The following is a 137,885-nucleotide window of genomic DNA, read 5'->3' on the forward strand; positions in this document are numbered from 1 at the left end:
ACCCTGCTCACCATTCACCGACAATTCTGAGCTAACAAGTTGCATGTTATTCTTGGATGCGCTTGCAGGACCGGTTAAAATAGCATGACAAACATATCATACCTGTTAAAGCCAAACAGTATCATCAACGTAGCCCGAAGAACATTTGCTAATAAGATGAAGTTAGCTAAGTCAGCTGTCTCATCGTAGCAAAAAAAAAAAAAAGCACCACCTACCGTTCTTTATGCAACTTCAAATGTCGGACAAAGTTGGAAGTTGTTCCATCTCCGTCTGTGATTCTCTTCTTGCATGTTTTGCATATTGCATTTCGTTTTTTTGTTGACTACTTCGTAGTTTATGTACCCGAAAGAAATTACTCTTGGAAGCATTTTTGGCTCGAGCGTTTTTTCTTGTGTTTTTCAAATCTGGTTAATTTGATTGGCTGTGCTACAGCCCACGCTCACATACATACGGAGTGTGGTAAGAATGAATGAATGAATAAAGTGAATTAATGGTCCGCACTTTTTATATAATATGTTAAATTTTAGATTTGGGTCAAATATCAAGTCTTTTCAAGTAAACAGGTTCAAGTACAATTCAAGTCCCAAGTCACTGGTGTAAAAGTCCAAGTCAAGTCACAAGTCTTACAACCTTTTTTCAAGTCAAGTCTAAAGTCATAAAATTAATGACTGGAGTCCGACTCGAGTCCAAGTCATGTGACTCGAGTCCACACCTCTGCAGTCTTCACTATTTCTTCACGTTGCTGGAGAGGAGGCGGTTGAAGTGTACAATACCTTCACGTTTGCGGAAAATGGTGATGAGCATAAGCTGACGAAAATAATGGAGAAATTTGAGGAATACTGTAACCCAAAGAAGAACATAACCTACGAAAGGTACAAGTTTTTCATGTGTGTGCAAGGGGATATGCCAATTAGCCAGTACATCACGGAGCTAAAGCTAAGGGCCAAGTCATGTGAATTTGGACAACTGCAAGAATCCCTCATCAGAGATCGCGTAGTGTGTGGAATTACATCAGATGCAATGAGAGAAAGGCTGTTAAGAGAAGATGACATTACTCTTGAAAAAAGTAGTTCAGCTTTGCATTGCAGCTGAGACCACAAAAGCTCAAATCAAAATGCAAATGCATGAGGAGGATCAACAATTCTTTTTGAGCAGAAATCAAGTCTCTGCACAAAGATAATAAGATGATGTACAAGAGGCATCATTGTGGAAAAAAATATTTCTCAGGTTTTATTTATATTTTAGCAAAAGTATCATGTCCAGAATTATTCATACCCTTCTCAATAATCAATAGAAAAAGCCTTTATTGGCTGTTACAGCAATCAAACGCTTCCTATAATTGCAGACCAGCTTTTGCATGTCTCCACAGGCATTTTTGCCCATTCATCTTTAGCAATGAGCTCCAAATCTTTCAGGTTGGAGGGTCTTCTTGCCATCACCCTGATCTTTAGCTCCCTCCACAGATTCTCAATTGGATTCAAGTCAGGACTCTGGCTGAGCCACTGCAAAACGTTAATGTTGTTGTCTGCTAACCATTTCTTCACCACGTTTGCTGTATGTTTTGGGTCATTGTCGTGCTAAAATGTCCACTGGTTCCCAAGGCCAAGTTTTTCTGCAGACTGCCTGATGTTGTTGTTGAGAATCTCATGTATTGCTCTTTTTCATGGTGCTGTTTACTGTGATTAGGTTCCATGGTCCATTGGCTAAAAAACACCCCCAAAGCATTAGGTTCCCACCACCATGTTTGACAGTGGGGATGGTGTTCTTTGGGTTGAAGGCTTCTCCATTTTATGCCAAATGATCACAATGATGCCAACATCATTGTGACCAAATAATTCAATTTTTGTTTCATCTGACCATAACACTGAAGACCAGAAACCTTCTTCTTTGTCCAGATGAGCATTTGCAAAGGCCAAATGAGCTTTTGCATGCCTTAGAAGTGCCTGGAGAAGTGGCGTTTTCCTTGGTCTGCATCCGTGGAACTCAACAGTGTCCGTTGGACTGTCTGCCTTGAGACATTGCCACCAGCAGAGCCCAGATTCACCAGAATGGCCTTGGTGGTGATCCTTGGATTCTTTTTCACCTCTCTCACTATCCTCCTGGCCAGCACAGGTGTCACTTTTTGGCTTCCGACAACGTCCTCTGAGATTTTCCACAGTGCGGAACATCTTGTATTTTTTAATAATACTTTGCACTGTAGCCACTGGAACTTGAAAACATTTGGATATGGCCTTGTAGCCCATTCCTCACTTGTGAGCAGCCAGAATGCACAGCTGCAGGTCCTCACTGAGTTCCTTTGTCTTAGCCATGAATGTCCACAGACCACCTGCAGAGAGCTGCTGTTTTTCACCTGTTGAGTTGATCAAAACAGCTATTTCCAATTAATCAGGGTAATTAGGATGCTTTAGAACAGCTTTGACTATTTGAAATGGATGGAACTTTGGATTTTCCCAGAGACTGTGACAGTTTGTGAAGGGTATGAATAATTCTGGACATGATACTTTTTGCTCAAATGTAAATAAAAGCTGAGAAATATTTTTTCCACAATGATGCGTCTTGTACATCATCTTATTATCTTTTGTGAGACGCCTGTGTCATTTCCAGTTAAAAAATAACTTGCTAGTTGAATAAAAGTAACTTTAAGTCAAAATTTGCCAGGGGTATGAATAATTATGGGCTTAACTGTAGATGCAGTGAGACATAAGCAGACATGCAAAAAAGACAGACAAAGTAAGAAGAAACCGAACGACAAAGACCAAGCAAGCACGTTTAATTGCAAACGATGTGGAACTAAGCATGCATCACGCCAATGCCCTGCTTATGGCAAACAGTGCAAGAACTGCGGGAAAATGAATCACTTTGCCAGAATGTGTAGATTGAGAAAAGTGCACACTGTCGCAGATGAAGCCACGGATCAGCAGGCAAGTCTGTTCATTGGGGCTGTAAATGCAAAAACACAGACACGAACAGATGAATGGACTGTAGAAATGAAAATTGGCCGCAAACCTGTGAAATTCAAACTTGATACTGGTGCACAAGCCAATGTGGTTCCATACAGTCTACTGCGAAGAATAGGAAATAAGCAAATGCTTAGACCCACAAATGTCAGGTTGTCAACATACACCGGAGACAAAATAGCAGTTAAAGGAAAGTGCACTTGGGCAGTGAAATACAAAAAGAAAAGTTTTGTTTTGGAGTTCATTGTCGTAAAATCAGAAACCAAGCCAATTCTGGGAATTCAAACCTGTGAAGAAATGGGACTCATCAAGAGAGTGATGGCACTGAATAAAAGTGATGAAATGGACATCTTCAAAGAATTTGCTGATGTGTTTGAGTGCCTAGGTTGCCTTGAGGGAGAACACACCATTCAAATTAATGAGAGTGTGTCACCAAAAGTTCATCCACCGAGAAAAATCCCTGTCACTTTGAGAGAAAAACTCAAAGTCGAGCTGGACAGAATGGAAAAAATGGAGGTGATTACAAAAATTGAAGAGCCTACCCAGTGGGTGAATCCAATCGTCATTGTGGAAAAGGCTACTGGACGACTGAGAGTCTGCCTAGATCTACGTGATCTCAATTCAGCAGTCATGAGAGAGCACTATCAGTTGCCAACAGTTGAAGAGATAACGAGCCGACTGGCAAAGGCCAAATACTTCACTGTGCTGGACGCAAGCTCAGGATTTTGGCAACTTAAATTGGATGAAGCCAGCTCTCGTCTCTGTACATTCAACACACCTTTTGGTCGTTACAGATTCCTTCGCCTGCCTTTTGGAATTAATTCAGCTCCAGAAGTATTCCACAGGACGGTGAGGCAGCTGTTTGAGGGGATTGATGGTGTCGAAATGTACATAGACGACCTTTTGATCTGGGGAGAGACTAAAGTACAGCATGACGACAGACTGAGGCAAGTGCTTGAGAGAGCAAGAGCAAAAAATTTCAAGCTGAACAAGGACAAATGCAAGGTAGGCCTGGAGGAAATTAAATACCTTGGCCACATCTTCTCAGCAGATGGTTTGAAACCAGATCAGAGCAAGATAGAGGCAGTGAAGAAAATGCCTACACCAGAGTGCAAAAACGATGCGGAGCGATTTCTGGGTATGGTGACATACCTAGCAAAGTTCATTCCAAACATGTCACAACACACAGAGCCATTACGTGGCCTTACCAGAGATGATGTTGCATGGCAGTGGGAAGGTGAGCATTAGCACGCGTTCAACAAGTTGAAAACATTTCTTACTGAAGCTCCTGTGCTCAGATACTATGATTTACAGCTTCCAGTAACACTATCTGTCGATGTCTTGATGCATTCTCAATCATCCAGGAAAGTAAATCTCCAAAAGTTGAATCTGTTCATCTGGACGTAGCGTTTTGTGGGAGAAACGTTTCGTCACTCATCCAAGTGACTTCTTCAGTCTCAGCTGACTGCAGGTTTCCCCAAACCTTATAAACAGTACATTTGCATAATGACTGAAACCAGCCCACTGAAGGAACAATGGGCTGTGAGGTCAGTTCCTTAATCATAATTATGCAAATTCCCATGACCATTGATCAACAATCACTGACCAAAACCCACTGATCAAAGAACACTGATCAATGGCCATGAGTACCATTCACAGAGAGTTGGGGAATGGCTGCAATCACAGCGTTGTTGTTGTTGGCCATTGATCAGTGTTCTTTGATCAGTGGGTTTTGGTCAGTGATTGTTGATCAATGGTCATGGGAATTTGCATAATTATGATTAAGGAACTGACCTCACAGCCCATTGTTCCTTCAGTGGGCTGGTTTCAGTCATTATGCAAATGTCCTGTTTATAAGGTTTGGGGAAACCTGCAGTCAGCTGAGACTGAAGAAGTCACTTGGATGAGTGACGAAACGTTTCTCCCACAAAACGCTACGTCCAGATGAACAGATTTAACTTTTGGAGACTATCTGTCGATGCTTCTAAAAGTGGACTCGGTGCTGTCTTACTACAAGAGGGCAAGCCAGTTGCTTATGCATCACGCTCATTAACAGAGACTGAACAGCGTTATGCACAAATAGAAAAGGAGATGTTGGCAATTGTGTTTGGTGCAGAGTGTTTCCATCAGTATGTGTATGGAAGAGAAGTGATCGTGGAGTCAGATCACAAACCACTAGAAGTGATAATGAAAAAGCCATTGAGCAGTGCTCCAGCAAGAATACAGAGACTCCTAATGAGACTGCAGAAATATCAGGTACAAGTACAGTACAAGCCAGGAAGCGAAATGTACATCGCGGACACATTATCCAGAGCATATTTGCCAGTGACCAGCTCATCTGATAATGACATAGAAGACCAGGTGCACATGGTAATTTCCAACTTACCTGTGACAAGTGCAAAACTAGAGGAATTCAGAAAGGAAACAAGGAATGATGTGACACTGACGAAACTTACAGAGACAGTTCTGGATGGATGGCCAGAAGCAAGAAACCAGGCTGCAACAGAAATCCAAGCGTATTGGAATTACAGGGAACAAATTTCAGTAGTCGATGGAGTTCTGTTCAAAGGAGAGCAGCTTATTGTTCCTATGGCACTGAGAGCAGAAATGCTAAAGCGCATTCACGAGGGTCACTTGGGTATTGAAAGCTGCAGATGCAGAGCGAGAGAAGTACTCCTTTGGCCTGGAATGTCACAGAGTATCACAGAGATGGTGAACTGCTGTGATGTGTGCAGTACTCACCAGAAACGACAGAACAAAGAGCCACTGCATCCACATAGTGTTCCAGAAAGACCCTGGCAGAAGATAGGTGTGGACTTATTTACCTTTGACCAGCAGGAATATCTCCTCTTAGTGGATTACTATTCCAAGTTCATTGAGGTTGAGTGGCTGAAGTCAGACATGAGAAGTGCAACGGTTATCACTCATCTTAAGTCACAATTTGCCAGACACGGAATTCCTGAAACGGTGATTTCAGACAACGGACCACAGTTCAGCTCCCGTGAATTCCAAGACTTTGCAAAAGAGTGGGAGTTTTGTCACAACACTACGAGCCCCCACCATGCACAGTCAAACGGAATGGCAGAGAGAGGAGTACAAACAGTGAAACTCTTGTTAAAAAAGGCAAAAGCAGAGGGGAATGACCTGTATCTGTCATTAATGAATCTGAGGAGTACACCGTTGGAGGACATTGGAGCGTCACCAGCCCAGCTGCTAATGGGTCGACGCATAAGGACAAGACTTCCAACGACATCACAAAGATTGCAACCCCAAATGGTCACTAAGACAGTGCAGCAATTGTTAGAAACAAGACAACAGAAACAGAGAGAATACTTTAACCAAGGAACCAGAGCACTTCAGCAACTGCAGGTTGGTGACACTGTCAGAATGTGGCAACAGGGTGTATGGAATCCAGCCAAGGTGACAGGTTTATCTGAACATCCAAGATCTTATGTCGTTCAGATGCCTGATGGACAGACATATAGAAGGAACAGGAAGTTTCTAAGGCAGTCATGGGACAATCAAAACGTGACACAGCAAAATGAGTGTGATAAAACACAGGGACAAAGCGAGATGGACATGCAAAGTACAAATGTCACTCCCACAGAGTTTCCAAGTTCCCCACCCAAAACTGCGAGTGGATGTATTGTTTCCAAGCCCAGAAGGCTTATTGAGGAATAAGATTGAGTATATGTTTTGAAAAAAAACAAAACAAACAAACAAAAAAAAACATGGGAAGAAAAACATATATGTTCACTAGAGAGAAATGTGTGTATGCCAAGAAGCATTTTTTTTTCTCCCTTTCTTTTTTCCACTGGTCATGGGCCTTGAGTCGTGTTGTGAGTTACTTTGTTGTTTGCCCCTGTTGTTGAAAAAAAAAAAAGGGGGGATGTCATGATATGAATGAACAGTTGTTGTTTAAGGTGCAGTTCATGTGGAAGCCACCGGAGGGTGGTGTGGAGATATAATAAAAAGTGATGGCTAGAAGCTAAGACGGTGTCATGTCTGCTCCCTGAAGTAATATCGTAACACTCTGGTCGCTATGGTAACGTGTAAATTCTTTTTTCAAAATAAGACACACAACTACAACACGGGAAAAAACCCGGGGAAACAGAGGTAACGATAAAAACCCTGAAAACCATAAACTTCACACCCGAGCCTCAACTCTCGCGGCCCGGTACCAAACGACTCACGGACTGATACTGGTCCATGGCCCAGGGGTTGGGGAACACTGGCCTGGATGATGTCATACAGGGGACGTCCTGATATAACACGGCAGCCTCGTGTTTCCTTCATGTTTTTACCTGCAGCACCGAGGATCTAACACCTGAGCTCAAGGTTTCCCAGCCCAGGGTGGAGTCTGTCTCTGTCTTATACATTAGGCTAAATAAACACGAGTTATTACAGTTTACAGGAAGCGTAGTGACATGGAATAACTTTAATATCATGGAGTTATCTATGGAGAAGAGTTCGGCTGATCAAAAGAGTGTGAAATGTTTGGTGTTCTCGAGTTCTGCAGTCTGATAAAACCGACCTCTCAGCATCAAATCGTTTTACTTGATGAGTCCGGGTACTTCTTTTTCCTGTGCTTGAATTTTACTTTTGCGGCAGCATTCGTTTCAACAAGCTTAGTGATAACTGAGTTCTCTCTTAGCTGCTCACCAAAACTGCCTACCCTTAGTAGTTAACTTTTGTATAGCCTCAACAAGACCAGAGTCGGATCTTTGTCATGGCTCTTAAGCTTCAAGGGAGGAGCTGTGGACTTTGACAGGGTTAAAGGAGGATTCTTCCTTTTCATGCTATTGCTGCCTGCAACCACCGTGTAGTCGTGTTCACATGTGGAAGAGGCTATGCCAGGTTTTTCTTCTTTTGTCCCGGTCAGCATGTCAGACTTCTGGTTCTGGGGATGTGTTCAACAAAGGAAAACAACATTCGGGGCGGGTAAAGGTGAGGCAACAAACACACATGTGTCCACTCCACCATCTTACCGTCAACCTGTAACTGTAACATTGAGTTAGGGCTGCCACGATTAGTCGACTAGTCACGATTATGTCGACTCTCAAAATCGTCGACGACTAATTTAATAGCAGTGTTGGGACTAACGCGTTATTAAGTAACGCGTTACAGTAACTACGTTATTATTGTGGTAACAAGCACGGTAACTAGTTATTATGCCAAAACCAGGAGCGCGTTACTCGTTACTGGGATTTAGATAGGCTCGTTACTCGTTGCTTAGTGTGGTGGATATCGCGGAGCTTCCACAGATTCAATAACATTAGCAAGTGGTGGAGGCCAGCAGGTGGATGAAGGAAAAGGGGAGGCAAGAGGAGAGACCGGCGGCCGCGGTCCGCGTGTCAGGTGAACTGAACTTCAGGTAAGAAGTTATGACCTGCAGTCCATCTGAGTCAGATATAAACCAAGTTTAGGTGGAGTTTATTTTCGGTATGCTGACATTTTAGTACTGCGTGCTAGCTAGCATGACGGAGTTTCTATACAGCTGGGTGGGTGCTCTGCTACTGATGTTGAACTTTATTTTGTTCATACGGTTAATTATTAGAGTTGCCAACCGTCCGTAAAAAAAGAGATCGTCTGGTATTCAGAGAAAATATTTCGCGTTTAAGTATTGAGGTGAAAAGGAACACAGTTTGTCCCGGACTTCAGCTACAATGAAAAGACACAAAGCTGAAGCTGCACAGCTGCCTCTTCTTCTCTCATTCTCTCCTCTCCTGTTTCTACTTCAATCACGAAACTGATCAATGATCAGCTGATCGGCTTTTCTCTCTTGTTTATTTATCGCCCACTTTGCGCCAGAAAGAGGAAACCAGCGGAGGTCGCGCTAAACAACAGCAGCACGTTTAAGCTTGATCAGCTGTTGTTAGAATTTATTTAATATTAATTTCTAGTATCAGCTGATGTTTGCTGGAGCCACAGCTGTAAAGCTGCTGGTCATGATATCAGCTTGGTTATCTGGTGAGAGGAAACATGCAGATGAAACCAGGAGATGTCCTTACTGAATCATCAGAGCTGAACAGGTGATGGAGAAACAGGTTTACCTTTTAGGTGACATGAATGAGTTGAAGGAAGTTATGAACTGTTTCTGAGAGACAAATAACACCAGGATCCTTTTCTATGTAGGTGACAGCTGGTAACTGTGCAGGGCGGATCTAGCAAAGTGTTGCCAGGGGGCCAGGTAGGGCATTAACAGGGAAAGGGGGCACAAAGAAATACTTTTCTTTATTATTCTCATTTAAAATGTCTCGCTTTTAAAAAAAATAATTATCTGAGTCTTACAACAAACAATTGATAGATTGATACATATATACCATCAGAACAGTGTACATCACTGTCACAACAGTGTTTATTTTCATTCAAAGGCTTTATGATTTTCCTATAATGGTGGGCGGTCTCTAGTCAAAATGCCGGACGATTTTTTGTCCCAGTCCAGCTCTGTATGCAGCTCATCTGCAGTCTGGTATTACCTACATCTTCCTATTCAGAAGGCAGAATTTCCAAGTTCTGAGTACAATCGAAAGCACCACGACTGCTGCAGTTTTTGTGTTGGATGTAAAAAGCAGGCTAGAATCATGGCGGCGGTCAACGACGGTCCAGGCGTGGGATTTCTCTCGTGGAAATGTGCACATTATTTTTCCTTTCTATTGGTAGGTGGCACAGTGCACTTGTGGCAAGTAAGCAAGCTAGAAGACTGGCAATCTTGCTGGGTATTTAGTTACGGAAGCAACACATTAACAAGAGAAATTCTGAGTAAAACCAAAGTTACTTTCCCTAGTAACTAGTTACTCTGAAAGTAACGAGTAACTTGAAGTAACTGAGTTACTTTTTAGAGAAGTAACTAGTAATGTAACTAAGTTACTAATTTAAAGTAACTTACCCAACACTGTTTAATAGTCAACGCATCGTTTGAAGCTTTGTAAGATCCCAAAGACGCAGGAATAAGTAGTAGGATTTAAGAGTGTAATAACGGACTGAAACACAAGATGGCAGCACTGCATGTACAAGGATGCCAGCTGCCGTTAAACCCCGAAGAAGAAGAAACTGTGTCCCAGAATTCATAGCGCGGCCCTGCTCAGTTTCCAACAATGGCGGCTGCTAGTTAGCTTTAATGTTACTCTTATTATTCTTTCTGGGTCACAAAATAAACGTTTAACATATTTTCAGGCGAGAATGTAGCTGTGTAAACTTCAAATATCTGCTCAGTTTATCAAGACATCACATATTTTCAAAAGCGCTCCGACGTTTTCGGAGACGTCTGTTACCCACCAGCTCGATAGCTAACCGGGGTTCAAGGCTCACTAGAGCCCGTGAGAACACCGGACTCCCGGCAAATCGTTTTCAAACCCACCGCTGTCTTTCGCTACTCAGGTTAAACAGGATATATAAGTCAGTTAGATAACTTAAAAATGTTATTGTTTGGCTTTTTTCAGTATTTTATTTGTTCCTGAGTAAATCGGTTTGGCTGAGATTAAAGTTATAGTTTTTACACAGCTGAATAAACGTCAAGCAGACAGCTGATTATCAGAAGTGTGAGCTGCTCGAGAATATACTCCGGTGTCCTGTTATATTTTAGATAGCAAGGAGCAGACGGCTGAGTTTATTAAACTCCACCGAAACAATCTGCAAATTTCATTTAAATTTAATAAACTATCATCTTGTCTTTATTTTTAGTTAGCACCTTAAACACTTAAAGCTGTAAGCTAATGATAGTTATATAAGAGCAGACACGTGCTGGTGCAATAAACTGTACGTTTTACGTTCAATGGATGCATGATCTGATTAGTCGACTAATCGCAAAAATAATCGGTGACTAGTCGACTATCAAAATAATCGTTTGTGGCAGCCCTACATTGAGTACTTCCTGTGCGTACCTGTAACATAACACTGAGTACTTCCTGTGTGTACCTGCGTTGTGGCGTGGAGGGACACAGGCTGGTTTGTGTTTGCACTCTGAAAGAAACAAAGTTTCATAGATAGTTTCTTTGCTTTTGCTTTATTGATCGCAGCTGTTTTAACAGAACTTTTTAATCGATTACTGTGGGATTCGGGTCGAGTTGTCATAGATCAGAGGAAAACATCCTCGGCTAGGCTTCTTCTCGGTCAGCTGTGGATCTGGATTGGTCTCAGGTCCTCCCGCTAGTCCTCGCCGTCAGTCTGACTTCTTCTTGCTCGTTTTTTTGTGGCTTCCCAGCAGAGGCGTTAACAGTGGCGTGCCGTCTTCATTGACCACAGCGGGGCGGGCCTTAAAGCACAGGTAGCAGAAGCAGGCGCCAATGGTAAGTGGAAAGGCGACCAGAAAGCAGCCAAGCAGCGGCGCGTGGCTGAAGATGGGCTGTGTACAAGAAACGTATAGTCAGAATGATTAAACAGGAAGCAGGATGATGATGATGATGTCACTTACTGCCAGCGTGACTCTGGTATCGTAAACGAGGCGTCTGACTCGTTGAAAGGCGCCGTTTCCTCCGTGACCCTAAGGCAAAGAGCAGACAGATGTTCAGAATCCAGCAGCTGCTTCCTGTCTGGAGGTGAGCCTCACCTGACTCACCTGCACGCTGCCGTTCAGTACGCCGTCCAGGAAGTCCAGCAGGTTGTGCTCCGTTTGCACGGTGCCAGGGGGCAGGAAGTAGCCATCATTAGACAGATTCACCACGATGAATGAGGGCACGATGATCTCACTGTTGAAAACAATGACAAGTCAGAGGCGTCCAATCAGAGGAGTGAAGCTGATGTCAGAGGTTAAAAACTCACCCCATCACCAGGCCGCTGATGTAATCAGAGCCAGCCATGAAGCCGAAATACATGTCCCTGAAGGGGCGGGGTCAGACAAGAGTGGGCGGAGTCCAATAGGAGAGAAAGGTAGAGAAGGAATGAGATCGGAGTTCGCTCCCTGTTTTCTGTACTTTTCAGAATAAAAGTCTGACCTGCTGTAGCTCTCTCTGTGCTCTGCAGCCACACTTTCCACCAGACTCTTATACCTGAACAGGCGACAGGAAATGCTTCACAGCACAGTCACAGGTAAGTTTTACCTGGCAGATGAGTACTTAGATGCTTGCACAGCGAAATTAGGAAGCGAGACCACAAAGGTGCAAAAATAACGAAAACAATATACAAAGAAAAAAAAACAATATAAGTACACTATATACATGGTGTATGAGTTATAGAAATATTGAGGGTGTGTGTACAAGGGCAATAATATAAAATCATGAATACATAAGGGTGAATGGGGATAGTAACTGCACAACTGCCAGAATATTGCACAGAGGGTACAGAGAGAGAGCAGATGGGGTTACCTGAGACTTTCTTCACCCAGGTGCTTCTCCTCCACCAATGCCAACAGCACCAGCTTACCTGCAGGACAGAAGCAGAGTCACTGCACCTGAGCCAATCAGCAACCAGTGAGTGAAATCCAGTCATTTCAGTGCTTTGTCCCAAACAGACCCGCCTGCTTCCTGTTTCATTATTGTTCAGGTGAACGCTTCCTGACAGGAAACTCCATGAACAGATGGGTCTGTTTCCAAAATCAAAGTTCTTCAGTGCTCTGGTTGAAGCTACCTGATGACATCACAGTGCACTCAGGTGTTCTGTGTTACCTGTCTCTCCCATGGCATACAGAGTGTAGCTGTCGATCTGGGAGAAGTTTGGGAAGCGTTCTCTGTTAATCCACGACTTCAGGTCCCCGTCACGTTCCTCTGAAAGACAGTAAGCAGCTTGTTTAAGTCAGGGTAAATGGACACAGCAAATGCAAAAGTCCATGAATTCCCCCGCGTCGGTCTGATTTGTAACAGAAGCGTTTTCTCAGAAGAGCTGATGGCAGATACAAACCACAAAGCTCCATGTGCACTACCTCCACATGAAGGAGTTACTAACCACATCAACCATAGAAGAAGTGAGGACATCTTATTTCAAAGGACTCCTCAGTCTGCTTTTACTGCCACAACTTCTTATGACTGTGATCAGTTCAAAGTTCAAGCCTGGATCCTTTTAGCCTGTCGAGTTTAACCTGACTTCCATGATGGATCTCATTGTCACATACCTGCACTTCTTCCTGCCCTGCTGACATTACTCCTCCTACAGATTCTCCGTTATCAGTCAGTGTCCTTCAACTGGGTGCACAGTGAGATTCAGCACTGGCACGGCTCTGCTACGCTGGTGATAGTCCGCTGTATTTCTGTTAAGCCAGATGACCTGAGTGAACACTTTAATGGACAGGACATCTTCAGACTTCTTCGTTCTCAGTCCTGCTAAACTGAGCTTCTTGTGTTTGGTTCTGATAGCTTCTCTAAGGGGGTTATATCGGTTCCCTCATCAACAATATTAAATATTAGTGTTATTTCATCTAAACCCCCCCCAAACCCTCCGCTGCCACCCATTAACATAGAACTGTTAGTGCAAACTAACATGCATCTCTGCCCATATTCACCTGGTCCAGAACTCAGCAGGCAGGACTGACTAAACAATTCTTGTTTGTCTTTGCTGTCTTCATTTTAAAATTGCATTGTTTTTATAGTTAATATTTACAGTTCAGAGCTAAAGTGTGTTTTATTGTGTGAAATTACTGTGCGAAGCATTTTGTAGCTGTACAACACGATTTTCAATTTTTTTTAATACAAACAGGTTTTGGTGGCTGAAGACATTTGTGCAGTGCTGTAGCTTTTTTGCTGTTATTTAATATTCCACAAGAACGAGTTCTGTTAGCCCGTTCATCAAGATTAACTCACCTCTGTAGGTGAAGTAAGTCCCATCTTTAAAAACCACCACAGCAGGCAGAGTGGACAGAGACACCGCCTGAAACAAAGACACAGATTAACTACAGACTCGGACACAGACATGTTCTCCAGGGTGGGAATGATGAGTATAAACGTGTCTTTTTAAAGGAATACACTGGCGTTTCATGAAAATGTTGCACCTGCTGCTGGATGTCCACCACATTTTGCCATCTTGTGGACATCGAGGGGATTTTTTAAGTGTTTTAAAAAGTTTTGTCTCAGCGTGTGGATAAGGTCAGCTCCATCAGGTGATGGAGACGTTTGACCAACAGACGACAGAGATTTCTGACCTTCGGTAGGACGTCTCTGCTGGCTGAGAAGAAGTAAGTGTGGACAATCAGCTGCTCAGCGACTGACGTGTAGTTTCCCTGAAACACACCACAGGTCAGTTGTGTGTGTGTGTGTGTGTGTGTGTGTGTGTGTGTGTGTGTGTGTGTGTGTGTGTGTGTGTGTGTGTGTACTTTTAGCGGTGACGTGGCTCCTACATAAACAAACATGACATCATGGCGGCTCATAGCGTGCTGGAAGAGCTGCAGACTACTCAGTGATCGAACCAGTGGCCTGAGCAATAAGACAGATTCCCACTGTGACATCACTGTGATAACACCGCCATGTTAAACATCATTTTCCCTTTTTTGTGTCAGCTGTCTAAACTCACCCAGCAATCCGATTAGCAAAGTCCATTATTCCATCTTTGGTTCTCGCTCCTGAATAATTATATTTTATATTCTTCTTTAACCTGGAAACAGGAAACAGCTGGTTAAAGATCTGCAACATGCCTGCATCACTGTCACACCTGTCACACCTGACCATGGTGTATCTCTGCTGGTTATACCACCTGACTGAGGTGCATCTGATGGTGTAAAATTAAACACCTTGTGGTGTTTGGATTTGCAGTTTCAATCAGTGGATCTGATGTGTGTGTGACGTCACAGTGAGGACTTACATAAGGATGGCTGGATAAGTTCTGACACGAAACTCTTTGGCCAAACCTTCAGAAAAAGAGAACACGTCTGACCTCTGGGCTTTTATTTTGACAGTCACTGACAACAATTTGCTGGTAAATCAGTGCTTTAATTTTGACAGTGACTGACCGGTGTTGGCAGTTGCATCTGATTTGCCGACGTGGACTGGAGAGCCGAGACTCCTAAGTTCTGATCCGATCTGATGCCAAACCGGATCCAGTTGTTTACAGAACGTACACCAGGGGGCGTAAAACTGCAGCGAGACAAAGCAAAATCTCTCTGGTGTTATTGGACCCGACTGCAGGATCATTCAATCTCTCTGCTGTTATTGGACCCGACTGTAGGATCAGGTAATCTCTCTGCTCTGACTGGACCCGACTGTAGGATCAGCCAATCTCTCTGCACCGATTGGACCCGACTGTAGGATCAGCCAATCTCTCTGCTGTTATTGGACCCGACTGTAGGATCAGCCAATCTCTCTGCTCTGACTGGACCCGACTGTAGGATCAGCCAATCTCTCTGCACTGATTGGACCCGACTGTAGGATCAGGTAATCTCTCTGCTCTGATTGGACCCGACTGTAGGATCAGCCAATCTCTCTGCTGTTATTGGACCCGACTGTAGGATCAGCCAATCTCTCTGCTCTGACTGGACCCGACTGTAGGATCAGCCAATCTCTCTGCACTGATTGGACCCGACTGTAGGATCAGGTAATCTCTCTGCTCTGATTGGACCCGACTGTAGGATCAGCTAATCTCTCTGCTCTGATTGGACATGACTGTAGGATCAGCTAATCTCTCTGCTTTGATTGGACCCGACTGTAGGATCAGGTAATCTCTCTGCTCTGATTGGACATGACTGTAGGATCAGGTAATCTCTCTGCTCTGATTGGACATGACTGTATCCATCCATCCATCCATCCTCATCCGCTTTATCCGAAGTCGGGTCGCGGGGGCAGCAGCCTAAGCAGAGAAGCCCAGACCTCCCTCTCCCAGCCACCTCCTCCAGCTCATCCGGGGAACACCAAGGCGTTCCCAGGCCAGCCGAGAGATATAATCTCTCCAGCGCGTCCTGGGTCTGCCCTGGGCCTCCTCCCGGTGGGACATGCCCGAACACCTCACCCAGGAGGCGCCCAGGGGCATCCTTGTCAGATGCCGAACCACCTCAACTGGCTCCTTTCGATGTGGAGGAGCAGCAGCTCTACTCTGAGCCCCTCCCGGATGGCCGAACTTCTCACCCCTATCTCTAAGGGAGGCCAGCCACCCTTCGAGGAAGCTCATTTCTGCCGCTTGTACCCACGCGATCTCGTTCTTTCGGTCACTACCCACAGCTCGTGGCCATAGGTGAGGGTCGGGACGTGGATCGACCAGTAAATTGAGAGCTTAGCTTTTACACTCAGCTCCCTCTTCACCACGACGGACCGGTGCAGCGTCCGCATCACTGCAACCGCAGCACCAATCCGTCTGTCGATCTCCGGCTCCCTTCTCCCATCACTCGCGAACAAGACCCGAGATACTTGAACTCCTCCACTTGGGGCAGGAACTCATCCCGACCCGGAGTGGGCACTCCACCCTTTTCCGGCTGAGAACCATGGCCTCAGATTTGGAGGTGCTGATCCTCATTCCCGCTGCTTCACACTCGGCTGCGAACCGTTCCAGTGCGAGCTGGAGGCCCCCCACCCGATGAAGCCATCAGAACCACATCATCCGCAAAAAGCAGAGATGAGATTCTGAGGCCACCGAAGTGAAAGCCCTCCGCCACTTGGCTGCGCCTAGAAATCCTGTCCATAAAAATTATGAACAGAATCGGTGACAAAGGGCAGCCCTGGCGGAGCCCATCACCCACCGGAAACAAGTCCGACTTATTGCCGGCAATGCGAACCAAACTCTTGCAACGGTTGTATAGGGATCGAATGGCCCGTAACAGTGGGCCAGACACCCCATACTCCAGCAACACCTCCCACAGGACACCCGAGGGGCACGGTCGAATGCCTTCTCCAAGTCCACAAAACACATGTAGACTGGTTGGGCAAACTCCCATGCACCCTCAAGTATCCTCGAGAGGATAAAGAGCTGGTCCAGTGTTCCATGACCAGGGCGAAAACCGCATTGTTCCTCCTGTATCCGAGGTTCGACTAACGGACGAACTCTCCTTTCCAACACCCTGGCATAGACTTTCCCAGGAGGCTGAGGTGTGATCCCCTGTGGTTGGAACACACCCTCCGGTCTCCCTTCTTAAAGATGGGGACCACCACCCTGGTCTGCCAGTCCAGGGTACTGCCCCTGATCTCCACGCAACATTGTAGAGGCGTGTCAACCAGGACAGCCCTACAACGTCCAGAGCCTTCAGGAACTCGGGGCGGACCTCATCAACACCAGGGGCTCTGCCACCGAGGAGTTGTTTAACTGCCTCAGTGACCTCGACCCCAGAAATTGGCGGGTCATTCCCTCATCCCCAGACTCTGCTTCCTCCTCGGAAGAGGCGTGTCAGTGGGATTAAGGAGGTCCTCAGTATTCCTTCCACCGTCTGACAATTTTCTCAGTCGGCGTCAGCAGCGCACCGCCAGCACTATACACAGTGCAGGTAGAGCACCGCTTTCCCTCCTGAGACGCCTGACGGTTTGCCAGAATCTCTTGAGGCAGTCCGAAAGTCTTTTTCCATGGCCTCTCCGAACTCCTCCCACACCCGAGTTTTGCTTCAGCCACTGCCTGAGCCGCATTCCGCTTGGCCTGTCGATACCTGTCAGCTGCCTCTGGAGTCCCACAGGCTAACCAAGCCCGATGGGACTCCTTCTTCAGCCTGGTGGCTCCTTCACCTCTGGTGTCCACCATTTGGTTCGGGGATTACCACCACGGCAGGCACCAACCACCTTGCGGCCGCAGCTCAATGCAGCAGCCCGGCAATGGAGACGCTGAACATGGTCCATTCGGACTCAATGTCCCCAGTCTCCCTCGGAATGTTGTTGAAGCTCTGCCAGAGGTGTGCGTTGAAGATCTCGCGGACTGGGGCCTCTGCTAGACGTTCCCAGTGCACCCTCACTATGCGTTTAGGTGCACCGGGTCTGTCCAGCGTCCTCCCCGCCACCTGATCCAACTCACCACCAGGTGGTGATCAGTTGACAGCTCAGCCCCTCTCTTTACCCGAGTGTCCAGAACATATGGTCGCAGGTCTGGTGATACGATTACAAAATCGATCATCGACCTGCGGCCTAGAGCATCCTGGTGCCACGTGCACTTATGGACACTCTTATGTTCGAACAAGGTGTTCGTTATGGCCAAACTGTGATTTGCACAGAAGTCCAATAACAAAACACCACTCGGGTTCAGATCAGGGAGGCCGTTCCTCCCAATCACGCCCCTCCAGGTCTCGCTGTCGTTACCCGTGAGCATTGAAGTCTCCCAGTAGGACAACAGAGTCTCCAGGTGGGGCACCTTCCAGCACCCCCCAGGGACTCTAAGAAGGCTGGGTACTCTGAACTGCCACTCGGCGCATAAGCGCAGATGACAGTCAGGACCCGTTCCCTGACCCTGAGGCGCAGGGAACAAACCCTCTCATCCACCGGGAAAAACCCCAACATACCGGCAGCAAGCCGGGGGGATATTAGAATACCCACCCCAGCCCGCCGCCTCTCACCAGGGGCAACTCCAGACTGAGACAGAGTCCAGCCCCTCTCCAGGAGACTAGTTCCAGAGCCCAAGCCATGCGTGAGGTGAGCCCGACTATATCTAGCCGGTACTTCTCAACCTCACGCACTAACTCAGGCTCCTTCCCCACCAGAGAGGTGACATTCCATGTCCCTATTGCCAGTCTTGGCAGCCGGGATCGGTCCGCCAGGGCCTCCGCTCCTGGCCGCCGCCCGACACACATTGCACCCGACCCCTATGGCGCCTCCTGCGGGTGGTGGGCCTGCGGAGGATGGGCCCATGTCTCCTCTTCGGGCTGTGCCCGGCCGGGCCCCATGGACTAAGGCCCGGCCACCAGGCGCTGGCCTCGGGCACCCTCCCGGGCCTGGCTCCAGGGCGGGCCCCGTAACCCTATCCCGGGCAGGGTAAACTGTTCCCTCGATGTTCTTTTCATACGGGTCTTCTGAATCGCTCTTTGTCTGGTCCCTCACCCAGGACCAATTTGCCATGGGAGACCCTACCAGGGGCAAAAGCCCCAGACAACATAGCCCCTGGGATCCCTGTGACACACAAACCCCTCCACCACGATAAGGTAGCGATTCACGGAGATGACTGTAGGATCAGCTAATCTCTCTGCTTTGATTGGACCCGACTGTAGGATCAGGTAATCTCTCTGCTCTGATTGGACATGACTGTAGGATCAGGTAATCTCTCTGCTCTGACTGGACATGACTGTAGGATCAGGTAATCTCTCTGCTCTGATTGGACATGACTGTAGGATCAGCCAATCTCTCTGCTCTGATTGGACCCGACTGTAGGATCAGGCAATCTCTCTGCACTGATTGGACCCGACTGTAGGATCAGGTAATCTCTCTGCTCTTATTGGACCTGACTATAGGATCAGGTAATCTCTCTGCTCTGATTGGACCTGACTGTAGGATCAGGTAATCTCTCTGCTCTGATTGGACCTGACTGTGATGCAGGCGGAACGTCACCTGTGTTTTTCATGCTTATATCAAACAGAGTCAGTGCGGACATGCCCTTTATCGTGTGGAGCACCACTCGGCTCCATCCTCAGACCTGTTTAGCTTGCATCTGTTGCCCCTCGGTCAGTTAATCTGCAGGTGTGCTCAGGTGGCTTCAGACTTCTATTTTCTTTGAACTGAACTTGGATTAAGTCTTTGTTCTTGATCCTGATCATAATTTTTTACCCTGGGCAAACAATCTGTACAACCTCTTGATCAGTGATTATAAATCAGTTTTCGGTTGTGTTTTAATGCTGCTGCATTCTGTGAAGCACAACGTTTAGAAAGCTGCTGCAGACAAGTAGTATTTAGTATTATTGTTAATAAGTACAAATAAAAATAAGTAAAATACACACAGTACACAGAGTAAACTCATCTGTACCTTGATGAGCCAGATTTCATCGTCTCCTTTTGTCTCCATGAAGCTGAAAACACGATCAATCAGCCTGATTAGTGATTATTGATCATCAAACTAACGTCAGTTAAATTCAACATTCAGTTTGAACTCACGAATCATTGAGCTCTTCCACGAACGCCGCCGCCGCTGCAAACATCAGCACTGACCACACACACACACACACACACACACACACACACACACACACACAAAGGTCCATTAACTTAGTTTCCAGGCCATTTGACCCCAATACCACTGATCACGCTCTATTTCAGGCCTTCGTTCACCTGATAAATTGCGTCGCATGACTCCATCAGAGGTGGAGCATGAATAGTTTAATAGTTTAATCTCACAAACATCAATCTGTGGTCAGATGATTTGGGGCCAGCTCAGAGGGAAGCAGATTTTTAAACATGGACTCTGTATTATCATATTATTGTAGGGTCTACCTTACAATATAAAGCGCCTTGAGGTGACTGCTGTTATGATTTGGTGCTATATAGATAAATAAAATTGAATTGAATTGATTTCAGCTGAAAACAGAAACAGATTCAGACTGTTTCCAGATTAACAGCTCAGTAATCTGACTCTAATCCAGCTGTAGGTCCTCGAGTCTCCAGCTGCTCTTTCCTCACACTCTGAGGCTGATGATAAAGAGGAAGAAAGTTTGGACGTACCTGAGAGCAGGACTGTGGTCCTCCCGTCTGCCATAATGGCTGAAGCTGGATTAACAGCACAGAGCTAATCTGGTAACTGCTAACACAGAGCACACTGCTAATCTTACAGATTAGCAGTGTGCATTCAATCCACTCAAACTTTATTCACAGCTGCTTCACATGAACAACAACAGCACAGCTGACATTAAAGCTGCGGGAGGCCAGGGGAGACCAGCAGGGGGCACCACTGCACCAGAGGGAGCCAGGAAAGAAGGACAGAAGAGGATATATACACATATATATATAGGGCGTTTCTCAATATGCGTACTTGTGCGTACTTGCGTTCTCGTGTACTCGTGATACGTCATCAGTCGGAGACCAAGTACTGTTCCAATTGGCACGCATCAAGCCGAGAACGCGAAAAAGTCCCGGATGTGTTCTCGATCCGCCCGCTTTTATCGAGCATGCATCAGTGTGGACTTGGTACAGCTAAATATCCCAGAATGCATTTCGTCCAAAACTCAACAGCGGACTCCCGGCACATCGTTTCAACTCCCCTGCCCCCCGCTCGCGGTCTTCTCACTACTCAGGTTAAAGAAACTCCAGCAGCTGTCTATAGTATTGAGTGTCCACTAAAATAGAAATAAAAGCGTTCTAACATCTCACCTGCTTGTTTTATTAAGGTATGTACACGTATGTACATGTACACTATTTTTATTAATAGAGGTTTCACTACTGAGATTAAAAATGATATATAAGTCACTTAGATCACTTCTAAATGTTAATGTTTGGTTTATTTCAGTGTTTTATTTGTTCCTGAGTAAACCGGTTTGGCTGTGATTACAGTTAAGCTTCATAACATGTTACTCACAGTTAAATTAAGAGGGGCGGCAGTAAAACTCCGGACCTGTGACATCATCACGCATGCAGGTGTTCCAATTGTACATATCGCGAGTCCGTGCTCGCGTTCTCGTGGTACGTGCTCCCGTGCGTTCTCGGCGATGCGTATCACCCGAGAACGCGAGTACGTACTCGCGTACTTGAGCATTGAGAAACGGCCATAGTCTCTATGCTGGTGGTGATGAAGACCCTGAGGCTCAAACAGAGCTCTGAGGCGTCTGTGAGGTGGAGGTGGGGAGCAGGTGGGTTGCACTAATGGGAGTCTGACGGCGAGCACAGATTTAAACCACACAGAGTGGAGGCTGATTGGCTTAAAGAAGGTGGGCAAGAAGCTAACTGGACTACAAGTACGCATTTGAATGCGACTATCTGCTGATATTTTTGTTTTTGTGGTGCAGCATGAACGTCAAATGAAAACATACTCTTAATGTTCTGACTCAAAATTCCATGTTAAAGAGTTCCTACATGCTTTACAGTACTGTGAAATTAATTTCTATAGCATTCACAAATTGTTACTAGTGTATTCTTTATCAGTGTGTGCTTAATAATGGGACTTTACAGGGCGGCTTTCATTTTTTTATTTTTGGATATAATTTGGAACATTACACACCCTGGTTCATTTGAAGGTAAAAAAAAAAACCCCAATCCGGCTTTTTTAACATTTCAGGGTTTGATGTTTAGAAGCTTTGGAGATATTGATGCTCAAACACTGCTGCAGATTTCAATGTGTGGAGAAAAAAAGTGGGTGGATAGCCCACTTTTCAAACAAATTTCATATGTGAAGCTAAAATTTCACAGCACATTTTATGAACATCAGAGATGGTCGAGCGGAAGACCCAAGTTGATTTGAGATGGAATGACTTCATTTAATTATACATGATTTACCTTTGTGATTTAACGCAATGGAACAGTGGAAGTTTAAACTTTATTTACAAACATTACAGAGACAGGTATCAATAGATCAGGGCAAACTGAATTTAAATGTATTTGTGTCAAGAGAAAAGCACCAATCGGCTCTCTGCGACAGTGGGGAGGAAGAACTCCCTTTTTAACAAGTTTGTAGCTTTGCTTGAATAAACATCACGCCTCACACATCGTCACGTGAACATCGTTCTCCAATGTTTCTGTGGTAAAAAAAAAAACCTGAAGAAATTTAGTTTGAACTGAACTTTATTGACAAAATAATCAGAAAACCTAATCGATCACATCACAGGAAAATCAATCAATATTCACATGAAGCTCAAGTTTCCAATCAGCTGCGTAACCGTGAGCAACACGGTGATGTTATCACCTTCAAAGGCCCACATCACTCCCTGATCTCATTTCTTCTCTCCATCCAATCAAAACCTTTGACCAGTAAGAGCGGAGCCATGAGAGCAGCATCACAGAGGAGGCAGCAGAAGTTTGGCCTCCAGTACGGCGCCGTCAGATGAATTAGCGTCGGTCTGGCCCATGTGCTGGCTTGGCGGGGCGGAGTCCAAGGGGTTAGCGGTGACCTCTGAGGATGCCTGCCTCTTTGATCTTCCGCTCGAGCCATCGGCATCGCTCTCCGTCCAGCACGACTCGCTGTCAGACACTGAGGATAGGCGGTTCTTAGCCTGGTGGCCATTGGTCCTGACGCTGGCATTAAGTCGAACTTTTGGCGAGCTGGTAAAAGTGGTACAGCGAGACGAAGTGGCACTCGAGCTGAAAGAGGAGCGCAAGTCCTTCTCCTGGAGCCGTAGCATGCTGCGAAGAAAAGGGACATAGTGACTGATGGCAGCGCGGTACTTTGGGTGTGTGATGGCATAGATAATGGGGTTGTGGATTGCGGAGGCCTTGGCAATGACGGCTGGCACCGAGTTCATGTATGGAGTCAGCATGTGGGCGTAGCCGGCGGTGGCAGTGAGAGCAACCACAGAGTATGGTGACCAGGAAACAATGAAGAGCATGATTACTCCCAGAGCCACCTTAGCCATCCGCCACTCACTGCACAGACGCTCATATGCCTTGTTGACCTCGCCACAGTTCAGCTGCTCCATCTCCCGCCCCGCCTGCTGCACTGCCCGGAAAATGGCAAAGTAGCACGCAGCGATGACAGCGAGCGGGATGAAGAAGACGAAGGAGAACAGCAGGAGGGTGTAGGTGCGTACAGCAGCTGTAAAGCTCATGTAGTCCCAGCTGCAGGATGTCTGCAGGCCCTCAGGGACATAGGCGCTCCACCCGAAGAACGGCGGCAGACTCCAGCCAAGAGAGTACAGCCACACAACTGCCACCACCACCAACACTCTCTGATGACTCACCCCGCCCAGCATCGCCAGCGGACGCGTGATAGCCAGGCAACGGTCCACCGCAATTGCCGTCAGCGTTATCATGGAGGTGATGCCAAAGAGAGCACCAGAGAAGGCGTACAGCTCGCAGGCCAGCTCCCCAAACACCCAGCGGCGGTGCAGGCTGGCCACAAAGAAGACCGGAGACTGTGTCAAGGACATCAGGAAGTCGGCGGCCGCCAAGTTAACCACTAGCAGGTTGCTGGGCGACCTCAGTGTCCGACTGCGACAGAACACGTAGATGACCAGAGCATTTCCCAGCATGCCTGTTACCCCTACCAACAGGATGACTGAGCCAATGATGTAGTGGGCGTGGTCAGGGACATCCACGGTAGGAAACAGGTGAGACTGAGCATGAGCACTCTGTGTGGGGGCGTGGTCAGGCAGGTGGAGCAGTTTAGACATCCTAACCTGGTGATGGTGCTCAGTGCAGTTTCCTCCCAGAGGGCACAGAGCTGACTTCCTGCTCGAGTGGATGTGACTCATTGCGATGGCAGCTGGATGCCGGCAGGACGTACGTGTCAGGATTAGCAGGATTTCTGTCAGATGATGGCTGAACGCTGACCGGATCGGTTGGATGTGGGCTTGAGCTCTCTTTGTTGACTCTGCATGCCGGCTCGGTCAGGCTACTGCTCTTTATGTTGGCCTGATCGATGGATGGCGGCGCATTATCGAGTTGACCGATCCATTAACTCTCTGCACTCGGACAAGAAGTGAACATGTGGATCAGATGTGACCTGATTGCTGCAGGTTAATGTGGGCCATTTCTGAGGTTAATGAGCTTTTAATGAAAACACGGTCAGATGTTTGTTTATAGGTCACAGTGTTTCCTGTCCAAGTCCTAGAACTCAGCCAAATCATTAAGTCATGCCATTAGTCAAGGACGGAGGAAAAAACTGATGGTTTTGTTTTTCAGTGTTCAGAGCTCAGTGGGTCAGTTTGTTCTTCCACTGAAATGGCTCAAAGACACAACCATGAAGAAGAGAGATCTGTCCACAGATTCACAGCGAGACACTCATATGACACGTCATAATCTCAGTATCTCAATACATTTTATTTGTGGGCGCCCTACTAAAACCCAACCGTGCCAAGCATAAAAGACAAATAGTAAAAACCAGCATTAGACAACAATACTGGAGTCAATGTCAGAGAGAGTGAGCCAGTTTAAACCGAGGGAACGGCTCTGTTCCCCATAGTGGTAAGACGGGCAGAGGGAACAATCAGGTGAACAGCGGACGAAGACCTAAGGGAACGAGAGGGAACAGGAAAGTGGAGTGACTCACACAAGCAGGGATTCCCCAGTTTATGGATAGGTATGACAGTGAGAAGCATTGTTTTGAAGGAGAAAGTGGAATCTACAGGCAGCCAGTGGAGCTGATGAAGAACAGGGTGATGTGTTCTCTGGAGGCTGTTATGATCCAGGCTGCAGAAATCTGCAGGACCTGGAGTTTGACTTGTTAGGGGGACGAAGGAAAAGGGAATTACAGTAATCAGTCCGAGAACAACAAGCCCATGGTAGAGGATAGCAGCAGCATGTGGGGTGAGGAAAGGCTCACGACTGATACCGTGTGAGTGGAAGTAGGTGGATGGGTTTAACATGAACCTGTCGCGGAAGACACCTGAGGGGAGGGCAGGATGGAGGAGCTGTCACTATTAATGGAAAACCTGTGTAGAGTGGAAGCTGTGCTGACAAACTTTAGTTTTATTACTACAGAGTTTGTGAAAATGGGAGGAGACCCATGATTTAACCTCCATGAGGCAGTCACAGAAGGGGATGGGTGGAAGTCTGAGTGTCATCTGAGTAACACCGGCAGACACAGGAAGTGAACTTTCAATAATGGAGGAGCAGTCCCAGTACCGAGGAAAGAGTCAATAATGGTGGTAATAAGAGGGACCAGTGAGGTGGGAATAGAATAGAATAGAATAGAATAATCCTTTAATTGTCCCACAAGGGGAAATTTGGTTGTAACAGCAGCAAAAGAAACACATATACAAACAGAACAGGACATAGACAGAAACTATTTTTACATACTTGCATCATGGACAATAGTTACCAAAACAGTACTGTACGGTTATTAAAGTTAAATTACAGATAAGTGGCAAACCAAGGTTGTAGTGTGCAAACAGAGCACGATACTGAAAGATGTTTAAATAGTGAGGAATATTTAGAATAATTAGAAAAGTGTAGATTGTGTGATTGTACCTGTTTATTGAAAAGTAGACATGTAACTTCTAATAAGTTAGTGTATATATAAGCTGAGAAAAATAATGTGCAAGTTATAACAGGGGTAGTTGTTCGGTTGATTAGTGCAAATTAGAATTAGAATTAGAATTAGAATTCAACTTTATTGTCATTGCACATGCACAGGTACAGGGCAACGAAATGCAGTTTGCATCCATCCAGAAGTGCTTTAGTGATATAGATATATTACAATATATATTAGCAATAATATAGATATGCAAGTATATTACAGAAATGGGTCTATTATGGTATGTTATAATGTACACGGTATGAAGTATGTTGTGAATATTCTATAACTATAAGTATGTACAGGCTGTAGTGAGTACAAGCTATGTACAGGATATGAACAGGATATAAATATGAAAAACTATACAGAATATGAAATAAATAACTTTACAGAAATATAAGATATACAGTTATACAGAAATGGGAACTATGCAAGTTGTAAACAGTTGTAAGGTTAAAAATTATCGTATGTACAGAATGATTATCTACACAGAACTATACAGTAGTGGTAAAGTGCTAGTGGTTGTGGGTGTGTGTATGTTCAGTCCATGAGTTTAACGTGGGTCAGATGTCAGGAGGCAGAGTTCAGGAGTCTGACAGCTGTGGGGAAGAAGCTGTTCCGGTACCTGGTGGTCTTAGTCCAGAGGCTCCTGTAGCGCCTCCCAGAGGGCAGGAGGGTGAAGACCTCGGACCCTCTGCAACGCCTTCTGGTCCGAGGCAGAGCAGTTCCCATACCAGACTGTTATACAGATGGTCAGGATGCTCTCGATGGTGCAGCGATAGAAGTTCATCAGGATGTCTGAGGACAGGTGGTTCTTCCTCAGAGTCCTCAAGAAGAAGAGGCGCTGGTGAGCCTTCTTGACCAGCTTGGAGCAGTTGGTCGTCCAGGTGAGATCCTCGGAGATGTGGACTCCCAGGAACTTGAAGCTGCTCACACGCTCCACAGCCATCCCCTTAATGTGGATGGGTGGATGTGGGTCAGCATTCCTCCTGTAGTCCATGATGAGCTCCTTAGTCTTCTCGGTGTTGAGCAGCAGGTTGTTGGTGTCGCACCACTCAGCCAGACGATCTACCTCCTCCCTGTAGGCGGCCTCGTCGTTGTCACTGATGAGGCCAATCACCGTGGTGTCATCTGCAAACTTAATGATGGTGTTGGAACCATCAGCAGGTCTGCAGTCGTGGGTGAAGAGGGAGTAGAGGAAAGGGCTCATCACACAGCCTTGTGGTACACCGGTGTTCATTGTGATGGTAGATGAGCAGTGGTTATCCAGCCGGACATGTTGGGGGTGGTTGGTCAGGAAGTCCAGTAACCATTTGCAGATGAGGGAACTGATGCCCAGGTCTGTCAGTTTCCTGATGAGTTGTGAGGGTGGATTGTATTGAACGCTGAACTGAAGTCTATAAACAGCATTCTGGCGTAGGTGTTGTTGTTGTCCAGGTGTGAGAGGACAGAGTGCAGTGCGATGGAGACTGCATCCTCTGTGCTCCTGTTCTGGCGGTATGCAAATTGGTGGGGGTCCAGGGTGGGGGAGACAGGATTTGAAGTGTGCTAAGACCAGCTGCTCTAAGCACTTAGTAATGATGGGGGTGAGTGCTACTGGGCAGTAGTCATTGAGGCTAGATGGGTTGGAGTTTTTGGGTATCGGGACGATGGAGGTGGATTTGAAGCAGGCCGGTACCACAGCGTGGGCCAAGGACAGGTTGAATATGTCTGTGAGCACTCCTGCAAGCTCCCCAGAACACGCTCTGAGAACACGCCTGGGATACCATCAGGACCTGCAGCCTTGTGGACATTGATCCTGCTCAGCACCGCTCCTACATCGGTGGGGAGAGAGTCAGAGGTTGGTGGTCTGGCGTCACATCTGCTTTGGTTGTGGTTGTGGGGTTCCCTCGCTCAAAATGAGCGTAAAAGTTGTTGAGCTCGTTGAGGAAGGAGACATCAGAGGATGCGGGGGAGGGTTTGGTGGTCCTGTAGTCTGTAATGGTCTGGAGTCCTTGCCACATGCGTCGGGGTTGGAGTTGGAGAAGTGTTCTTCTACCTTCTTTTTAATGGTGTTTGGCTTTTTGATGCCCTTCTTTAGATTAGCCCTGGCTGTACTGTAGGCGTGTGCATCTCCTGACCTAAAGGCGGTGTTGCGGGCCTTCAGGAGGAGACGAACATCCCGGTTCATCCAAGGCTTCTGGTTGGGGTACATGGTGATCCGTTTCTGGGTGGTGACACTGTCTGTGGTTTTGGAGATGTAATCCAGTACAGATGAGGCGTACTGGTCCAGGTCTGTGTGGGGTGAACATATTCCAGTCTGTGTTTTTAAATCTGTCCTGGAGCACTGCGTCTGTCCCCTCTGGCCACACTTTAATTGTCCTTACAGCAGGTTTCACACGTTGGATGAGTGGTGAATACCTAGGTGTGAGGAACAGGGAGAAATGGTCCGATTGTCCAATGTGGGGGAGGGGTGTTGCTTTGTAGGCTCCAGCCAGGTTGGAATAAACATGGTCTAAAGTCTTGTCTCCTCTGGTGTGGCAGGAGACATGTTGGTGGAATCTGGGGAGGACTGTCTTTAAGTTGGTGTGGTTGAAGTCGCCAGCAACAATAAAAGCAGCCTCGGGGTGTTTATTCTGGTGTTTGTTAATGGCTGCAGAAAGTTCTTTCATGGCCAACCTAGCATTAGTGTCGGGGGGGATATACACTGCAGTGAGTATGATCGAAGTGAGTTCTCTGGGGAGATAATAAGGTCTGCATTTGACCATTAAAATTACAGCGCTGGTGTAAACATCCATGTTTGTTGGGAGCAGTTTTGATTGTACAGTCTGACAGCTGCAGGGAGGAAGGACCTGCAGAAACGCTCCTTCATGCATCGAGGATGCAGCAGTCTCTCACTGAAGGAGCTCTGCAGCAACATTTACATACATGGGGGAGACTCTGTCCATCAGAGATGTTATTTTGGCCAGAGTCCTTCTGTCTCCCACCACCTGCACTGGGTCCAGGGTGCATCCCAGAACAGAGCTGGCCTTCCTGATGAGTTTATCCAACCTCTTCCTCTCAGCTGCCGATAAACTGCTGCTCCAACATACAACACTGTAAAAAATGACAGATGCCACCACAGAGTCATAGAAGGTCTTTAAAAGCGCTCCCTGTACTCCAAATGACCTCAGCTGCCTCAGCAGGTAGAGTCTGCTCTGACCCTTCCTGTAAAGAGCATCAGTGTTGTGGCTCCATTCCAGTATATTATTCAGGTGAACACCCAGGTACCTATAAGAGTCCAGTTTGGGTTACATGCACGAGAACAGATTAAACCACAATAGTATGTAGATTTGGCCGAGGCAGTACAGTTCTTATAAAACGGAATGTGATTATTAAACATTTCTTTCTTAAAGAGGCATTTTAGTTGGCGCCCCTTAGATTTGAGAAAGCACAAGGTGTGTGTAAACCAAAGTGCTGAGCGAGACAGGACACAGGTGTTTGAGCAGGTGTTGGTATTTTGATAGGATACTGGATACTGTAGCTCCTGTGAAAACTAAGGTCTCAAATCCGAAGTACCTGACTCCGTGGTATAATTCTCAAACACGTAGCCTAAAGCAGATAACTCGTAAGCTGGAGAGGAAATGGCGTGTCACAAATTTAGAGGATCATCATTTAGCCTGGAGAAATAGTTTGCTGCTTTATAAGAAAGCCCTCCATAAAGCCAGAACATCTTACTATTCATCACTGATTGAAGAAAATAAGAACAACCCCAGGTTTCTCTTCAGCACTGTAGCCAGGCTGACAAACAGTCAGAGCTCTACTGAGCCAACCATCCCTTTAACGTTAACTAGTAATGACTTCATGAACTTCTTCACAAATAAAATTCTTATTAGAGAAAAAATTACCAATAATCATCCCACAGATGTAATATTATCTACAGCTACTTTTAGTACCATTGATGTTAAGTTAGACTCTTTTTCTCCAATTGATCTTTCTGAGTTAACTTCAATAATTACTTCCTCCAAACCATCAACGTGTCTTTTAGACCCCATTCCTACAAAACTGCTCAAAGAAGTCCTGCCATTAATTAATGCTTCGATCTTAAATATGATCAACCTATCTCTAATAATCAGCTATGTACCACAGGCCTTCAAGCTGGCTGTAGTTAAACCTTTACTCAAAAGCATCTCTAGACCCAGCAGTCTTAGCTAATTATAGGCCAATCTCCAACCTTCCTTTCATATCAAACATCCTTGAAAGAGTAGTTGTCAAACAGCTAACAGATCATCTGCAGAGGAATGGCTTATTTGAAGAGTTTCAGTCAGGTTTCAGAGCTCATCACAGCACAGAAACAGCTTTAGTGAAGGTTACAAATGATCTTCTTATGGCCTCTGACAGTGGACTCATCTCTGTGCTTGTCCTGCTAGACCTCAGTGCTGCGTTTGATACTGTTGATCATAATATCCTACTAGAGCGATTAGAACATGCTGTAGGTATTACAGGTACTGCACTGCAGTGGTTTGTATCATATCTATCTAATAAACTCCAATTTGTTCATGTAAATGGAGAGTCCTCTTCACACACTAAGGTCAATTATGGTGTTCCACAGGGTTCAGTGCTAGGACCAATTCTGTTTACATTATACATGCTTCCCTTAGGCAGCATCATTAGAAGACATAGCATAAATTTTCACTGCTATGCAGATGACACGCAGCTCTATCTATCCATGAAGCCAGGTAACACACACCGATTAGTTAAACTGCAGGAATGTCTTAAAGACATAAAGACCTGGATGGCCGCTAACTTTCTGCTTCTTAATTCAGATCAAACTGAGGTTATTGTACTCGGCCCTGAAAATCTTAGAAATATGGTATCTAAGCAGATTCTTACTCTGGATGGCATTACCTTGGCCTCCAGTAACACTGTGAGGAACCTTGGAGTCATTTTTGACCAGGATATATCTTTCAATGCACATATTAAACAAATATGTAAGACTGCTTTCTTCCATTTGTGCAACATCTCTAAATTAGAAATATCCTGTCTCAGAGTGATGCTGAAAAACTAGCTCATGCATTTATTACTTCCAGGCTGGACTACTGTAATTCATTATTATCAGGATGTCCTAAAAACTCCCTGAAAAGCCTTCAGTTAATCCAAAATGCTGCAGACGACATGCCGCCTAAAAAAGACACAACACTTGGCCAGAAAGCAGTAGCTGAAAATTCTGCGAGCACCGACGCCATATTAGCAGCTATCACTAGTCTAAAAACTTCTATGGAGACCCGCCTTGACACAATTGAGTCAACTCTGTCTAAGCTCCAGGCAGATATCCGGTCATCCGAACAGCGTCTAGATGTTATCGATGAGTCGCTTACCACAATGGGCGGCCGGGTTTGTATGCTTGAAGCTACATGCAAGGTCCTAAAGGCGGCCACCGATAACCTGCGTGACAAGCTAGGCCAGATGGAGGCGTGCTTGCGTCGGGCCAACATTAGGATTGTTGGAGTGAAGGAAGGTGCTGAGGGCGGTAAGGCTGCGGACTTTGTATCATCCCTGCTGCTGGATGTGTTGGGGAAAGACAACTTTATTCAGCCGATAAAAGTGGAGAGGGCACACCGTACCCTTAGACCGAGACCAACGGCTGGCCAGCGACCGAGGGCTATCATAGCCAAGTTGCACCACGAGAAAGACGTGTGGCATGTCCTGCGTCTGGCACGCCAACGTGCACCGCTGAGCTGCGATGGAGAGAGTCTGTCCATCTTCCCCAACTACACTGCGGAGGTCCTTGCGCAGCGGATGGCCTTCAATACGGTCAGGAAAAAGCTTAGCGCTTTCAGAGCTACATGCAGTCTGCGCTACCCGGCCCAGCTTCGGGTAGTTCACAACAACATCACTAACACGTTCAAGTCTCCTGCTGAAGCTGAACGGTTTGTGGACTCACTGCAATCGTGACCTGGTAATATGTTTGTTCATGCTGTTGATGCAGGTGTATTGTTGAACATTCTCACTCTTCTCTTCCTATAGTGAGAGTCGCGATTTGTTCAATAATTTTTTTAATGTTTCTTTTGTGATAGTTTTCTATCATTTTTTTTTTCTTTTTGCTACATTGTCTTTAAACTTTTCTCTATCGTGAAGTACTGAGTACGTTTATATTATAACTTTGGTTATACACAAGTCATTTTATATGTTGGCGTCTTTTTTGTTTATCCAATCAGTCGATTTATGGGTGTAACTATTGTTTTGATTAATGGAGTCTGGTGCAGAGCCGCCGTATCCGCAGGATGTTTTTTTCTCTTTTTCTTCTTTGTTTTTTTGTGCTCCTCTTCCCAGCAGTCCCCTTAATGCATGCTGGGATGGGCCGCAGTGGTTCTTGTTCTTTTTTGCGGCCTTTTTCTTTTTGTGGGGTGGGGTTCAGTGTTCTTGTCGTTAATTTTAACTGTTTTTATGCCAGTCGTGTGTATTATTTTTCACCAGTCCATATGTCATAACATCTCTCATTTAGATGCGGGGTAACAATGCTGCTGGTTTAGGAACATGTCCTTTGACGTTTACATCCTGGAATTGCAAGGGCTTAGGCAGAGCTTTGAAATGTGGGAAGGTTATGTCACATTTGAAGCATTTATCGTCTGATATCATTTTTCTTCAGGAAACTCATATTCAATGAACAGAGACGTTTAAGAGCAAACTGGGTGTCGCAGGTCTACCAGTCCACTTTCATATCTAAGGCCAGAGGTGTTGCTATACTCATACGGAAAACCACTCCATTTATATTTGGATCCGTCGTTGCTGATCCGGGTGGGAGATTTGTTTTGGTCTCTGGGTCCATTAACTCTTTTCCACTGGTTTTGCTAAATATCTACACCCCTATTTTTGACTGTCCTGACTTCTTTTCCAAAATATTTGACCTAATTTCTGAATATAATATGTCGAATATAATAATTGGTGGCGATTTTAACTGCTATTTTGATCCTGTTTTAGATAGATCATCTACAAAAATAGCCCCCACTACTAGATCCACGGCAGTTTTGAACAATCTGGTAAAATCACACAACATGGTAGACGTTTGGAGGCTTCAGCATCCAGATGACAGGCAATATTCCTTTTTTTCACCTGTACATCGTAGCTTTACCAGAATAGATTACTTTGTTACAGATTATAGACTATTACCCAGTATTATTAGCTCTGCTTATCATCAAATCTTGATTTCTGACCATGCCCCACTTACCATGAAAATAGATTTTAATTTACAGCCTCGAATTTTCAATTGGAAATTCAATTCTACCCTTCTGTCAGACAAAACTTTTTCCACTTATGTTTCCACTGAGATTTCTGATTTCTTAAAACATAACGACAACGGTGAGGTCTCTGATTCTACTCTTTGGGAATCATTTAAGGCAGTATTGCGTGGCAAGATCATCTCCTTTCAAACATTTTCGAAAAGAACTAGATTAAATAGTCTGTCCGAAATTGAGTCTGAATCATCAACATTAGAGGAGGCACTTCGCCAATCTGATACTGAGGACATATCTAATGCTATTCTAAAACTAAAACTTGAATACAATCATATTTTGGGATCCCAAGTCGAAACCGATATCGTCAAATTGAAACAAAGACACTTTGAGTTGGGAGATAAACCCCATAAATTACTTTCCAGACAATTAAAAGATGTGCAAGCCCATCGCACCATACACAAAATTGCCTCTTCTACCGGTGAATTAATTACTGATCCTAAGCTGAATAACGACAGATTTGTTGAGTTTTTCAGCCAACTATACTCTTCTAAATCGAACGCCACTGACTCTGAGCTTTTTAGCTTTCTTAACTCTCTGAACATTCCAACCCTCACAGAGTCTGCCACCCGTGCTCGAAGCTGACTTTAGTATCACAGAAGTCAAAGCTGCTATCCTTTCTTTCCCTAGCCGTAAAGCCTGTGGACCGGATGGGTTCAACATAGAATTTTATAAAGCCCACATTGATATGATCGTTCCACTTTTACTCAGAATGGTAAACTGCTCCATTGCACGGGGCTCTTTTCCTGATAGCATATATAATGCCCATGTTTGTCTTCTCCCTAAGAAGGACAGAGACCCCACCAATGTGACTTCATATCGCCCACTTAGTTTATTAAACTGTGATCAAAAACTAATTGCAAAAGTCTTGTCTTTACGCCTTAATAAATTTTGGGGCACTTTAATTCAACAAGATCAAACCGGGTTTATCCCAGACAGATTTGCTTTCTCTAACACCCGTCGTCTATTGAATGTACTGTATGGAACAAATCCTCCAAATTCAGCTGTTATTTCATTAGATGCACAACAAGCTTTTGATCAAATTGAGTGGAAATACCTGTTTGCTACACTTGAGAAATTTGGCTTTGGTAGTAATTTTACAACTGTGGTACGTATGCTTTATGCTCGGCCAAGATCATCGGTACTGACAAATTTTGATAGATCACATCCGTTTCTGCTTCACCGGGGGACTAGGCAGGGCTGCTGTTTATCTCCACTGCTCTTTGCTTTAGCTATGGAACCTCTGGCCATTGCAGTTAGAAGCAGCTCTGATATTGTAGGTATATCCTGTGGTCCTGTCAAATCTACTATAACTCTATATGCAGACGATGTGGCTCTAACACTGTCTGATGCCAGGCTCTCCTTGCCTCCCCTGCTTCATCTCATTAACAAATTTGGACAACTCTCTGGTTTCACAATTAATTGGGACAAGTCCATTTTTATGCCACTGGCAGAGGGTCTCGACTCCAGCTTCATCTCTAGCTTACCTTTTAAAACCACCAGCAGTCACTTTAAATACCTAGGTATTAACATTCCCAGAAACCGTAAGCTGCTATTTAAATTGAACTTTCAGGTCCTCATTGATAGTATTAAAGCCAAGATAGATAAATGGACTCTTCTCCCACTTTCTTTAATTGGATGTGTCAATATTATTAAAATGGTTGTACTTCCTAAATTTATTCATCTTTTCCAAAACATACCCATCTTTCTCACCTCATCCTTTTTTAAAACTATCGACTCTATCATTTTGTCTTTCATCTGGGCAAATAAACCCCATAGAATCTCAAAGGCTCACTTGCAGAAACCCTCCTCTGAGGGCGGATTAGGCCTCCCAGTTTTCAGGCACTAATACTGGGCTTGCAATGCCAGAATATGGGTTTTCTGTAACAGTGTTTCAGCTGTTCCTGCTGTTCAGAAGGGATGCGGTCCTTCTTCGCCTTTTATAGAGGCACACAGTGCTAAATCAATTTTTGGTACATCACTTGATGCTATTCTGTTTTCTATGCCCAGCATACCTACCAAACTTTTTAGTAATGATTTTGTCCTAGGTCATTCTCTTAGGATCTTAAAGCAAGTTAGGGTTGCTTTATGCCTTCCTGACCTATCCATTTTTGCTCCCATAACTGAAAACCTTTCTTTTTCACCTGGCTTGATGGACCCTGTGTTTAAGCTTTGGTCAGCACTAGGTCTTCACACTATTAAGGACCTCTACATCGACAATTGTTTTGCTTCATTTGCTCAGCTGCAATCGAAATTTATGCTCCCCTCTGCTCATTTATTTAGATACTTGCAAATTAGGAATTTTGTTAAACAGTCTTTTGCCCATCTGGATAAGCCCCCTGCTCATAGTGACTTTTATGATTATTTGATTAAAAATCCCACTTCCAAACACCTGATCAGCCAATTTACTACACTTTTTACACTTATACCACCTACGAACCATATCAAGGATGCTTGGGTTAAGGACTTGGAAGTAGACATATCGGATGCTTTGTGGGCCAATGGGTTGAAGAAGATTAAAGAATGCTCTGTTAATGCCAGACTACAACTTATACAGTTCAAGTTCACACTTCATCGTTTGCATTTTTCTAAAACAAAGCTATGCAGCATTTTTCCGTCTATTTCGTCTTTATGTGAGAGATGCAGAGTGCTGGATGGAACCCTTGGTCACCTTTTCTGGTCTTGCCCCACACTCAGGAGTTTCTGATATTTAATATGATTTATGACTTAAAATTAGAGCCGGATGGTGTACTTGCAGTGCTAGGCTGCTCCCTAGCCTCATTGGCACTCAGGCGTCCTCTTCAGAAAGCCTTAATGTTTGGCATGATTGTATCTAAAAGACTTATTCTTAGAGCCTGGAAATCACCTTCTCCTCCATTGTTCAGGGTTTGGCTACGTGAGATGATCGCATGTTTGTATATTGAAGAGGTTCGTTATCGTTTGAGCAAGTAAGACTGCCTCTACAGGCAGCAAGAATTTACTTCGGCAGCTTGCGAGTCATTTATTTCATAATTGTTATGAGCGTAAACTGGCTGACACCCATTTTAAGTTTGTCGAAATCTGGGGCCCTTTTCTCAATCATATTAATGGGATTTCAACATAAACTTTAACCCTTTTTTAACTGCACTTTGTGTTTGTGTGAAACTGAACTTCTGCCGGACCCTGATTCCTTCCTGGACCTGTTTCCCACATTTTTCGGACTTTGTGAACTCTCTGTTGCCCTGTCTAACCTCACACAGAAGATCATCTTCTTTGGACATTGGTGTTTCTTTTGAACTTTTGATTTGTACTGGCTAACTGGTGTATTTTTTTTTTCTTTTTCTTTCCTGTTTGGGTTTTTTTCTTTTTGTTGTTGTTGGTGTTGTGTGTTTGCTTTCTGGTTTTTCTTTTTTTTTTCTGTGCTTAAATGTTATTGTTTTTGAATCTTATGTCTTTTGACTGTTGTGATGTTATGTAACTTTGAACTTAAAATCTTATAAATAAACATTTAAATAATCAGGCCCCATCTTATCTTAATGACCTTGTAGTACCATATCACCCTATTAGAGCACTTCGCTCTCGCTCTGCAGGCCTACTTGTTGTTCCTAGAGTATTTAAAAGTAGAATGGGAGGCAGAGCCTTCCGTTTTCAGGCCCCTCTTCTGTGGAACCAGCTTCCAGTTTGGATTCAGGAGACAGACACTATCTCTACTTTCAAGATTAGGCTTCAAACTTTCCTTTTTGCTAAAGCATATAGTTAGGGCTGGACCAGGTGACCCTGAATCCTCCCTTAGTTATGCTGCAATAGACGTGAGGCTGCGGGATTCCCATGATGCATTGAGTTTTCCTTTCCAGTCACCTTTCTCACTCACTATGTGTTAATAGACCTCTCTGCATCGAATCATATCTGTTATTAACCTCTGGCTCTCTTCCACAGCATGTCTTTATCCTGTCTTCCTTCTCTCACCCCAACCAATCACAGCAGATGGCCCCGCCCCTCCCTGAGCCTGGTTCTGCCGGAGGTTTCTTCCTGTTAAAAGGGAGTTTTTCCTTCCCACTGTCGCCAAAGTGCTTGCTCATAGGGGGTCATATGATTGTTGGGTTTTCTCTGTACCTATGAAGCGCCTTGAGGCGACGTTTGTTGTGATTTGGCGCTATATAAATAAAATTGAATTGAATTGAACTGAATAGGAAATCATCAGGAGCTGAAAAACTACAAGTTAAAGGGAGGCTGTTGATAGCAGATGACAACATGTCAAGATCACAAGTGGTTTCAGACAGGGTCCAGTGGCCCCTGCTGTGACTCCTGCTGTGCCTCCTGTGTTCAACACAGACTCTTTAGCGCGCTGCATGCTTGTTTTGACTTTGGAGCTGTTTTGCCGGTGGGTTTCAGAAGAAAGGTGGACCACTCATGTGAACTGTTAAAAAATGGAGCGATATTTTAAACCTTTAAATTACAACCTGCACCAAACGAAACGAACGTCTAACAAGAAAGGAAAAGCTTATAAGTACAACAGCGAGTGGGAAAAGGACTGATTTATGATGCTAAGGAACAACTTTTATTTATCAGTACTGCTCAGAAGCAGTACTGATAAACGACGTGTGGATGCAGTGAATCACAGCATCCACACGTCGTGGGAAACAAGATACTGTTAAGAAAAAACCACATTTCATACTTGTGTTACAAGCCTGACTGAAACGTCTCACAGATGCTGAAATCATCTAAGAAAAAATGAAGTTGATCACAAACAACCTTCTTCTAGACAAAAAAGTCGAACTCGGTGAATGGAAGGGTCCAGAGATCTCGTTTTTAAAAGAGGTGGCATGTTTAAAAGCAGCCACAGCCTTAGTACCAAAGTTAACATACCTAACCCAACTGTATTAGAAGGTGAGCACAAATACTGTCAAGGAGGCACCTTACCTCCTACCCTAAACAGAGGCTTAAAGTGCTGAAAGCAACCTGAGCACCGGGGTGAAACAGAGGAATCAGTGGAGAACGCCAGAAATCTGGTCAATAACAAATTCACTGCTTCCAAGGTGCATGGAGAGGATGAGAAACTAACAACGCAGGAACTCCAGCCACACTTAAAAGTAAAGAGGAACAACTTCATTAACTGACCAACGCGTTTCGGCTTGTGGCCTTCAGCAGGGTCATAGTAACACATAATACAATTTGTGCTTAAATAAGGGACAGGAAACACAAAAAAATCAAATTAACCAAACACATCTTCATAGTTAAACCAGCTGACGTATAACAGGTTGGTATTGGTTAATAGGTTCATTGGTTAAGTCACAGCCCAAGTAAATACTGGACTAGACCATTAATGATAAAGACAGAGGGGAGCAAAAAATAATGCCCACCTATCTTAACATATACATGCAAATAATACATAAAAGGAAAGAGTGTTAGAATTATACAAAAAAAAATTTAAAAATGATTACAAATTTTTTTAAAACATTTTTAAAAAAAGAAGTCAGTGCAACAGTTTGATTGAAAAACAAGAAGACACCATACATAGAAACGCATTTGTGAAAAGCTCCTCACTTATGTCTCTAAAACGTAGACTTAAAACGGGATGTTTAGAATGCTTCTCCTTTTTCCTGACAAAATAAATAAATGAATAAAAAAATATTACCCATGTGAAAAAAAGCAACAGTGCAAATTCTCTGTAACCAATCACAGAGCCCACCTGGATATTTCACAGCTTTTTCAAGGACCAGAAGAGTCACAGAAATGCTAAATGTGTTAGCTAATCCCGGAGTTAGCTACAAGCTGCTGATATATGGGACTGTTCATTTACAGTTATTGTACACACTGTACATGTATATACCATTACCTCTGCCACACAGCATTTTCAGTAATCTGTATTTACTCTACTTTTTTAATAAATATACATTTTCTTTATTCAATCTGTCTCTCTTCCACAGCATGTCTTTATCCCGTCTTCCTTCTCTTACCCCAACCAGTCGCAGCAGATGGCCCCACCCCTCCCTGAGCCTGGTTTTGCCGGAGGTTTCTTCCTGTTAAAAGGGAGTTTTTCCTTCCCACTGTCACCAAAGTGCTTGCTCATAGGGGGTCATATGATTGTTGGGTTTTTCTCTGTATGTGTTATTGTAGGGTCTACCTTACAATATAAAGCACCTTGAGGCGACAGTTGTTGTGATTTGGCGTTGTATAAATAAAACTGAACTGAATTGATGTAGTTTATCTTATGTGCAGTTTTGACCTGCAGAATTTCACTGCTGGAAGTGGAAGTTGAAAGCTAATGTGTGAGCTAACAGGAAATGCAGATGAGGAGTGGAATCTGTTTTTAAATTGTATTTGAAAAAAGATTTTGCTAATGCATATTTTATTGCACATATCATTACTGAAGCGCAAAGTCTGATGCATGTTATCCGTCCCCCTGACGTGTGTTCAGAGTTAAACCAGTACATTTTTGGTTCCTGATTATTAGTCAGAACCTGTTCAGTTCTAATTCTGAGCACCGAGTCCAGGTGAGCAGCAGGTGAGACGTCAGCTGCTTCAATCACATTTGTCAATTATTTCCAATAAAAATAGTATTCTAGAATTCACTGAATAATAATCAGCTGACTGTCACAGTCACATGATCACCTCATGTGCTCATTGAGGCCTTTTCAAAGTTAAAGTGTTTAAGGCCTTCATATTTTCAAAGGTCTGAGAGTGAATAAATAAGAACAGAAATGATTTTTCCTAAGCTTTTATTTTCATTAAAAAAGTCCACAAATAAAACTTCTGACATCATCACCATGTCTGATGATGTCACCGAGCCCCGTCACACCAGCTCATGTTGATAACACAGCTTGCTGGGAGGGGGCGTGGTGTCTGCGCACATGTCTCAGCAGCAGCTGGCGGTCCGGGCTCGAGTAGTCGCACTGTTGACATGGGAATGCCTCACCGGTGTGATGGCGGCGAGCGTGGAGGTCCAAACTCTTCTTCTGGATGCTGTCGAGAAAAACAACAACAACACGGTCCAATTCTAGGGCTGCAGCTACCGATTACTTTAGTAATCTATCAGTTATTCCACGGATTAATCAGATCAGACATCGCCATTAATGATAAAGACAGAGGGGAGCAAAAAAATAATGCCCAAAAAACATGTCAAGCAAAAGGAAAGAGGTTAGAATTATACAAAAAAAATTTAAAATGATTACAAATTTTTTTAAAATATACTTTTAAAAGAAGTCAGTGCAACAGTTTGATTGAAAAACAAGAAGACACCATACATAAACGCATTTGTGAAAAAGCTCTTATGTCTCAATGCTGATCAATAATAAATCCTGACACAGGTGTTTCAGGACGAACGGCTCATTGGTTTCCAAACTGCAAACAACATCTGTGAAAACACAGATAAACCCTTCGATTTATGAGTCACATTCAATTTAATTTTCTATTATTCGAAATACTCGAGCAGCCCGCAGAGTTTGTGGGAGCACAGGTGTGCGCCAGGTGTGTTACCTGCTGTAGTCACAGTGCTGACACCTGTACGGTTTCTCCTGGCTGTGAGTCCTGCAGTGTCGGAGCAGAGAGCTGCGATCAATGGACGCATATGGACACTCTGCACACCTGTATGGCTTCTCACCTGAGATCACACACACGAAACACACAACGTCATCTGACAGTCACATGACAAAGGCTCTCAGCTTTCTGTGTGTTACCTGTGTGAGTCCTCAGGTGTGTGTGTGTGTGTGTGTGTTACCTGTGTGAGTGCTCAGGTGTGTGTGTGTGTGTGTGTGTGTTACCTGTGTGAGTCCTCAGGTGTGTGTGTGTGTGTGTGTTACCTGTGTGAGTGCTCAGGTGTGTGTGTGTGTGTGTGTGTGTGTGTTACCTGTGTGAGTGCTCAGGTGTGTGTGTGTGTTACCTGTGTGAGTGCTCAGGTGTGTGTGTGTGTGTGTTACCTGTGTGAGTGCTCAGGTGTGTGTGTGTTACCTGTGTGAGTCCTCAGGTGTGTGTGTGTGTGTGTGTTACCTGTGTGAGTCCTCAGGTGTGTGTGTGTGTTACCTGTGTGAGTCCTCAGGTGTGTGTGTGTTACCTGTGTGAGTGCTCAGGTGTGTGTGTGTTACCTGTGTGAGTCCTCAGGTGTGTGTGTGTTACCTGTGTGAGTGCTCAGGTGTGTGTGTGTTACCTGTGTGAGTGCTCAGGTGTGTGTGTGTTACCTGTGTGAGTGCTCAGGTGTGTGTGTGTGTGTGTGTGTTACCTGTGTGAGTGCTCAGTGTGTGTGTGTGTGTGTTACCTGTGTGAGTCCTCAGGTGTGTGTGTGTTACCTGTGTGAGTCCTCAGGTGTGTGTGTTACCTGTGTGAGTGCTCAGGTGTGTGTGTGTTACCTGTGTGAGTGTGTCAGGTGTGTGTGTGTGTTACCTGTGTGAGTGCTCAGGTGTGTGTGTGTGTGACCTGTGTGAGTGCTCAGGTGTGTGTGTGTTACCTGTGTGAGTGCTCAGGTCAGTGTGTGTGTGTGTGTCCTCAGGTGTGTGTGTGTTACCTGTGTGAGTCCTGTGTGTGTGTGTTACCTCAGGTGTGTGTGTGTGAGTGCTCAGGTGTGTGTGTGTTACCTGTGTGAGTGCTCAGGTGTGTGTGTGTGTGTGTGTGTTACCTGTGTGAGTGCTCAGGTGTGTGTGTGTTACCTGTGTGAGTCCTCAGGTGTGTGTGTGTGTGTTACCTGTGTGAGTCCTCAGGTGTGTGTGTGTTACCTGTGTGAGTCCTCAGGTGTGTGTGTGTGTTACCTGTGTGAGTCCTCAGGTGTTGCAGCAGTGAGGCCTTCAGCCGGCTGCTGTAGGAGCAGTGAGGACAGGTGAAAGGTTTCTCTCCCCCATGAACGCCCAGGTGACGCCTCAGAGTCAGTTTAGAGGAGAACTTCCTGCAGAGAGAAGAAACGCCATGACATCAGCAGGTCACGTTACCCTGTGCAGTGAGGGATTATGGGTAACGTGGTTACCTGTGGCACAGCGAACAGCTGAAGCCCGTCTGCTTCCCGCTCTCTGCTGTCGGCTCCTTGCCGTCTCCGTTCGTCCTCCTTGTGGTTTTCCTCGTGGTCTCCATGGTGACCGGCCGTGTTGCGGCCCGAGCTCTGCTGGTCTGCCTGAAAACAAATGAATAGAATAGAATAGAATAGAATAGCTTTTTATTGTCACTGTTACAAGAACAGTGAAAGGCAGTTTGGCATCTCTCCATGTGTGTGAAGTACACAATAGCGTAAGTATTTACACAATGACAAATTTACATTTACACAAGAAAGATATGTACAAGTTATACATACACCTGCAAACATACACGCACATACATACATATATGTATATATACATATTTGCATCCGTAGATGCATACACACACATATTTCCACATACACGCTTACATCTATATACATACACATACATGCCATCTAACTAGCAGGTGCATTGAGAGGTGCAGTGTGATCAGTGATATTGCACATTGGGGGTGTGGGGTGCTGTTTGAACAATACTAAATAATGTTATAATAAATACAGTTTAAAGAGGTAAGGGTGTTGGTTGCATTGAAGTATAAACAGAAATACGATTTATAAATAAGGTGTAATGTCCATGAGTGTTGGCAGTGCAGTTATCCTCCAATCAGGGTGGAGGTAGGGCATGTTTGACAGCCTGTGGGTAAAAACTTCTGTTGAGTCTGTTTGTCTTTGACCTGATGGACCTGTAGCGTTTACCAGAGGGAAGGCGGGAAAAAAGTGAGTGTCCAGGGTGCGAGGGGTCTCTGATGATGATGCTGGCTTTCTGCTGAAGTCTGCCAGTATAGATGTCTCTGAGGGGGGTTAGTGAAGTGCCGATTGCCCGCTCTGCTGCCCTCACCATCCGCTGCAGTTTCCTCTTGTCCTCCGTGGTGCAGCAGTTGAACCAGAGTGTGCAGCAGTAAGTCAGAAGGCTTTCAATGGTGGAGCGGTAGAAGTTTACTAGCAGTCTTTGGGGTAATTGGGCCTGACGTAGTTTCCTGAGGAAGTACAGCCTTTGTTGTGCTTTCCCTACCTGGTGGGAGATGTTTGTGGACCAGGTAAGGTCGGCCGAGATGTGGACTCCGAGGAACTTAAAGCTTTCTACCCTTTCTACCTCCTCCCCATCAATGTAGAGGGTAGAGTGCTCAGATCGCACACAGGCTGTGTTCTGATTGGCTGACAGACATTCAAACTTGTTTTTAATAGTTTCAGATTCTCTGTAAAAATCCATTCAGTGTTATGCCGACGACACCCAGCTTTACCTGTCCACAAACCCAACTCTGCTCTCCCTCCACCCTCCACCACCCTCTGCTTAGCTGAACTTAATTCCTGGTTTTCCTCCAACCTTCTCAAACTCAACAGCAACAAATCAGAGCTTCTCCTGGTTGGCTCCAAATTATCGCTATCCAGAGCTAACTGTTTTTCTGTTACTATCAAGAACTTGTCGGTTTCTATCTCTCCCTCTGTGAAAAGTTTGGGTGTCATTCTTGACAGTGCACTATCCTTTAACTCTCACATCAATAATGTCAATCGCTCAGCATATTTCCAACTCCGCCCCTTCTTCACTCCACATGCCACTGCTATCCTCGTCCATAGTCTTGTTACCTGTCGGATCGACTACTGTAACTCACTCTTATTTGGTCTTACACAAAAATCCATCAACAAGCTTCAACGTGTCCAGAACTCTGCTGCCCGTATTATTACTAGGACTCCCTCTGCCCACCACATCACCCCTATCCTGAAGCAGCTTCACTGGCTAGCGGGTAACTTCGCATTAATTTTAAAATACTCCTCTACACATTTAAGGCTATTCATTCTCTCTCCCCACCATACCTCTCTGATTTGGTGCAGATCTCCATCCCATCCTGGTGCCTCAGATTCTCCTCTTCTCTTTGTCTTTCTCTTCCTTCCTTTCGTCTCATTACCAGGGGGTTCAGGGCTTTCAGTCGCTCTGCTCCTCGACTTTGGAATTCCCTACCCCCCGACCTCAGAAACATCACCTCATTCCCTCTTTTTAAGTCCACCCTCAAAACCCGCCTGTTTAAAATAGCCTTATATAACTTCTCCATGCTATTAAACTTTCTTTTATTATCATGTTTATTTCCTGTTTTTATGCCTGTTTTATTTGCTGTACAGTGTCCTTGGGTGTTTTGAAAGGCGCTTTTAAATAAAATGTATTATTATTATTATTATTGTTATTATTACCTGTCAGGAAGCTCCGCCTCCTTCCGCTTTGCACGTCCAATCAGCTGGCTCCTCCATCCATCTGCAGAAAACTGATCAGTGTTAGCGGTCTTATTGATTACTTATCGATGGTACAGAGCTGGGCACTCACTGCGTTTCCGTGGTTTTTCAGGAGCGCTTCTCAGCGTGCTGTTTCGGAACTTCCTGTGACAGACCGCCATCGCGGTTTTCTTCTTCTTCTCTTCCCGCTCCCTCCTTCTTTTCCTCCTCTGGCCACAGTGGCTCCTCCAATGATGCTCCACCTCCTCCCAGCTGTCGGCCATCCAGTTGCAGCGCACGCAGCCGAAACCACCGCTGGCACGGTGTGACCTGACATGGACATCAAGCAGCCGCCGCGATGGCAGTGTCAACGGGCAGAGCAGACACAGCAGGCTGGGGGGCGGAGCCTTCATTTTGTTGTTGGCACTGCTGTCATGTGGTTGTGTGAGCTGTGTGGACGGTGAGGAGGAAGGAAGAGGAGAAGCTCTGACTGCAGAGATCCGACACAGCCCAAGGGTCATCAGGTGGGCGGACTGCGCCAACTCCTCCTGGGAGGCGGGGGTGTCGGCCAGAGAGGATAAAGAGCCCCCCTTCAGAGTGAAGATGGAGGAGTCCTCCTCCTGCTCCTCTTCCTCCTCTTCTTCCTCAAAGAGCGTGGTGACCTGCATACAAACCACAAGATTAAGGCGGGGCTACCAGGTGTAAGGACACCTTTAGAATAAAATAAGATAAATAAATCAAAAAATAAATACATTTCACCTTAATTTGAAAAGCTAAATCATAAAAATCCATCTGACTAATAACTTCATATTGTTTCACTTTTTAAAATAAAAGCTCAAAATCATTCTGTCCTGTGTGTGTTTGTGTGAGGTTATCACCTCACAGGTGTGGGCCACCTGCAGCCCTCCCTCACTGCTGATGTCACAGGTAGCTGGGCTCAGGTTGTCCAGCATGTTGTAGAGCAGGAAGTCCTCATCTTCGTCACTCTGCTTTAGTTGATAGGGTGACGCTCCCTGCTGGAGCCCCGCCTCTGCCCCGTCCGGATAGGTGTTGAGGCGGTGCCTGAGCAGCAGGTGGCTGTTAATGGCGGCTTTGATGCCACAGGTGAACTGACAGAGCTTACAGCGATAAAGCTCCACCAGAAAGGACTCCACTAGCCCCGCCCCCACGCCCTCCACCTCAGCACAGTACAGGCTGGAGCTCACAGCTCCGCCCACCACCTGCAGGGTCACAGGGCTGATGTCACGGTACCGCTGCTTCACCCACGACATCGCTATGACATCACCATGACATCACGATGTGAGGTCCGTCCTTTGGCCCTGCTGGGACACAGAGTCAGTGTAAATAAGATTTATCTCAAAAAAACCGCCTGAATTCAAACACTGACCAATCAGAGCGGAGCAGAACCGAACATCCGTCCAGATATCAGCAGCAGTCTTCATTATTCTACTTTATTCCACAGTCCCAGTACTCTGACTACTCTGAGTACTTAGAGTACCAACCCCTCTGCTTGATGACGAAACGTACGTTAAGCGGAATGATTGGCTGATCTGAGGGAGCTCGTTCGCTGTCCGCTTTACTTAGGCTCGCGCAGGAAGCGCAAAGACGCGGAGAAGGCTAGCAGGCTAACGGCTAACAGTGTTTCAGAGCAGGAACGGATCGATACGTCACTAACAGATCAATAAATGAGCTCCCAGGTGAGACTGCGGAGCGTCTCACTGAAACTCACCTGCTCCTCTTTGTTTACATCCGCTCCTATTTCTTCTTCTACGGCTTATTCAGCTCCTCGGAGCCCGCCGGCCGCTCTGCTGCCCCCAGAGGAGGCTTTAAAAATGACAGCACAGAGCTCAGGCTTAAAACGGACAGAGCACGAACCAACCCGGCTCCCTGTTTTCAGGATTACACAAAGTCTGTCAGACGTCACACTGTTCAGATTATCAGATTACATGAGATTAACTTCAGTTCACTCTTTCACAATAAAAGCTCCAAATGTTTTGTTTGTTTAGTTTAAATCTGACTTTTAACTCCAGCATGTATCTTTATAAGATTTATTTGATTTTATATCAGATGATGCTTGGGGGGGGGGTGCGGGGGTTCACATGTCTCTATGGTAACCACATGCGTTAACAGCAGAAGAGGAATGAGGAGAAAATCAGGTCACGTGACCTGGCTGTTTTTTCCTGTCTTACAGGAAGTGTTTGACAGACGTCAGTGAAACAGGAATCAGCCGCATAGCGTGACAGCAAGTTCACACTGTGCAGTGTTGCATGACAAGCTGTGACCGCACACTCACAGACACAGACACACGTGTTTGCCCACGTTGGTGGTCCTCAGAGTGTTTCACTCTCTGTCACATAATCAAGAGGGTTCATCCATAAACAACAGGAATGTCTTAAAGACATAAAGACCTGGATGGCCGCTAACTTTCTGCTTCTTAATTCAGATCAAACTGAGGTTATTGTACTCGGCCCTGAAAATCTTTGAAATATGGTATCTAAGCAGATTCTTACTCTGGATGGCATTACCTTGGCCTCCAGCAACACTGTGAGGAACCTTGGAGTCATTTTTGACCAGGACATGTCCTTCAACGCACATATTAAACAAATATGTAAGACTGCTTTCTTCCATTTGTGCAAGATCTCTAAAGCTAGAAATATCCTGTCTCAGAGTGATGCTGAAAAACTAGTTCATGCATTTATTACTTCCAGGCTGGACTACTGTAATTCATTATTATCAGGAAGTAAAAACTCACTGAAAAGCCTTCAGTTAATCCAAAATGCTGCAGCAAGAGTCCTGACAGGGACTAGAAAGAGAGAGCAGATTTCTCCTGTTTTGGCTTCCCTTCATTGGCTTCCTGTTAAATCCAGAATTCAAAATCCTGCTCCTCACATACAAGGTCTTAAGTTTTCAGGCCCCATCTTATCTTAATGACCTTGTGGTACCATATCACCCTATTAGAGCACTTCACTCTCACACTGCAGGCCTACTTGTTGTTCCTAGAGTATTTAAAAGTAGAATGGGAGGCAGAGCCTTCAGTTTTCAGGCCCCTCTTCTGTGGAACCAGTTTCCAGTTTGGATTCAGGAGACAGACACTATCTCTACTTTCAAGATTAGGCTTCAAACTTTCCTTTTTGCTAAAGCATATAGTTAGGGCTGGACCTGGTGACCCTGAATCCTCCCTTAGTTATGCTGCAATAGACGTAGGCTGCCGGGGGATTCCCAGTAAATCAGGCTCAGTCCCTCCCTAATCCTGGTTCCTTTTAGAGGGAGTTCTTCCGCCTCACTGATTGCTGGGGGGTGGTGTGGATGTTGGGGTCATCTCTCTGTACTGGGGGTTGTTACCTGTCAGTATGAAGCACGTGTTGTGCACAAGTGACATGACGTGAACTGTGTCCTGGTTTTGTGCTTTCACAGGCTGAAGGTGTGCAGGAGCCCTTTAAGGTAATGTCCTCACAAGTCACGGAAACTGCTGCCAGTCTGTGTTTGTCACCTTAAACAGGAAGTAGAGATAAGCAGAGAAGAACAACATGTTCAGTGTGTGTGACCACAGATACCTCAGTACTACTACCACTCCAGCTGGTACTACACTTCTCACTGCAGACGTGAGTGGCACTGTGTTGGCCTGGAGCGAGGGGGGTAGGGGGGACGTTTAGGTCAGAGCGAGAAAGTTGTGGTTTGTGTCTGATATTAGGGAATGTTTGTTGTCATGGATACAGTGGTAAACAAACAGGCAGTGAGAGTGATGCTTGAAACAAGAAACGATTTGAATGTGTGTAGTTTTGGTTCAGTGTGGCAGCATGACTTCATACAAAGCCCAACAAATCTGACCCCCACCAAACACTTACACTCATTCTGGGAATAAGTGTGCCCCCCTCCAGGTGCACAGACCCAGAGCCAAATGTCATCACTTCTTCAGTGTGTTCAGCACCTCATCAGTCCAGCAGAGCTTTGTGAATTTGTTTTTTTTTTTTTAAATATTTGTTTTGGCCTTTTTACGGCTTTATTTTGAAGGCCACAGTGAAGAGTGACAGGAAAGCAGAGGGATGAGATGTGGCAAAGGGCCGCGGGTTGGATTCACACCCAGGCTGGCCACTCAGCCATGCGGCATACGGTCGCCTGCTCATCCCAGTGAGCTAAATGTGACTTTGGGGATTGTAACCAGGTGTCAGAAAGGCCTGTGGCGGCCAAGCGTTCGTAGCGACGTCGCTTTTGAGTCTTCGATGTTGGCTCTTCCTAACGTTGTGAAGCCAGATTCACCAAGTGTTCACCCCCTCATAGCGAACGTGAGCTGGGTTCAGACCGTCGTCCGATGACGCGTTGTTGCAATAGTAATCCTGCTCAGGACGAGAGGAACCACAGACGCTGGGTGCTTGGCTGAGGAGCCAATGGTGCGAAGCTGCCACCTGTGAATGTCGTCTTTGAGTGCTCAGGTAGAAAGAGTCAGCTGTACAATACAAGTCAAACTGCAGCCAGATCAGTTTCACAGCCTGGCGGATCTGTGAGAATAACCTGCAGCAGCTTTGTGTCTGTGACGCAGAGCAGCAGAAACCTGAGGAAACGTCACAAACTGCATTCTGGGTAACCTCTCAGGCTGGTTTCACCATGTGAGCCCGGGCGAGTCCCGGTGTGTGACGCTGCTTCTGTTTTCTGTTCTTAGGAGCTCCCAGCTGATTTTCCCCGACTTCCTCTTTGTGGTGTCCGAGCTTCTCGCTTTTCATAATCCTTTAAACTCTCCCAAACCCTTCAAAACAGCTCAGCACCTACAAAGGCCTCCTTTGTACCACAGTGCTGTGCAGAAGTCATCTCCTTACATGTTGCTGTGAATTTATTGATTTATTCAAACATACATTGAAATATCAGCCAATAACAGAGTTGGCACAACTCTAACCAGCTGTAAAGTAAATATTTGTTATGTTATTCACAAGGGTTTGGATTCAGGATCGTTGGATTCAGGATCGTTGGATTCAGGGGGTTTAACATTCAGGGGCTTTTGGTGATGTTCATGCGTTCGTGCTCGTTGTCTACTAGTTGTGAAGTCGTAGCCAATCCTCTGACAGCTGATGTAACTTCTGCTTTCATACGTCACTTTTGTGGTCTAACGGACTCAGAGTGAAAAAAGCGCCAAACAGCAAGACGCACCAGAGACGAGGAGACGCCTGACGGTGAGTCCACGCCTGTCTGTCTGTCTGTGTCCGGTCTTTGTTTCATGGGGAAAGTGGCGAGCTGCAGACTTTGATTTCTGAGCGCAATGTAAAGATGTTTTTCACTTCATCATTAACCATCCCATAATAGTCTAGTTGTGAGCAGATCTCAGATCGCATCACCACAAACTCTGAGATTTCGGATGATGTTTCTGGTTTTAGTGGTTCTAACAGGAACACGATGATAAATAACTGCTTGTACTGCAGAATTTTTACTGCCTCCTAAGACCCGAACTCTTTCATGGCATTTTTAATTTCTCTTTGCTATTTGGGCTGATTGTGACCTGATGAATGTAAAACATAGAATTACCAGATTTTTTTTCTTACCTGGTTTTTGTTTCTGGGAAAAAATGAGATCCACATATGAGGACATTCAGTTTACATTTCGATAGAACAGTGGCAGCGTAATGTCCTCGTAAGTGCAGACGTATGTGGACGCCAGGTCCTAGGAGGTTAAGACATGGAGGAGATTTGTGACACACAGACACGTCTGCAGAATTTAAAGTACTCTGTGTTCAGTAAAAGTATTAATACCACAGTCTTAAATGACCCAAATACTCAAAGTGAAGGTACTCTATGAGCAGACCTATGTGAGGTGAAGAGCTTAAACTTGAATGTGGTCAAACTCGAGGATTCGTTTTTATGCCTGAAACATTCAAACAGTCGAGTTTTCAGTGTTTGAGCCACGATGATGACGAGCACATGATCCGCTTTAATCCTCAGCTTCATTTAAAGAAACGAGTTCAAATTCAAATATTTATTTGTCATTGTCAGAAAACAATGAAATTGCGTTTGGAGCTTCCATACGCCCGTGAATAAAATAATAATAAGAGTAAATTATAATAATAAATACATTTCACCTTAATTCTTTAATGTGTGTGAGTTTGACGGTTACACAACACTTCACCCCAAGGCTTTTATTTTGGTAAAGCTATTGTACGGGAGTACTTTTATAGTGTAGGATCAGGGCTCAGTAGTACTATTTAAAAGTACAATATAGTATTTATCTCAGAGTAACAGAGTAAAAGTACTTCAAAGAGAGTAAAAATATGTCCTTTGTCCTACTCTGACTAAAAACAACGTGTAGAGAGTGAAGCAACACAGACGTGAGTCAACAGCAACAACATGCCACAAACTACCAAAGCCGTGTGACCAGCAAGCATAGGAGGGGCGGGGCCAGGCGGCTTTAGCTTTTTTTTATTTTATTTTGTTTCCTCGTTTTGGAGGTTTTGTTTGTGTGAAACTCGTTTCACCTTTTCTAACCTGAACACCTGTGTTTGTAGATGGACAACCTTTTCAGCATGAATGTGACCTCCATGGATGACATCATCACAACAATGATCACAGAGGTAACGAACCCTGATTATTTACTGATTTATCCAAGGATGTATCAGCAGAGAGCTCAGGTGTGCTCAGGTGTGGTGTCTCTTTCCATCAGGAACCATCTGCTTTCAGTTCCTCGGCCACCTCTGACAATTATGACTACTCAGGGGACTACGGAGACGACTTGCTGTGCAACCGGGAGTCGGTGCGGGTGTTCAGGAGTCACTACGAGCCACCGCTCTTCTGGATGATCGCCCTGGTGGGCGGAGCCGGGAACCTGGCCGTGGTGTGGATCTACCTGAACTTCCGGCGCCGGCTGAAGACGATGACCGACGTGTACCTGCTGAACCTGGCCGTGGCTGACCTGCTGTTCCTGGTTACGCTGCCGCTGTGGGCGGCCGAGGCGTCGCACAGCTGGATCTTCGGCACCTCCCTCTGCAAAATAAACTCCGCCCTCTACAAGGTGAACCTGTTTAGCAGCATGCTGCTGCTTACCTGCATCAGCGTGGACCGCTACATCGCCATTGTGCAGACCACCAAGGCGCACAATTCGCAAGTGGAGCGCCTGCGCTGCAGCCGGTTGGTGTGTGCGGGGGTGTGGCTGCTTGCGTTGCTCCTTGCCACGCCCGAGCTGGTATTCGCTGCCCCCGCAAAGGTGGAATCGCAGGACTACTGCCGTATGGTGTTCCCGCCCCACCTTGGGAACAGCACCAAGATCCTGGTGCTGTCCCTGCAGGTGAGCATGGGCTTCTGCCTGCCCTTCATCGTCATGGCCTTCTGTTACAGCATCATCGTCGCCACACTGCTCAAGACCCAGGGCTTCCAGAAGCACAAGGCCATGCGTGTGATCCTGGCGGTGGTGGTGGCGTTCGTTGTGTCGCAGCTGCCTTACAACAGCGTGCTGGTGATGGAGGCGGTGCAGGCCTCCAACATCACCATCACGAACTGCGATCAGCTGATGGACTTCGACAAGGCGGGGCAGGTGCTGAAGAGTCTTGCCTACATGCACGCCTGCCTCAACCCCTTCCTCTACGTCTTCGTGGGCTCGCGGTTCCGCCGTGATGTGGTGCACCTGCTGCGCTGCTGCCGCTGCGTGCCGCCCATCACCAAGATTCAGCTGTCCACCAAGTCCAGCAGGAGCCCGCTGAGCTCCACCCGAGCCTCGGTGATGTCTGACAGCGAAACCTCGCAGGCGCTGTCGCTGTAGAAACCGTCATCGTGCAACTTCCTGTTTGTGCCAGGGCAGCTGCAACAGCAGACCTCGCCAACGGAAGACGCCTCAATCGCAGGAAGAGTTTTTAAGAAGCTTTGATTCAACACGTATGCTGCTTCACCCTAACATCCACCCACAGAGAGTCAGAGCCCGCTCATCTGAGAACACCTTCACCTCAGAGCACAGGACAGGTGGAGGCTGGGCGCGCCTGCTGGTTACAGCTTTCACAGTTTTGGGGAAAACAAATAGAAACCTTTGTAATGAGAATGTAAAGCCTCCACATCATTTTCTGAGCCAATTCCAGGACTTTTCCAGGTGTTTCCAGGACTTTTCAGGGCTTGCTTGTACAGTAAACATGAAGCTGTTTTTAAATGTGACATTTTAGCTGCTGTATCAAAGATGGGACCTGTCTCCTCACTGCGTTTGAACAGAAACTGAGCCAAAGCTGAAATGTGACTGATGCTGTATATAACCCTGTGTGTGTGTGTGTGTGTGTGTGTGTGTGTGTGTGTGTGTGTGTGTGTGTGTGTGTGTGTGTGTGTGTGTGTGTGTGTGTGTGTGTGTGTGTGTGTGTCTGTGTGTGTGTGTGTGCGTGTGCGTCACACCAATGTAAATGTTTTGGTTTTCTGAGTTATGAAAATAAAGTGCGAGAGAAAAACGGGGAAGTTGATCAAACGCTGTCGCACTCTTTTCTTCACATCCTTCCTTCTCTCATCCTGTTTATGATCTTTGTTCTGCAAACACACCTCAGCAGCTTCACTGCACACACAGCAGTGAACAAGTACAACACACACAGCTACTCTTAGTACCATTGATGTTCATTTAGACTCTTTTTTTTCTCCAATTGATCTTTCTGAGTTAACTTCAATAATTACTTCCTCCAAACCATCAACGTGTCTTTTAGATCCCATTCCTACAAAACTGCTCAAAGAAGTCCTGCCATTAATTAATGCTTCAATCTTAAATATGATCAACCTATCTCTAATAATCGGCTATGTACCACAGGCCTTCAAGCTGGCTGTAGTTAAACCTTTACTTAAAAAGCATCTCTAGACCCAGCTGTCTTAGCTAATTATAGGCCAATCTCCAACCTTCCTTTCATATCAAACATCCTTGAAAGAGTAGTTGTCAAACAGCTAACAGATCATCTGCAGAGGAATGGCTTATTTGAAGAGTTTCAGTCAGGTTTCAGAGCTCATCACAGCACAGAAACAGCTTTAGTGAAGGTTACAAATGATCTTCTTATGGCCTCTGACAGTGGACTCATCTCTGTGCTTGTCCTGCTAGACCTCAGTGCAGCGTTCGATACTGTTGACCATAATATCCTATTAGAGCGATTAGAACATGCTGTAGGTATTACAGGTACTGCACTGCAGTGGTTTGTATCATATCTATCTAATAGACTCCAATTTGTACATGTAAATGGAGAGTCCTCTTCACACACTGAGGTCAATTATGGTGTTCCACAGGGTTCAGTGCTAGGACCAATTCTGTTTCAGGGCTCTGCAGATGAATGCGTCTGAGAGAACAGACAAGACATCTGTGAGACGCCATTGTCTGATTTTACTCTTGTTTTTACAGCGGGGATTGCGACATGTCTCTTTTCTCTAACCTCAAAATCATTTCATCACATCCTCTCCGAGGCTCAGTGATGGGAGGCTGAGAAACAGGAAGCTGACCTCAGGCCTGTGTGGTGTCATGTTCTCATGGGTCACTGGGACAAAAACAAAATGTGACAGACAGAGAAGTGAAAATTAGAAAGGCTCACTGACTGGCACGCCACAGCACTCAAACGCAAAGGTCAGGCCTGTTCCAGCTGCGAGCTGAGGTGTTAATCCCAGAAGAAAAACAGCCAGCCACCCTCACAGAGGAAGTGCTAAGCTCCGCCCATCACACCGGTCAGAGGGCTTTGAACCAAGAAACTGCCGCCTCATATCACTCGTTAGTCACGTGGCCCACACACGCAACACGTGCACGCTAACACAGTCAGTGTGTCCTCACTGTGACCACAGAGAGGACACACACACATCTGCACTGCCCCCGCTGAACATCTGGCCAACATGTGGCCCACATCTGCAGCTCTGGGCCACAGCTGGGTGTGCCTGACGTCCTGTGGTCACAGCTGCGCCTCCCGTGGGCCAGGTGTCAGGTGCTTTGTGACATCTGGGTCATGGAAACATGACCTCTGGGCCATGAGGGGCACAGTTACCTGAGCTTTGAGTGGCCAGGTGCTGTAAACAGCTGAGAGGACCAGTTCACCCGAGCGTCACGTACATGCGGTGCTTCCTTTAACAACTGACAGTGCTCTGCTGTGCTTGGCTCAGTGGCGCCACCGCCAACTTTTTATCTTTGACGTTCTTCACAGATGCAGATCTGAGCGTGCTCAGAACCAGTATCAGACAGAGTCAACCACTGGAAACTACTGTCCTATGACCTGGATCTTTGACTGATGATGACTCACTGTGGTTTAAGGCTTGTCCCACCTGACCGTCGCAGGTGTTCCTGCGGCTCCCTGCTGTCGTAATAAGTCGAGCACAGTTCGGAGGTCGGGGCTGAGTTTGATCTCCAAAAGCTTCTTTAAATCCATCCAGAGCATCTGAATCTTCACTCACACTGCAAACACGTGTTCCTCCAGCTTCAGGTGATGTTCCCAGGTACGACACCGTGATCCACAAACGCAGCTTTCTGTCCATGGTGGATCTAAACGATGGGAGCAGACATTTGTCCTGAAACATTTGGAGGACGGCGCTGCAGCAGGTTTCTAAAGGGATTCATGGTTGGAATCTGGAATCTGGAGACCAGAAACCAGAGTTCAGATTCAAGGTGTTTGGAAGCTAAAAGTGATGACTGGGTCTGCTTTACAGGGTGAAGCTGGTGGATGAGACGGGCTTTTACCCTCAGAACTCCAACACATCTTTCAGCAGCTGGGAAACTTTCAACTGCTGCGTTGGCATTCACCACTTCCTGCCAACCGCAAAGCACTTCCTGCTGAGATTCAGCACAAACAATCTGACTAAATCTGAACAGACAGCCCAGGTGTTTCCACGCAGACAAACAGCTCTGTGTTTGCTGCCATGGTAACAGCCCGAACCAGCAAATAATTGGGTCCCACTGCAGAGGCGTCTGAAGCGGCGACAAACACTCGAAGATTACACAAAGCTAAAAACAGCTGGGCCAACATCTGCCAGCCAGTGAGAAGATGTGAAGGGTTCAGGTCTCTGTGAGAGACTGTGAGGGTAAAACAGTGATGAAGAACCAGTGACTGCGTCCTCTACAGGAGCACAGCAGAGAGGTTGAACCCTCAGAGCTGCAAACCACTGCATGAACTCAGGAACACCTCCACCTTCTCTGAGGTTAGGGTGGATTGAGGCTGAGAGGAAGCTACAGTTTGACCAATCAGGAGCAGTGTGCAGGGATTGGCGCACATGCAGGTGTAACTGGAACACCTGTGAAGGCCTTAATGCTGAAGCACATCTGCAGGTTCAGAAGCAGCCGCTGCCTTTCAGACCTGAACGCGTCTGCCTCAGTTCACCCTGAGCTCCGCCCACTAAAACACCTGGAGCTTTAGGAACCCGACTACACCACGACAACATCTGGCTTCAAACAGGAAACCATGCTGCTGAAACTTTCTTTCAACATGCGGATTAAACTTTATTTAAACATGCTGATGAAACTTTCTTTCAACATGCGGATTAAACTTTATTTAAACATGCTGATTAAACTTTATTTAAACATGTGGATTAAACTTTATTTAAACATGCTGCTGAAACTTTATTTAAACATGCGGATTAAACTTTATTTAAACATGCTGGTGAAACTTTATTTAAACATGCTGATTAAACTTTCTTTCAACATGCGGATTAAACTTTATTTAAACATGCTGCTGAAACTTTATTTAAACATGTGGATTAAACTTTATTTAAACATGCTGCTGAAACTTTATTTAAACATGCGGATTAAACTTTATTTAAACATGCTGGTGAAACTTTATTTAAACATGCTGATTAAACTTTATTTAAACATGCTGCTGAAACTTTATTTAAACATGCGGATTAAACTTTATTTAAACATGCTGCTGAAACTTTATTTAAACATGCGGATTAAACTTTATTTAAACATGCTGGTGAAACTTTATTTAAACATGCTGCTGAAACTTTCTTTCAACATGCAAATTAAACTTTCTTTAAACATGCTGATTAAACTTTATTTAAACATGCTGCTGTCACGGTCCTGGGTCGGTTCGACCCAGCATTTTGAGTTTCTTATGTTTTAGTTTATTTTCTGCATTATGGATTGTTCCTTATCCTCTGGTGCTTTGATTGTGATTATAAATATGTCTTATTCTTGGTGAGGGATTAATTCTTATGTGTATGGTTTTTCTCGGGATTATTAGTTATATGCTGTTTCTTTGTGATACTGTTTTAATTATAATTATGTTCTGATTCTGTAGCTATCTGATGATGATGATGGTTATTATTTCTGGTTTAGGTTTTGTTATCTTGCCCTCATGTTTAGTTTTGCTTGTGCTTAGTCTTCTCTGCCCGTATGTCCCTCTGTCTGTCCATGGTGTCTTGTCTGGTCCTGTGTCTGTTAGTTTCCTGTTTTATTCTGAAGGTCCTTGTCTTACGTGAGTATGTTCAGTTTACGTTTCCCCTGCCTCGTCAGTTGTGATTTTCCCCAGGTGTGTTTCCCTTCTGTCTCTCATCCCTTGATTACTGCCTCAGTGTATTTAAGCCCTGTGTTTTCCTGTGCTCACTGTCGCGTCGTTAATGTCTGTTCACCCTCACGTTATCTGTGTGTTCCGTCTGCTTGCTTAGTTTATTTCTGTATCCTCAGTTTAGTTTAGGCTTCTCCAGCAATAAAGCTGTGTATTCTGAGTTCACGTCTGCCTCCGAGTTTCGCATTTGGATCATCCCCTCCATCCGCCTGCACACAGACCCTTTACAGCTGCTGAAACTTTATTTCAACATGCTGATTAAACTTTATTTAAACATGCGGATTAAACTTTATTACCTTCATGAATAATGGCATTGCCTTCATTTTTGTGCTCGTGTGTCATGTTTTGAGGGTTTTCCCAGGAAACTTGGTTGATTAAACATGAAGAACAAGTCTGTTTATCAAAATGTAACCAACTTTAAGGTATAAAGGTGAATTACGGCACAATAATTACTTGGGCTCGTAATGAGGCCCTGGCCAGTATCAGAAGACACCAAATTCATATGGAGCCAAAGTATTGAGCAGCAATAATGACCTGGACACAATGTTAACTTTTGAGTAGCCACTCTTGTATTGTTACAAGGTATAACAGGTATTGTCCAATTTGTACAGAAAAAAGTATAAAATAAAATAAATAGTGTGCACACTTAAACAAAATAAAAGTACTTGTTGGGGCCCTTTAAGAATTTAGAGTTAAGTTGGCAACAGCCAATTTCAAAGGTCCTTGTGAGTGTAATTGGAATGTATGAGTGTGTGGGTGTGTATCTTCTTTGGGGTGGATCGTCCTCAAAGTGGTTGGCTCGCCATCTATCACGACCGGAATTTTGTCCTGGTCCTCGGACTTTTCTGTCCTCTCCAAAAACCTGACCGTTGCTCTGTTTCACAAAAGCCCAACACACACTGGTGTCGGAATTGCAGCAGCTCTCCGGATGAAAGGTGAGTGGTTAGCCGACGTTGCTTCTCTCCTTCATCCAGCCACTCGACTCCGGACTTCCAGCAGGTAAGTATGCTCGCTTTCCCTCCTCTCAATTCTGAGTTTTTCCTCTCTTTCGTCCGTGGATTTCTCGGTTTGAGTAGCAGATGCCTCCACTCCTCTTGCTGAGATAAGAAAAAAACTCGGGAGCACCATGCACTTTCACCTCACTTCCTGGCTGACAGGGTCAGTGCGGCCTGCGTAGGCTCTGATTGGTCGCTGAGTTAGGTGCCCTCACGCGGGGTGAACTGAGAGGTGCATTCAATGGTCATAGGAAATATGATGCTTTGTTGATGTTGACAAAGAGAATAAATACTCTCTTTCTTTATCATTGGTGTAAATGTGTTGTTTTCTCATCTGGGCTACAAAAATGGGAAGTTTATTCATCACAGCTGTTTCTACTAAACTTTATTTAAAGAGTTCTTCAGCTGTTTAACAGCAGATATTCTTTATTGATTAGTGATCTGAAACAGCAGTGATGATGTAACCCTCATCTGCTCTCTGTTTATAAACGGTGTGTGTGTAGGTAGGTCATGTGACCCAGCCAGGCTTCAGGACCCTTCCTGCCCCCCCGCGTACTCGCTCTGCTGCCTCAGCTCTTTCAGACTCTTTGTTTCAACAAAAGCTCCGAACACAAACGCTGGCTGAACAAAGGCGGCTATGTTTCCAGAACGCCATCCTCCCATAAATCCCGGTAGCAAGCAGGTCTGAGCGGTTTGACACTGGCAGCTGCTGATCGTCATGCCTCTGCCCCGACGCCGCTCATCCTTCCTCGGACAGACGGCCGCCGAGCGGCCGCCCTCTGCCTCCTGCGGGAGAATGGGGTCGGCGGGCACCTCCGCCCCTCGCGGCGTCTTTGTAGGCTCCACCCCACCAGCGAGTGTTCCCTCTGGCCTGGGGACACGGGTGTCACGGCGAGCTCTGGGCATCAGCAGCGTGTTCCTGCAGGGGATGAGGAGCAGCACAACACCGGTGCTGCCCCGAGGCAGCGAGCGAGCAGTGGGGAGCGGTGCGGCGGCAGCGGGACTGAACAGCTGTTTGACGGAATACCGCGACAAAGTGAGAGCGCTGGAACAGCTGAACCAACAGCTGGAGGAGCAGATCCGCCTCTGCCTGGACCGCAAGGCCTCGAGCGCTGGAGCCTGGGGACCCCTCAGGAGGGAGTGGGAGGAGGTCTACAGACAGGTGAGGGGGGAGGGTCTAAACACCTGGCTCCATCTCCACACCGTCCTTCATCTTATCGGCATGCTGCTCTCTAAGGTCAAAGGTCAACTCAGCCCTCTCCTTTCTTAGATCGTGGTGACAGTGACGCGTACAGTCAAACTCACTTCCACGTGCCTCACCTGAAAAGTCCTAAAACACAAAAGTCACCTGACGCAAAAAAGTGAACCTAAAAAGTGTGCATGAGCAGCCACATTACGTCAGCTGATTTCTCCACAGATAAACATGTTCTGAGGTGTGAGAACAGAAACTTTATTTTTACATTAATTATTCTGTCTTTGAGTCTTGCTGCTGTTTTTATTGGACCACCTGAGAACAGGTTAGGCTGCAGGGCCATTACACACCTTGTGTTTAAATAAAGGTAATGTGTAGAGATGTCGATGCCCCCTGCTGGCTGCAGCCACTCTCAGCTCTGTTTTCCCACACTCTGTGCAGGTCAGTGAAGCCATCCTGGACAATGCCCGGCTGATGCTGCAGACAGAGAACGTGCAGGCCAATGCTGAGGACTTCAAGGACAGGTCAGAGGTCAAACTCACACTGTGATCAGCAGTGAGCTGAAATGTGACAGTGATCAGTGACAGACCTTCTGTCAGTAAACGGCAGCGTGAATGTGAAGTGATGGTTTATTTTGGTCTTAAGTGATCACATGGTGCCCTCGTGTGGCTGCTAACCACATTATTCATTATTTTTAAGCACTGATCATAGACTTTATCTAAAAAAACAACCCAAACATGGAGCTTCTGGTGATCAATAACCAGCCTCCTGCCCTGTGAGTCTCTCCTCCACGTTGTCCTGCAGCTGGTGGTCCTAGTTCTGCTCAGGAACCAGGACCATCAGCCGCAGGCATAGTGACTGCGGCTCCCCCTGCAGGTTCGAGAACGAGCAGCCGTTCCGTCGGGCAGTGGAGGAGGAGATCAGCTCGCTGTACAAAGTGATTGATGAGGCAAACCTGACAAAGGCGGAGCTTGAGGAGCAGATGGAGAACATGAGGGCGGAGCTCCGCAGCCTGGAGCACAACCACGAGCAGGTCCCACCAAACTGTTCAAAAATCTCCCAATTTAAGATGAGGCAGCAGATGATGTCACCATTCAGAGACAGGCTGAAAAACTAAAACTCAGAATTTAAGCTTTTTTCCTTAGTAAAAAAGTAGAATAAGAAGAGTGACAGTAGCCACAGAGTAGAGCCAGAGTAGAGCCAGAAGAGTGACAGCACAGACACAGTAGAGTCAGAGTAGAGCCAGAAGAGTGACAGCACAGACACAGTAGAGTCAGAGTAGAGCCAGAGAGTGACAGAACAGTGACAGTAGAGTCAGAGTAGAGTCAGAGTAGAGCCAGAAGAGTGACAGCACAGACACAGTAGAGTCAGAGTAGAGTCAGAAGAGTGACAGCACAGACACAGTGACAGCACAGAAGACAGCACAGACACAGTAGAGTCAGAGTAGAGTCAGAAGAGTGACAGCACAGACACAGTAGAGTCAGAGTAGAGTCAGAAGAGTGACAGCACAGACACAGTAGAGTCAGAGTAGAGCCAGAAGAGTGACAGCACAGACACAGTAGAGTCAGAAGAGTGACAGAAGAGACAGCAGAGACAGAGTAGAGTCAGAGTAGAGTCAGAAGAGTGACAGCACAGACACAGTAGAGTCAGAGTAGAGTCAGAAGAGTGACAGCACAGACACAGTAGAGTCAGAGTAGAGTCAGAGTAGAGCCAGAAGAGTGACAGCACAGACACAGTAGAGTCAGAAGAGTCAGACAGCACAGACACAGTAGAGTCAGAGTAGAGTCAGAGTAGAGCCAGAAGAGTGACAGCACAGACACAGTAGAGTCAGAGTAGAGCCAGAAGAGTGACAGCACAGACACAGTAGAGTCAGAGTAGAGCCAGAAGAGTGACAGCACAGACACAGTAGAGTCAGAAGAGTAGAGTCAGTAGAGTCAGAGCCAGAAGAGTGACAGCACAGACACAGTAGAGTCAGAGTAGAGTCAGAAGAGTGACAGCACAGACACAGTAGAGTCAGAGTAGAGCCAGAAGAGTGACAGCACAGACACAGTAGAGTCAGAGTAGAGTCAGAGTAGAGCCAGAAGAGTGACAGCACAGACACAGTAGAGTCAGAGTAGAGTCAGAAGAGTGACAGCACAGACACAGTAGAGTCAGAGTAGAGCCAGAAGAGTGACAGCACAGACACAGTAGAGTCAGAGTAGAGTCAGAGTAGAGTCAGAAGAGTGACAGCACAGACACAGTAGAGTCAGAGTAGAGTCAGAAGAGTGACAGCACAGACACAGTAGAGTCAGAGTAGAGCCAGAAGAGTGACAGCACAGACACAGTAGAGTCAGAGTAGAGTCAGAGTAGAGCCAGAAGAGTGACAGCACAGACACAGTAGAGTCAGAGTAGAGCCAGAAGAGTGACAGCACAGACACAGTAGAGTCAGAGTAGAGTCAGAGTAGAGCCAGAAGAGTGACAGCACAGACACAGTAGAGTCAGAGTAGAGTCAGAAGAGTGACAGCACAGACACAGTAGAGTCAGAGTAGAGCCATGAGCATGTGTGGCAGGTGTGATCTCCCTTTAGCCGGCTAAGGTCATGTGAGCTCACTACTTCCTCTCTGAACAGGACGTGCGGACCCTGTACAGTCAGATGGCGGGACGTGATGTGGACGAGCCCGACGCGCCCATAGAAACCAGTCTGGACCAGATCTTGGCCTACATCCGGAGCCACTGGGAGAAAGTGATGGAGAAGAGCAGGGCTGAGACTGACAGCTACCTGGACTGTAAAGTAAGGTCCTCTCACCTGCACAGGTGTGCCAAGGTGTGTGTGTGTGTGTGGGCGTGTCTGACCTGTGGCTGTGTGTGTCCTGCAGGAGGCACAGTGCGTGAGCAGCAAGCTGAGTCCAGAGGAGGAACAGGTGGAGGCGCTGAAGGCTGAGTGCAGCGACACCGGCTGTAAGATCCAGAGTCTGCAGGCAGAGACCGAGTCTATCAGAGCCCTGGTGAGGCACATGGCGAGGAAGCTGCCGCACGGCGAGCTGCACAGATCAATAAGCGATCAATAACCTGATCGAGTTCCCACTAAGCGGTTAAATACACTCTCTGCAGAAACGGGGTCTGGAGAACTCGCTGAGTGACGCCCGCCACTGGCACGACATGGAGCTCCAGAATCTCGGCTCAGTGGTGGCCAAGCTGGAGGCGGAGCTAGCCGACATACGTGGTGAAATCGAACAGCAGCGCCGCGACTACGACACGTTGCTGAGCAACAAGCAACGGCTAGAGCAGGAGATCAACTTGTACCACGGCATCCTGGATGGCGAGGAGAACCGATTCGAGACGCTGTGAGTCGTCGACACAGAACACAGATGTTACCAGAGTGCTAGCAAACCTGGTCATCAGTCACCGCACACACACCTGCTAATCAGTAACATCCAATCAGAATCCTCTCAGCAGTCACATCTTTTTGTCTTCTTAGATACAAAGATATTTTTTATGTGTGTGCATATTAGAGGTGCACGCGTGTGCACGTGTGTCTGCGTGCATGCGTGTGTGGGGGGGGGGGGCTTTCTCTAAAGCTCACAGAGTGCCTCGTACTTTCGGTCATGTGACCAAGCATTTACGGGAGCCTGTGATGGATTTCCCTGAAATTTTATTAAAATGAGGGTTCATACCTCAACACTGAGCAGAGGTCAGAGGTCACAGCAATGATGTCACAGCATAACAGCCTCCTGCTACAGTTTGTAGAAAACACATATTTATATATTTGTGTCAGTGTTCATAAATTCTCACAGGAATTTCTGTTATTTCTTCAGCCCACCTGCAGTGGGTGGGGCCGCACTTTGGGACTGATGTAGACGTTTCTAGATTCAGCTGATGAAGGATGTCGTCACTGCGAGCATCACGAAATATGAATTAGAGACTAAGTCTGACTGTTAAAGGAGATTCTGGGTCAAACTAACACAAACACTTACCTGTCCAGATGTTCAGGTCTCCACTCAGAGCCCGAGGGAGCTGCTGCTCCAGACTCCAGGAGCGACCCTCCAGGATCTCCAGGACCTGCAGCACAGTGACCCCAGAGGAGAACCTGAGCGGGCTGACCCAGTCTACCTGTGCAGGTGTGGAGGATGCTGGAAGTGCAGTGTGCGTCTCAGCTGCTCGGTGTGGACGTGATGTGTTGTAACGGTCTTCAGGTGAACCTGCCGAGAACACCTGAGGATCCGCCTGAGCCCGACTGGACCTGAGACGTGTTGCTCTGTGTTAATAAAAGTGAATGTGACGGTGTGTTCAGGTGCTCCTTGTTTCTTTCAAACTAAAATAAAGGTGTGAGAATGACATTAGCGTGTCACAGAACGACCTTCACTTTATTCAGAGCTGCCACCCTCCAGCCGGCGCACGGTGCTCACAGCTCCGAAGCATCGACGCCAACTTGGCGCAGGAGTGAGCACATCTCAGCTCATCCTGGTGGCGCCTGTTGTTCTATGTGAGGGTGATGCCTCACAGGGGTGCAGCGATGGCTGACGGCCTCGCCGAGTCCCCCAGTAAGAACCAAGAGGAAACAAAGTTTCTGTAGAAGGTTCCTGATAACGAGGACATGACTCCACCCATCCCCCCGCCTGAGAATAAACCTTCGTTGAGGATCAATAACTGATTCAGAGAAAATAATCAACTATTTAAAACTCAACGAGCTCTGACAATGGTGCCGCTGCAGGTCACTGAGAGGGCAACAGGTCCGAATCCGCATTGAGTCATTTCCTGGTCTCCGCCCCTTCCTGTCCAAAAGCAAACATGCCCAAAAATACAAAGTTGTGCTAATTGATTGCTCAGACGTCGTAATCAATAACTGATTATTGTCAGAAACAAAGAGACAGAAATAAAATTTATTAACCAAACTTTTCTCTTTATTGATTCACAACAAAACAAATCAATCATAAGTTAATCAATACAAATAAAACCCACTGATGATGAGGCTGAGCGTCCAATCAGAGATCAGCAGGAAGTAAACAGTGACTGACGGATTTTAAGCACAGAGATCAATGACACGATCGACTGGACCGCTCTCTGCAGGCTGCAGCCCATCACAGTGCAATGCCCCCGGAGTGCGCTAAGCTCCGCCTACATGCTGTTTAACACACGTCTGTCTACTGAGCGTGCTCCGTCGCTTATCCGCTGACGCAAATGCAGATGTTGATAAGTGAGGGGGCGTGTCCACCACGGCTGGCGCAAATGATGCCAAACCCCATCCAGCCAATCGCGCTGGAGGGGCGGGGCAACCACCACACGGACCCTCATTGGTTACTGCCGTATCAGGTGACACTTTGAGGAGTGTTTCGGTTGCCGCGGATGCATCTGCCGAGCGGCAGCAGGTATCTGCAGCCCGCCTGTGCATCGCAGCAAGCGAAACGCTAAAGACTGCACGCTACATGACATCACTTCCTGTGGAAAGCTGGAGAACCATGTTTTGTCACGTGACCATGAGCTTATTAATATCTCCGGGGGCGCCACACGTTCCTCAAACAAGCTTCCTGTGCAGCCTGCAGGGGGCGGGGTTCATATGTTGCTGGCGTTTTGTATCGATCGCTCCCATCGATTACAGCTGATCAACAAACAATTCGGGAAACTGTTCAGGAAGGACTTCCTGTCCGAGTCAGGAGCTTGGTTTGTTTGGGAGGAAGTCACTTCCTGTTGCTTGTGTCCATCCAGTATGAAATCAGTAATCAATAATCAGTAATCAATCGTTCCACACACGCTAACAGAATAATGTTAGCAGCTAGCCTCTGCTGCTAGCTCTACAGTTTTTCCCATGATCCCGCAGGTGCGGCGTCACTTTGCAAGCCTGAGCACAGCCATCGTACCGATAGAGCTGCAGGGACGCCGCCGCGGGGTGCGCTCCCGCCTGCCGCCGTCAGTAAATCACGAGTCCTCTGGCTGTGATCGGTGGTTTAGGCGGGCTGCAAGGGGATGCAGCCCACGCCTACGCCCCCCTCGTGGCACACCATGGGGGTCATGAAGGACCAGCGGTTGGTGTCGGGGTTGTACATCTCCACGGAGCTGAGATTGGATTGTCCGTCGTACCCGCCTACGGCGTACAGACGCCCCGACGTGGACACCAGGGACACCCGGCTGCGCCGCGTGTTCATGGCCACCAGGAGGCTCCACTGTCCAGATGCTGAGCTGAACACCTCGGCGCCGCTCAGGAACCCCGAGCCATCATACCCCCCCGCCACGTACATGTGGCTGCCGAGCGCCGCCGCCCCATGACGGCATCGCTTGTTCAGCATCGGTGCCGCCGGGTGCCAGCGGTTAGTGTGGTGGTTGTAGTACTCCACCTGCAGGGGCGGAGCAAAAACACAGCGATAAACAGACATCATGTAAAACTACAGGTAACATGCAGGTAATGTTCCCACCCCTCAGTTTTAGGCTCCGCCCTAAAACTCACTGTGTTGAAGATCTGCAGACCGTCATGGCCGCCCGAGACAACGATCCGGCCATCAAAAACCGTCACGCCCGCGGCGCTGCGGCTCGCGCTCATCTCTGTCACCACAGTCCACCTGCAGAGAACAGTAACATAAGCACCGCCATGTTAACGAGGACGCCGACCTGAGCTGAGATCTGAGCATCCTCAAGGTGAGCCAGGACGGCTTTCTCGTGTCGTCTTCATTCTTTTGCGTGTCCGCCATCTCGTCTGAGGTCAGAATGCGGCGTCACCAGGTCGGTCGCTGCTAACAGACTCACATTCGTTTGTGTTAGCTAACTCGTGACAGAACCAATGCGGCGCGATGATTTGTGCAGGAAAACAACCTCGCAGCCTCCCTCACCTGTGTGTGCGTGATAATAGCAGAGCATTGATGGTAAACTGGTCTGTGAGGACACTGAGAGAGAGGGAGCTGTGCAGGAAGTAAGAGCCAAAGGCTGTGTCCCAATTCAGGGTCTGCACGCTTGAAGTACGCATTTCAAGTGCGATTACATCACCGCCACGCGACGACGGCTGTCCCAATTCAAAGTGTACTTCAAATGCGTACTCCAAATGCGCCGTCGATTTCCCCAAATATCAAGCGTGGTCCGGTGCACGCTTGTGGCCCCATATATCCCACAATCCATAGCAGCACGGCGGTGGGTGTGGATAATTTTACCGCAAAATACGGCAGAAGGGAGCGGCGAAGAGTGAACTGTCAGAAGTAAGTACTGAATATGATGTCACTTATTTATGTGCGAATGTTTAAGAACATTAAAACATTACTGTTGGTCACATGTCGGCAAAGTTATGTGACATTAGTGATGTTTGTACTTTCAGCGGTAACTTGGTTTTAAAGCCTCTACTTCTAAATATATATATAGTCGACCTTAATCTTACAGAGAATGTGATGATTTTATGGATAATAGTCAGTCATAAATCCACAAACACAACAAGCTGAAAGTCAGTGATGCTGCTCGGTTTGCAGTCCTGAATATGACGGCACAAGCAGGATTCACTGCACTGTTAATGTCAGCTATGTTATATTGCTGCCTCTGTTCGGTGGTGTCGAGCCAAACGGAATTTAACGTGTGTTTGAACGAGCTGACGGTTCACTCGTTAAGCTGAAAGAAAGATGCTTTAATCACAGGAGTCACACATGTGTCCACTGGACCATCTGGGAACTCTTCTTGTTTAGCACTCGTAATAACACAAACACTAAATCCTCCTTCTCTTGTGCTGTTTTGTAGCAGTGTATACACCTGAGACTGTCACCTGTCTGTCTGTCCTGCACTCTCTCTCTGTTTCTTTCTCTCTGATTGTGGAATAAAAGTATGAACATGTATTTATAAGTTACACTTGTGTTTGAATCCTGCAGCTTATCACACATTTGATTTCCATGTGTGACGACTGCAAGTGTCCAGAGTGAGGACAGACTGAGGGACCCACTGCTGCACATCATCTGTGAGGCTTTGCACCCCTGATGATCCACCAGGACAAACTCAGCAGTGTGTGAGGAAGAGGAGGAGGAAGAGCCAGCAGCAGCTGACAGATGGAGAGAATAGACAGACTGTTCCCTGTTTGTGAAGGACTGCTAGGAAAGTTTAAAATAACTAATTGTCTGTCCTGAATCAGTCTTATTAGGTAATGTTCAAATAATGTTATCATTCCAGTGTTTTCAGTGTGGGAGAAAGTACTCAGGGCCTTCAAGTTACACACTATGAAAGGCAGCAACAAGTTTAATATTCAGAAACCTAAAGTATGTATCAGCAGCAGAATGGAGCTAAAAATACATGTTTGTTTCAGTTCTATGAAGCTTTGAGTATTTTGGATTAGTAGCACTGCTGTGTTTGTTGCATCATATTGCTGTAATTGTTTATATGCTTTATATATTCTGAGGTAAGTTGATCTATAGTGTTACATCATATTCTATAAGGATGTTATGTGTTTGTAGACTTTCTGCCCAGTTTGACCCATTTAGCAGAAGTCAGCCTGTTTAAGGCTCTGATATCTATTCTGTATGACTTAAAGCAGTTATGACATGGTCTGATTTTCTCACCCAATAAAGGAATATTTCATATATCAGTCTGATCTTCATTCTATCAGAAACAGTTTTCACAGCTCGTACGTTTTCCTTTTACACATATATGTAAGCATTGAGCCAAATTTAGTAATGCCAACATATTGAAAGACAATATTTGTCTCTTATATATAATACATCTGTATATACACTGTCAGAGATACTTGAGTGTCTTTGAGTGAAGATTTAAGGTGATAGGAAATATAAATAACTGCAACTTGAATCTTTGACCCCGAGTTCAAGCTCATATATATATATATATATATATATATATATATATATATATATATATATATATATATATATATATATATATATATAATCTGACAATACTATAATATTGTCCATATTATATTAACATTACCACAGTGAGATGATTTTAGTCTCATGAACAACATTAGCTAATTATTATTTACTAACTAATCTTGAAATGACTGTTCAGTACAGAAATGAAGCCCAACTATCATGTTTTACAGTCCTGTGGTCTCAACTAATCAAAGTGATGTCATGACAAAAATGAATGAACAACAAAATATTTTTTCGCCTTCATTTCTGTCAAACAAAGCTGTTTGAAACGTTTCTCGTGGTTAGTATCATGGTTGCTAGGCAACCTGAACAGCGCGACGAAGGCTAGACCGTCCCATTTCACAAGCCTCTCACTTCCACACTTCCCGTACTTGTAGTACGCACCGTACGTAGTACGCGTAGTGTGCGTACTTCAAGCGTGCAGACCCTGAATTGGGACACAGCCATAGTCAGAGGGGATGAATGAGGATGTTTGAAGTGTACTTTGGATCTTCTTTGGCTGCTGGTTCAGTCAGTTTAGCTCAGAGTGATGAAACCTGCAGAATCTTTCAGGTGTCGACTTTCAGCCCCGTCTGTGAACGATCCACGCTCTGTGTTTACGTCTTTGTGTGGAATGCGTGTACCTGCTGTTTGCTGTTGTTGAAATCGTTTTGTGAGCTTTAAGCTGAGACTCAAAATACATTTAAATCTGATTCAATTTTACTTTTAAACCCACTCCTACTGACGCAGCAGCGGGTGACATGACCCACACAGCCCTCACTCATCACGCGGCGCTGTTAGCCGTAATGCTCGGGTTACACAGAATTGAAGGATTTAAGGTGGAATGACTCCTCACCTGTCTGCTTCCGGGGAGTAGCACTCCACCGAGTTGAGAGACGACTTTCCATCGTAGCCGCCGCACACGAAGATCCGCCCATCAATCACAACCGTTCCCATGGCGCTGAGGATGACAACACAGCTCATTACATCAGCAGGGTTTATTGATCACAGTATCGATCAGTGCATTGATCAGTGGATCGAGCAGCGTACTGACCTGCGCTGGCTGTTCATGCTCGACACGCGCGTCCAGCTGTCCGTCTCGGGGTTGTAAACCTCCACCGTGCTGAGCCGCGATTGGCCGTCGTATCCCCCAATGGCATACAGTAGCCCATTAACGACGGCCACACCCACCCTGCTGCGAGCTGTCCTCATTGGCTGACAGCGCTCCCAGAAGTTTCCAATTGGATCGAACACCTCGACAACATTTAAGGAGTCACCTGCGGGAGAAGAAGAGTCTGTCAGCTCCACGGAGCGTGCAGACATGCTGCCTCAGGTGAGCGGCGTACCTGAGCTGTTGAGGCCTCCCACCGCGTAGATGAGCCCTGTGATGGACGTACAGCACCTCTGCCTGGTTTTAAAGGTGGGCAGGTGAGGGCGGCGCTCCGGCATCAGGTGGAAATCCTTGGCTTCATCCACCAAATCCCTGACAGGAAACACAGCTAGACATGAACCCTGCCCAGAAATGATCACACAGGTATGATGTGAAGCCGAGGCCTCGCTGCGTCTCACCTGCACTTGTGGCAGCAGCGTATGAGCTCATCCTGCTGGACGCGATCCGACAGGAACTCGGGTCGACACAGAGGAAGTCGCACCTTTGACAGCAGCTCGGGCAGCAGCGTCTCCCTGCGGTCCTGGTCGTGATGGACCCACGCCAGCACTGCCTCGAACACCTGCACAGGTACCACACGAGGAGCACAGTGGGAGCATGAAGACAACGGGTTTAATACAAGAGCTCATTTTTCACGCTGTGACTCAAAAGGTGAGCCTTGGTATGTGGCACACCTGTGACAGGTAAACCGCTAAAGCTCGCCAACGGCTTGGTCAGGTCCATCACACTCGAGTTACTGAAATACCACTGAGGTTTACCTTTCTGAAGGACACCTGACAGCTGTGACCCGATCACCTGTTCCTGAAGCTCGCCCCTCCAGTGTCACTCTGCGAGGGCGGGGCTTAGCAGCCTGCTTTCATTTTTGGTTTCTGTTTTTTTAATTTGGTTTCCTCTCTCCTGACTGCTTTCTTCCTGTCACTCGGGTCAAAGGTCACCGTCTCCCCCGATGTCCTCTACCTGCACAGCTGAGCTGTGACCTTGTGTGAGTGACTATGATGAAGTCACAGCTGTTCTCTGATGCTTCCATGAAGGTCGGGCAGGTAGAGACCACAGAAAAAGAATTCTGGCTTAGCATCGTCGCTTCACGCCACTGCCCTCAGGTGAGGCGACTCACCTGCTCCTCAGCCTTCACGTTGAGTTCGTCACAGCCGACGAGCTCCAGCACCTCCTCCGTCCTGAGGCCCAGGAACTCCTCAGACAGTGACACCTCCACAAAGTGCTGGTGCAGGAAGCTGTTTGCTGAGTCGTACAGCGTCGTGCACATCATCGTCTCGGCGAACTGACGCACGCCGAGGCAGTTCTTCGGGTGCAACCTGCAAGCAAACGTGCCGTTAGCACGCCTAAACATAAGCTCCTGGGGACGGAGGAGTGTGCGATCTGAGCGTGTGCGGCGGGGTGGGACTGACCTCTCCTGCAGGAAGGAGCAGCAGGCGTCTTTGACGTTCTGAAGCTGCAGAAAGCTCGAGCCAATCAGGAGAGACTGCACGTTCTGCTGGTCGATGGCGACGTGTCCGCTGTACGCGAAGTTTATCAGAGCCTCCAGAGCGCTGCAACACACACGCAGTGGTTACTATAGTTACTATGGTCACACAGTTATTGACATTTTGTTAAATCAATTAAAATATTGCAGGAATGCAACGAACATGACAGACCTCCATCCTGAGTCGCTGACAGAGCGAACGTACGTTACAGCTCAGCGGAAAAAACATGCAGCACAGCGTTCTGTCTGCGTCACTCACTGATCTGAGATCAGTGAGTGACGTCTGTGCTTCATGTTCTGTTTTTATTTATACAGTTGCCCCAGGGTGCTTTATATTGTAAGGACCCTACAATAATACATACAGAGAAAAACCCAACAATCATATGACCCCCTATGAGCCGACAGTGGGAAGGAAAAACTCCCTTTTAACAGGAAGAAACCTCCGACAGAACCAGGCTCAGGGAGGGGCGGGGCCATCTGCTGTGATTGGTTGGGGGGAGAGAAGGAAAACAGGATAAAGACATGCTGTGGAAGAGAGACAGAGATTAATAACAAGTGTGACTCAGTGCAGAGAGGTATATTAACACATAAGCTGTGTCCCAAAACGTCGGCTGCATCCTTCGGAGGACCCGGCCTTCGCGGTCTACGTGGGCCGGGTCCTTCGAAGACCGAGAAGGCCGGAAGTGCGAGGCTGTGAAATTGGACGGTCTAGGCTTCAGATTAACGTCACCGCTGTGTCGGTGGAGTTTAATAAACTCGGCCGTCTGCTCCTTGCTATCTAAAATATAACAGGACACTGGTGTAAATTCTCGACCGTCTCACACTTCTGTTTAATCAGTTTTCTGTTTGACCAAGGAGGAACCCACCCGATGGATTAATAAAGTTTTATTTAATCTAATAACTTTGATCTCAGCCAAACCGATTTACTCCGGAACAAATAAAACACAGAAAAAAGCCAAACAATTTTTAAGTTATCCGAGTGACTTATATATCATGTTTAACCTGAGTAGCGAAAGAGCGGGGGTCTGAAAACGATGAAGCCGGGAGTCCGCTGCTCTCGCCGTCTCGAGTGACCATTGAACCTCCCGGCTTGCTCTCGAGCTGGTGGGTAACAGACGTCTTCGAAAACGTCGGCGCACTTTTGCAAATATGCGATGTCTTGATAAACAAAGCAGATATTTGACATTTACACCGCTACTTTCTCGCCTGAAAATATGTTAAAAGTTTATTTTGTGACCCAGAAAGATTAATAAGAGTAATTTTAAAAATTAGTAGCGGCCGCCATTGTTGGAAAATGAAATTTGCTGGGCCGCGCTATGAACTCTGGGATATGGTGGGCCACGAAGGACACACCCGACCCATCCTTCAAATTCGGGGAAATGAAGGACGCATTTGAAGGAGTCGATGAATTGGGACAGCCTTCGTCGCCTGGCTGTGACGTAATCGGCCTTCAAATGCGGCCTCCGAAGGATGCAGCCGACGTTTTGGGACACAGCTATAGTGAGTGAAGAAGAAACACCCAGTGCATCATGGGAATCCCCGGCAGCCTACGTCTATTGCAGCATAACTAAGGGAGGATTCAGGGTCACCTGGCCCAGCCCTAACTATATGCTTTAGCAAAAAGGAAAGTTTGAAGCCTAATCTTGAAAGTAGAGATAGTGTCTGTCTCCTGAATCCAAACTGGAAGCTGGTTCCACAGAAGAGGGGCCTGAAAACTGAAGGCTCTGCCTCCCATTCTACTTTTAAATACTCTAGGAACAACAAGTAGGCCTGCAGTGTGAGAGCGAAGTGCTCTAATAGGGTGATATGGTACTACAAGGTCATTAAGATAAGATGGAGCCTGAAAACTGAAGGCTTTTCAGGGAGTTTTTAGGACATCCTGATAATAATGAATTACAGTAGTCCAGCCTGGAAGTAAAACATGCCAAGGTTCCTCACAGTGTTACTGGAGGCCAAGGTAATGCCATCCAGAGTAAGAATCTGGTTAGATACCATATTTCTAAGATTTTCAGGGCCGAGTACAATAACCTCAGTTTGATCTGAATTAAGAAGCAGAAAGTTAGCGGCCATCCAGGTCTTTATGTCTTTAAGACATTCCTGCAGTTTAACTAATTGGTGTGTGTTACCTGGCTTCATGGATAGATAGAGCTGGGTGTCATCTGCATAGCAGTGAAAATTTATGCTATGTCTTCTAATGATGCTGCCTAAGGGAAGCATGTATAATGTAAATAGAATTGGTCCTAGCACTGAACCCTGTGGAACACCATAACTGACCTTAGTGTGTGAAGAGGACTCTCCATTTACATGTACAAATTGGAGTCTATTAGATAGATATGATACAAACCACTGCAGTGCAGTACCTGTAATACCTACAGCATGTTCTAATCGCTCTAATAGGATATTATGGTCAACAGTATCGAATGCAGCACTGAGGTCTAGCAGGACAAGCACAGAGATGAGTCCACTGTCAGAGGCCATAAGAAGATCATTTGTAACCTTCACTAAAGCTGTTTCTGTGCTGTGATGAGCTCTGAAACCTGACTGAAACTCTTCAAATAAGCCATTCCTCTGCAGATGATCTGTTAGCTGTTTGACAACTACTCTTTCAAGGATGTTTGATATGAAAGGAAGGTTAGAGATTGGCCTATAATTAGCTAAGACTGCTGGGTCTAGAGATGCTTTTTAAGTAAAGGTTTAACTACAGCCAGCTTGAAGGCCTGTGGTACATAGCCGATTATTAGAGATAGGTTGATCATATTTAAGATTGAAGCATTAATTAATGGCAGGACTTCTTTGAGCAGTTTTGTAGGAATGGGGTCTAAAAGACACGTTGATGGTTTGGAGGAATTAATTATTGAAGTTAACTCAGAAAGATCAATTGGAGAAAAAGAGTCTAACTTAATATCAATGGTACTAAAAGTAGCTGTAGATAATATTACATCTGTGGGATGATTATTGGTAATTTTTTCTCTAATGATAAAAATTTTATTTGTGAAGAAGTTCATGAAGTCATTACTAGTTAATGTTAAAGGGATTGTTGGCTCAGTAGAGCTCTGACTGTTTGTCAGCCTGGCTACAGTGCTGAAGAGAAACCTGGGGTTGTTCTTATTTTCTTCAATCAGTGACGAATAGTAAGATGTTCTGGCTTTGCGGAGGGCTTTCTTATAAAGCAGCAAACTATTTCTCCAGGCTAAATGATGATCCTCTAAATTTGTGACACGCCATTTCCTCTCCAGCTTACGAGTTATCTGCTTTAGGCTACGTGTTTGAGAATTATACCACGGAGTCAGGTACTTCTGATTTGAGGCCTTAGTTTTCACAGGAGCTACAGTATCCAGAGTCGTACGTAGTGAGGAGGTAAAATTATTAACAAGATAATCGACCTCTGTTGGAGTAGCGTTCAGATAGCTGCTCTGCTCTATGTTGGTACAGGGCATTGAAGATGATAACAGTGGGTGGATTATATTCTTAAACTTAGTTACAGCACTTTCAGAAAGACATCTACTGTGATAAAGTCTACTCTCCACTGCTGTGTAATCAATTATTGTAAATGTAAATGTTATCAGGAAATGATCAGACAGCAGAGGGTTTTCAGGAAACACTGTTAAAAAGTTAAATTCAAGCTAACTGTAATCATGACCGTCACCACAGCTGATATCAGGCCGAGTCCATGTTAAAGCAACATTTGGAAGCTTTTAGTGGAAAACAGTGAGACATTGATGTTACTGAGGTTGTCCCACCTCTGCCGAGGTCACAAGCCAGTTACAATTCTGCTCTCAGACATCTGTACAGGTGTGAGCGTACCTGGGGTCCATGCCCTGCATCAGGATCTCATCCTGTTTACACTCCACCATGTCGTTGGTGAACATGGCGTGGAAGTACGGGATGGAGGCCGCCAACACGATCCGGTGAGCGCTGAACTTGTGATCCCCAACCTGCAGACAGACACGCTGATTAACAGACTCACCTGTGACTCACCTGTTGCTATGACGACAATAAAAAACTGAAAACAGCTACATCTGAGGGATGTGTCACAGGAAGTGTTGGATTTACTGCCCTTAAACACTCACAGAACCACTCCTCGCTAGACAGCCAATAAGACTATGGCTTCACATTAAGCCCCACCCCTCACTTATCAGGTAAAATAACAAGATGATGACGGCAGACATCATTACATGAAGGTAAAGCTGCGTTTCTTCACCCTCTGAAACACAAGCGTTTCAACAGGAAGTAGATTTCAGGGTTCAGCTTAACTCTGTCAGCTGACCAGCTGGCGCCATCGATGTTGTTTCCACTAGCTTCAGCTTAACGCGCAACCAATCAAAGTCCTTCATCCAACCAGCCAAGTCTGCCTGCATCATTGAATCGGTCTGACTTCCTATAAACTTCTGCAGGTCACCTGAGAGTGGACAGGTGAGGATGTGCTGCTTTACCTGCAGGACACCATTCGTCCTGGGAAACGGCTGCCTCTGACGTGGGCTCACCTGAGCTGCAGACTCAGCACCTTGCCTACTGAGCCGTTAAGAGGATCAATGCTGAGCTGCAGGCACAGGACGCAGCACAGGTGAAAATGTTTCTCAGTCGCACCTGAACACCTCTGAACAGCTCAGAAGCACACCTGGATCATGTGATGCTGACAATGAGCACCCAGCTCTGTTAACTGCTACCATAGAGCCAGGCCCTGATGGGGAGGGGTGGAGCCACCGAGAGCTTCTTCCTGCTGTAGGGGTTAGAGTTAAGGTCCCGCCCCTCCCTCACCTGGCGGACATGTTTGGAACAAAGAGCAATCACGTGTCTGCTCACCTGCACACGGCAGAACGCTGCTAAAAGGCTCCGCCCCTTCTGTGCTGCCTGAGCTCACCTGCGCACGTCACACAACCTCTACCTTTCCCCAGGTGGATCACACACCTGACCTCCAGCCCCGGTGTTAAGAGCTGACCGCTCTAACCGGAAGCCGCTTCGCCGCCTTGCCCGTGGGGCTCCCAGGCAGTTCACAGGTCAGCCCATGACGTCACTATCTGATAATCCGCGTTAGCTTCTTAGCATGCCTTAGCTCACTTTGCTAGCTTGGAGGCTAATGTCAGCCTCACACGCCGCCTCGCTCACCTTGAGCGTGACGTCACAGAGTTTCCCCTGACGTCGGATCTCCTCCATGACGACAAAACCTCGTGCCGGCAGGTCGTGCACTGAGAAGTGGACCAAATCCTCGAGCTCTTCGCACAGGACGTCGCCCATCGTCAGCGGGAGCGCGCGGACTGGACCCTGCGAGCCGCCGTACCCAGCGTCAAAGCCGCTTTCACAATAAGAGGGAGCACTTCCGCTGAGATTAAACTTCAAAATAAAAGCTTCTAAAGCCTTTCATTTGTAGTTATTGATGAGTGATTGCTCATTTATTAGGCCTTAATGTTTGTTTTTGTCAGGATTTAATGAATGTATCAGGTGTTGGCCCTGAGGAGCATCAGATGAGCTCACGTGACTGCAGTGACATCTGATATGATGTCATGAATAATGACTTTATGATTGGTGACCTGCAGCCGTGATTGGGAGCACAACAGAGTAGTTATTTAGTGAAAGCTGATTGGCTGAGAGATAAACAGCCTGAACACATCAGAGAGTAAACTAACAAACCGATCTTGAGCCCGCTGAAACCATCCGAGCCTGCAGTTCCTCCAGCATTCAGCAGAGGGAGCACTGAGTCAGTCCTCATAGACTCCTGTGTTAAAATTCAAATGTTTTGGCCTTTGTAGATAATTTCCCCTTCATAACTGCAACAATGACTGGATTCAACAGAAGGGAGAAGAACACATTTTTAACTCATCTGTTTGCATTGATAGGGGTGTGGCCTCTGACTGACAGGTAGATGGTGACAAAACTCGCTGTAGGTGCTAGATTTCACCTCAGCTAACTGGAGTCTCTGAGCTAGACCTCTGAACTGTGTTTGATGACATTATCTGACCAATAAGATTGCTGCTGTGACCATGTAAGGATTCTGATTGGATGTTACTGATAAGGTGTATGTGTATGCTAAGCTAGCTAGCTAGTAGACAACTGGCTGACAACTCCACCCTGTCCTCCAAATATGGTCACCACAGGAAACAAACATGGCAGCAAGTAATGTTACAGTCTCTTATACAGTCTGGCCTCAGGGATGTCACCTGATGATGGGTGCTTCCACGGTCGCCACTTTGGCTGCAAAAACCTGAAGGTGGCAAGGAGGGGCGGGCCTGATTGTGAACCCACATGCTCACTGACTAACGCCCTGGACTGCAACCTGTCGAGTGTTTGGAGTGAGCAGGTTCCTGGCCATTAGCCAATGAGCATGCAGCTTCACCACTTTGAAATCCAGTGTGACCTAAAACTGAGCCCACAACCTCAGCAGGATATTTTTACACAGGTCAAAGGTCAGAAAGCTGCCTTACCACAGCTATTGCCCCCTGGTGGCCTTCAGACAGAATGCAGGCTTTGGCCGTGCCCATGATTCTTCCTCCAGAGTGAATGAAGGTGAGCTCAGGTGTTTCCTGAACGTTCAGTAGACAGCTGATTACTTCCTGTACTCAAACACCTCGTCTGCTTTCTATTTTCTTTTATTATCAAACAGATTTTTGTACTCAAACTGCCGACCAATCAGAGAGCAGCTTCACACAAACAAAACAGCAGAAAAAAAAGAAGTTTTATTCACAAGTTTCGGTGTTTGACCTTCAAACCCTGAAGAGCACCTGAACGCAGCACTGCCTCTGAGGCTCAAAGTCGCTCAGAGACCAGGATCATGTGACTCCTTGGGACAAGCGGGAGACGGTCTGAGAGTGGATGATGCTGTGGTGCGTTCAGGTTTAGTCAGTTTGTTAGACTCCAGGTGTTTCTGTTGTGAGGCTGCGAACAAAAGGCTGAACATCTGGAAGAACACAGGTGACGTCACATCTGGTCCACAGTTGCTTCATGTTTCAGCTCCGGCCGGCTCACCATTGTACAGAAGGTCCCTGAAGGCACCGCGGCCGTGTAACTGGGTCAGAACCCAGACAGGAAGTTACTGATCGACTTACTGATCTGTGGATCCTGGTTCCTGAACGTCAGGTCCAGTTTTTCCTTCCTGCTGGTGATTTTTTGTGTGTTTCAAACCAAAGTGTCACGGCCTCATCTTTACGCCTCGCTCTCAGGGCGTTGGCGCCGCTGCCCTGCCCAGCGTTCTAAGTAGAATGGTCGTGGCAGTTAGTAGAACGCGATCGACAACGTTTCTAATCGCGCCAATCCAAAATCCGTTTTTAAAAAAAAATTCAGTAAATGAAACTCGTCATTACACAGTTTGTCCAGCAGGGCGGCTCCACAGGCACCGTCTACAGTGGGTGGAGTAGAGCGTGACATCACTCAATTGAAACTACTGACAAATTGATATCAGACCATGTAAATCAGATGAGCTCTAAACATTAGCACAGAGCTCATGGTACATTTTACCTTACGCCCTCTGTGTCCCGTTTCTGTTACCATGGAAACGAAGGATATCGTGTTAGGAAAGCAGTGGCTGTAAGAAACAGCGAGGCAGCGAGCAGCTGAAACATGAGAAGCAGCTGGTTCGTCCTTTGACCCTGCACAGAAACACTGGAGCAGAGGACGCGGAGACGTTTCCCTGGAGACAAACACCGATGAAAAACAGACAGGTTAGAAAGAGCCCGCTATGCTACGCTCCCCGACGAGCATGCTCTATGCCGACAGGTCCCCGTTGTCGAACCGTTCCTGGTCATAAACCTCGGCGACCACCTTCCTGCCGCCGAACCAGCGGTGGTTCAGTGCCTGGATGGCTCGGTTCATCTCGGCGGCTTCTGAGAACTCCACAAAGATCTTGACGATGACTTCGGCGTCGTCCTCCTCGCCCTGACGCTCCTGATAGATAATGACTCGCTTCACCTGGCCGAACTTCCCGCATTCCTCGGTGACCTCGCCCTCGAGGTCGTCATCGATGTCGTCGGGGCCGACCATGTTCCTCAAAACCATGACGGTGGACTGAAAGGAGACACGACAGGTCACGACCAAGAGAACCAGCGATTCGCCGTTAGGGGTGGGCGGGACTGAAGCGTACCTCCTGCTTGCGCAGCAGCTTCCTCATCACCATGTGTCGGGCGCTGCTGCCGCTGATGCTCATGTGCTCCTGCTCGCTCAGCGGCTCCATGGCGCCGTCCTGCTGCACCTCCTGCTGACGCTCCTCCTCCTCTTTCTTCTTTGGATCAGCACCAAAGGAAACCGTCTGTGTTGGCGGCGTGGCCAGCACAGGGTTCACCAAGCCCACCTGAGGCACGCCAGGTCTCACTGGGGTCACACCTGAAACAGGAAGCAGGAAGTGATACCTGTTGGAGCACCTTTCATTGGTTAGCATCTTTGAATGAGCCTGCTTTCAAAATAAAGAGCGGTGAGACGTGTGGGCGGAGCAGACTGCCCCAAACTCAAGATGAGATGTCGTGTGGGTGGAGCCTGTGTGTGTGTGGGTGGAGCCTGTGTGTGTGTGTGTGGAGCCTGTGTGTGTGTGTGTGTGTGTGTGTGTGTGTGTGTGTGTGTGTGTGTGTGTGTGTGTGTGTGTGGACAGGGCTCAGGTGTTCCTACCTGTGATGACACCTGGAGCCTGGTGGGCCATGACAGCCTGAGGGAGGCCTCCGAGCTGCTGGGACAGGAGCGCCGGTCCGGCCAGAGCTCCAAGCACCGATGCTCCCACCGCCTCCTGAACGCACCACAGAACATCATCAGTACACCTGTCTCAAATACTACAATCCTGTACTAAATAATAAATAAATAAAATTTTATTTATATTGCACCTTTCTAGACACAGTCACAAAGTGCTTCACATAAGATAACAAATAATAAAAGGTAAAACAGACAATATAAAACTGGCAAAAATTAACCAAAAGCAGGTTTATAAATGTGAGTTTTGAGTTGTTTTTTAAAAACAACTGCTGAGTCCACAGTTCTTAATGTTTGGGGGAGAGAGTTCCACAACCCAGAGGCCACAGTGGCAAAAGCTCTATCACCCTTAGTTCTCCACTTAGTATTTTTTATAGCAAGTAAGCCCAGATCAGATGACCTCAGGGACCTGCTAGGGACATAAGGCTGTAGCAGATCAGAGATGTAGGCAGGTGCCAGTCCATGCACAGCTCTGTAAGTCGAGACCAGGATCTTAAAATGGACTCTATATTTAACAGGAAGCCAGTGTAACTGAGATAGCAACGGTGTCACATGAGACTACTTGGAGGATTTAGTCAAAAGCCTAGCTGCAGCGTTTTTCACAACCTGCAGACGATCCAGAGAACCTTTGCTAAGACACAAACAGCGAGTTACAATAACCCAAGTGTGAGGAAATAAATGCATGTATAGCAATCTCCAGTTCAGAGCGAGATAAAATCGGGCTTAGCTTAGCCACATTTCTTAAATGATAAAAACAAGACCGAACCAGAGAATTCACATGACCATCTAATGTGAGACTCGAGTCAAAAGTGACACCTAAATTCCTGATAGAGGATTAACACAGAGTGAGAGAGGACCAAGGGCTTTCACTATCTGCGATACAAATCTGTCCGGAGCACATACGAGGACTTCGGTTTTCCCCTCATTGAGTTGGAGGAAATTTGCAGCCATCCAACATTTGATCGAATCTAAGCAATCATTCAGAAGCTGAAGCTTAAAAGAAAAGTACGACTGAATATCATCAGCATAACAGTGATAAGAAATTTCCTCAAAAGAGCCCATTATATGCTGGAGGGGGAGAAGATATATTAAAAACAATAAAGGCCCCAAAACCGAACCCTGAGGGACACCATAAGTAAGGGAGATAGAGGATGACCTAAAATCGGAGACTGCCACAAAAAAGGATCGGTGATGGCGATATGAGGAGAACAAATCTAAGGCAGTTCCAGATGCACCAACCGAGTGTTTAAGCCTTTCAAGAAGGATGTGATGGTCAACTGTGTCAAAAGCCGACGTGAGGTCCAACATAAGTAGAACAGAGCATTTTCCTGCATCATTACTCATCAAAATATCACTAGAGACCCTAAGAAGAGCTGTCTCCGTGGAGTGAAATCAACGAAAACTGGACTGAAACTTATCGCAAATGCCATGTTTATCTAGAGCTGCCATGAGCTGCTTAGCCACAACCTTTTCTAGAAGCATAGCAATTAACGGTAATTTAGAGATTGGTCTGTAGCTGCTCCAAAGAGAGGGGTCTAGTTGAGGTTTTTTTAAAAGGGGAAGAATAGCAGCATTTTTAAAATAAACCGGAACTATACCAGACGCCAGTGAGGAGTTGATTAGAGTGAGCACAGATGGATCAATAGACTGGAAGACATTTTTGAATAAAGATGCAGGTACAATGTCAAGAGAACAAGAGGATGCTTTCACTGAATTCACTAGTTTTACCAGCTCAGGTAGTGAAACAGGAGAGAAAGTATCCAAGATGATGAGCCGAGATGGGGTAGAGATTGAGATAACAGGTGCTGAATGTGAAAAATTCATTCTTATGTTATCAATCTTTACAAGCAGAAAAGAAAGAACATTTTCACAGCTCTCATTAGATGAAATAGGGGCCGCGGGAAGAGCAGGAGTAACAATGTCACTAATGGTGTTGAATAGCACCTTAGGATTACCTCTGCTCTTTGTAACCAAGTGTGAGAAATAGGCAGCCCTCGCATCTCTGATAGCATTATTAAAAGAAGCTAAAAGGTCCTTTAGATGGAGGAGGTGAACATTTAGATGAGTTTTCCTCCACCTGCGCTCCACTTTACTACGGGAAATACTACATACCACTGCTTCTGTGCACATACACATACATGCAGTACAGAAAAACTTCAGTACTGCATGTACTACACTTCTTAGAGCATGTTCCTGTGTCTCGTCTCTGGGGGGCGGAGCTTCCTGAGTTACCTGAGCTGTGATCTTTGCGGTGGCGACGGCAGCAGCCATGGCGGCAGCAGTGGGCAGTCCACCAGATGTCGTTGGTGTGAGAAGGGGCATGGGCGGAGTCACGGCCTTGCCCACGCGCAGGTACTGACCGCCCAGGTCGAACAGGTTCATGGAGGCGACGGCGTCCTGGGCCGACTGAGCCTTCTCGTACTCTGCACACAGGAAATGAGCAGACCGCCGTCAGAAGTCCCGCGTACATCACACAGAGCCCCACCCTGAACAGAGCTGTCTGTCAGCTGACGGGGAGCCCAGGCGTTCAGGTGTAACCCCTGGGCTCCCCGTCAGCTGACAGGTGTAACCCCTGGGCTCCCCGTCAGCTGACAGGGCTAACAGAGCCTAACAAACCCTTAAAATGAAGTCGACCCATCAGGCTGAGTTGCTATGGAAACAGATTGGTGAATCCAAACATGAGAACCACAGGGGGTGGGTCACTGACCCTGGGTGCACCTGAGCGGGTCCACACCCCTCTGCGTCCTCCCTGTTAAAGCTTTCACGCTGCGGCGGAGCTGATCGGCCGCTCACCGATGAAGCCGTAGCCTTTGTGCCGGCCCGTGGTCGGCTCGCGGGCCAGCATGCACGACTTGATCTTTCCAAAGGCCTCGAACACACTCTTGATGTCATCATCGGAGAGGTCAGGGTGCACCGACGCCACATAGATCCTGTTGAAGGCGCGCGCTTCCTCCGCCAGCTGGTCGATGATCGGCTGAGCCTGGCCGATGTTGCTGGGCCTCCCGACCTGCGAGACAGCGAGGAGGGAAACTCAAAACCCGGGCTCAGAGTCTGAGGAGGCGGGACTTCATCGTTAGCCAGACTCACCTTGATGTTCCGTCCTCCGAGGACGACCGAGTTCATCTGCTCCAGTGCGAGCTGCGCAGCTTCAGGCATCTCGTATTCCACGAAGGCGAAGCCCTGCAGGTGCCACGGCAACGGTTAGACCCGCCCACCCGAGAGTGTGGTGTGTGTGTGTTTTATGTGTGTGTGTGACCTTGTGCTTCATGGTCACAGAGTCCCAGGACATGTCGATGCTTTTGATTGGTCCAAAGGGGGCAAAGGCCTGCCTGATGGTGTCCTCTCCAAGTTCGTAGTAAATGGATCCAACGTACACGCGACACATGATGGCGAGCGCTCTCTGCCGCTGAGCCGCCACCTGAACACACATATACAGCAGAGAAGAAGAATGAGCCGGCAGCTCGCCGCTCAGCGATGAGGCGCTGCACGCCGTAACTCACCGACTGCAGAGGAGACAAAGCGTCGCCCAAACCCATCGTCAGAGACGCCATCTGAGACACACAGGAGAGAAACGGTTCAGCGTGACGGAGCACGGGGGCGGAGCCAAGTCTGCACCCGGTGCAGACAAAAAACACAAGTCAGCAGAAGTGTTCGTCAGAGCGGTGACGCCACGGGAGGCGAGAACCGGGGACGGCTGTGGGCGGGGCTTGGTTTTGACCTGCCGCAGCAGGCCATCATTCTGTAACCACGTCACCAGATTTGTCGCGCTGACGTGACGTTTGAGCGACACGTGAGACCAATGGAGAGAAAGCGCGTGTGTCTGCTGACTCAGTGCAACACAACTGCCAGATTAGATGTTTAAATAAAGTTTAAATCAAGGTTTCATTTGCATCACTTTCCTTATGTGTGTTTGATCTTTGTTAGTCTTTTTTTGCCTTTCTGTGAAAGTTTTGTATCAATAAAATATTTTCTGACACCATGACGGGCTACATGATGCGATGAAGGCGGGGGCAGATCTAGAAGGATGGAAACTACAGACAGAAACATGGTGGGTGAGCGTGGTGACTCAGTCATGTGATCACTGCAGTTCTGCTGAGCTGGAACTCTGATGGGTCTGTTCCTTTAATCCGACCTGACCTGATGGTGCGTTCGATTGCACTGAGAAAATCAGATATTATTTCTATCAATCCAAAACTAATAATCAATACCCGACTTCCCTCAGCGGCTGATTGATTAATGCTTCAGCTCACCTGAGTGAGCGGGTCTGACTCCCACCATATGACTGCCGTTACCTACACTGTTCCCTCTGACGTCCCGCCCCCTGAGTACACCTGTGAGGATACCTGCAGGTTGGTGATCTGCTGCTGCTGAGCCAGAGTCTGCTTGACGAGGACGCTCTTGATGCTCTGCTCCATTGCGTACTTCTTCGCCTGTACACAAACACCCAATCACAGCTCGCCAGTCACAACGGCATGTGTATACACCATGGCTGTGTCCCAATTCAGGGTCTGCACGCTTGAAGTACGCATTTTAAGTGCGATTATGTCACCGCCACGCGACGACATCTGTCCTGCACTCTCTCTCTGTTTCTTTCTCTCTGATTGTGGAATAAAAGTATGAACATGTATTTATAAGTTACACTTGTGTTTGAATCCTGCAGCTTATCACACATTTGATTTCCATGTGTGACGACTGCAAGTGTCCAGAGTGAGGACAGACTGAGGGACCCACTGCTGCACATCATCTGTGAGGCTTTGCACCCCTGATGATCCACCAGGACAAACTCAGCAGTGTGTGAGGAAGAGGAGGAGGAAGAGCCAGCAGCAGCTGACAGATGGAGAGAATAGACAGACTGTTCCCTGTTTGTGAAGGACTGCTAGGAAAGTTTAACATAACTAATTGTCTGTCCTGAATCAGTCTTATTAGGTAATGTTCAAATAATGTTATCATCCCAGTGTTTTCAGTGTGGGAGAAAGTACTCAGGGCCTTCAAGTTACACACTATGAAAGGCAGCAACAAGTTTAATATTCAGAAACCTAAAGTATGTATCAGCAGCAGAATGGAGCTAAAAATAAATGTTTGTTTCAGTTCTATGAAGCTTTGAGTATTTTGGATTAGTAGCACTGCTGTGTTTGTTGCATCATATTGCTGTAATTGTTTATATGCTTTATATATTCTGAGCTAAGCTGATCTATAGTGTTACATCATATTCTATAAGGATGTTATGTGTTTGTAGACTTTCTGCCCAGTTTGACCCATTTAGCAGAAGTCAGCCTGTTTAAGGCTCTGATATCTATTCTGTATGACTTAAAGCAGTTATGACATGGTCTGATTTTCTCACCCAATAAAGGAATATTTCATATATCAGTCTGATCTGCATTCTATCAGAAACAGTTTTCACAGCTCGTACATTTGCTTTTTACACATATATGTAAGCATTGAGCCAAATTTAGTAATGCCAACATATTGAAAGAACAATATTTGTCTCTTATATATAATACATCTGTATATACACTGTCAGAGATACTTGTCTTTGAGTGAAGATTTAAGGTGATAGGAAATATAAATAACTGCAACTTGAATCTTTGACCCCGAGTTCAAGCTCATATATATATATATATATGTATATAGTCTGACAATACATATAATATTGTCCATATTATATTAACATTACCACAGTGAGATGACTTTAGTCTCATGAACAACATGAGCTAATTATTATTTACTAACTAATCTTGAAATGACTGTTCAGTACAGAAATGAAGCCCAACTATCATGTTTTACAGTCCTGTGGTCTCAACTAATCAAAGTGATGTCATGACAAAAATGAATGACCAACAAAACATTTTTTCTCCTTCATTTCTGTCACACAAAGCTGTATGAAACATTTCTCGCAGTTACTATCATGGTAGTACCATTTCACAAGCCTCTCACTTCCGCACTTCCCGTACTCATAGTACGCACCGTACGTAGTACGCATAGTGCGCGTACTTCAAGCGTGAATTGGGACACAGTTCATGTATGTGTGTGTGTGTGTGTGTGTGTGTGTGTGTGTGTGCACAGACCTTCTGCAGCGCCTCCGCCTGGTTGGGGGTGAGTGGTGGCAGCCCCAGCTTGGTGGTGGTGCTCTGTCCATTCTCCATGATGAGAGCCGGCCCTCCCTGTCAGAGATCAATACTGACTGATCAGCGACCAATCACACAGACGATCAATCACAGCTGTTCTCTTCACGCTGTCAGATGCTGCACCGCATCCTGAACTTCACCCATACCCATCAGTCTGTGACATCACCTCAGACACAGCTGATGCCCCGCCCCCACTCACAGAGCTAAACAAACCTCCACTTAATGACTCTTCTTCTGCGTGTGTTTTTATTGTTTCTTTCGTGCTGCACACAAACTTTATCATCATCCTTATGAGTGCAGCCACACAGGTGAGACCTTCACCTGTGCAGGTGAGGTCAGGCTGAACAACCACAGAGACTCTCACACTCAGCTCCAACCACACTAGCAACCTGATTGACTGATCGATCATGTTCTGTTCAGAGTGCTCTCACAGGTGACCTGGATCAGCGTAGCGTACATCAAACAGTAGCAGTGGAAACAGAGGAGGAGATCGTCGAGGCAACGGTGCTGCTCGGTCTGTGGCGTTCTGTCAAACTCGGGGACCGCGGTGTTGGTTCGTGTGCCGCATTTTCCTCGTTTGTGGTTTTGATTATTTTAGGACACTCAGTTCACCTGATCTCAGGTGAGCAGGTACAAACAGCTCTGCTGTTCCAGGATCATCAGCATCTTTAGAATAACACACCCGTATGTTCACGTGTTCATCTCTAATCTGGAACTTCACCTGTCTACAGGTGATGATCAGTTCCCACAGTGATACACTCAGGTGAGAAGTGAACCACCTTCTTAGTACAAGTAACGACCACCGCGGACGGCAAGTTGGCACCTTAACCCTCCTAGGGTGTTAGCTTAGCATCAGCAGCTAGCAGAACCGTCCAGAACTTCCGTGCTAACAGTTAGCGTAGCTGAGCCGCGCGCACAACGTTGATCACAGAGAACCGATCAGCGGCTGATCGATTAATCGATCTCTGCGGTCGGTTCCGGTGAGTCTGTGGTGTCGAACCGAGTGTGTTACGGAGCACGCGCCGAGGGTCCCTGCTGTTAGCATTAGCTTAGCTTCGTGTTTCCCTCCAGGCACATTTCGGATCGTACCGCAGAAACGGCCGCCGCCATACAGCTGCTCCCGCGCTGCGCTCCGCCGCTCCCGCGCTGCTCTCCCCGCTGCTCTCCCCGCTCTCCGCTCGCTTCGGTTCGGATGGTTCTGTGCTCGGAATCCCCGCAGTCCGCACCGCGGCTCCGCCTGACGTCACTTCCTCTGACAGAAGAGTGGTTTGAACAAACGACAACTTCAGGAGCTGAAACCGGAAGCAGCAACCGTTTTTTCCCAGAACTTTATTAACAATTAACCAACATCTAACTACAGAAGAGTGCCAGAGATGCATGACGGGTAATGACGATGGCGGAATACAAGAACACAATAATAATAATAAAAATAATAAAATAAAATAATAGAATGAAATCCAAAATGTAATTTGTTATAATTTCCTTTTTTGTTTTCGAGGTCTTTAACTGTGGTGCTGTATTGCAAAAGTTGACAGAAGTGTTTAATATTGGCTTTGCAGTCTGTCCATCATTTTGTATGAATAGGAATTTTTCCCAGGAGCAGCAGAGGTTGGAGGAAGTAGGTAGTGAATTAAATCTTTCCCTTCAAAACACACGTTAATGTCGATTTTTTGGTTTATTTGTCTGTCTGTAATAATGACCATGATTCTGAAAGATTCTGGCATATATACACACGAATACAACAGGTGACAAACAGCTTCAGTGTGGAAGTGACACAAACAACAAGAATAGTTCCTATCAAGCTTAAACCTCTCCAGTGTCCATATGATGAAGTATTTTAAATGAAACTCCACTAACTTTGTTGCTTAAGCAAAATTTCCCTCCATAAAGCCAAATTTGGTTCCATTTAAATTCTCCACATAAAGAAGTCCAACAGGATTGTGTAGGTTTGTTTATCTCTACACCACACCACTCTCTCAAATGTTTGTACATGTGAGTTGGTGCACTAAGTGTAATTTCCACATTGCCACATGGATAGATGGATGGATCTAAAAATAGCCGGCTGGAACGTTAAGGGACTGAATAATGTAATTAAGAAAAAGACAGTTTTAACATCACCCAAACCCTGGAACAGGCAAAAGTGGAGGGCTGTCTGTTCTGATTCATAAAACGGTTAACTTCATTGAGACAAAAGTAATAGTAGATAAGGAGGGTAGATATAAACTAGTTCATGGACAATTATTAGATACACCAGTAATTTTATGCAATATTTATGCTCCCAATTCAGACACGCCTATGTTTTTCATAATTTATCACAACGTCTTTTGGAATTGCACAGTGCACAAACAATAGTAGGCGGAGACTTCAACCAAATACTAGACTGAGACCCGGATTTCCCAAAAGTCGTAGGTAGTGTTTGAATGTGTCCTTACTTAAAGACACGTTATTTACTGAAATGATCAGGGATGACATCTAATTGTTTAAGGAGCCAAATAGTTGAGATGACACTACATTGGCTGTCTGGTGGGATGCTATGAAAGCGTATTTGAGAGGGAGGATCAGTTCCTTTGCTTCCTTTAAGAAGAAGACAGCCAATGAAAATATCACCACACTGGAGTCTGAGCCAAAAACCCTCGGGGCTTTACAGTCTGATGTAAGGATAGGGATACGTTGAATAAAAGCAGTAATGTTAAATGGAAGTTGAACACACTGTGTAATAAAAAGGCAGGATAATAATGGATTGGATTTCATACAGCGCTTTTCAAGGCACCCAAAGCGCTTTACAATGCCATTATTCATTCACTCTCACATTCACACACTGGTGGAGGCAAGCTACTGTTGTAGCCACAGCTGCCCTGGGGCAGACTGACAGAGGCGAGGCTGCCATATCGCGCCATCGGCCCCTCTGGCCAACACCAGTAGGCGGTAGGATGCGCTGTGCTTCGTACAAACCAGACTCAGTGGGTGAAAAACCAGGTCGGCTCTAAACACATCGTCTCAACAGCTGTGAAACAGCTCAGAGCTTGGTTACCTACCACCACACAAACACATTTGGTCCCAGAGACAGAAGCAAATGTGGGCATCTCTCTGAAGTTCTTTGGTATGAGTCACGAATCTCACCAAAGGCACTATGATGTAAAGGCCACAGGGCAGGTCGCTGGGACTTTATTACCTTTAGCACACAACAATCAAAGAGTTTTAATTAGTGGGACACTAGTCGACTGGCCACAGTGGCATAAGGCAGCCATCCTTTAAATGTCGCGTTTCTTTGATGGTAGAACCAAATGTTTCCAAAGCTTTGATCACATTGTTACTTTGTTAAAGACATCCTGTCCGCACCACCTCATAGTCAGCATCATCCACTCGCCGTGTGACCATGAAAGCTCTTTTCCACTCGGCAAGTAATTTTGAGCCTGAAGTGTGTAGCTTTGCTCTCCAGTCCAGGACATACCAAATCTCATGTTTAGAGGGGACTAGTAAAGCGCTATACAAATACAGGCCATTTACCATTTACCTAGGCCGACATGAAGACTGTACTCCCATATTCTATCAGCACGTCCCACCAGGGGAGAGAACACTGGTCCCATCCTCATCCTCACCTGGTTCCTCCCTGTCACGGAGGACGATGTCAGACAGGTGTTCCTAGCAGTGAAGGCGGCCGGTCCAGATGGAGTACCTGGCACGGTGCTGAGAGCGTGTGCCCACCAGCTTACCCTCATCTTCACCAGATCAGGCAGCCCTCCATCCTGTCTACAATCAGCCACAATCGTCCCAGCCCTGAAGAAGTCTCCGTCACCAGCCTGAACCATTACCGCCCTGTGGCCCTCACGCCGTTAATCATGAACTCTCCCCACGTGACTATTGTGGAAAGACGTCCAGGCAGATCAAAAAATCAGACTATTAGAGAAACCATACGTAGAGAACACTCATTGTTTTTCTCCTTGATCAATAATCATTATTGATTATCTTACATCTATACAGATTAGCCTGTTATTGAACAGATCTGTGCACACACACAGTTCAGTCTCGTTTACTTCCTCTGTGTGTGTGTGTGTTTACAGGAAATGTGTGTTATTGATCAAACAGAGCATTGATTGGTGATCGATCAGTTTCTCTGACTTTATTTAAACATGTCAAACACATTTACACACATTATGAAACAGCATGCTAGCAACAACGATCAACTAATCAATATCTGATCTCTGAGCAGCCTCCAGCAGCATGTTACCATGGTGATGATGAGTGATTCCTTGGATGGAGCAGAACGCCGTCGATAGTCTCGGATCAATAAATACGTGATGTTCTACACAGGAAACGTTCTTTAGGTCTTCAGGTTCCACCCTGGCCCTGCCGAAGTTCATCAGGAGACTTCAGAAGGCTCTCCGGCAGCAGGACAGAACCTGGAGGAGCTTCTAGAAGGGCATTCCTCCAGAGATCTGCCGGGCCACCTGCTCGTCCGGGCTCTCCTCCCGCTCCGGCCTCCTCTCCTGGTTCCAGTCCTTCAGACCCTCGGGCAGCGTCGTGTCCTCGTCCTCGCCGCCGGTTCCTTCCACAAACTCCTCGTAAGTCGACTTCTCTGCGAAGGGCCGTTTGCCGAGCAGCTCCACCATGTCGTTCTTATCCAGAACCTCCTTCTCCAGTAGCCGCTGCGCCACCTGCCAATGCCACAGAGGACAGGTGAGCACAGAATGATCACGGGCAGAAACATGCAGGACCCTGCTCCGCAGAACTGAACCAGAACCGCCCAGAGCCTGAAGGTACACGGAATGTTCTGGAGACCTGACTCGTGACTCAGTGGCTTTCTGAGGGGCTTGTTGTTCTGAGCCTACCTTCTCTACCTCGGCCTTCTTGTCGTTGAGGAGCTGCTGGGTTCTCTGGTACGCTTCGCTGATCAGGGTTCTGACCTCGGTATCAATGAGGCGGGCCGTGGCCTCGCTGTACGGCTTCTCCAGAACCATCTCGCCCTGGCGCGGCAGGTCGAAGGACACCTGGCCTACCTTCGGGTTCATCCCAAACTGAACGATCTGCAGGAGAACACAAGAGCAGGAGGAGGTCAGACCGAGCAGAACCCCCACAGGAACCGACACCACGGACAGACGGGGACAACTTCATTTCCAAAACCTGCACAAACAAAAACACGACTGGAGCTCATCAAAGAGCCAAAGCTTTGAGGTTCATGTCTCCCCGAACTCGGCTTTAAAGGTTCTCGTTCTTCAAATCAGTCTAACGTCATCCTGAGACTTACAGTGAAGGCTAACACCTGCAACACCTCTCAGGTATCACACCTGAGGCAGGTGTGATACCTGAAGCCTGAAGCTGTTGAGCCTCTGGAAATAATCCCAAAAGGTTGATTCTGTTCATCTGGACGTTTCATCATCATCGGGTGACTCCTTCAGTCTCAGCTGACTGCAGGTTTCAGTCTTATTGGACATCTGCATAACGACTGACACCTGACGACCAATGGGTTGTCAGGTCAGTTTATGATCATTAATATGCAAACTGTCACGACCACTGATCAATGTCCATGAGTACCATTCACAGAGAGTTGGGGAATGGCTGCAATCACAGCGTTGTAGGATGGTGAAAGATTAGGCCCCCTCTTCGAGTCACAGTTCATGTAAATGCCCATTGTTCCATCAGTGGTGCTGGTGTCAGTCGTTGTGCAGATGTTCTGTTTATAAGGCTGAAACCTGCAGTCAGCTGAGACTGAAGAAGTCACTTGTTGATGATGAAACATCCAGATGAACAGATGATTGAGCTTCAAGACTCTGGCTTATGGTTAGACTGTGGATCAAAACGCTGGCGACTCTTTCTCAGGTGTTTCTAAAGTTAAACCTGAGAGGCTCGCTCTGATTGGTGCACTGAGCCCAAACTACACAGAGCCTTAAAAAGACTTCTGGAGCTGATGGGGATCAGAGCTCTCTGCTGCTGTGCTTTTAACATGAAAGCCCCAAACAGAGAAGCCACTCAAAATAAACAGCTGATGAAGAAGAACGTTACTAATCACTCCGATGACGGCGTCGGCGGTGTGCAGAGAGAAAACGCCTGTATGGACGGCTCACCTGGGCGTATGCGCTTTGCGTCACCTTTCGCAGGTCGTCCTGAGCGCCCGTGGTGATCCGGCCGAAGAAGATCTCCTCCGAGACTCGGCCCCCCAGAGTCATGCACATGCGGTCCAGCAGCTGCTCCTTTGTGTACAGGTACTGCTCTTTGGGGAGGTACTGTGCGTAGCCCAGACCCTTCCCTCTGGGGATGATGGACACCTGTGCAGGTCACAACACAAACTGATGTGTCTGCACCAGACCCCATTCAGATTCACAGCACCGTGGCGATCGAGTCACCTTCAGCAGCGGATCGGCATGCTCCAGGAACCATCCGGCTACGGCGTGCCCGGCCTCATGATACGCCACCGTCTTCTTCTCCTCCGGCTGCAGGACCTGAGTCTTTTTCTCCAGGCCTTCAGACAGGAAGAGACGCTTGATGAAATCATCCTGCAGCCAACGCCGCGCTCCAACATTCGAACTCTCGCACTCACCTCCGATGACCCTCTCGATGGCCTGCTCGAAGTGCTTCTGGCTGATAGCATCTGAAAGGTGGCGAGCGGCGATCAGAGCCGCCTCGTTACAAACATTGGCGATGTCGGCACCTGATTGGAGGAGAGCAGGGAGGACAAAGGTGTGTCTGGGACCAAGCAGGTGCACAAAGCCTGAAACGTCATTCAGCAGCGCTTACCTGAGAATCCAGGTGTGAGAGCGGCCATCTTCCTGGCCAGAGAGTCTTTGTCCATGTCAGGCTCAAGCTTCAGGGGCCGCAGGTGGACTTTAAAGATGGACGACCGACCTTTGATGTCAGGAGGGCCTTAGAGGAGAAGGATATCACCTGATTGTGACCTCACACGAGCTCATACGGAAGACATACACGGCTCGCCTGGTGCTCTGACTCACCGATGTAGATCTGTCTGTCAAAGCGGCCGGGTCTCATCAGCGCCGGGTCCAGGATGTCAGGTCTGTTGGTTCCCGCGAGGACCACCACGTTGGTGGCGGTGTTGAAGCCTGTGGCGCAGAAAGGAGTGAGTGATCGCCATGTCTTCATCATTACAAAGCTGAGTTTAGCTCCACCCACCGTCCATCTCTACCAGCAGCTGGTTCAGCGTGTTCTCCTGCTCGCTCTGACCGCCAAAGTTGCCCCGCCCCCTTTTGCGCCCCACAGCGTCGATCTCGTCAATGAAGAGGATGCAGGGGGCGTTCTTCCTCGCCATGACGAAAAGATCTCTCACCTGGGAAAGAAATGACATCAGCACCAAAGCCAGACTCCTCCCCCAACAGACCCACATGATTTACAGCACGTTGGCGAGTGCGCTCTGGCAAACAGGAAGTAAGGTAACCACAGTTAGTAAAACACACTCACCCTGGCAGGGCCGACACCCACAAACATCTCCAGGAACTCGGAGCCGTTGACGGTGATGAAGGGCACATTTGCCTCGCCCGCCGTTGCTTTGGCGAGAAGCGTTTTTCCGGTGCCGGGAGGACCGGTCAAGATGGCGCCCTGCTCACAGACATCAAAATAAACGCCATCAGTGGCGACCCTACAGGCCCCACCCAAGCCCCACCCACACCTCACAGTTTTATCTTCGGCTGAATGGCGGCACTGACCCTCTGACCTGTGTCATAGCCCCACCCCCTTCAACTCTCACCTTGGGGATCTTGGCGCCGAGGTCCTGGTACTGTTTGGGGTTCTTCAGGAAGTTCACGAACTCCATGATCTCCAGCTTGGCTTCCTCGCAGCCCGCCACGTCTTTGAACTTCACGTCGATTTCGTCTTTCAGAATCTTCGCCGTCGTCTCGCTGACGCTGAACAGCCCGCCCATCCCCCGGCCAGGACGTCCCGCCCCCGCCGGGCCTCGCCGCAGCATGAAGAGTAGGAAGCCGATGATGAGCACGGTGGGGAGCATGCTCAGTAGGAACGTGCTAGAAGAGGGAGACAGGCATGGTTAGAGGCGTAGGCCTGGGTTGGAGCTGAGGCCGGAGGTCGCGCTCGTACCCGTCGCTCTCGGTGGAGTAGACCACGGGCAGCCTGTTCTCGCCCTCGATGCCGAGCTCGTACTGCGCCGTCTCCAGGTTCCTCTCGAACGTGTCCACGCTGCCGATGTTGAACCAGACGTACTGCTGCGAGACACACACGAGAACCCGCTCAGAACCGAGTGTGGCGCCTAGAACCCTGCTCTGCCGACAGAAACACACTCACCCCGTCCACCGGTGTTTTCCCTGCAGAGAAAACCACCTTCACGTAGCGCTTGTTCACCACCTCCAACCGATCCACCTGACGGAGACGCACAGCAGTGGTCAGCTTCCTGTTTTTACATCATCAGGTCCAAACTTTTTAAACTTGGTTTGAAGAACCACTGTAACCAGCTTTAACCTGATTGGTTTTTCATGTCTGTGTGACAGAGTTCATGCAGGATAACATAAAGAAACACACCGGCGTGGCGACGGGAAAGTGCGACTATTCAAAACATGGCTGTTTTTCACCTGCCGCAGAGTCACGCTCACTTTACTTTCAGACCGTCTGACGACATCATCCTGAACTAAGAGGCCCAGCGGCCGTCCTCACCACGCCTTTGGACAGGTAGTTGTTGACAAAGTCTTTCCAAGTGACCTCGCGTCCTCCGTCCCTCAGGAAGAAGTAGTAAGTGACGGTGGTCCAGAACGCCACCCCGCTCAGGAAGTACATCCGGAACTCCTTATCGTCCCAGGGCACCTCCCCCTGAAACAGACAGCAGCTGAGACCAGAGCTCACCTACACCTGGACAGGTAAGAGGTCACAGGAGGAGAGAATGACCTTCTGCAGACGGCTGTACCAGTGCGACTCATCCTTACGACCTCCTCGCTTTCCCCCGCCGCCGCTGCCACCTGCTCCTCCCCCTCCTCCTGTTGACCTCCCCGATGCTCTCTGTGAGTTAGCGGGTTTGGATTCTGACAACAAAAAATTATCTGGGACTCAAACAGCAACAAACATCAACACATCCACCTGACGGAGCGTCGGGTGAACAAGAACAGAGGTCAGACATTCAGGAGACAGACACAAGCTCTACTTTTAAGATTCAAACTTTCCTTTTTGCTAAAGCATATAGGGCTGGATCAGGTGACCCTGAATCCTCCCTTAGGCTGCTGGGGGATATCCAGGATGCATTGGGTGTTTATTCTTCACTCACTATGTGTTTATACACCTCTCTGCAGTTATTATTAATCTCTGGTAGAGGTCAGTAGATTTCAGTAGATTTCAGTAGAGAGCAGGAGAGGTCAGTAGAGGTCAGTAGAGAGCAGGAGAGGTCAGTAGAGAGCAGGAGAGGTCAGTAGAGAGCAGGAGAGGTCAGTAGAGGTCAGTAGAGGTCAGCAGAGAGCAGCAGATGTCAGGTTTCTACCTTTGGCTGCAGCTTCAGCTTCGGAGTGTTTCTGCGTTTTCTGACTGTCTGGAAAATATTTCTCAAAACCTGAAGAAAGAAAACAGATTGTACAGGAAGTGACATCACACACAGATGAGGGCATCACAGCTGATCTACCAGAGCCATTCCACTTCCTGTTAAACTCAGCAGGGGGCGCTATAGAAACAGCTCAGTGGTTACAACACCCCCATAGAACAGGAAGGCCACACGAGGGCGGGTCTAAATTTGATTAGCCAGTACCTTTTGGAGGTTTAGAGCTCAGCCTCCTGTAGGCTCCCAGCAGGTCACTCAGCAGGCCCCGCCCACTCTGCACCTGTGCTGTGGTTGAAGATGTTACCTGAGTGAACAGACAGGTCACCAGATCAGACTACATAGTGCTGAAGGCGCTGATATCATGGTTCGATCACAGTGTGCCTAATGTTTGACAGGAAGTTCGCAACCCCTTCTCGTCTGTATGTGGCGGCACAGTGGTCTAACCTGCGTCATGTTTCACCAGTTTCAGGTAAAACAGCCTCAAACTGACACACCTGAGTTCACCTTTGTCTCTTTGGTGCACTCCAGGATGTTAATACATTCTGTTGGCTAACCTGACAAACATTTCTCGCTGCTTGTTTGCTGTGTGATGACCTCACAGCGGGCAGGATCTTTGACTACACCGAGCTTTGCATGGAGGAATAGGAGACTTCCTGTCAGCTGATTTTAATGACTGTTCAGAGAACATTGCTTTGAAACACATTAAAAACACTCATCCGGCTTCAGGCTGCTGTTCCCAGGTACGTCTCCGTAAACAGCAGCTTCTGTAGCGATAAATCTCAGCGCCCAGCAGCTCCATTAGCTGCCTCTACACAACACAGGAAGTTAAAGCCAACACCTAATGAACGCCATCGTAATCAGGTCTCCTGAGACACCACAGGTGTAGTAACCATGGTGACTGTGATGGAGCCCGTTGCTCCTCTTCTCAAAGCTCTTTGGAGGCAACTGATACTCCTCAGCTCGGGGTGTTCGTAGCCACCGCTTACATTGTTATGCGAATATTCACACAGTCACCTGATTGGTTAGTCGTGTGAGTCTGAGTTGCCATAAGCGTTTTCTCCGAAGAAGTCTCAGGCGGTTGTACCTGTGCAGGTGTTCTGCCTCGACTACTGTCCGCTTACAAAGATCCGAGGGATCCAGGACTATTCCCCGTTGATCCGATTGGTCAGAGGGTGCTGATATCATACCCTCTAACTTCTCCAGCATCAGTTACCATGGAGACAAAGAGATAAGAAGTGAACCGCCACTTTAACGCAGGTGTACCATGTACCTGTGTACACCTGTCTATAGCTGGTATCAGTGCACTTCCTGTTTGTTTATCGTAAACTTGCAGCCAGCTGCCACTGAGGGTCCCGCGGCCTCCGCGCAGCCTCGTCCCAGAGTTCGGCCTCCTGCCGGCTCTGGGCTCGGGACTGCGGGATTAGCCTCTTAGCATGTTAGCCCCATCGTGCACCTACCAGCCTGGCCGGAGCTCCGGAGGGCGGCAGCAGGCGGAAAAGGCCGCGGCAGCCCGCCGACAGCCGCAGGTAGCGGTGAGCCATCCTCCGGCTCTTTCACGCTGATCCGAGCCGAACTAAACGCGTTTCAAGTTCACCCGAGCTGCTCCGTGACAGCAGTGCGCCGACATGTTTACCTGCAGCTCTTCTTCGTCTGCTGCCTTGTTGCTGACTCCACCCTCTGGCGCCCGCTGCCGGCCGCTAAGGAGCCGCAAACAACCTTTTAGAAGAAGCATAGAGTAGGATCTCCACAGCAGCTGTGCAGGATTAAATATTTTCTGCATTTTTCTGTGCGCAAATATAATTTTATGTCATAAAAACAAACAAAGAGATCATGAAACAGCTCCTAGTTAAACAAACTGTGACACAACACACCCAGACACTCACACATGGGTCAAACCCTCTTAAACATGCTGATGAGTTAGTGTCAGATTCCTAATCAGAAACTCTTTTATTTCAAACTTTCCAGTGTGACTGAACATTAATCATAAACTGCTGCTCCCTTCATGCTCACATTTCTGCTCAGGGCTGCAAATCACAAGACATCGAACTCAAACACATGAATCCAGGCCAGCAGAAGCGCTGACCTCTGAGTGATCCACCTACACAAGGGGGATCACTTTTAAAGGTCGCTTATTATTGGGCACACGGACTACGCCCTATTAATAGATTATTAACATGCAGTAAAAGTCTTCAGCTGATGCGGTTACAACATGAATATATTTAAAAACAATAAAATCACACAGAGCCGCTCCCGGCTCCAGCCGCCGGGGGCGCTGTCGGTCTCTCCTCCAGGTGCATGCCGGGTAGAGCAGGATGGCGTCCCCGGGCTGTGCGGAGGATCGGAGCGGCTGACCGCGGACTGTCTCCCCGCTGATCCCGCACTCTCTGCGGCCTCAGGACCTTCAGGAGCAGAGCTGCGGCCTTTCTGAGCGATGAGGTAAACTCTCCCGCACTGTCACGCGTCCATCGGTTGGGGAGCGCGCGCCGTGACCTGCGTACAACCCGGCGAGTCCCCCGCTTCCCGGCGGGCTAACAGCGGCTAGTAGAGAGTAGCATGCTAAGAGCCCTGCAGACGGAAGCTACAGTATCTTAGCTTAGCTTAGCTTAGCTTAGCTTAGTTTAGTTTATAGCTAGCCTGCTCTCCCCGGATTAGCAAGCAGCAGCAATTAGCGTAGTTGCTCCTGCAGGTTTGATGAACTGATGCTATCCGCCGCTAGCTCCGGCTTTTAGTGGGGTCAGCCGGCTAGCTTTGCCAGCTGTCCGGCAGCTTGCTGGCGCACAGCCCGAGGAGCCTACTTTCCATCCCTGAAGGCTGTTTAAAGCATGACATCATATTTTTATGACGTTGCTGTGACCCCATGGGCACTTTAGCAGATTTGGGGTTAATGGGCAATGCGGGATGTTAAGTCCTAATGTTAGCAAGTGACTTCAGGTGACAGGAGGAGGACAGCTGGGGGGCGTGGTCTGCGAGCAGCTCATTGACTGTCAGGTGATCAGGGGAGGGTTCACCAGGTGCCCCTGCTGGGCAGGTTCAGGGTCTCTGTGTGGGTGTGATGAGAGCACCTAGTGGTGACTCACCTGTCCAGACGTTACCTCGACAGGTGAGTTCTACTGTAGGACAGTAACACGATTTTCACGTCAGGTCTCCATGCCAACAAACATACAATATACTAAATGGTTCTGTGTTCCTCTGTGTGTGTGTGTGTGTGTGTGTGTGTGTGTGTGTGTGCGTGCGTGTGAGAGAGAGAGGGAGTGAGAAGATGCCACCTGGTGGTGATAGTCAGTAACTACAAGCTCACCATTTCCTCAGCCTAGTTCTGAAAGACTCCAAACATGGTTTGAAATGGGCGGTTTGTGCACGTTGACACTCACATCACAGGTGTGCCACCTCATACTCACACACGCACCGGTAACCCTGGGTCTCCCGACAAGAGCTGGGCAGTTTATTGGCTTTAACACACTGGAAGCAGATGGACATGTGCGACTAGCGAATGTGGGCTGGAAGAGAACAGGGAACGATGGCGTGGAATGGGAGATCAAAAATTAAAGTTATTGTTTTTAACACTCGGGTTCACTTCAGCTCTTTGGGTGTTAGAACTCAACAACAGCACGAGCAGAGCGGCTGAAGCTGAGACTTCGCACACTGCCCCCATCTGACCGCAGAACTGACGGGCAGTGAACACCTCGCTTTGCTCAGCCAGAAATCCTGCTTCTCAGGTGTGTGTGCGTGCGTGTCTGATGAGATGCGCTTGTCAGATGTTGATGTAACCAGGTTTAGGGGTATACATGGCGCAGTGGGGCGGGGCTTAGATCAGTTGTCAGACAGGAAGAGACTCTTTTTTTTTTTTTTTTTGTTTATGCAGCTTCACCTATGATGCAACTTTAGGACCTGCCTGATGTGGGGAGGGGGCGGGGCCTTGTCAGGACAGAATGTGCATTTTTAGGATCTCTGTCAGAATTTGCTCTGCCCATCAGGCGTGACCTGCTGCTTATTTGTACCTGTGTGTCTCTGCAGGTGCGCTGCGCCGATGTCTGCAGGTGGTCTGGCTGTTGGACTATGCTGCGTTCGTCCACTGGGTGGCGCCTCCTGAGCCGAGCTCGCCACCTCCCTCCCTGCCTCCCCCGCCCTGCTGCTCAGTCTGTCGTCATGTATACCGCCCGCCTGTACGGCACCGCAGGGGGAGGAGGGGGCGGGGGAGGTGGAGGGGGCGGGGTAAAACAGGGGCGGAGGCCAGGACTATCTGTACTCGAGGTGCCTCACCCCCATGCAGCCCCGCCTCCCCCTGCCTTCCCGCTGTACCAGGGTCGCCCCGACGCCCACCGAGGAGCACATTTCCACCACCACTATCACCCCCACCCGCAGCCCCACCACCTGGCCCCGCCCCCACTGCCCCCCCATTTCCAGCACCACGGCGCCTTCCATGCATACGGGGGCGGTGGGCCCGCAGGAGGCGCCGCAACTAGCAAGAAGAAGACATGGAACTTCATCCACGAGAAGATGAGCTACGACACGTTCTTCACCATGAAGCGGCTGATCGAGCGCTCGCGGGGGCCCGACGAGGTGCTGCGCTGGGTCACCCAGAACCCCGCCAAGATCTCCCACAACCACTACCCCGTCGCCCTGCAGAAGATCGGACAGCTGCTGCAGGCCACACCCCCCACCCGCGCCAGTGGCAGTGAGACCGACGGCGAGGCCTCTGGAGTGCAGGTCGACGGCCGACAGATCCTGGAGCATCAGGACTTCCGGACGCTCTGCAACGCCATCGTCAGCGACTGCGGCAAGTTCGACAACTTCAGCATCGTGAACTGCCTGTACGCCGTCGCTGCGCTCGGTGAGTCGCCGCGTGACGCTCAGACGCACGCCCGCTATCGCCCGCAGCTACGCCACTCACCTTTATCTGACCCCTCACAGGTCTGCCCAGCGACTCTGAGGTGGTGCAGGTGCTGGAGGCGGAGTCTCAGACCCGGCTGAACCAGTTCAACCAGAAGGACGTGTCGATGGTGTTCAGCTCCAGCATGAAGCTCCACCCGGGCAGCCAGCACCCACTCACTGAGGCCTGCCTCGCCGGCCTAGAGAAAAACCTGGAGCGAGAGCGCCACCCACAGACGCTTTTCCTGCTGCTCTCCTACTACAGGCTCAAATGGCGGTCGATGCAACCACAGGAAGCCGCTGCCGCTAACAACGGCACGCCTAACCCTGAACAGCTGCTCGCCAACAGGTGAGAACGCGCATTACCTGGGTTGTTGTGTCTTATACCCGTGCTGAGGTTTGTGATGTTGGCGTCGGTAGTAGCGGTTAACTGCATGTGTGCGTCTGTCCTCAGGAAGATCCTGCGTCTGGTCAAACACACGCTGGCGAGTGTGAGCGGGGTTCGAGACCAGGAGATGGCGCTGCTGGACGAGATGCTGGCGGCGTGTGCCCGTGAGGCGAGTAACAAGAGTCTGGAGCTGATCTTCAGCTCTCACCTGTTCTACCAGAACAGACAGGAGAGGTTCATCAGCAGCCTGGCAGGTGGGTCGCTTCACCCTCATCCCTCGCCATCGAACACGCGGCCATTGCTGTCTCAGCTGTTCAGGTGACTCCGTCTCTGCTGACTCACCTTAACTAGTGACCTGTTTCTCTCCAACAGAGGAGTTACCAAAGAAGGTGGACAGCATCACGCCCTACACGATGGCGCTGATCGCCAAATACATCGCCCGCCATCGGCTGAGAGAAACCCGCCTGCTCGACACCATCGCCGACTTTCTGGTGAAGAAGGCGGAATACCTGGACAGTAAGGTGAGGCCGGTCTGGCGGTCATGTGACCTTGACAGCTGCGCACAGGACTGCAGGTGTGTTTGTGTTTGACCTCAGGTGATCCAGAAGCTCGTGTTCCCGTTCAGCCGGATGAGCTACCGTCCGTCCAATGAGCAGCAGTTCTTCTCCCGGCTGGAAGAGGTGGTGGAGCTGAAGGCGCTCAGCTCGCCGCTCGCCACGGTCAACATCCTCATGTCTCTGTTCCAGCTCGGACATTTCCCCGGCCTGGTCCTCCACCGGGTCTTCTCCTCCGCCTTTATCAGCAACGTCACCAGTGAGTACGGCCAACATGAACCCGACTTTCCGACTGACCGGTCGGGATGGGAATATTTAAAAAGTTATTACTCAGACTACACTTTTCCTTAAAGTAATGCAGTACGTTACTTAGTTACTCCCAGGATAAAGGCGTTCGTTATCCTACTCGTTACGTTACTTTGATGTTTCTCTGTAAAATGATGTGAAACACACCATCATCATCCTTATTTAACAACATAAACCTGAGGCTACACAAACAACACAAACTCTATCCTACTGAGGACACCCGCACAAAAAGAGGCTTTAAAGTGGTCGTCATGGTGATTCTACTGTAGAAAGATGAACAGGTAAAGGCTGCAGCCTGACTGCTGAAGTTCAGGCTCTGGCTGCTGGGCTGGAGTCTGCATACACTCAGCTTTAACGTCACTCTGAGTTAGCATGCTGTCTGACTAGCTTAGCATTAGCATGCTGTCTGTGCAGGTGCCTGCAAAGAGCTGAAGTTGCATTAGCAGCGTGATGCAGTTGTTTCTGTCCTGGAGCTGTCTCCACTTTGCCGTCCCACTCTGGTCCTTTTGTGCAGTAAAAATAAAATTAGCGTCCATATCCATCCTGGAGACTGTGCCACCGTTTTCCTCCGTCACAACGACTGAAATCAGCTGATCGTAGTGAGAGTGCAAGAACCAATAGGCAGGTGGACTAATGAGTCCAAGGACCTGGACTACTGGTCGATTCCCTATCGACTGGTCACACCGTCCACTGTGACTGGTTTGTGACTCATAATATTGATCCTGTTCTAGCCATTGACTGATTACCAGTACCAGGATAACCAGTGTAACCAGTGTGACCAGTGTGCTGCTTTCCCCGCAGACAGCCCCTATGCTCTCATCGTCAGGCGATACTTGTCTCTGTTGGACGCTGCTGTCGAACTGGAGTACCGCGACTACACAGGGCCGCGACTGCAGGACGCACACAAGGTTCTGATGTTTGACCACGCCCTCACCGCTGATGAGGTCAACCGCAAGTACAGGTAACACTGCACACCTGAACACTGACCCTCTTGGTTAATGTAAACAGAGTCGGTTAGCGTCCACCTCACCAGGCCGAGGTCAGTTCAGCTCAAACTCATCAGAATTAGAAGGCACCGAAAGGTGTGCTCAACACCAAAGTGACCAGAATATTAACCCCAGACAGCAGCTGAGCTCTGATTGGTCTGTTCTCTGTCAGTTATAAAGGTCTGGTGGCTGAGGCTCTGCGGCAGCTGGTTGGAGAACAGAACTACAAACAGGATGAGGTCCTCCCCCCGGGATACTACACAGGTAGGACACACCTGCACACACAACCTCTCACCTGGATATTTGGAGCTCTAACGATTTTAAAACAGCTGCTCCGCTGCATGCAGCGTGTTCTGGGGGGGGCGTGGCTCAGATCAGCAAGCTGTAAAACATGGCGACCATCGTCTCGCCGCTCAGATTTGGGTTTTAGTCCTGTTGAAGACGTGCAGCGTTTGGCTGGTTGGTTTGGTTCGGTTCGGCATGGCTTCACTCATGCTCCGCCCACATGTGTTCTGCTTGAACAGCCAATCAGAGAGCTGCTTCCTTTCAAAGTAACTGAGAAGCTCCTCCTGTATTTCCGATGCTGTTGGCAAAAGTTAAAGCGTTTCATTAGACGCCGCTGACTAGGGCTGCACAATTAATCGTTAGAAAATTGCGATCTCAATTCCAAATGACAAAAAAAAAAGAAAAAAAAGATGACGATTGTACCGCATTTTGATCCGAGACATAATCTGCATGAAAACAAGCGCTCACTCTTCCTGCTCAACAAATGACAAGGGCGGAGCCTTATACCACGTAATACCGAAGCCAGCTGGCAGGGAAACAACAACGGAGAGCACATGAGAGATGACGAAGCTGTAAAGGCCAAGAAAGTGACAGGAGAAAATCCGTCCCGGTCAACCACCCAAACATCAATAACGGGAACCTTATACAGCGCTTCCCCATAGCCGTCGAAGTCCCGCAGGCACAAAGAAATTACGGAGGCTATCACTTATCACCTGGCTAAAGATATGGCTCCCATCAACACTGTGAAACAAGGGATTTAGGGAAATGATCAACAGCCTAGACAAACGCTACACAGTGCCGTCCCGCAGCTATTTTTCTATTGTTGCACTACCTGCTCTATACATGCAGTGTCGAGCAACGGTGGAGACGGAATTACAAGCAGTACAACATTTTGCGGCAACCACAAAATGTGAGACATTTATTGTTTTTATGTTTATTTATTGTTTTTATGTTCAGTCTCAACTGTTACGAAGTTGATGTGCAGTTAATAAGTGCAATAAATATTTATATTGGAAAAGAAAATCGTGAGAGAATCGTGATCTCAATTCTAAGCAAAAAAATCCTGATTCTCATTTTATGCAAAATCGTGCAGCCCTACCGCTGACCTTCAGCTGTGGTCTACTTCCTGTTTGCTTAAACAGAAAGTTACATGTTGGACAAGCAGCCTTCACGTGCGTATGCCCCGCGTGGTTCAAAGGTCAAACGCATGTGTGTGTTCGGAGCTGGGTCACAGAGGGGCGGAGATGTCAGCTACATGTTCACAGTTACTGTTACTGTCATGTTACTGTTGTGTTGCTACCTGTAATCTGATTACTCTTTTCTCCAGACTTCCTGTTGTGGATGGACATTTCCGGGCGGGTTCTTCCCATCCGCACAGGAGCCGGCCTTTCTCTGACTGTCGTTCCTCCGTCCTGTGTTGTCGTGGCGTCTAAGCCTGCTGATGCAGCGGTTGCTGCAGTTACCTCTGACTTCCAGAAGTTCTCTCCGTTTGTGGCGATGGAGGAGGGCACGGAGCACTCGTGTCAGGTTGGTGAGGGGATGGGCGGGGCAATGGAACCGCGGGCCTTCCTGCCCCACCACATCCGCAGCACGCCGGGTGCCGCGCCCCACCCGGGCCACCCACGGGCGGGGACCAATGGCAGCACGGTGGACTACGGGCCGTACTACGTCCCGGCAGGGGAGTACTACTCAAGCCTGGCCAAAGAGCACTCGCTGGAGAGTCAGGATAGCTCCACCCTCAGCAGCCCGCCCTCGGACGGGCTGGCCCCGCCCACCACCCAGCTGCCTGCAGGGGCCGGCGCCCCGGACTCTCTGTTCCAGTTTTCCATTGGGAAGATCCTGGAAGACGAGGGTGGCACAGGGGCCCAGAGGCCGGACCACGAGCTTGGGGGATTCTACAAAGGAGTGACGTACGCCGAGGGGGCTGACAGACCGCCCCTGTCGCCACCACCGCTCCACCCCTCTGAGCAGCCAGACCCTGACGGCCTCCCCGCAGACCAGAGGCAGATCCGGAGGTAAGTCAAACCCCGAGCCTGTGCAGAATCAGGAGTGCCTGCCTGCCACTAACGCCGGCCTGCTGTGCTCTCTGCAGGGTCATCATGTCCGTCAATGATAAGTGGCACTACTGCCACAATTCTGACGTCCTGGTGGGCTCCCGTGCCATGAGAGACCGCCACCTGAGGTTACTGGGATATGTCATCCTGCAGGTGAGTCCGTTTTACCATCCCGCAAACAGTGACGTTAAAGAAAAAATTGTACAGAGAAAAAAAGATAAAGGCAACACCTTACGATATTAATGCTATTTTCTGCTTAGTGTTGCAGTAATTTCAATTAGTCACATTTAGCATCTTTCAACTGCTGATTGAAGCAGATCAGAGCTGAAGTATCAGTGCCTGTTTTATCCGGACACACAAAGTTCTGTCACAGCAGTGTTTTGCTCCAGAATGATGTGATCAAACATACCAACGCCGTCACTGAAGCCAGCCGTCGGTCTGATGTTTTGGTCTGATATCGGTCTGCCGTGGGTCTGATATCGGTCTGCCGTGGGTCTGACATAGTTCTGCCGTGGGTCTGTCAGTCTGATATTGGTCTCTGCCGTCCATCTGATGTCGTTCTGATATCGATCTGCCGTCAGTCTGATAGCGATTTGCCATCGTTCTGTCGGTCTGATATCGGTCTGCCGTCGGTCTGATTATATGGAGTCCACTTTGTGCTGTGACCAAAAAGTTTCCCACGTGTGGGACTAATAAAGGTGCATCTTGTCACAGCTTCCTGCTGTGTGGGAAATCAGAAATGATCTGCAAACGTTCGATAAGTCTCTGACACTGTGCACAGAACGGCTGCCTGCCATCAGGCTGGTAGAGTTTGCATTTACCCGTGATTCTGTGTGGATACGTCACCACACAGAGTCACGGTGTGCTGTGATTCTGTTCACTTTACCTGATGACAGTCCCACATGGCTTCCCCAAACTGAAATCCTGATAAAGAATCTGCTCACACTGAAACAGCCGCATGTGAGTCGACCGCTGCAATAAAGAAGCGTACTGAAAACATGTGGGCGGGTCTGCTGTGCCCCAGTCCTGCGTTTGGGCACCACTGTAAACAATGCATGACAGACCCGCCCACGTTTTCAGTACGCTTCTTTATTGCAGCTGTCGACTTGCACGCGGCTGCAGCGTTTCAGCTACAGCCTATACACATCAACCACAGGACCCAGTTTATTCTGTTTTAAGCCGGCGAGGCGTGATTGGGGATGCTGCTCAGGTGTGTCCTGCTCCCCCGCAGCGGGCCGCAGCTCTGCAGTCAAAAACATGCTCACTGACTGCAGCCAATAAGACTGAACAGTATTAAACTAAATAATATATTTTCCATCTCTGTTCACAAGTTTCTGGATTTCTTTTTTATAAGACTGAACTTTGTTTCCATGTTTGTCAAAATTCACGTTTGTTTAACTTGTTGCTCGTTTGAAGAAGTGTTACAGACGACTGAAGCAGTGCAGTGACAAACGTTAGAAACAGCTGTTTGTTTAAAACAAAAATGACTGAAGGATTCATTGTGAATGAGTTTATGTAAATAAAGTTGCAGTTTGGCCTTTGTGTCATCGTTTTGTTTAGACGGGGCGTTACCCATAGCTCTGTAGCTAACCAGCACGTAGCAACCGGTCCAGCTTCAGTAACCACACAAACTTCACTGCGGTTTAGTTTCGTCTTCACTCGTGTCCAAAGAGACAGACCAGCTGAACGTTTGGACGTCATCAATCCCTCAGTCAGAGCGGACTCATCTAGCTGGCTAATGCCATTAAACTTCATAAATCCTGATTTTCATTTGGCCCCGTCCACTGCCGCCAAATACCATCAAAATAGGCCAGGGAACCGGAACCCGTTTGTGTGCAGCCACCTTGATTGGCCAGATAGTTTGAGCTGCTCTGTGATTGGTTGGTTTAAACTTCTGGCTTCCTCCGAGATAAAATGTCTGTTTTTGTAAATGTGATAGGGTTTAACGCTTGTTCTGTAAGCTCCTCCCATCACGGTCATGTGACGTGTTGTTTCCTGTCTCTTCAGCTGCCGTACCACGAGTTGGAGAAGCTGAATGGCATTGAGGAGGTGAAGCAGTACCTGCACAAGAAGCTGCTGGACATCACGCTATGACGTCCCACCAGAGCGTGCGTGTGTCCTGCCTGATGTCAGAGGTCGGTGGTTACCTGGTGACATCCTGTTGGAGCAGGCGGAAGAGCTGCACAAGAAGGAGTTCCAACCAAACTCTGTTCATTTTTCATAGCGTTTAAGAACTGATTCCTTATCAATAAACAGGTCAGTTAATCAATACAAACACCATCAGATCGATTATTGGTCAGCTGACAGGATGCTGCTGTTTTCTGAGCAGTCTCGTCTCACCTGGGGGCATCCATGATCATGTGACTATCAGCACTGAGGACAATGGGACTATGTTCTGTGACCTCATTGGTCGCCATGTGGATGATCTCGCTTGTTTTTTTTCTGGATGGGGAGGGCAGTCCCTTTTATAAGATGTGGTAACTTTGGTAACAGCGATGCATGTGCGGGACTGTTTTATAAATGGGGGGTGGGGGTCACAGAGCAGGGGCTGATGGGAACTGTAGCGTGCCAAAGGTCTGAAGGACAGTGCTTAGTGTTCGGGTCAAAGGTCAGATTATTTATTTGTGTGTGAGGTGATGGACAGATGTTTGTTTATATTCTATAAATCTATTAAAGCTGAGATGAATGCAAACTGTGTCCTTACTGACTGACGGGGGTCAAAGGTCATCTTGTGGTCACATGACAAAACGACACCAGAGATGAGAAAAGTGCATTTATTAATAATTTCAGGTGGGTGGCTGAACCCTGAACTGCTGCTCACTGCGCCCCCACCTGCCAAACTGTACAAACCCTGCCCCCTGCCCTGCCTTCACCATTTTGTCAAAAGGACACTTGAGAGCCCACCTGAGCTTTGCTCCGCCCATCTGCTAAAAACCAACACGCACTCGATAAAAAACAAACACGGGTAACAAAAGGCTCCGCCCTCTTCAGAGGAAGGCGGGAGGGGCCGGTGCCGCATAACATCCTCTCATTGGTCTGCCAGGATGATTGGTCTGTGAGGAGGTGTGGCCTGCACAGCCTGTCCTCTCCAATGAGGAGGAAAGGGTGAAGCTAGTCTGTGTCCGAGTCACTGGATTCCTCCGATGAGCTCTGGTCGTCGTCGTCTTCGTCATCGTCGTTCTGAGAAACAACAGCAAGTGGTCACAAAACAGGAAGTTCTATATCCTGCAACACATGAAAGGGCGGGCCGATGGAAAGGGCCCCGCCCACAAGGTCATGTATCATTATTATTTATATAAAAATGTGCTTTCAAAATAAAACAGGATATTGTCTCTGTGCTGGACTGGTGATGAACACCGTGGTCACAGTCGGCGTTCACTCATGTCTCCATGAACACATGACTGACCTCGTCGTCGTCGCTGTCTGTGCTTCCTGACGTCTCGTCGTCTTCGTCAGAGTCCGACGACTCGCTCTTCTCCTCCTCGTCTGAGTCAGACATGTCCTGCTGGGAGACGGACAGACGTCGTTCACCACCTCATTGGGGCTGACCAGCCCAAACGCCACGTGAAACCTAGCCCCCCCCCGCCTTTCTGACTAAGTAGCTGTTGTTACCTTGGCTCGGTACGCCATCGCCCTCTTGCTCACTGCCACACCAGGTGTCGCAGCTCTTGAACTTCCCGCCTTCCCCTTCGCAGTCACGCGGACTTTAGCTACGGGGCTGCTTCGAACTTTGGCGGTGCTGCGACGTTTCTAAACAAACAAACAAAGGTTAGCGCTGCCGTCCAGGTGACGCACGCACAGGTGAGGCGGCGTGAGGGACTCACCGAAGACGAGATCTCCTTGTAGACGGCGCGGTCCTGAGGAGACAGAGACTGAGGAGGGAAACGGGCATGTTAACGACCAGCAGGGGGCGACAAACTTCAAACCTTTTACTAATATTTCATTCGTTTGTCAGCGGAGGCAGAGTCATCGCACCTCACCTTGACCCAGGCCTCCAGCTCCGCCTTGTACTCCACCTGCTGCTCCTCCACCAGCTTCTTGTACTTGTCCTTCTGGCTCTGGCTCAGCTTCTGCCAGCGTTTCCCGATCTCCACCATCCGCTCCTTCAGGCTGAAGTGGTTCAGCTCGCCATTGGTCAGCAGCTCCTGGGAGAACATCTGGTAGCCGCTCCTATTGGACAGAGACAGCAGCGCCCAGAGCGAGGCGACCGTGACACCGCGGCTGATCGCCAACGTTTCAATAAAGGTTTTTCAATCGGGGGCACAGACTCACACTGGAGGCTTCTTCGGCTCGCCGTCAAACTTGGGCTTCCGCTGACCCGCCGCTGGAGTCCTCATCTCCAACAGCTCCCTCTGCAGGACACCACAGTCAGTACAACAAAACACAGCAGGGGGAGGAGCCAGACACAAAGAGAGGAAGGGCACTAACTAAGGGCGCAAAGAGGGAGGAGCCATAACCAAACAGGAGTCATGTCAACAAGCAGCTGTTGTTCACATGCTTGCTGCTGCACTGACTGCAACTGGAAACCAGTGACAGGGAGCTGGAAGGTACAGGAGGAGGAACAGCGGTCCCTGTAACAACGAGAGGAGGAGGGTATAATTACCGTGGCGAGGAACCCACGGCAATTACACCAAACATCTGATTGTTGGGTTTTTCTGTGTGTGTATGATCGTAGGGACTACCTTACAGTATAAAGCACCTTGGGGGGCCTTTGTTGTGATTTGGTGCTGTATAAATACAACTGAACTGAATTGAATTGAGGACACTGTGAGCTAACAGCTAAAGTAACGTGGTACGTTAGCAGTGCTGTCCGCGTTACTTTGTTTCTTCTTTGGATACATTTTTCTCTAAAAAGAAAGGGGGGAAAAAAACTTCCTGTTTGGCGGCGGATATCAGAGCCAAACCTCGTAACGTTTCTGGTCTTCTGCCGCCTTCTTGATCCACGGAATCTTCTCCTTCTTCTCCATCGAGTTCCACGCCGTGTCCATCGCCGCCTGGGCCTTCCTGCGGTCACTCTGTGGGTTGTGTCACATGACACTCAGTGACGGTACGGAGAGTTTTTACCTGCTGTTTACTGCACGCGCTCCTTACTCTGTACTTAGCCAGGTAGTCGCCAATCACGCTGTGCTGCCACATCTCCGCCGCCGTCTTTGGCGTCTCTGGAAGCTTTGCTGCTGCCGTCTTTTTCCCGTCCCGTCTTTCTTTCGGCAGTCCAGCGGCGACCCACGGCTCAGACTCCGCCTCTCGACACCGCTCCTATTTAAACAACATAAAAATGTGTTCAGACAGTTTGACGGCACCGGCTCGGCAGGTTAGTTACATCACCGACGTTCAGAATTAGCGCCCAATAAACAGGCAGTAGAAGAAGAGCCAGGCGCACCTTGACTGATGGAGACTTGGCTCTGTGGGGGCTTGAGGCCACGCCTGCACCCAATTTGGCCCCGCCCATTTTCTCCTCAGTCATGACTCTGTCTCGTTCCTCCTCTGGAAGACTCTGAGAAAGAAGCAGAGATTACTTCCTGTTTCCTGTAGTTTAAGCAGCAGCTCTGGAGCCTCATTGGACAGGATCAAACATGACAGCCAATCAGCCAATTACAACGTGCCTGAGGACCATCTGTAGTATGAAACTGGTAGTTTCTAGCTAGCTAGTTAGCCAATCAGCCTCCGCTTTCACAGCTAGACCCCCCCCAATCCGGTTTAATCCAATTAAGAAGGTGAAAGTGTAAATACAGCTCCGCCCATCTCTGTCCCGTCTGTGGGCGTTTCCTCTCGCTCTTCAAGGCGCTCTGAGGTCTTACCTCCAGGAAGCGCTGCAGGTCGATGTCATACTGCTTCTTTTTCTGTGGAGACAAAGTTGAGATTAGAGAGAGGTCAGAGGTCGGAGGTCAGAGCGGTGCCGTCACTCACCTGCTCGCAGCGTTTCTGGAACATGTCCTTCTCCTTCTGCGTCATCATCTTCCACTGTTTGCTGCACAGCACCATGCGCTCCGTGCTCGGCACGTCCTTCATGTTCACCATCAGCTCCGCACAGTACAGCGAGTACCCGTTACTGCAAAACAGAGTCAAAACGCAGTACGGCGAGTCTGGGTTTGGTGGTTGCCAGGACGACGGAGTCAGGCTCCGCCCCTTAGGTCCAGTCAAAGGCCCTTCCTGTTCCCACACCACTGCAGGTCCTAAAGACCTGGACGAGCCAGTTTGGTGTGGAAGAACTGGACTGGCCTGCACAGAGTCCTGACCTCAGCCCCACAGGACAGGACTCCAACATCTGACCTCATGATGCTCTTCTGGAACAACGGTCACAAATTCCCACAAACACTCCTAAACCTGACCGCGATGTTATACTCAAGGTCACATGCAGTGAATGCAGACGAGCGAGTCTCTGCTCTACTGTGAGGAAGATACTATTTTTGTGACATCAACAAATCACTGAAGAGTTTTTGTTTTTTGTGTCCCATTGTTTATGGAACCGTGGCTGTAAAATACACCTCACCTGACCAAACCTGACGTCAGGTGGCGTCAGGAGGTCAGGTGACTTCTCTCAAAACCGGTTTATTGGTTATACTGTGAATTGTGCTGTGTGAGATAATAAGACAAAGACACAGAAGGCGTCACTCTGACCAACATGTAGCGTTTACACAGCTTTGGATGCGAGCCACAGAAAGTGAGCTGAGACTGATGCACACTGTGACTAGATAACACCTGAACCAATCAGAAGTGAGAGGACAGGACGCGCCTGTGAGGACGCTGTGATGAACATTTCATTTATTCAAACAAATGCTGTTCATTCAGCGTCAGTTTCACTGTAACGGCAAACATGAGCTTTCTTCTTCTACAGTAATGAAATCCTCCAGCTTTAATCTCAGTCTAAATCATCCCAATAAAATAATAAATGTCGTCTTATTTTGTCAAAGCTTCTAAAAATAAGAAAAATTGGACATAAGTGAACTTCTGAGGAACGCGACCTCTCGGCTGTAACTGCAGCAGGGTTAGCGTGAACATGCCAGCGGAGACTCACGGGGGAGGTTTGGTCGGCCGTCCGTCGAACTTGTCTTTCAGCTGTCTCTCGGCTTTGGTGAGGACGGAGCGGACATGATCGTCCGAGTTTACGTCTGGATGAGCTTCCAGGTAGACCCTCATGCTGTCCTGAAACAGGAAGTGCAGCCGTGAGACTTTACTCTCGGTTTCAGCCCAGATCATCATCACATCGCCCACACGTCCCAGAAGCTGTTACAAACACCGGAGCTGGTGTCGGCTCGCTTCCAGGACTCGTGTCGTGACGATGGTTCAGGTGAAACGCTGAGGCCTAAGCGCCTGCTTCCCGTCTCTCTGGTACCTCGTAATCTTTCTGGAGCTCCAGCGCCTTGCTGATCCACTTCAGTCTCCTCTTGTCGGACAGCTGGGACCACTGTCTCCTCAGAGCCTCCTTCAGCTCCTTCTGACTCACCTGAAACAGAAACACAGTCGTGAGGACGTCGAGACGGGTCCTGACAACGCCCCGGGCCTCGACCCGGCAGCAGGTCTATGAGCTACCGCCGTGAAACTCTCCGCAGACGTCCGTGACAACACGTGCAGAGAAATCAGAGCGCCGAGAAGCAGAAACGAAGTTTTGTGCGATTGCGAGCAGGACGCCTCCTGCAGGGACAAACGAGCTGCCTGCACGGCTCAGGCGTGATTCTGGCCCATCTATGAACTCTGACCTTTCCGTCTTTCCATAGAGTTTCAGGTGGATTTGGCTCAGCTGATTGGCTGGGCCATCTCTGAAAGACTCTTGGAGAACTCCTCTGTCTGAAACCTTGAGAGGAGCACGTGATGGTTTCAGCTGTCATGACGTTTCTATGGTGATGACTCACCTTCCTGTTGGGACCGAACCAGCTGATGTGCACGGAGCGGCAGGAAGCTGCATGTCTCTGTGCACCTGCCTGTCTTCATGTGCTCTTTTCTCATCATCACACAAAACTTCATTCATGGACGTGCGGTTTGATGTCTCGTGCGTGTGGGTTGGATGTGTTACCTAAGGTTGAATATATCAACCATCGCCGGTCGTTTTTACAACAGCGATGTGTTTATGTGCACCTGAATCAGTCTGTGAAGCTAAGAGAAGCAGTCAATGCAAACGATCATAGCGCTGTTTGAACAGCAGCGACTCATTTACTCAAACTCCGAGCAGAGAAAGGCAGTGGCCTCCGCTCAGAAAAGACAAACATGTGATTTAAAACCCCCACGATGGTTTCAGTGGCTGCTTTCTCCACTCTGTGTTTATCTTTACACACTCAACCCAAGGATAATCAAACAGTATCTATATTAACACTGGAAATAAAGAAGGTCAAATATTCCCTCCAAACATAACGTGTGAATCCTAAACGTGTGAATGCGTGCATGATTCCGTCGCTCCGCCCATCTAAAAGTCTGCACCTGTGCATGTCATCGGTCATTGACGGCTGCTTCACATATGGCACAACGACATCTCCTTTAGAAACACATTTGCTTGTTTTACCTGCTGCACGGTGGTTTACGCAGAGCGGTCGAGCCCTCTGATTGAACCAGTGCAGAGCTGCTGCGGCTGCACCGATGGCACAAAGACATGCATTTGTGTGTTTAGCAGGTAGCAGGCGTGTGCTGAGCGCATACCTCGGGGTGCAGCTTCATGTAGGTCTTCTTCTCGTGGTTGTACCACAGCTGTTGGGGGGTTTTGGGTTTCTCCGGCAGGTCCGACTTCTTCCTCTCCTCGATCAGCTCGGGGTGCTCCTCCCTGCGATCAGCTGACATTAGCCATGTGTGCGCCAACACCGTGACTGACACTGCTACATGTGACCGGAAGTAGAACTCACTTGAATCGAGCCATGTTCTTCTCGAAATCTTCTTTCTCACGCTGGAACTCTGTGATGTACTTTTGCTGCGGGAGGACAAACAAACATGTGTTTGGTGTTTCGGGACTCGAACACGGACACAAGTGCGACCTCGGGTTCTGCGGCTAAGCGCACCTTCTTCTTGTCGGGCAGCTCCTTGTACTTCTTGGACAGGATCTTGGTGAGGTCCAGGTTGCTCATCTCTGGATGGATTTTGGCGTATTTGGCTCGTTTCTCCATGAAGAAGCGAAAGTATGGCGTCAGAGGCTTCTTCGGGAAATCTGGGTGAGTCTGCACACGAGAGAGGTCAGAGGTCACAGGTCTGTCTGTCTGAACCAGCACATGTCCCAGCGGGTTCTGGCTCTAGGGGGCCTCACCTTCAGTTTCTTGCCTTTATATGGGTTTTTCACAAACTCGATGGCGTCCACGATGAGCTCCGTCATCGTTCGGTACTTCCTGACCTGAAACACAGACTCAGGTCAGCTGAACTTTCAGACACACCTTAAACCGAAGAGCTTTAAATGAACACGGCGACGGCTCAGAGGCGTGGCCTTTGGCCAGCGTACCTCAGACGAGACTTTCTGCCACTTCTGGCGACACATCTCGCCGGTGAAGCCGCCAAAACAAACTTTCTCCCAGTCAAAGTGCGACTCGGTGGTTTTATACTTCATGGCGTCTCCGTCAGGCAACAGGGTGCGAATCCTCTCCAGCAGAGTCAGACAGTCCTCCTTACTCCAGTCATCTGAGCAGGGAGACAGCGGTCAGGGCGGGGCCGGCGAGGGCGTGTGCCCCGCGGCCGAACGTTACACAAAAACATGTTCAGGTACGTTTTCACTAAAATTGCCAAAATAGTCGTCTGTGAGGACGAAGGTGCACACGGGGGTAAAGATGCAAACATGCAGCTTCAGGCAAACCCAAGGTCTGCGCCCCCCCCCGTCACATCTGAGCACTCACTGGAAGCACTTTCACGCTCATTCCAAGTGTCATCAACTTCCTGCAGTCGCTGCCAGCCACTTCCTGTGTGGACGCTGCTTTAGCAGAGTTCACGCAGGCCTACATGAACTGACAGGCAAGTACCTGAACACCTGACAGGCGCTAACAGCAGGTCGGCACTTACCTGGTTCAGTCTTGACCCTGGTGCTCTGAGCCGTGGAGACGCTGCTGCTGCCGTTCATCCTGCAGTGACCGACGGAGGAGGCTCCGCCCCTCCCTCTGAAACACAAAATCAAACAGGTTTACTGCAGCAGGAAGTGCTCATGTGACCATCAGTACGGCTCGGCTCGTGTACTTCCTGTTTCTGCCTGTGTGGGGCAGCACCGAGTCCAACAACACCTGATCCAATGCGCTGTTCCGGCTCCACAGGGGGCGCTCTCGAGCTCATCCTTTAGCCGAGTGAAACCAGCCCGACTGCTGGAAACGGGCGCCGTGACAGAGGACGCCCTGTCATAAATCACTGAAGGACCAATCAGCGCGCAGTAGCAGCATGCAGGTGTTTTAAATCAGTGTCAGGTGAGAAAGGCTGCAGGACCAAAGGGGGCTGGATTTAATGTGACCGTGTTTTTACGGCGCCCCCTGCTGACCTGCGCAGCGTTTTGGCACGTTTGGCTCTCCATAGCTCAGGGGAGGCTGGCTGCTTTCAGTGGCAGGTCACTCTCCTGTGAGAAGCTAGAAGTAAGTGGAGCGTGAGTCACTGAGCAGAATATGTCGCCTGATCACCTGACACGTCACCTGATCCCTGCTGCCCCACTGTAGGCTAACAGTGACACGTTGAAGGTCAGTGACATCACCTGTTACTGTGTAGAATGTACCAGGTGTATTTATAGAGGATGACAGCTGGCCATCACCACACTTTAACACCTTCATCCTCTCACTGCCCAATCAGCTTGCAGCTCACACCATGGCGGCCCAACAGTGTGTGAACTTCCTGAAGGCTTCTTTTCATTTACAGAAATCAATCTGAGCGTGCTCAGAAATGAGATTCTGCACACGCAGTGAGGATGCTCCGCGTGCAGAAAGGCTCCAGAGCGCCACCTTCAGTGATAGAAACGTCAATGCACACTGAGCTCTGTGTATGAACTTTGGGTCGTTCCTAAAGCCACGCCCCCACACCTGGGCACCTTCACCTTTAGTCAGATTCATCCGAAGATGCAGCTGTGCTTCGGAGTTCACGTGTCTGTGGCACCATGGCGAATTTTGATCCTTCGCCACTGGACAAAAATGATGATTGAGGGGTCTGTAGCTACCTGCACAGGTGTGATCAGAGTGCACACCCACTCACAGTCACAGCGGCAGCTACGGGGCACAGAATAGCCAATCACAATGTTTCACCTGCAGCAGCTTCACTGTGAGGGTGCCCACCTGTGTGCACCACAGCCATTGTTTGAATGACCTCACACTGACGTGCACCTCAACTGTCCTCACCTGGCTGAGCATTAAACTCACGTGACATCACCACACCAGTGTAACCACAGAGGTAACCGGAAACAGTGTGTTTGGTGACATTGCTGACGATCGATTCTCAGACAGGAGCTGATCTCTCACACACACAGGTCCCGGTGCCGTTCTGCAGACGGTCCCCGGGTTCTGGGTCCGGACGGCCGGGGCGCTGGGCTCGGGCCCGGTAAGGTCTCCGGGCCGCCAGCTTCCAGCTGCCCGGTAATGGCGTCCATCCTCCGGCAGGAGTCAGCACGTAGCTTCCGCTGGCACGAACCGCAGAACCGAGCGCGAAGGTTTCCCGGTGAAACGTGTCGGAGCGACGCGGAGACCAAACCGGAACAAACCGGATGAAACCGGATAAAAGATCCGAGCGAAAGTCTCCGGACGGCACACGTGGAGCGTTTAAGGGCTTTAATCCGACAAAATGATGACACGTAAAAAGGTCGAGGTCGAGTCTACCCGCGGTGCAGGATCACCAGAACCCCCGAGCCCCCCGAACCCTTTACCCGCAGAACCAGAGCTTTGTGCGGGCGGGACGGGCTGCAGCTGCCCCACAAGCCTCCGCTGCAAAGCCGCCATGAATGTTGTGGCGACTCGGGGACGAGCGAGCCGAAAAACCCAGAAATGCGTTTAAAATCGGAACCTGGCGCTTACCTGCTGGTTCGGACAGAAAGCCGGGGTGATACTGCACGGCACCGTGCCGGTTCGGCTGCTTTCGGGACCGTGGAAGTGTGTTTTTTTCAGCCGTAAACCCCGGGGAGTCAGGTCGAAACGAATCCGACAAAAGGAGCGTCTAGTCCGGTATGAAACTCCGCCCAGCGCCGCAGGGGGAGGAACTCCGGGGGAAAACATGAGGACAAAGGCGGAGGATGAAACCAGAGACAGCGGCCACAGCGGCAGCCAGCCCCGCTGGAGCCGCCGCACACGCACTCTTTAACGGACGCTATTTTACATTTACGCCGTTTTCACTCAAACCCGACTGCGTACTCCGAGCCCTCTCTGGGTCCAGATGCTGAACAGGCGGGAGGCCCGGGGACCGCCGGCAGAGATGCGGCCGGGGGCCCGCGGAGCACAGCGGATGCTCTGGGAGGAAGCCGTCGGGGCTCCCTCCACCGCCCGGCGCGATGCTGATCGGGGGCTGAGAGGCGGCAGAAGAGCCCGCTAAGAGCAGCGGAGTCCCCGTGATCAGTGAGGTCATCATCTGACTCCGCACCTGCCGCAGGTGGGGTGAGGTGTTTCTGCTGTTTGTCCTAATAAAGTTTGTTATTTAGAATAAAAACAGCCTTTATTTTGAGTTCTTGTGACTTTAATTCTGGAGTAAACTCGGAGGACCCTGCCACCTGAGGTGAGGACAGGTGCACTGGGCCTCACCTGTGGGACCCTCAGAGGTCTGAGCTGGGGTCCGGGTTCTGGTGGACTTCGGAGCCCTCACAAACACAGCCAGTGGCCCCTGAGCGCCACTGCTGCCCCCTGCTGCCCGGATGTTCAGCACGTTAAAGGGACAGTGTTGGGGTAATGACATCATCCAGACTAACAGCGCGTGCAGCAGCTTCTCTAACAATGAAAGGTCAGGCTGTGCACGTGGACACCCCAGGATGAGCCACCAATCAGCTGATCAGGTTTCTGCAGCTGTCAGAGCCCCAACATCCTGAAGAGGAAACACCGCAGATGATCGATCGGTTCACTGACCGATCAACTGATTGATTGAGCGGACCCACAAAGTTGAAACTCACATATTTCACAGGACTTTGTGCAGAATTTACACTCACAGCCACTTTATTAGGTACACCTCACCACATTATATTCATGCATTTTAATATATGTTTGTATTTAGAGTGTTTGAACATGTTTCTGTGGGTGAAGTGAACCTCATGCTGTAAAATCTGCTGGTCTGCTCACACACAAACACACACAGGCACTCCTAAAGCTTAATCACCAACAGCTTCATGCTCTTATTTTGAAAAGTCGCAGCAGGTCATGGTCAGGGTTCCTTCTCAGTACCTCAGGCTGTCACACACCAGCTTCACACAGGTGATGCTGATTGGATAATCTGGCTGCGAGCTCGGTTGAGCACCAGTCAGACTTCCTGTGTGTCAGCTGTCGTTCCTGGCCACGAGTACACATAATCCACACTCTCTGTTGGAAGCTGTAAACCTGCAGTAATGATTTATTTTGGTCCCCTTTCTTCTTCTGCTGTCTGATCTGCTGTTACAGAGGGCTTTAGTCTAATATGTCACTTTTCGTTTTGTTTCATTTATTAAAAACTTTATTTGGATCTGATCTCGAACACGTTTCTTCTTCTTTTCGTTCTGTACCATTTGAAACTGTTACACTCTGCTTGTTTCTTTTGTCTGGTTACGTCATAAGGAGACGCTACGGTAATCGCGACCAGCAGGTGTACGCATGCGCAACCTCCACTGGGGGGGCGATGGTTTTACGAAACCAAAGAAAAAACAGGAGAAACGAGAAGCACAGGAACAGGAGAGAGGAGACAGCTATATCCTGACTCAGATTTGGGCATGCTGGTTTGAATAGCACATTGTTTTTAATGAGAAAGCACTGCACAGGGGAGTGTGACTGCAACAGAGAAGAAGAAACAATAGGACATATTTTAGTGCATTGTCAGAAATATGATGCTCGGTGAGATGAAAGTGAAACTGGACTTGGCTGATTTATTTCGTAAGAACTGGAGAAGTGATCAGGTCATATTTTGTTTGTTAAGGCAGACTCGTTTGTTTGGGAGGATTTGATTCATTTTTGACATTCAGTTCACACTCCACACCAGTGGGTGGCGGTAATGCACCATTTTGCTGTTTGCCAACCGCCAATAAGCAATATAGAGAAGAAGAAGCCTCCGCTGGGTCCGCCGCGGAGCACAACAGTAGAAGAAGAAGCGGCAGCAGGAAGTGATGCAGCTGTTAGCCTGCAGGCTAACGCGGAGGACATGAAGCTCCTGGACTGAACGTGAGTGACCGTCGTCTCCTCTCTCCTCGCGCCTCTGCGCAGACTCAGACTGTGGGTCAGAGGCTCCCTGGGAGCGCGAGCTGTTAGCGCGTATCTTAGCGCAGCGGGTAGCTGTTAGCTCGGACTTTAGCGGGACTGGCGGAGCTGATCCAGGTGAGCCCGGGTGGCTCAAATGCCCGGATCTTCCGGTGAAACGCGACCAACAACTGGTGACGTGACGAGGCCGCGGAAAGAGGTGAGCAAATACCTGAGCAGAGGGCGTCAAAAATACACTTGATTAACAACCGGATCAATCATGGATCGATACCTGCTGACGGCACACAGGAAACCGGAAGTTAGCGTTGTATGGGGACAAGTGTAAGGGCTTTTCATCCCGCTGGTTGGACAGCCACGCCGGAAGTGACGTGCGATCCGCCAGGGGAGCTTTTACCTCTGAGTGTGTTTCCCCAAGATAGAGTCCCAGAGGTCACCCTGTGGTGTGTGTGTGTGTGTGTGTGTGTGTGTGTGTGTGTGTGTGTGTGTAGAGCGGGGACAGGACGCTTGCTCTGATTGGACTTTACTGGGCCCAGGTGTAACGTAGAGGCGGAACTTGGAGGTTTACTGGGATTTTATCGTTACCATATTCTGACAAACGTACAGATGATCTGCATCTGCAGGTCACGACCTCACAGCTGATCAGTTTGTGTTTTATCAAATGAGACAAGGTGATTTTACTAAAACCCGCCGTACCTGTCCGATGTCGTCTGATGGCGATTACACGGATCCAGTTTGGGAGCCGTCGATAACCTCCCATCAGGCGACACTGTGAGGTTCAGCTTCCGGCAGCTACAGGTGTCCTGCAGATGTTTGGACGTTGGTTTCCCTCGTGTGTCTGAGCCGTCAGCTCGCTATGAGTTAGGAAGTAACTCTATCGACCTGAGAGAGGAGCTCACCTGCTCGTAGTACTCTCACAGTATTGTATTTATCACCACACAGTACTGCGATACTGTCGTGTGACGTTGGAGCTCCGTCTGTGGGACACCTGCCCCTAAAGGGGCGTTTTCTTTCTTTCCCTATTTCATAAAAAGCTTCAGTCATGCTGGAGTGAAAGGACAGGTGAGGGGTTCTCAGGTAAACAAGAAGTGTGTGTATATACCTGAAGCTAAGCTCTGCCCTCTCCCTACAGGTGTGTGAGCTGTGCTGACCTTGGCGGCGATGGCGCTGATCGAAGGTGTCGGCGATGAGGTGACGTTGCTGTTCGCCGCTCTGCTGCTGCTGACAGTTCTGCTGCTCGCCTGGATCTCCACCCGCACATCCGAGCCCCCTGAACACCTGTTCACAGGCTCCTCCCCTTTACAGAGGCCCGGGCAAACCCAGCAGGACACGCCCTTTTCATCCACCGCCACCTCCTCGTCCCCCTACCCACCATCCTCACCCTCCACCTTCTCCATGTCCTCGTCCTCACCTTCCTCCTCTGTGAACGACAGCTTCCTGACAGAGGCTCCCACCACACTGGAGGATGGACAGGTGGGAGGAGACGGGGTGAGGCGCAGAGGAGGAGACGGAGAGGCCGCGGTGTCTCAGCGGAACATGGTGGTCAGACTCAAGTTCCTCAACGACACAGAGAGGACGGCGCAGGTCCAACCACAGGACACCGTCGGGTACATTAAGAGGTACGAGTGCTGCATGTAATACTGCATACACTACTGCATAGTAGAGGAGGAGTTTCGGCAAACCTGAAGCTCCTCCTCCCGGCTGTGCCCCCGGACCCGTTTGCTGACCTCTGACCTCTGACCCTGCAGGACCTACTTTGCGGGGCAGGAGCATCAGGTGCGTCTCATCTATCAGGGCCAGCTGCTGCAGGACGACGCGCGGACGCTCGCCTCGCTGAACCTCGCCCATAACTGCGTGCTGCACTGCCACATCTCGCAGCACGCGGCGCGGGGGGCGGCAGGGGGCCAGCGGGCGGGAGACCAGGTGCGCGTGGCGCTGAACGTGGGCAGCCTGATGGTCCCGCTGCTCGTGCTCATGCTCTCCGTGCTGTGGTACTGTCAGATCCAGTACCGCCAGTTCTTCACCGCCCCCGCCACCGCCTCGCTGGTCGGGGTCACCATCCTCCTCAGCCTGGTGGCCTTTGGCGTCTACCGCCGCTAGCCTCCCATGGGCCGGCAGCGGGAAGAGACGCTACCTGCAGTTATTGTTTGTTTCTGTTGCCATGGAGACGCAGTGAGGACAGAGACTCTTATCATTAGATCACACGTTTATCTTCATCATCAGCGTGCCTCTTTGATTTCTGTGGGAGGCACAGACACACCTGTCTGCCTCACCTGTCTGTCTGTGTGTGTGTGTGTGTGTGTGTGTGTGTGTGTGTGTGTGTGTGAGAGAGAGAGAGAGAGAGAGTTTCAGCTTTCGGAGAAAATCTATTAAACCTTTAATTTATCCCGTGGTGTCTGAGTGTGTGTGTCACACCTGTACAGGTGATTCTGAGGGTGGAGCTGCTGTGTAGCAGGAAGTGTGTAATGTTACAAAATAAAGTTGGATACAAAAAGCTCAGAATGAAAGAAGTCATGTGACGACCTCAGACTGTTTCTGTAATGTGATTGGTCAGAGCTGCTGCTTTGACATGTTCACAGGTCACGGCTCCGTAAATCAAGATCCTGACGACTTGAACCAAAGTCGCGAGGAGACGACTACGAAAGAACCTCCAAACTGTCAAAGTTGTCGAGATCACGTAAGCGGCACGAACTTCTCAAATACAACATGTCGAAGAAGACGGAGAGGTGCGCAGTGTGGCCCAAAGTAAGGAGCAGGAAGACCAACTCTGACTGACCATCAGGTTATCAGGTCATTATCAAACCTACAAGCAAATATTAGAAATTCAGCTCCAACTTGAATTTACTGTCAAAAACGTCAGCCAGAGATCAATAAGTGAAGAAATAACAGCAGTGAAGATGCGCGTTTCTAAAATATAAAATACACCAATTGTTGTAATAAACCTGAGCCCACTCACAATGACAGACACAAAGTATGAAACTTGATGAGTTACAGAGCTCATCAGTTCTGGAGTTAGGAGGAGGAGAACAACGTGTTCCTGTGCACCGGTCCAAACAGCTGATGGTTGGTGGTGTAGGAACGCCACCTGCACAGCTCGAGATTCTTGACTGATTTCTTCTTCAAGCATGTGGCCAATCGTGTTCCTACAGTAGACTTCAGAGACACGTGTGAAGATCAAATAACAACCACAGAAGCTGATGCAGTGATCGGACGTCCTTCTAACAGAGGCCGGGCTGGACGGCCTCACACGAGATTTCTACAAACGTTTCTGGGAACATGTCAATGGCCTTTTACATCGAGTATTGGCAGGAATGTTTCAGACTTCCACTCTGCCGCCCACAATGAGACCCAGACTTATCGCCTCAATTCCAAAGCCCAACGAGGAGCCTAAGAAACTCCAAATGTCTTCACTGCTCGTCTTTAGATAGTTCTGTCATGTCTCATTTCAGAAACACAGTCAGGTTTCTTCACAGGAGGATCGGTTCACAGTGACAGAAGAGCGGTGCTGGATACAGAAAGCTGATAAAGACGATGGATTGTTACAAAGCCTTCGACTCAGCCTTGATAAAGTCCTTGAACACTTTGCTTTTGGAGTTAAATTCAGAAACGTGATTTGTGTTTGTACCACATTATTAGCAGTTGTGTCATTGTACCCGATGGTACTAGCCCTAGCTTTAAAGCTAATGCTGGAATTCCTCTTTCTCCATATGGCTTCATATTGGTCACCAAGATGTTGGCGATTCATCTTCAAAAGTTCAATAACATAAAGAAATTAAATGTTTTAGCCACAGATATTATCACAAGTCAGCAGATGACACAGCAACATTTAAAAGATAAACTCCAAGATCCACTAACTATTGAAAAATTGCTGTCCAGGCATCTGCACTACTACTATTATCATTATTATTATCATCATCTGGTTTAACATTAAATGTTAGAATATGTGAAGTCCTTGCTGTACCTGATGCACCAGAAAAAGATGTTTGTAACATTCCTGTTAACTCCAAAATGAGATATTTGGGAATCTCACAAAGGAACAAAAACTAAATCAGTGGTTGAATGTGGAGAACAAACTGAAGGAAACGAGGCCAAACTGAGCTCGTGGCTTCAAAGAGATCGATCCATCGTGGGCAGAATTTATCCAACAAATATGGAAAGTTTATCCAGATGTATCTTCCTGACATGCTGCCATTCCAGACAAATGAACAAACGCATCAGCCTCATTGCATGAAAAACGCCTGTTTGATCAAAGATGGTAAAAATGAAGGTTTGAAAGCCGCAGACGTCCACGGCCTGAAAAGGACTTAAAAATAAACTAACATCAAAGATGATGATCCTGGTACTCTGGACCAAACGATTTATTCAGTGGCCTGAACTTTCTCCTTATCACACACTCCTATCTGTGAAAACCTCCGTGAAACAGCTGCAGCTGTGACACCTGACGCTGACGCCACAGCTTCATAGGTCAGAGTTCAAATATACGCTGGAGCTCGCTCACCTGAGCACCGCACACAGGTGAGATCGTACCTGACCAGCGCCTGGTGTGCCCGAGCTTCAACGTTCACTTTCGTCACAGAGCCGCACACACAGATGAACACGGGCCTTTTACTTTGATTGGCTCGACCTCGGGTCACTTTCACCTGAGACAGCAACAATAACATCAAACACCTGCACAGGTAAGCAGCAGGTCTGCAGGTGGAGTTCTGGAAGGCCAAGTGTGCGCATCAACACTGAAACACACGGACACACCATGGATACAGCTGATCACATGACCTCTACAGTTTACAGGGTAACTGATCAGATATCAATAACAGTGATGTCACCCCATCAATATGAGCTGATGGAGGCTCTTTCTTCTTCTCCTGAATGACTTTCTGTAGATTGTTTACCTGATGGACACAAACAAGCTCACCTTCAGCTGTGCAGCCAGATGTTGGGCTGCAGCTGCACGTCTGCAGCTTCCAGCAGCAGGACGGTCTCTGTGAGGGGGAGGGGTGAGGAAGACGAGGAACCTTCGCTCAGCTGCCTGCTGCAGACTGCCACCAAACACACAGACCAGGCTTTTACTTTGAAAGGTTTGGCGGACCGACTCGTCTGTTAGGGGGCGTGTTCTGCTTCAGTCACACCTGCCGCAGGCTCAGACGCGCGTGTTTGTTAGTGACATCATTGGACGCTGAGAAGACGTTTACATTCGTGTGACGTGGCGCTTCAGAATGAATCGGGTTCACTTCCTGTGAGCAGATGATGGACAGCAGAGAGTCTCCAGGTGACTCACCTGTGTGCTGAGTCTGTCCAGTGCCTTGATATGAAACAGACACGCACGGCTGTACACCTGGCCAATGAACAGGTCTGGACAGGTGAGCCTTTGCCTGTCTCCGGAAGGCCTTCAGGGTGGGTGGAGTCACAGTGGGCTTCGGCTCCTTGGGTCCCAGCTGTCGGCCGTATGTAAGGAACTCCTGAAACACCAACCTTCTGTTGCTCCACCATAGCTGAGAATATGTGTCGAGCCCCACCTTCAGAAGCTCCGCCTCTTCTTTCACCTGTGTCATGTGATCACCTCCTGTTCCAGCACAGAGAGCTCTGGATTCTGCTGCAGAGACACCTGCAGAGGCAAGTACAGGTGAGCCGCGCAGAAAGGGAGAGACAAGTGAGAGAACAGGTGTGCATGCGAGAGTGATATCAGGTCACCTGGAAGTTGCCATGGTGACTCACAGAGATCCTGAGCGGCGGACTTGCTGCGGTGTAACCATCGCTGATGATGGCACTCATGAGGTGTGACCGCCCCCTGACCCTTCCTTCAAATACACTTCCTGTTTCCTGAAGCTGCAGACTGAACTGACTGCAAACAATGTAGCCCCAGTGCCGCCAGGTGAGTCTACCTGTGGGTTTGTGCCATCAGACAGGAAGCCCAGCACTCAGCGCAGCAGCTGGAATAACCCGTCCTGCAGCGGTCGACATAGTCCAAGTACCTGATCCAGGACTGGGAGGAGGCGTCTGCTCTGTACAGACTGCTGTTCACCTGGGGACAGGTAACAAAGGCGCTTCAGAAGCTGGCCCTAAAGCCCCTCCCACAGGTGCTGTGTCACCTGAGTTAACCTGAGGAGCTCTTGTCACCCACCCCTGTAAAGACACACACACCTGACGACAGGTGAAATGATGGCAGAGTCCAGGCCGAGGGTTGAAACTTACCTGTGTGAGGTGTGCGATGGCTTCCATGTTGTCTCTGGCCTCCATCACACTAGAGTGGATGTCCAACAGCAGCTCTACCTGCAGCTGCACACCTGGACACACACACACAGGTGTAATAATGCACCCGCTCCACCATGTTTTTGTGACTATGATATCATGTGATATGATATGTCACCTGTGACGCTCCAGGTGTTCCTCTGCAGCTCTAACAGGGTCAGGTTCAGGCGGTGCAGCTGGTCCTGCATCAGAGGAAGCTCCGCCTGCAGGATGCCACGCACCACCTGAAACAGGACCAAGTCACATGTCACTTCAACTCCCCCCCCTACACCTGCAGCTTCAGAGTTTTGGAGCTTCTGTGTGCATCTATACACACAGGTGAGGTGAGAGGTCCCCCTGGTGCACCTGACTTCAGACCCCAGCTTCAGTACCAGCCAGTCAGAGGCCAGCAGACAGGTGTGCACGGTCTGGGTCTGACTCACCTTGAGGCTGCAGCTGAGCTCGAGCTCAGTGAGGATGTTTGAGGATGAATTCGGCGTCTGAATCCAGCTCACAGCTCCACTCTGACCTCACGGTGTCTTTGAAGTCCTACAGAAGGTCCATGAGCTTCTCAGACCTCTGCTGGACCAGCCAGGACTCACCTGAGTTAGCACACCTGAACAGGACACGCCCTGGGCTTGGAGGTGGAGCTGCTGAGTCCAGCTGAGTCGAGCAGCGGCGGTCGGGCTGACTCTGCCGAACGTCTCCGCCTCCTTCCTCTGACGGTAGAACAGCAGCTCGGTCTGATCCAGATCCATCAGAACCAGCTTCACCAGCCACACCAGGTGAGGGCGCAGGTGATGCTGGATCAGGGGGCAGTCCAGGACAAAACCAAACATGTTCACCAGCTGCAACACAGAACCAGATCAGACTGGACTGAACTGGATCAGACTGGAGTAGTCCTTTACTGCGGACAGCGGCTCCCCGCAGTCCTCTGGGCCGTGGCTAAGCACAGACACCAGCCGCCAGTCCAGGTCAGACACCTGCAGCTGGAACTGATCCAGGTGGTGCTGAAAGCTCTGAAGGGGAGGAGTTACAGTGATGCAGGAAGGACCTCACAAGCTGGTCCTTGGGGTCAGCGGGGTTGCACCTGAGGTTGGACAGGTGAGTCACGTGACCCAGGAAGTCTCCTGAACCACGTCGGTCCACTTCCTGCCTCTGACCCCGCCCAGGACTGTGTCATTCAGCCTGTACAGTGCAGACTGGAGCAGAACACTTCCTGTTAGAAAGGGCAGGCATTAATCAACAGGAAGTGATGTCACATTCTCTGAATGGATGGAAAGTGTTTAGTCTGAATGTCTCTCTGCATCCCAGCATGCACTGCTCTGAAGGACACAGGGCGTCGGTATGAGCAGGTGTGATGATGAGTTCAGGTGATTACGGCAGTGCTAACATTATGACTTGCAGGTTTTGGACTCATCTCATTGTTTGTTACTGGCGGATGTCAGTGCCACGACCTTCTCTGTGCTGGACCCAACGACCGGAGCTGATGTGAGGAGGTGTGGGACATGACCAGGAGGGGGCGCACTCGCACAGCGCAATCTTGGAGGAGATCGCGTCAAACCGAATCGTGCGACTGCGTGGACCTTTGACACGCTTTAGTTTTGTCTGATTAGGCACATGAAAATCCAAGATGGCTGCTGATTGGGAAAACTGTGTTTGTTACTCTTAGCAATCCAACAAACATCACGAAAAGAACTTAACATCCAAAAGATTGGTTAAGACTTGTATCTTCACAAAGAAGTTCTGCTTCATTTTGTGTGTGTATTTCCACAAATTTTGAAGTTTAGGGTCCTTTTTTTCATCACATGTGCTCTACAAGTAACACCTGGCTTATTGGATTACCTGGAGCCTGGAATTCATTTTGTCTTCTAAGAATTTAAATTGGTGATCAAGAAACATGACAACTAAGAGGCTAACAGAAGATATTGAAGAAGTCTCTTAACTTCATGTCAGAAGAATTGAGTAGGGTGGTGAAACAGCAAGCAGGACTACTGGACTTAATTGAAGTAAGACAACTGAAGATTGTGATTAAGGAAAAAGATAAGAAGATTGAAGAGCTGGAAAAAAGAGTTGAAGATTTGGAGCAGTATACAAGAATGGAAGATGTGATTATTTCTGGACTGAAGACAAACCACTACACCTATGCATGGAGCAGCAGGTGACAAGGAGGGGGAAGATGCACCAAGAGCTGAAAAGGATTTGCTTGAGCAGCAAGTTATTCAGTTTTTCAAAGACACAGATATTCTTTTGGATAGCAAAAACATAGCTGCACGTCATACTATTCCACAAAAACATACCAAGATGCCAACTATCATACTATGATTGTGGGTGATCGTGGCTCAAGAGTTGGGAGTTCGCCTTGTAATCGGAAGGTTGCCGGTTCGAGCCCCGGCTTGGACAGTCTCTCGGTCGTTGTGTCCTTGGGCAAGACACTTCACCCGTTGCCTACTGGTGGTGGTCAGAGGTAAAGTAATTGTTGTCAGAGACATTGCAGATCTTGAGAGATTTAAACAAAAGAAACAGAGTTAAGTGTGGAAAAGAATTGTGTTGCTGACTGTGATATGAACAATATCTGATAAGTGTGAGAAAAATAACTATGCATGTAAATGTGTGAACAAAAAGAAAGAAAAAAATGGAATATTTTGGATCTCATGATTATAAATTTTATGAGTTGGACAATAGTATTGATCCAGATATCCACCTCTATCAGAATGTTGATATGACATGTGAATATTATAATGGGGAAGAGTTGGATCCCAAGATAAAAGGTTTTTCATTAATCCACTTTAACAGATGGAGTCTTTACAGAAATTTTTCTAAAATCAAAGAGTATCTTGATCAATTCCAAAATAAGTTTGGAGTGGTAGCAATTTCAGAAACATGGTTGAATGATGACAGAGAACTGCAGGATGGACTAGAGGGCTATGAAATGTTTTGGCAAAAAAGGAAGAGTAGAAGAGGAGGAGGTGTTGCCATGTTTGTTATTTCGTATCTTAAATGTAAAGTTGTTAACAATATGACTGCTGTGATTGATAACTTGATGGAATGTTTAACCATTGAAATTCAGGTTGAAAGATCTAAAAACATATTAGTTAGCTGCATTTATCGTACACCTGCATCCTGTATAGATCAGTTTACCAAAGAAATTTCTGTAATATTAGAAAAACACAAAGAGAAGGTGACTTTTTTTTGTGGTGATTTTAACATTGATCTATTGAAGGCAAACGACCATAATAAGACTTCAGAATTTATTGATACAATGTTTAGTTTTGGGTTCCATCCATTGATTCTAAAGCCGAGCAGAATAATGATGGATCGTGCCACTTTGATTGACAATATTTTTGTTAATAAGATAGATGGCAAGATACATAGTGGACTGTTAGTCACAGATGTAAGTGATCACTTGCCTGTCTTTTCAGTGCTTGAAATGAACAATCAACTTCATTTTCAAGAGGAAAAGCAGATTGATTACAGTGGTAGAATAAAAACACCAGAACAAATTGCAGCTTTTAAAACAGACTTAGAAAATTATGACTGGCAAAGAGTTTATGTGGAAGACACTAATGATGCATATAATGCATTTTTAGATATATTTTTGTCAATCTATGACAGCCATTGTCCCATTAAAAAGTTTTCTGAAAAGTATAAAAAGAAAAAACCATGGTTTTCACAAGGTCTGGAAAGAGCCTGTAAAAGGAAAAATAGGTTATACAAGATTTTTTTAACACACAGAACAAAGAAAAATGAAGATAAATATAAGAAATATCGAAACAAATTAACATCTATTATGCGATATGAAAAGAAAAGATATTATCAACAGCTGCTTCAAAAACAAAAAATAATATTAAGGCTACCTGGAGTGTATTAAATAGGATAATAAAAAATCAACATAATATATGTTCTCCAACACGTATTGTAAAAAGAGGTAATGTAGTGATTGAGAATATTGAGAGCATAGTTAATGAATTTAATGATTACATAGGTCCCAACTTGGCAAAAGAGATTTCTGTACCAGGAGGAAATGATGATAAAGTAGATTCTACTTCTTGTAAATGTAACTCAATGTTTCTTGGTGGAGTCTGTGAGAGTGACATTGTAGAAGTGGTGAGCAAATTCAAGAGTAAAAAATCCATGGACTGTGACGACCTTGACATGTCGCTAATTAAAGAAGTTCTTCATAGTGTCCTTCAGCCGTTAACATATATTTGTAACAAATCATTTCAAACTGGAATTTTTCCAGATAAAATGAAAATTGCCAAAGTGATACCATTATATAAAATTGGTGATAAACAGATTGTGTCAAACTATAGACCGGTATCTTTACTGCCTCAATTTTCGAAGATTCTTGAAAAACTATTTGCAAACAAACTAGATTCTTTTATTGATAAATATGATTTATTGAATGATCATCAGTATTGGTTCAGAAGAAATCGTTCAACATCTCTAGCTGTGATGGAATTTATTGAAAATATTGCAACGGCTGTGGATGAAAAACAGTTTGGAATAGGTGTGTTCATTGATTTACGTAAAGCCTTCGATACGATAGGTCATTCTTTACTTTTACAGAAGTGTGAAAGGTATGGTTTAAGAGGTGTTGTATAATCTTGGTTAAATAGTTATTTGAATAATAGGTTCCAATATGTGAGTATTAATAACATGAAATCTAAACTTAGAAAAGAAACTTGTGGAGTTCTGCAAGGATCTATAAGATAAGATAACCTTTATTAGTCCCACACGTGGGAAATTTGTTTTGTCACAGCAGGAAGTGGACAGTGCAAAAGTTATGAAGGAAAAATTAGAATAAAATAAAATAAGAATAAATACAGTACACAACTGTACAGAATAGAATAAAATAAAATACTATATACAATAAGATAAAAATAGAATACAAATGCTATATACAATTGAATAAAAATACAACGATGCCAGAAAAGATTATTGCACATTAGTGTTATTGCACATTTGTGGGTTTGTGTGTTTGATCAGTTAAAGTCTTTGTTGTGGAGTCTGACAGCAGTGGGGAGGAAAGACCTGTGAAATCTCTCCGTCCCACACCGTGGGTGCCACAGCCACTGAAGGAGCTGCTCAGTGCTGTCACAGTCTCATGCATGGGGTGGGAGATGTTGTCCATCAGGGATGACAGCTTAGCCACCATTCTCCTGTCATGTTATTTTTACTTTATATAAATGATATTTGTACAGCCAGTGATACTTTAAAATATGTGATGTTTGCTGATGATACAAACTTATTTTGCTGTGGAAAGGACATAAAAGAATTACTGAAAACAGTGGAAACAGAACTCATGAAGTTGAATAGATGGTTTGGATTTAATAAACTATCATTGAATGAAAGTAAAACAAAATTTATGTTATTTGGAGGTAGTAAAAGTAATATTAAAGTAAAACTGAATTTAAATAATGTTGAAATTGAAAGAATATATGTGACAAAATTTTTAGGAGTAATTATTGATGATAAACTTTGTTGGAAGCCCCACATAGAACATGTGAAATGGAAATTATCCAAGTCTATTTCTATTCTTTATAAAACAAGAGATTCTTTGAATAAGAACCGCCTTTATTTATTGTATATTTCCCTTTGTTTGCCTTATATGACCTATTGTGCAGAAATTTGGGGGAACACATACAAAACATATTTGGATTCAATTTTTAAATTGCAAAAAAGAGCTATAAGAATAATAAATAAAGTTGGATATAGGGAGTCCAACAACCAGTTTTTTGTAGGATCATCTATGTTAAAATTCATGGACATTATATATTCTAAAACTTTAGAAATGATATTTCGAGTGATGAAAAAGAATGTTCCAATTTGTATTTTAAGTATGTTTAAACTAAGAGGTGGAAAATATGATTTGAGGGGGTCTTATGTGTTTGGTTCTCACTTTAGGTATTTCAATGTTAAGTATAGATGTGTGTCAGTTTGGGGAGTGAGATTATGGACTGGACTTAATGATGAACTGAAGATGTGTTTTTCTTTGTCATTTTTCAGGAAGATTTTAAAAATTTGTATTATACAAGGTTACGAAAATTTGGTTTGATGAATAACTTTGTGTTGATTTAATTTATTGATTTATCATTGATTTCTTTTCAAATTGTTATATAACTTATTTATCAATGCTATTTATTTTCTTGGTTAAGGATTTGATTATTCCTATGGGGTAAAGGATAGGATAATTATAAGCCACAAGGCTTCAGCCTATTCCTTTTTTGGTTACTGTTTGAGTAGTTTTATGTAAAATTATAATCTGTTGTTGTTGTTGACTGAAATAAAATTTAAATTCATTCATTTTTCAGGACTGCTGCTGGATGATGAGAAGGTTCCTTAGTTGGTGCTTCCAGAAAGGACCAAACCTGATGCAGGAATCCAGACACTAGCTTCGCCCACTCCACCACCGTGCTGTCACAGGCATGGAGATTATAGTCTGACAGCTTCCTGTTGGAGCAGCCATGACTTCCTGTCAGCAGAGGTTCGTCTGTGCACATCAGCTTTACACACACACAAACACGCACGCACACACACACACCTGTGTGTGACTAGTACTGGTCACACATCACTGTCGGGGTCGTCACCTGTGTCGAGGTCCAGGCTGATGCTGATGAGCATGAAGCTGCTGATTGACTCCAGCCGCCCATCTTCTTTGACCTCCATGTGTGCGTCTGTCTGTCTTGCAACTGGGTGATGATGATGATGGTGGTGGTGAAACATCAAAGTTCTGACTCTTTTATGGGCCCCTGCCACAATGTGTCCAAGGACCGCTCCATACATCGTAAAGCACAAATTCATTAACAGAGTTTGATCCAGTGTGTCCGAGTAAACAAACATGAATGATTATCAATGAAATAACCCAGGATGAACATCCATGAAGGAAAATACAATGACCTCATTAACATTTTCACTCCACTCCAGCCTTTTAACATCATGAAAAAACATTTGAGATCATTTTCAGAAATGTTGGAGCTTAAAAAGATGACACTTTTATCAAACTTTCCAATAATCCAAAGACTCTCCAAAAGTTGAATCTGTTCATCTGGACGTAGCGTTTTGTGGGAGAAACGTTTCGTCACTCATCCAAATGACTTCTTCAGTCTCAGCTGACTGCAGGTTTCCCCAATCTTATAAACAGGACATTTGCATAATGACTGAAACCAGCCCAGTGAAGGAACAATGGGCTGGGAAGTTCCTTAATCATAATTATGCAAATTCCCATGACCATTGATCAACAACCACTGACCAAAACCCACTGATCAAAGAACACTGATCAATGGCCATGAGTCCCATTCACAGAGAGTTGGGGAATGGCTGCAATCACAGCATTGTAAGATGGCGAAAAGATGTAATAATCCAATAATCCAAATGTTATTACACATTTCATATTTTCACGCATTCTTTAAAGCGAGCGGTTCATGAACGCTGAATGACACGGCTGCTAACGAGCTGCAGTGAGGCTGTCCACCCTCCGGCACATAAACATCTCATCTCACCTGGCTTACTTTCTCTAATGAACTGTAGCAGTCATGTTACCAAATCACAACAGTAAAGGTAATGCATTATATCTGATTTAAATGATCTGTGACAAACAGAGAGCTTCACTGTTTCAGTAACAGCATGCACCTCCATCAGACAGCTGAGCTGTTTAAGAGAAACACAGACAGAGGCAGTAATCATGGCAGCTCTGAGCTCAAGGCTGGGGTCTGTCACACCAGGCAAGACCACCGGTGCAGGCCTGGAGACACCCCCTGGGTGGTGGTTAGCTAAGATCCTGTGGGACTTCCAGATACAGACGGACAAGCTGGTGATGGCTAACCACCTGGACATAGTGGTGGTGGAGAAGCAGAGGAAGACGGCTGTAGCAATACCAACATCAGGAAGAAGGAATATGAGAAGCTGCAGAAGAACCAAGGGCTCGGAGAAGAGCTGGAGGGTGAAGGTAACAATGGTCCCAGTGTGGTGACTCCTGAGCCAGGTGAGTGGCTCCAGGAGATCGCAGGAGCAACATCGGAGATCTCTGTCCAGAAGAGCGCAGTCCTAGGAATAGCTGAGATACTGCAGGACCCTCAGGCTCCCCGGCCTCTGGTAGAGGACCCGAGCTTGGAGCCTGCTGGGCGAGAGCGGATCAATATTTGTTTATACTTTATTATTACTTCAGTCTTTATGTTAATCAATTAATTGGTGTTCTTTTTTTAATGCTATGCCCAAATTATATTCTTATTTTTTACTTATTCCTTCTATTATCTATTATAATTATGAGTACTTGCATCCCCCGGGGTGCAGTATCACTGACCTTCCACCAGATGGAGACAGATAGTCCTTTAGCTCAGTCCTACCACGAGCTGGCAGTATAGTTCACTGTTCTCCTCCTTTTAGCTGTAGTGCCTCTGTGCCGAGCTGAATATGTTCAAACAGAACAAAATCACATTTACAGGCCTGTGTAGCTCACCATCACTCCATGACAGCAATAACAGCCACACTGAATGACATGAACTGAAATAATACAATATGTTACAAAGATAGCTCGAATATATACCAACAGCTCAACTATAAATATGCAGAATATCACAGTGGTGCATTGTGGGTAATCTCAGTCTCTGGCTGAATGGGAAAATCAATTCCCGGATTAGACTTTCACACCAACACAAAGGTGAAGCAAAAAAAACAACTATTACCTTTTTTTAATTTAAAAAGTAAAACGTTCGACCTTTACAGGCAACACACTCCGACTGTTAAGGATTCTCTGACGGCTGCCGATCGGTCGCTCACAACGGGATTTTTAACCAAACTGAAGCTTTGACAACACCAAATGGTTCCTGCCTTTCCATTTGATCCACCTCGGTTCTCTTTATCCACTCGATGGTCTTTGTCGGCACCAGTTTGTTGGTTCTTTCATGAGAGAAGACATGATCTTCTGTTAAACTTATTAAGCTGTTAAAGGTTGGAGTCAAAAATGGCGCCGTGTCTGTTCCTCAGCTCAGCAGGGACAAAGAGCGCCACCCCCAGGCTGTAAGCACTTTTACAGAATCTTAATGTGGTTGGTTAAAAGGGTACAAACTGGGTCAAACTGGGTCTCAGCTCATCTTCGCCCCCTGTGGCCGTATGAAGACCACTCTTCCCACTTCACCACGGCAACCATCTCTTGTCCTCCGATCAGCCCTGCAGAGAGGGAGAGAGGGCGCCTACACCTGGAGGTGCAGCTTTGTTTTGGTCGAGCCAGTGTGCTCCACCTCTTCGGTGTGCGGTAGAGCTCTGTCAGCACTGGTGTAAGAACAATATAATACAACTTTATTTATAGAGCACATTTAAAAACCAACAGTATGTCAAAGTGCTTCACATAAAAGACAGAAAATAAGACAAAAATATTATAAAAATTTAATATTATTAAATATGATAGGACCATAACAAAGTACCAAGTATGCTAACAGGTTAGTGTCACTAATACACAGGAATAGCATAAAATGCATATCACCTGAAACATGTTAAAAGCACAAAGTCATTAAAAATATGTATAAAAGGTAAAATAGAGTAAGCCTAGGGATCAGATACAGGCATTAATGAGCAGGAAAGGCAAGGTTAAATAATTAGGTTTTTAACCGTGATTTAAATGATTGTATAGAATCAGACGCACGGACAGCAATAGGAAGGTTATTCCATAAATCTGGTGCAGCCAAGGCAAACACATGGTCACCTCTAGACTTCAGCCGAGATCTTGGCTGCACCATGAGTAACTGAGTAGATGATCTTAGTGCTTGAGCAGGAATGTATGATCTAAGGAGCTCCATAAGGTAGCTCGGGGCTGCGTTGTTGACAATTTTAAAAGTAAGCAGCAGTATTTTAAATTGGATGCGGTATTTAATGGGTAGGCAGTGCAGGTCAGCTAGAACAGGGGTAATAGAGGCAAACCTCCCATTTCCGGTCAGAAGGCGTGCTGCCGCATTTTGAACAGTTTGCAGTCTATTAAGAAGGGCAGAATGAAGACTGAAATAAAGTGAATTGCAGTAATCCAGCCTAGAGGTCACAAAGGCGTGGCTTTGAGGTTTCCATTGATGAAGAGTGGACCCACTATCGTTGTACCCCATATACCACACCAAACCATCACTTTTGTTGTTCCAACAGTCTTGGAGGGATCCATCCAATGTGGGTTAGTGTCAGACCAATAGCGGTGGTTTTGTTTGTTAACTTCACCATTCACATAAAAGTTTGCCTCATCACTGAACAAAATCTTCTGCGTGAACTGAGGGTCCGGTTCCAATTTTTGTTTTGCCCATTCTGCAAATTCTGTGCGCCGATCTGGGTCATCCTCGTTGAGATGCTGCAGTAGCTGGAGTTTGTAAGGGTGCCATTTGTGAGTAGCTAATATCCGCCGAAGGGATGTTCGACTAATGCCACTCTCCAGTGACATGCGGCGAGTGCTACGCTGTGGGTTCTTGCTGAATGAAGCTAGGACAGCCACTGATGTTTCTTCATTAGTGACAGTTTTCTTGCATCCACATTTTGGCAAATCCAACACTGAACCAGTTTCACGAAACGTAGCAAGCAGTTTGCTAACTGTAGCATGGGAGATGGGTGGTCTCGTAGGGTGTCTTGCATTGAAATCTGCTGCAATGACCCGGTTACTGCGTTCACCAGATATCAACACAATTTCGATCCGCTCCTCACGTGTTAACCTCTTCGACATGTCAATGGCTGTGAACAAAGAGAAACTTGTAAATAACTCATGAAAGAATAAAGTTACGTTGAAACAAAGCACACCATTGTTTTTCGTGTGACATTACCAATAAGTTTGATGTGTCACATGGCCCTCTTCCTATTGAAAAAACAAACTGTGTATCCAAGATGGCCGACTTCTAAATGGCCACCATGGTCACCACCCATCTTGAGGAATTTGCCCCCTCACATATGCTAATGTGCCACAAACAGGAGTTTAATATCACCAACCATTCCCATGTTATTACGGCGTATCCATATAAATGGCCCACCCTGTAGATCTAACTACAGCGGACACTTGTTTATCAAATTTAAAAGAGCTATCCAGCAACACGCCCAAATTGCTAACAGTGTCAGAGAGGGAGCTGGCAAGGGAACCAAAGGCATCACGAAATTGTCTGCGAGGAATATTACCATCAAAAACCACGAGAACAAGATAGAAATGTGTGATTTCAATTGTGAGGGAGAAATTAAAAATACTGAGGTACACGTGTGTGTGTGAAAGACCAAAAACAGGTTGTAACATGAGCTCCTGCATCTCTGTCCAGCTTGTTCTTTGGTGTGCGGACTCAGAAGCTTCAATAATCAAAGTCTTTGCTGCAGCTCGTCTGATAAACTGACTGAGATGGAGGAAACAGTGGTGCTGTGATACTTGCTGCATGGACCAGAGACACTGAGAGTCCAGGTGAGAGGTGCCAGCACCCACGGCTCAGTCCCTTTCAACAGCAGGCTGCATGTTTGCTCATTCAGACTTTGGACAGACTACAAAGGGTCTGCAAACAGTCTCCATCAGAAGTTCACGACCACCTGAAAAATCACCAAAAAACATATTTGCATGGTTGGATCTTTGCGAGGTTCCAAAAACAAGGTTCAAAGGTGTTTTGTCTCACTCCCATTTCTTCTTGTTGCAGGTTGAAGCTCGACTTGGAACCTCGTTAAGATCCAAACATGCAAAATATGATTTTTGGTGGTCTTAAACTTTTGATTGTACATTCTGGGTGAAGGTGACAGTAAGAAGACCTCCATGCTGGACCATCCTGTCTCACCTGAGAAGGGTTAAGGAGGCCTTGCTGTGGAGCCGGTCGTGCTTCTGCTGACATTCAGGTTGGGGAAAGTGTCCACACTGTTGTCTTGTGGATGTGGATGGTGTCTTTGTGGATTTTAACGACAGAGGAACGTTAATTTGGAGAAACACTGAAATCATCCTCAGGCTGTCTGTGAAGGTTCTCATTCCTCCAGCTCGTAGCAGTTTAAGGAGCTCGGAAAGAAAAGCATCTGGACTTCTTTAAGTTTCTTAAAGACGTTTCATCCGAGAAGCTTCTTCAGTTCTAAGAGCGACTGGTGGAGAGTCCCAGATTTAAGCCCTGTGGGAGTGTCCCCAAGAGGGTCATGGACCCCCTGTTGATCCTCTACCTAATCACACGAGCTGATCGCTAACATCGTACACTCCTCTCTTATCTCTGGTTCTGTTCCATCTTCTCTTAAAACTCAATAATAACTCCAGTACAGATAAAGAATGGTTCAGACTAGAGCTGGGCGATATATTGAGTTTTTTAAAAATATCGATATATTTTTATACGAGATATAAGATGTGACAATATCCTTTATATCGATATAGTCTATGTTACGTTATAATTATAGTTGCGGAGCCGCAAGTTTGCCTCTCTTTCGTCCACTTTTGTCTTTACGCAACGTTACTCGACCTCGCCTCTCCTTCACTGAACACAACTCCCCCTCCTCCCCCATCGCTTCACCTGCAGGCAGCAACAAGATGGAGACGGCAAATCTCCGTTAATGAGTTACTGCGCATCGCCCCGTGCGTGGGGCTGGACGGCGTCAACATGTTAACGAGCTAACCACGCTAACGAGCTAGCCACGCTAACGCCATGCACGGCCTGAAATCCTTTCATTTTCTCAAAAGTTGACTGTGCGCCTTTTGTATGAATTCTGGTTCTGCTTGATGACCGCGAACCGATTTTATGTGATACACAGCGCTCAGCAATCTGTCAATAAATGTTTTAGTTTGACTTTGCTAAGCTACGGAGCTGCACCGCTTGATGGATTGTCGGAGCATTACGGCTACCGAGAAGCCTCGCGGAGTGATACGTACTGTGCTTCAACGTAATATTACCGTATTGTGTGTGTATAAGGACCATAAATGGCACCTGTTCAGAGACATGGTTACGAAGCAGATTTCAAACTCCAGGCTGTCAGTCACGCAGTAGAAGTTGGGAACAGAGCAGCTGTGAAATCTGTCTTTGTTATTATGCTCAGCGTCTGTTAGTTTACATTTTGACTGCACAATTGTGAGCTCTTTGTTATGCACAAAACAACAGTTTTCTTTTATTTATAGAGCATCATTATTTAATAAATGCTCATAATTTATTTTTGAGTAGTTTTTTTCATGTACATCTATGCTGTATGTTAATAAAAGTGCCTGTGTGACATCTGGGACACAGCTTTGACTAAGAACTGTCTTTTTGTTCTTACTTTATGGCTTTAAAAAAATATCGAGATATATATCTTATATCGCCATCCAGCTAAAAAATATCGAGAGATGAATTTTGGGTCATATTGCCCA

At 47.4% G+C, this 137,885-nt stretch overlaps 11 protein-coding genes across 22 annotated transcripts; 4 read left to right on the forward strand and 7 right to left on the reverse strand.

The window, feature by feature from the left end:
• Positions 1-10,955: 10,955 nt before the first annotated feature.
• LOC116322111 (protein disulfide-isomerase TMX3-like) lies at positions 10,956-20,556 on the reverse strand. 3 transcript variants are annotated; one of them, XM_039602691.1, is made up of 16 exons: positions 20,423-20,556; positions 19,859-19,907; positions 19,731-19,773; positions 14,830-14,953; positions 14,682-14,727; positions 14,394-14,474; positions 14,221-14,296; positions 14,026-14,103; positions 13,688-13,754; positions 12,560-12,658; positions 12,260-12,317; positions 11,891-11,944; positions 11,718-11,774; positions 11,515-11,644; positions 11,371-11,439; positions 10,956-11,301 (listed from the first exon to the last, which is right to left on the reverse strand). In XM_039602691.1, the coding sequence occupies exons 1-16, from the start codon at positions 20,454-20,456 to the stop codon at positions 11,119-11,121; spliced, it is 1,248 nt and encodes a 415-aa protein (XP_039458625.1). In that variant the 5' UTR covers positions 20,457-20,556; the 3' UTR covers positions 10,956-11,118. The 3 variants fall into 3 exon arrangements, with proteins under 3 accessions (XP_039458625.1, XP_039458626.1, XP_031597981.2); XM_039602692.1 differs by having other exon boundaries at positions 10,956-11,211; positions 14,197-14,296; XM_031742121.2 differs by having other exon boundaries at positions 14,197-14,296.
• Positions 20,557-22,683: 2,127 nt separating this feature from the next.
• On the reverse strand, positions 22,684-24,096 carry opn4.1 (opsin 4.1). The gene has a single exon (XM_031742107.1). The coding sequence runs from the start codon at positions 24,094-24,096 to the stop codon at positions 22,684-22,686; it is 1,413 nt and encodes a 470-aa protein (XP_031597967.1).
• Positions 24,097-39,790: 15,694 nt separating this feature from the next.
• On the reverse strand, positions 39,791-46,183 carry si:dkey-154p10.3 (zinc finger protein 182). 3 transcript variants are annotated; one of them, XM_031740072.2, is made up of 8 exons: positions 46,018-46,183; positions 45,167-45,607; positions 44,401-44,950; positions 44,271-44,331; positions 42,039-42,182; positions 41,827-41,960; positions 40,565-40,688; positions 39,791-40,051 (listed from the first exon to the last, which is right to left on the reverse strand). In XM_031740072.2, exons 2-8 carry the CDS (start codon positions 45,557-45,559, stop codon positions 39,892-39,894), a joined length of 1,566 nt encoding a protein of 521 aa, XP_031595932.1. In that variant the 5' UTR covers positions 45,560-45,607; positions 46,018-46,183; the 3' UTR covers positions 39,791-39,891. The 3 variants fall into 3 exon arrangements, with proteins under 3 accessions (XP_031595932.1, XP_031595933.1, XP_031595934.1); XM_031740073.2 differs by having other exon boundaries at positions 45,167-45,610; XM_031740074.2 differs by lacking the exon at positions 46,018-46,183 and adding an exon at positions 45,676-45,803.
• A 3,162-nt stretch (positions 46,184-49,345) lies between these two features.
• On the forward strand, positions 49,346-52,695 carry ccr9a (chemokine (C-C motif) receptor 9a). Its single transcript, XM_031740070.2, has 3 exons — positions 49,346-49,450; positions 50,773-50,838; positions 50,928-52,695. The coding sequence occupies exons 2-3, from the start codon at positions 50,773-50,775 to the stop codon at positions 52,017-52,019; spliced, it is 1,158 nt and encodes a 385-aa protein (XP_031595930.1). The 5' UTR covers positions 49,346-49,450; the 3' UTR covers positions 52,020-52,695.
• A 4,529-nt stretch (positions 52,696-57,224) lies between these two features.
• Positions 57,225-63,665, forward strand: bfsp2 (beaded filament structural protein 2, phakinin). Its single transcript, XM_031740069.2, has 8 exons — positions 57,225-57,677; positions 58,241-58,899; positions 59,371-59,453; positions 59,806-59,962; positions 61,538-61,699; positions 61,785-61,913; positions 62,020-62,252; positions 62,891-63,665. Exons 2-8 carry the CDS (start codon positions 58,456-58,458, stop codon positions 62,979-62,981), a joined length of 1,299 nt encoding a protein of 432 aa, XP_031595929.1. The 5' UTR covers positions 57,225-57,677; positions 58,241-58,455; the 3' UTR covers positions 62,982-63,665.
• Positions 63,666-63,787: 122 nt separating this feature from the next.
• On the reverse strand, positions 63,788-75,689 carry klhl18 (kelch-like family member 18). Of its 3 annotated transcripts, none has more exons than XM_031740065.2 (10): positions 75,482-75,689; positions 74,180-74,310; positions 70,302-70,442; positions 70,010-70,208; positions 69,297-69,457; positions 69,074-69,210; positions 68,782-69,004; positions 68,584-68,688; positions 65,348-65,459; positions 63,788-65,237 (listed from the first exon to the last, which is right to left on the reverse strand). In XM_031740065.2, the coding sequence occupies exons 1-10, from the start codon at positions 75,608-75,610 to the stop codon at positions 64,851-64,853; spliced, it is 1,725 nt and encodes a 574-aa protein (XP_031595925.1). In that variant the 5' UTR covers positions 75,611-75,689; the 3' UTR covers positions 63,788-64,850. The 3 variants fall into 3 exon arrangements, with proteins under 3 accessions (XP_031595925.1, XP_039457803.1, XP_031595924.1); XM_039601869.1 differs by lacking the exon at positions 75,482-75,689 and adding an exon at positions 75,179-75,456; XM_031740064.2 differs by lacking the exon at positions 75,482-75,689 and adding an exon at positions 74,809-75,141.
• Positions 75,690-76,943: 1,254 nt separating this feature from the next.
• Positions 76,944-86,489, reverse strand: puf60a (poly-U binding splicing factor a). The gene is made up of 11 exons (XM_031740068.2): positions 86,254-86,489; positions 85,105-85,200; positions 83,383-83,469; positions 82,540-82,590; positions 82,296-82,457; positions 82,127-82,219; positions 81,833-82,046; positions 81,272-81,462; positions 78,965-79,079; positions 78,447-78,685; positions 76,944-78,370 (listed from the first exon to the last, which is right to left on the reverse strand). The coding sequence occupies exons 1-11, from the start codon at positions 86,272-86,274 to the stop codon at positions 78,071-78,073; spliced, it is 1,569 nt and encodes a 522-aa protein (XP_031595928.1). The 5' UTR covers positions 86,275-86,489; the 3' UTR covers positions 76,944-78,070.
• A 2,765-nt stretch (positions 86,490-89,254) lies between these two features.
• Positions 89,255-96,386, reverse strand: afg3l2 (AFG3-like AAA ATPase 2). Of its 3 annotated transcripts, none has more exons than XM_039602337.1 (17): positions 96,273-96,386; positions 94,847-94,943; positions 94,586-94,654; positions 94,003-94,136; positions 93,775-93,927; positions 93,409-93,483; positions 93,205-93,326; positions 92,858-93,131; positions 92,572-92,709; positions 92,287-92,440; positions 92,109-92,216; positions 91,897-92,022; positions 91,700-91,810; positions 91,506-91,621; positions 91,227-91,427; positions 89,994-90,188; positions 89,255-89,819 (listed from the first exon to the last, which is right to left on the reverse strand). In XM_039602337.1, exons 1-17 carry the CDS (start codon positions 96,369-96,371, stop codon positions 89,577-89,579), a joined length of 2,415 nt encoding a protein of 804 aa, XP_039458271.1. In that variant the 5' UTR covers positions 96,372-96,386; the 3' UTR covers positions 89,255-89,576. The 3 variants fall into 3 exon arrangements, with proteins under 3 accessions (XP_039458271.1, XP_039458270.1, XP_031595926.1); XM_039602336.1 differs by having other exon boundaries at positions 93,205-93,329; XM_031740066.2 differs by having other exon boundaries at positions 93,205-93,329; positions 96,097-96,317.
• A 342-nt stretch (positions 96,387-96,728) lies between these two features.
• Positions 96,729-106,773, forward strand: fastk (Fas-activated serine/threonine kinase). 2 transcript variants are annotated; one of them, XM_031740063.2, is made up of 11 exons: positions 96,729-97,075; positions 98,654-99,470; positions 99,551-99,857; positions 99,963-100,150; positions 100,269-100,417; positions 100,493-100,709; positions 101,558-101,717; positions 101,915-102,006; positions 103,355-104,042; positions 104,120-104,234; positions 106,089-106,773. In XM_031740063.2, exons 2-11 carry the CDS (start codon positions 98,696-98,698, stop codon positions 106,173-106,175), a joined length of 2,778 nt encoding a protein of 925 aa, XP_031595923.2. In that variant the 5' UTR covers positions 96,729-97,075; positions 98,654-98,695; the 3' UTR covers positions 106,176-106,773. The 2 variants fall into 2 exon arrangements, with proteins under 2 accessions (XP_031595923.2, XP_039458269.1); XM_039602335.1 differs by lacking the exon at positions 96,729-97,075 and adding an exon at positions 97,553-97,739.
• Positions 106,774-106,841: 68 nt separating this feature from the next.
• ubtfl (upstream binding transcription factor, like) lies at positions 106,842-117,578 on the reverse strand. Of its 2 annotated transcripts, none has more exons than XM_031740062.2 (20): positions 116,018-117,578; positions 114,045-114,139; positions 113,494-113,669; positions 113,305-113,388; positions 113,063-113,218; positions 112,910-112,974; positions 112,710-112,830; positions 111,415-111,525; positions 111,097-111,224; positions 109,989-110,130; positions 109,880-109,921; positions 109,462-109,575; positions 109,173-109,337; positions 108,986-109,096; positions 108,354-108,433; positions 108,062-108,251; positions 107,906-107,953; positions 107,694-107,831; positions 107,488-107,583; positions 106,842-107,261 (listed from the first exon to the last, which is right to left on the reverse strand). In XM_031740062.2, the coding sequence occupies exons 2-20, from the start codon at positions 114,100-114,102 to the stop codon at positions 107,193-107,195; spliced, it is 2,094 nt and encodes a 697-aa protein (XP_031595922.1). In that variant the 5' UTR covers positions 114,103-114,139; positions 116,018-117,578; the 3' UTR covers positions 106,842-107,192. The 2 variants fall into 2 exon arrangements, with proteins under 2 accessions (XP_031595922.1, XP_031595921.1); XM_031740061.2 differs by having other exon boundaries at positions 107,488-107,586; positions 116,018-117,574.
• A 621-nt stretch (positions 117,579-118,199) lies between these two features.
• On the forward strand, positions 118,200-120,874 carry tmub1 (transmembrane and ubiquitin-like domain containing 1). Of its 2 annotated transcripts, none has more exons than XM_031740076.2 (3): positions 118,200-118,562; positions 119,493-119,979; positions 120,109-120,874. In XM_031740076.2, exons 2-3 carry the CDS (start codon positions 119,522-119,524, stop codon positions 120,458-120,460), a joined length of 810 nt encoding a protein of 269 aa, XP_031595936.1. In that variant the 5' UTR covers positions 118,200-118,562; positions 119,493-119,521; the 3' UTR covers positions 120,461-120,874. The 2 variants fall into 2 exon arrangements, with proteins under 2 accessions (XP_031595936.1, XP_031595937.1); XM_031740077.2 differs by having other exon boundaries at positions 118,201-118,327.
• Positions 120,875-137,885: the final 17,011 nt, after the last annotated feature.

Source organism: Oreochromis aureus, linkage group 18 (assembly GCF_013358895.1).
Source record: "Oreochromis aureus strain Israel breed Guangdong linkage group 18, ZZ_aureus, whole genome shotgun sequence".
NCBI lineage: Eukaryota > Metazoa > Chordata > Actinopteri > Cichliformes > Cichlidae > Oreochromis > Oreochromis aureus.

Excerpts from the sequence above, each read along its gene's own strand:
- puf60a (XM_031740068.2), bottom strand. The coding sequence starts at position 86,274 with ATGGCGGCGGCCGTTTCTGCG. Across the intron at positions 79,080-81,271 it reads CCGCAAAGATCACAGCTCAG|GAGGCGGTGGGAGCATCGGT; the intron begins GTAACTCAGGAA and ends TGGTGCGTTCAG. Across the intron at positions 78,686-78,964 it reads GGCTCCAGGTGTCATCACAG|GTGTGACCCCAGTGAGACCT; the intron begins GTAGGAACACCT and ends TTCCTGTTTCAG.
- si:dkey-154p10.3 (XM_031740072.2), bottom strand. The coding sequence starts at position 45,559 with ATGTCGTGGGTGAAGCAGCGGTACCGTGACATCAGCCCTGTGACCCTG. Across the intron at positions 44,332-44,400 it reads TGAAAAACCACGGAAACGCA|ATGGATGGAGGAGCCAGCTG; the intron begins GTGAGTGCCCAG and ends AGTTTTCTGCAG. Across the intron at positions 40,689-41,826 it reads ACACCTGAGGACTCACACAG|GTGAGAAGCCATACAGGTGT; the intron begins GTAACACACACA and ends GTGTGATCTCAG.
- tmub1 (XM_031740076.2), top strand. The coding sequence starts at position 119,522 with ATGGCGCTGATCGAAGGTGTCGGCGATGAGGTGACGTTGCTGTTCGCC. Across the intron at positions 119,980-120,108 it reads ACCGTCGGGTACATTAAGAG|GACCTACTTTGCGGGGCAGG; the intron begins GTACGAGTGCTG and ends CTGACCCTGCAG.
- fastk (XM_039602335.1), top strand. The coding sequence starts at position 97,692 with ATGAGAGCACCTAGTGGTGACTCACCTGTCCAGACGTTACCTCGACAG. Across the intron at positions 100,710-101,557 it reads CTTTATCAGCAACGTCACCA|ACAGCCCCTATGCTCTCATC; the intron begins GTGAGTACGGCC and ends CTTTCCCCGCAG. Across the intron at positions 104,235-106,088 it reads TGGGATATGTCATCCTGCAG|CTGCCGTACCACGAGTTGGA; the intron begins GTGAGTCCGTTT and ends CTGTCTCTTCAG.
- ubtfl (XM_031740061.2), bottom strand. The coding sequence starts at position 114,102 with ATGAACGGCAGCAGCAGCGTCTCCACGGCTCAGAGCACCAGGGTCAAG. Across the intron at positions 112,975-113,062 it reads AGCTGCCCGACAAGAAGAAG|CAAAAGTACATCACAGAGTT; the intron begins GTGCGCTTAGCC and ends GTCCTCCCGCAG. Across the intron at positions 108,252-108,353 it reads GAGCCGAAGAAGCCTCCAGT|GAGCGGCTACCAGATGTTCT; the intron begins GTGAGTCTGTGC and ends TCTGTCCAATAG.
- klhl18 (XM_031740065.2), bottom strand. The coding sequence starts at position 75,610 with ATGGGCGACGTCCTGTGCGAAGAGCTCGAGGATTTGGTCCACTTCTCA. Across the intron at positions 70,209-70,301 it reads TGCTCCTTCCTGCAGGAGAG|GTTGCACCCGAAGAACTGCC; the intron begins GTCAGTCCCACC and ends GTTTGCTTGCAG. Across the intron at positions 65,238-65,347 it reads GTCTGCAGATCTTCAACACA|GTGGAGTACTACAACCACCA; the intron begins GTGAGTTTTAGG and ends CCGCCCCTGCAG.
- opn4.1 (XM_031742107.1), bottom strand. The coding sequence starts at position 24,096 with ATGAGTCACATCCACTCGAGCAGGAAGTCAGCTCTGTGCCCTCTGGGA.
- ccr9a (XM_031740070.2), top strand. The coding sequence starts at position 50,773 with ATGGACAACCTTTTCAGCATGAATGTGACCTCCATGGATGACATCATC. Across the intron at positions 50,839-50,927 it reads TCACAACAATGATCACAGAG|GAACCATCTGCTTTCAGTTC; the intron begins GTAACGAACCCT and ends TCTTTCCATCAG.
- afg3l2 (XM_039602336.1), bottom strand. The coding sequence starts at position 96,371 with ATGCTTCTTCTAAAAGGTTGTTTGCGGCTCCTTAGCGGCCGGCAGCGG. Across the intron at positions 94,137-94,585 it reads AGCTGAAGCTGCAGCCAAAG|AATCCAAACCCGCTAACTCA; the intron begins GTAGAAACCTGA and ends TTTTGTTGTCAG. Across the intron at positions 93,928-94,002 it reads GGTACAGCCGTCTGCAGAAG|GGGGAGGTGCCCTGGGACGA; the intron begins GTCATTCTCTCC and ends TGTCTGTTTCAG.
- bfsp2 (XM_031740069.2), top strand. The coding sequence starts at position 58,456 with ATGCCTCTGCCCCGACGCCGCTCATCCTTCCTCGGACAGACGGCCGCC. Across the intron at positions 58,900-59,370 it reads GGGAGGAGGTCTACAGACAG|GTCAGTGAAGCCATCCTGGA; the intron begins GTGAGGGGGGAG and ends CACTCTGTGCAG. Across the intron at positions 61,700-61,784 it reads ACAGCTACCTGGACTGTAAA|GAGGCACAGTGCGTGAGCAG; the intron begins GTAAGGTCCTCT and ends TGTGTCCTGCAG.
- LOC116322111 (XM_031742121.2), bottom strand. The coding sequence starts at position 20,456 with ATGGCAGACGGGAGGACCACAGTCCTGCTCTCAG. Across the intron at positions 14,954-19,730 it reads ATGAAATCTGGCTCATCAAG|TTTTACGCCCCCTGGTGTAC; the intron begins GTACAGATGAGT and ends GTCTCGCTGCAG. Across the intron at positions 14,104-14,196 it reads GAGCCACGTCACCGCTAAAA|GGAAACTACACGTCAGTCGC; the intron begins GTACACACACAC and ends GGTGTGTTTCAG.